The following is a 144,179-nucleotide window of genomic DNA, read 5'->3' on the forward strand; positions in this document are numbered from 1 at the left end:
GTAGTATTAGCTGAGATGCCAGTTCATCCAGCAGATGATCATAACAGGAGATGGACTCCATGGGACCAATCTAATATATAGGAACTAAACTAAATTTGAGCCTAATACCCTTCAAAAGACTGAGGTGGAGTTGAGATTACGCCCCAGGGGTAGGAGGAAATTTGTATGTTTGTTCTAGCAATGTATTTGAAGTAAATGCATTTTTGTAAACGTTAACCCAATGCTAAATGGAACTGGACGTACCAGGCAGTGGACCCTAACAAATGGAAGTCTTATAGCCAGTGTGGGTTGGAGCCAATCACAGAGAACAGTGACACCCACAAACCACTCAGGGTACATGAGAAGCCTGAGGGGGAGATATAGCTTGTCCTGAATGCTACAAAAGTTTTGAAACCAACCTAAAGGCTTCATTATCTTAGAAGGACTGAGGCTTGAGCTGTTCCTTTAGCTTCCCAGTAGAAGATGTACAACAGCCAGTTGGTGAGGCCTGGTTGTTCTCACAGGGGGTTGACTCCCATGTTACCACGATCCACTCAGAGGCAGGAAAGCCGAGACAATGCTGAGTGTCCTTAACAAACCCAGGCTTTATCTTTAACTGGTACTGGGTCATGTGGGTGGTACAAATTGGGCAGAAGTGGCCTGTTTTTCTGCCAGTTCTGTGTTCTTCCTCCATTTGAATGGGGGTGGCAGGTCAGTCCTAGTGATACTATAAATCTAGGGAAGGGGACGCTGGGGAAGATGGGGATCACCACAGGGATAGACTGCCTGACTCTCTAATAACTCTAAATTCTTTTTTTTTGGCATGGGGGTTTTCAATCCTGTATACTATATATAAAGTGACTGTATTGTTGTACCTGAGGAAAGGTGAGACTCACCGGAGAGGTCAGTATTTCTTAACCATTTCTAGGCCTTTAGGTACAAGTGTTTTCTGTGTTCCTTGTGTGCCATAAACTTATTCTGTGCTGCACACCCTGCTTACAAGGCACTGAGAACATCTAGATGAGAGCTAAAATTGAGCTGAAAGAAAATGATCCTAGGGGGAGCAAGAGAGGAGCCCTGTGTTGGGGTTAATTGATAAAAGGAACTTTAGCAAAATGGTGGGAAAGAAGATAAGTCCACAAAAATCCTAAGCATTCTTCTAGAAGAAATTTGTAGAAAGAAATAGAATTTACAATAACAACAGAATGTATCCAATATCTGGGCATTAACCTGTTGGCTCACATAAAACTAGACAACTTAAATAGAAACAAAGGAAGAATATAATAATTAGAAAGATTTTCAATGCCTAGAGCTAGCATTAGGTTCTAGGCAATACAATATAGATGATAATCATGACTAAATTAATTTATGGACTTAGTACAATACCAAAGAAAATACCAATGTACTGTTTCATAGAATTAGTTTTAAAAAATTATTAGTTTTATTATTTTTGGTACAGAATTGTGTTTTTGTCAGGGAAGCAAAGTCCTAGCATAAAAGCTCCTGTTATTATTGCATATCATAGTCTTAGGAACTTGCCTGGAGTGCTGAGAGGTCAAACGCTTTGTTCCTACTGATCAGAGAGAGAGAGCAGCACTGCTAGAAATAGGATTTGACTCCAAAGCTAGTCAGTCCTTTACCAAAACCGTCAGTCAACAAAATTTATATGAAAAAAAACAAAAGAAAAATTTCAAAGGGAATTATTGGTGGAGGAGGAGAAATAAGGACTTCAGTTTCCAGATCTCTAAGTATTCTAAAGAAGAGTAGCTAGGTGGCTCCTTAGTTTGAGAGCCAGGCCTAGAGATGAGAAGTCGTGGTTTCAAATCTGACCTCAGATATTCCCTAGCTGTATGACTAGCTGTGTGACCCTGAAGAAGTCACTTAATCCCCATTGGCTAGCCCTTATGGCTCTTCTGCCTTAGAGCCAATATGGAAAGTAAAGGTTTTTAAAAAAATTATCCTAAAAATAAATATTATATATATATGTATATGCATAGAGACAGTATGCATATACACATATATGATAATAAAAAATAGAAAAATAGATCAATGGAAAGATTAACTATCCCCAAACTTGAACTAAAGACATCCAAGAAGCTAAAGTTTGAAAAACCCAAGATCATAAAGTTCTAGGGAAAGAATTCATTGGTCAATAAAAATTATAATAAAAACTGGGTTTTGAAGAAAATGGGATTCGATCTGCAACCATGTTCCATGAGCATAATATTCAAAATGGGACAATTATCTAATGTTTATAAATAATGAAGCAGTAAAAAGATAATGCAACATTATGTCTGTCAAAGTTGTAGAAAGAAAATCTTAGTTATTAAGCAAATAGAAAAAAAATACAGAAAACAAAATAAATGGATTTGATTGTATAAAAGAAAGTTTTCACATAGTTAAAAGCATTCTATCCACAGAACAAGAAGGAAAGAAATGAAATAGGAGAAAATCTTTGCTAGGAGTATTCCTTTTATTTGTTTGTTTATTTAAATTTTATTTAATTGATTGGGAATTTTTCCATGGTTACATGATTTATGCTCTTTCCTTCCCATTCCCCCAACCCCTTCCCATAGCCAATGAGCAATACCCCTGGGTTTTACATGTGTCATTGATCAGGACCTATTTCTATATTATTGATATTTGCATTAGGGTGATCATTTAGAGTCTACATTTCCAATCATATCCCCATCGGTCCATGTCATCAAGAAGTTGTTTTTCTTCTGTTTCTACTCCCACAGTTCCTTCTCTGAATGTGGATAGCATTCTTTCTCATAAATCCATCAGAATTGTCTTGCATCATTGCATTGCTGCTAGTAGAGAAATCCATTATATTTGATTGTGCCACAGTGTATCCATCTCTGTGTACAATGTTGTCCTGGTTCTTCTTCTTTCACTCTGCATAACTTCCTGGAGGCCATTCCAGTTCACATGAAATTCCTCCAGTTCATTATTCCTTTGAGCACAATAGTATTCCATCACTAACAGATGCCACGATTTGTTTAGCCATTACCCAATAGATGGACACCTCCTCATTTTCCAATTTTTTTTTTGCCACTACAAAGAGTATGGTTATAAATATTTTTGTACAAGTCTTTTTCCTTATTATCTCTTTGGGATATAAACCCAGCAGTGGTATGGCTGGATCAAAGGGCAGGCAGTCTTTTAAAGCCCTTTGGGCATAGTTCCAAATTGCCATGGTAGGAACATTCCTGATAAAAAAGCAGATACCCTAAATTTATAAGGAATTGGTACAAATTAATATCATTGAAAAAGTATTTCTTAATCACTTACTTTGTGCCAAGTATAAGAACATGATATATTCTTTAATAGAGAATTGGTCAAAGAATATGAACAAGTTCCTAAAAGAAGAAATAGGTACAGCACCTGGAAAGAATGTTCACATTTTATAATAATCAGAATAATGAAAATTAAAACTTTGATAAAGTCTCTTACAATTGACAAAGACAGTTTAAAATGATAACACTCAGTAGCAGGATTATAAGAGAAACAGGCACATAATATGTTACTGATGGAGTTGGATTTATATAATCTTTCAGGAAAAGAGGTAATTATATAATACGAACTAAAAAACTATTTATACCTGTTGACCCAGTGATTATACTAGGATGATGCCCCTAACTATGTGAACAAAAACATTCCTAGTATCATTATTTATAATAGTACCAAAAAGTAAACAACTCATGTGTTGGAAGAAAGGCTAAACAAATTATATGAATATAATGGAATTTTATTGCATGAATAAGGCATGACAAATGGGAAGATGGTAATGCAATACTGGAAGAGATATGAAGTGCTGCAGTACAAAGAGGGAAGAACCAAAATAACTATATATATACCAACTACAATTATGGAAATACTAATAACAGTGACAAAGTAGAGGGAAATGCACAGAAGGAAAAAAAATTGAAAGTGACATTGAAATAACTAGGATACTTTTTATTGCTATATCATTTAATATTGATATATATATACATTAAAAACCTTGTAATATCAGAATTTTAGCAATTTATGTTTATTCGTTAAGACTTTATTTGAATATTTTGTTGATGATTAATAAGGCATATAATTTTTTTCTTTAAAAATTCTTCTTGATATCTTTTGTTTTGACACCTTTATTTTTAAAAAAATCCCAGTTCCTTCCCTTGTGCATTGAGCTATCCTTTATAATAAAAGATAGAAAAGAAGAAAAATTCTGCAACCTAACCAATGTGATACATGTAATGCATTTTGTAAAAGAAGATTAAATTCATCTTGAAAATAAAAGATCAAAAACAATCCCAATTTATGACTGCAAGTCCCAATAGAAATAATTTTGAAACTTGGAAGGCGACAAATAAGTTAAATGGTAGGTTAACTGTGGTTCACTCTAGTAAGTTACTAATAATGAATGATACATTAACAAGCATATATACCATCAGGGTTATTACTTTTATTATAATTGTGATTATTATCTTAATTATAATCTACAACAATTCCCTTAGAAGGCATAGAGGGTTGTGTTTGCAGATGTGTACCACTGGTGGAGAACCCACCATGATGAAATCACAAATCTTTTGAAGATTTGTCACACAGGCTGGTGAGAATTATGGAGCTCTTTTTGAGAGCTCGGAGAGAAAAAATTAGCAACTTTAATCAAAAGTATTATGTTCTCTAACATTCAGTCCTCAAAGCGGAATAATACCAGTAAATTAGTTTCGAAAGGAAGTTTTAAGAATTTCTCCCTAAGGGCAATTTGGAACTATGCCCAAAGGGCGACAAAAGAATATCTACCCTTTGACCCAGCCATAGCACTGCTGGGTCTGTACCCCAAAGAGATAATGGACACAAAGACTTGTACAAAATATTCATAGCTGCGCTCTTTGTGGTGGCCCAAAACTGGAAAATGAGGGGATGCCCATCAATTGGGGAATGGCTGAACAAACTGTGGTATATGTTGGTGATGGAATACTATTGTGCTAAAAGGAATAATAAAGTGGAGAAGTTCCATGGAGACTGGAACAACCTCCAGGAAGTGATGCAGAGCGAGAGGAGCAGAACCAGGAGAACATTGTACACAGAGACTAATACACTGTGGTATAATCGAACGTAATGGACTTCTCCATTGGTGGTGGTGTAATGTCCCTGAACAACTTGCAGGGATCCAGGAGAAAAAAACACTATTCATAAGCAAAGGATAAACTATGGGAGTGGAAACACCGAGGAAAAGCAACTGCCTGAATACAGAGGTTGAGGGGACATGACAGAGGACAGACTCTAAATGAACACTCTAGTGCAAATACTATCAACAAAGCAATGGGTTCAAATCAAGAAAACATCTAATGCCCAGTGGACTTACGCGTCGGCTATGGGAGGTGGGGGGGAGGAAAAGAAAATGATCTTTAACGAATAATGCTTGGAAATGATCAAATAAAATATATTAAAAAAAAAAAAAGAATTTCTCCCTAATCAGATAATCAGGCTTTTTGCTCTCCTAAGAGACTACAGGTCTTTCTTCAATTTCCCAAATGCTTAGCAAGTTGCAAAAGCGTTTACCTATCCAATATTGCTTTGCTGCCACCTGCTGGGAAGTAGGAGTTGGCTTCAAGTTTCTTACGCAGGTGAACTCAAAACTTCGCCTTCCCCATAAACAAATCATCATAATTTAAAAATACCTACAACCAGGTCAATACTTCACTGATAGTGGAGCTGTGAAACAGTCCAACTCTTTAATGCAATAATTTGGAATTATATAAGAAAACTTATAAAATTGTTCTTGGTCTTTGACCCAAAGATCTTACTACTGGGTCTGTACTCCCAGGAGATCATTGAGAGTGAGAGAAGGCATCTCAGTACAAAAAAAGATGGAGCAGGACCAGCAAAAAGTTGGAAAAGGCAACAACTGAGTGTTCAGTGATTGGGGAACAAATGTTTGCACAGATTGGGGTCTATGAATGTAATAGGTTAGAAGAATTCAAAGAAAATGTGTGAAGACTTGTAGGAGGTGATACCCAGTGGAAGAAGCAGAATCAAAAGAACAGTATACACAATGTCTATAACTTTTGGGTCAAAGACAGTGGATAAGGTTGGCACTAATTTATTAAAGTTAAAGCACACAGCCATACTTTATTTGCTTTTATTTATTTATTTATTTATTTATTTATTTATTTATTTATTTATTCATTCATTCATTCATTCATTCATTCATTTATTTATTTATTTAATTATTTATTTATTTATTCATTCCTTCTCTCCCCTCCCCATTGAACAAAATTTTGTCGTTTGTTATAGTGCAACCATATTCCATTACATTCATTTGCTGCAATTTGTCCATCACTTTAGTTTAAAGTTCTTGGATAAGTTCTGTTTGAGGGTATCAATTCTCCACCATTTTTTCCCCCTAGCTAGTCCATTAAAAAAAATCTCTTTGTAATTCCTTATAGGAATTCTTGAAGTCTTGGTGGCCAAGACATTGTTTCCCCCTCAGGCTGTACTTGGACTTGTGGAGTTACCTTTTTTCACTAGGTTTATTGTCCCTTGGGCACCTCACAATCCAAGGTCTGTCTTAGACTATACAGTAAAGTGGTTGCATTATTTGAAACATACACTGCACATAGCCACTGAACTAGAACCAACCATATTTGACATATTTACTTTGCATAGAGTGAGAATTTGAATACATCATCAAGGGATTCATTATTTGCACTATTTAGGATGTAGCTTACTTTTTGATATTTTTAGCATTTTCTTAGGATACTCATCAGCCTCAGTGTCTGTATTAGAGTTTTGTACTTGGATCAAACTCTACTTTTGCATTTCTGGATGGTGAAGGCAGACCCTAAATGGTTGTGATTGAGGTTGTTTGTTGGTATCTTCTGCCTGTGATTCAAGCATAGCTCACAGTTAGGCACATAGCTAGAGAGGAACAGAGCTGGAGGAGAGGGGAATGCTAGGATCACTCCTCTCCCCCTCTCCACAGGCACTTGAGGACATTTCTTACATCACTTGCCCCTCTGCCCAGTAGCCCAATGGGAGCTTTTCCTCCCTCCCCAGTCTGGGGTGAGGTAGGGGAAGCAGCACTCAGTCTTTAATGGGGGAGCAGGGCATAGCACTTGGTCTTTAAAAGGTTTGCCATTACTGCCCTAAAGTATAGGAGTGCTTTATGTTCCTACTCAAATCACTCTAGTGGTCCTTATTGTCTCAGAGATCAAAGGCAAAGTATAGTTCTTCTATCTTTTGCAAGAATCAAGGTCAAAATGGAATAAATTAGGGGTAAATTACCTCAGCAATCTAATGTTTGATAAACCCCCAAATTCCAGCTTTTGGTATAAGAACTCACTATTTGACCAAAACTGCTGGGAAAATTGGAAAACAGTATGGCAGAAATTAGGTATAGATTAATATCTCGTACCCTATACCAAAAATGGGTGTATGATTTAGCTATAAAGGGTGATATTATAAGTAAATTAGGGGAACATAAAATAGTTTACCTGTCAGATTGATGGAGAAGGAAAGAATTTATGATCAAATAAGAGATAGAGATCATTATGAGATATAAAATGAATAATTTTTTTCATATTAAATTTAAAAGTTTATTACAAACAAAACTAATGCAACCAAGATTAGAAGGGAAACAACTGGGAAAAAATTTTATATGAAATTTCTCTGATAAAGGTTTCATTTCTCAAATATATAAAGAACTAAATCAAATTTAGAAAAGTACAAGACATTCCCTACTTGACAAATGATCAAAGGATATGAATAAGCAGTTTTCAAACAAAGAAATCAAAGCGAACAATAATTATATGAAAAAATATTCAAAATCCCTCTCAATTAGAGAAATGCAAAATAAAACAACTGCGAGGTACCACTTCACACATATCACACTGGCCAATATGACAGTAAATAAAACTGATGAATGTTGTGCCAAAATTGGAACACTAATGCATTGTTGGAAGAATTGTGAACTGATCCAACCATTCTAGAAGAAAATTTGGAATTATGCCCAAAGGACTATAAAACAATGCATACCCTTTTGTGAAGATGGGCTCAACTCTCCCCTGCCCATTTTTAGATTTAATCACCAGAAGCGTGTATATAACCCACTTACACCTGAGTGGATGAGGTCTGTGACCCAAGTGTGAGAAAGTGGGTGACAAATCAGAAATTAGTGACTGCCCCCTGGGCAGTCCTAAGCAAAAACATAAACTATAATTTGTCCACATAAAAGTAGAGAAAGGCAAAGGAAGTGATGCAAAGCAGCATCTTTAAAAGGAGTTACAACTTCCTGTGAGGCAGTTCTTTGTTCTTTGGAGTTCTGAGTTTGAGTTGGAGTCTAGTAAAGAATCTGCTTACTGGACCTGAGACCTTGGACTTGGTGAGACTGTTCTTAAATCTGTCCCTTTGAACTACCACATGGATGAATGAAAAAGCCTCACTCCTTTCCTGGATTTTTTGAAGAGACTAGCCTCAGGAGAGGCCTCCCCTCTTGAGAGATGCTTTGTGACTGAAGCTCTTGCTTTATTCATCCCCAGGTCTTCACCTCAAGGCTGAGGCCCCTCCTGCTGAGGACTAATTAGCCCTGCCTGGGTTGAGCCAGGGGTCGGAGCAAAATATTTAGTGTGTTAGATTAGATATCTTACTTATCCTTTAATTTTCTTACTTCTCTTTCTCCTTTTGTAAATAAATTACCATAAATTACTAAAAAATCATTTAGAATTGATTAAATTCCTGGCAACCATACTCTTAAATAATCCAGTTCAACCCCTTACATTTCCGCCCCCTTAAACTTTGATCTAGTAATACCAAAGAGATCAAAGAAGGGAAAAGACCTGTTTATACAAAAATATTTATAGCCACTCTTTTTGTGGTGGCAAAGAATTGGAAATTAAAGGGATGTCCATCAGTTGGAGAATGGCTGAACAATTTGATGGTGCTGAAATACTATTGTGCTATAAGGGACGATGAACAGGATGATTTGAGGAAGATCTAGAAGGACCTGCATGAAACTGATGCAGAGTGAAATAAATAGAAACAGGAAAACATTGTACACAGTAACAGCAATACTGTGGAATGATCACCTGTGAGAGAATAAGCTATATGATCCAGGACAAATCTGAGAGACGTATGACAAAGAATATTATCCACCTCCAGAGAAAGAATTGTTGGAGTCAGAATGGAGATGAAAGTATGTAAGTTTTCACTTGTTTATTTGGGTTTATGTTTTGGGGTTTTGGTTTTATAAGATTACTCACAAAAATGACTAACATGGAAATGTTTTGCATGATAATACATGTATAATCCAAATTAAATTGCCTGCCAGCACTGGGAGGGGCAAGAGAAGAGAGAGAGGGAGGGAAGAAGGGAGATAAATTTGATCATATAACTTGGGAAAACATGTGGAAATTTGTTATTACATGTAATTGGTTAAAAAAATAAAATATATATTAAGGAGAGGACTACATCCTTAAGACCAGTGAATCTTGCAAACAGTGTGCCAGAGAGATGCATCTTCTTGCTTCCAGATGGTAATTGAACTATGCTTGTTGAGAAGAGAGATTGCTGCTCCTTTTCATTTTGCCTTTGGATCCTGCCATTATCCTGATATTCAGATGGAAACTGTTACTAGAAATCCTGGCAAAAGAAGAACTCCCAAGGCTGGAAGAGAATTGGAGAAGAGTTCTATGGTAAGAGAACCTAAATATTGTCACTCAACTGAAACCTCTCTCCAAGATTACCAGCAATCAATTAATTGCCAAACTTGATGGCTTTTTCTGAGTCCTAATGCTTCTTTACTACAGCATTCAAAACTGTTGACTTTTCTTTCATCCCAGATATCTTCTTATTCATGAGTTTTCCCACCACTACTCTGTATAGTTTTTCTTCCTGTCAGGCCATTTTTTCATTTGTTATTCATATTCTAATTCTGAATTACCAACTACCTAATGAACAGTTTCAAATGGATGACCCACAAACATCTCAAATTCAATACATTTAAAACAAAACTTATGATTTTCCCCAAACCCTATTCTTAACTTTTAAAATCTCTTAAATTTTAAATTTAAATGTGTATACCACCCATCAATAATTATTAATCATCAAGAAACACTTATAAGTGCCTACTATGTGTCAGCCCAATTGTTCTGCTAAGTGCTGGGACTACAAAAAGAGGTAAAAGACAGCCCCCCCCCCCCAAAGAGTTTACAATCTAATGGAGGGAGATATGAAAACAAATATATAGAAAACGAGTTTTATACTGGATAAATAGGACATAATTAACAGAGGGAAGACTGGAATTGAGGGGTTGGGGAAGGCTTCTTGTAGAAAGTGGGATTTTAGTTGGGACTTAAAGCCAGGATGGTCAGTCTTCAAGAGTGAAGGAAGAAGTGTTCTTAGTTTTGGTGGTCAGCCAGAGAAAATTCTAAGAACCAAGAAAGAGAGGGTCAATACATCTAGAATTGGTCTCCTCTCCATTCACACAAGTATCTCTGTCACTACTAACCTGGACTCCAGCCATAGCCTCCTAATTGGGCTCCCTGCCTCGTCTTTCTCTTTTCCAATTCTTCTTATATACAGAAGTCAAAATGATATTCCTCAAGCCCAGGTTTGATCAATGCCACTCATCTGCTCAAAAAAGCTCCACTGGCTCCCTATTACAGGTATCTAAGATAAAGGATAGACTACTGTGACATTTAAAGTAGTTCTTTCCACTCTGCTTACAACCTACTTTTCTAGGCTTATTGCATATTATATTCCTACAGATTACATATCAGCAAAACTATTTTGTTTTCTGCTGCCCTTAGTCAGCTCAAGCTATCTCCTATACTTGCTATACTTTGTAAGGACTCTGTCCTTACAAAATCCTTAGCTCTCTTCAAAACTCAGCCCAAGTGCTGAGTTTCCAGGAAACTTATCTTGATTCCTACGGCTGCCAGTGCCTTCCCTTTGAAGGTTACCTTCTATTTACTTTGTATGCATCTTGTCTATATACCTATATATCTAATGCATGTCCCCTATTAGAATGCAAGCTCCTTGAATGCAATAATTGCTTTTTGGCTTTTTCTTTGTGTCCCCAGCACAGTGCAATATTTGGGGCATATTATTTGCCTAATACCTACTTGCTTGCTTGCTATTTTTGTGTATATTGTCTATTTCATTTTCTATATATTTTGTTTTCCCAGACAGAATTAAGCATGCTCTTTTTATATACTCAGTACCTATCATGATGCCTGCTACATAAAAGATTAACAAATGCTTTTAGATTTATTTGAAGGTAGGGAGTAAATGGGGGTGGAGCATGTGGAATTTTTGAAGCATTACTCACTCTCACAATATGACCTGCCTATCCTTGATTTTTGCATTTTAATAATTCATATGACAATCACAAAAACAGCATTTAGAGATAGAAGATAACTTAGCTATCATCTAGTGGAAATCTTTCATTTTACAGCTGAGGAAACAAAGGTCCAAAGAAAAGTGATTGACCCAAGGTCACTTGAGTTTAGTAAGTACTATAGAATTTGAACCTAGAACATCTGTATATACTCAAGGTACAATCCTTTACACTTTTTGATGTGTGACCTTGGGTAATTTTCCCATTGGACCACTATAAAATGAGGGGTTTGGATTAGTTGACCTCTCTTTCCTTTCAATCTCTAAATCCTATGGTAGCTTTAGGAGTATTATTTGGTGTCTGGCAACATCATATATTGGATTGGTCAGACCTAGGTTTGAGTCCTAGCTCTGATTTGCTGTGTGATAGAATAAAACACTTCACCTAAGGCTATTTGTTCATTTATAAGAATATATAATAATATATGTATGTTTGTGTATATGCAAACTTGTATTTTAATCTCCATCTTTCGGATGGCATAAAGTCCATCTTAGCATCAATACTGTGTATTAGTTCCAAGGCAGAAGAGTGTTGAGGACAAGGAAATGGGGGTTAAGTGACTTGCTCAGCATCACACAGCTAGGGACTGCATGAGGTTAAATTTTTTGAATCAGAACCTCTTACTCTAGGCTTGGCTCTCCACCCACTAAACAACCTAGGTGTGCCCTGGCCTAAAGTTTTTTATTTTTTTAAACCCTTATTTTCTTGTCTTAGAATCCATTTAAAGTATTGGTTCCAGGGCAGAAGTACAGTTAGGGGTAGGCAATGGAGGTTAAATGACTTGCCCAGAGTCAGAAAGCTAAGGCAGTGTCTGAGGTCATATTTGAACCCAGGACCACCTGTCTCCCAGCCTCGCTCTTTGTCAAATGATTCACCTAACCTGCCTCTGGCATAAAGTTTTAATTTATGTTAGGGTTAGATAGACAGATGTGCATATATACACATACATACACACATGTATATATACATGTGGGCCTGATATACATATGTACGTGCTTATATTTGTGTTTATATATCCAAATATATACATACACACATAAAACACTGTAAGCTATTATACCCAGACCTTAATGAATTTTGTCAGCTCATCTGAAACATATACACATGCATACAGTATGCACGCACATGTGTGCACATGCAATAATCTCACATATATATGCCTCTATACACATATGCATGTATAAAAACACACACTTTATGCTATCTTTATTCCCAGACGTGAATGAAAACTTTCCACCAGCTGGTCTGAAAGATGAGGATAAAAATGACTGGGTTTTCCCGTCCCAAGACTGAGGGAAATGAAGAGTTTTCAACCACGAGCAGAAATTAGTGAAAGATTTACTTAGGCCAGAGCATCTGGTTACTTCCAAAAGCCCATAAATGAAAAAGCCATGTGACTTTTGTTTCCAAAATTATTGTACTCTTAAGTTCACTGCAGCAAGAGGAAAGACTAAAGAGACTCATTTAGCCTACTCTTTCAGATCCTTACCGATCGGGCCCTTTGCGAGACTTCCTTCCCCTCTCATCCACTAGGGAATTGGCTTTTTCCAACTACACCGCCCCTCCCAACCCTCAGCCCTGTTATCCGCTTTATGCTCATGCGCGCGCTTTTCTTGCCCACAAGCCACGTCCGCAGGGATCGAGGCCACGCCTCTTTCTCCTCGCCCTTCCACCCTTTCGCGCCATGCAGTTGAGGTCCACTCGCCTTTTCCTCATACCCTACTTCCTCTGGCAGAAACAATCTTCCAGTTGGAGGCGATCGACTGCGGCTGCGCCTGCACCTGAGCGAAGGGGCGGAGCGGAAGAGGCGTGGCTTCGGTGTCTATGACAGCCGTCCCGAGTGAGTAAGGGAGCAGGCGGTGCGAGGGCTCTCCTGGCCTCTGGGGCCGCCCTTCCCCTGTCTGTGGTAGTGGTGCGGCTACGGGCCTCGGTGGCTGTGGGCTGAGGTTGGGCGCGGGCGGGGAGGGGTAAGGGAAAAGGGCCTCTTGGCCTCGCCCTCCTAGAGACCTGGGCTGGTGGGGGTTGGGGGAAGAGGGTGCCGGCGCTTGCGCGTTCCTGGAGCCTCGGGGAAGGGGGAGGGAGAAATGGGGAAAAGAAAGTCAGGCCAAGGTTAGGTCAGGGTCGGCGTTTCGGGATGCTATCTCTGTGCTTTTAACTTTGTCGAGAGGTGCGGCGTTTGCCATATTGCAAGCACTTAGAAAATGAAACTTCTCTCGGACAAATTTGAATCTTCCTTATTAGAAGTTCATCAACCTCCTTCCCCGGGACCCTTTGGCACCTTGGCCTGCCTTCTACCCTGCGAACTCTGTACCGGAGCCTGAGGGCCTAGTGAGTGGAGATGTGTACTAGAGAGACTAATAATGGTGGCACATAATGCAATGCAGACTGATGCTGTGATTTCGCAACTGAACTCCTCCGCATTTTCTTCGCATCTTCTCCGCAGTTTGCCGAGATCTGTACACATACACACACACACAATATATGTATATTTACGTTTACTGTATATATTCACACATACTTAAATCAATAGATCTGTGCTCTATTGATCACTTTTTGTAAAGATGACTTGGCCAGGTGCACAGAACCATATATGTCAGAGGCATGATTTGGACCCAAGTCTTGCAGCTTTCCAGGCTAGTCTTCTATTCTCTGCCTCTTATCTTTATGTATCTCTGCTTATAGCACTTTAATTCTTCCGCCTTCCCTTCCTTTCTTCTTTTCCAAGTTATTTCCCTTCCTCCCTCCCAACCCTGCACTTTTGACACTTAAGTCTGAATATAGATGAAGCTATACAATACATAGTTATACATATCAGTTCTTTCTCTAGAGGTAGCTAGCATCTTCCTTCATAGGTCCTTTGTAGTTGATTTGAATAATTATCTAAATCATAATGTAGACACAAGTTATTCTTTAAATAATACTGTCATTTCTGTATACAGCATTCTCTTGATTCTCATTTCACTTTTCACGAGTTTCAGATAAATTCCATATTTTTTTAAAATCAAGCTGCTCATCATGTCTAATAACACAATACTATTCTGTGTCACTCATACACCACAATTTATTCAGCTATTCCCCAACGGATGGGCATCCCCCTCAATTTCCAGTTCTTTGCCACCGAAGAGAGAGATGCTATAAATATTTTAGAATGTATAGATTCCCCTGATCAGGTTGGGAAACAGACCTAATTCTAATTGCTGGGGCAGAGGGTACATACAGTTTTTTAAAACTTTGGGCATTATTCTAGTTCTCCAAAATGGTTGGGTCAGTTCGGAGTTCTACCAACAACGTATGAGTACCCCAATTTTTCCACATCCCCTTCAACATTTATCATTTTTCCTTTCTATTATTTTAGCCAATCTAATAGGTGTGCATATCAAAGTTTTAAAATTTTCATTTCCCTAATCAATAATGATTTAGAGCAATTTTTCATCTATGTAGCTTTGATTTCTTCTTCTAAAAGCTGCCTGTTCATATCTTTTGACCATTTATCAATTGGGGAATGACTTGTATTCTTATGAATTCAACAAAATTCTCTGTATATTTGAGATATGAGATCTTTAAGAAACTGTCCACAAAATTTTTTCACCAATTTTCGGCTTTTCTTTCTTATCTTGGCTACTACGTTGGTTTTATTTGTACAAAACATTTAAAAATTTTCAAAATGCTTTGTTCATGACTTCATTTTAACCTCAAAATAGCCTGGTGAAGTCAATATTACTGTCCTCATTTTACACCTAAGCAATTATCTCCAGTATTCCTAATCTTATTTTACTGATGAGAAAACAGGCTGAGAGAGATTAAGTGAAGTTGCTGAGAGTTGGAGATGGTCATACAAGTAAGTATTTGAGACTGGATTTATACCTTATCCTTCAACTATTTGTTGCCCCAAGGTTCTGGGCTTTAAAAGACAAACACATCACAGTCCAGACATTCAAAGAAACTTTTTACGTGTGGAGGAGGAGGAACAACATGTACTCATAGAAGTAGATAGAAAATATACATACAAAGTAAATACAAGGTACTTGCTGTGGTGAGGAGGCAACTTGAGGATATCAAGAAAGGCCTCATGTAGGAAATACCACTTATGCTGTGCTAGGAGAGTCCTAGGAATTCTAAGAGGCAGAGATAAAGAGGGAGTACATTCTGGCCTGAGGGGACTATATTGTGTATGTGAATTTTAAGAGTAGAAATTAGGAAATCTGACAACTGTTGGAAAATGTCAGATTTTGTAGTTTAGTGTGAAAAAAGAAATTAAAAGTTACAATCAGAGAAAATGCCTTGTATGAAGACTAGCACTTTTCTGGTTAAAGACAAAAATAAAATTGTATGTTCTGATGGAACACACACACGTTTGAGGGAGACATGTACATATATAAATATTTCCTAAACTTACATAAAAAATAAAAAGTGACATTTTTCTGTAGGGAGAGGGCATCAGTTGTCAAAGGGATCAGGAAAGGTTTTATGTAGAACTCAAATTCTTAATTGAAAAAAATTTTATGGATCTTTTGGGCAAAAATGGTGAAGTTTCCAGACCCCTTCAGAATACTGTGTTTTATTAAATGAAATATATAGAATTACAAAGGAAATCAATTATTTTGAAATAATTATCAATATATTTATTTTAAAAGTTCAGAGACTAAGATAAGAATTCCTAATGTGTAGAGGGTAGTGGAGTTGGAGATGAATGATGACGTCTTGCCGCTGTGCGTGAATGCTGACACCAGGCCACAACCGCACCTCAGGTAACAACTGGCGTCCCATGCCCCATGTGCCACAAACTCTGCACCTCAGTCTTTGGACTCCAAAGCCATATGAGGGTACACCGTAGATGAAAATGCACAAAGACAATTGTCACTCTTGGACACCGAGAGACTATTACTATAGAGGGTAGTGGAGTTGGTAGTAGAGTTTTGAAGGAGATAAGACTTCTGAAGAGGTGGAGTTGAGGAGAGACTGAATCCCAGGCTTGAGAGAGAGAGCCAGTGCAAAATCATAGAGATGGAAATGGTGGGGTGTGCTGTGTGAAGAACAACAAGAAAGCTAGTTTGACTAGATCTTAGAGTGGTTTAAGGGAATGTTTAATAAATTTGATAGGTAGTTAACCAGGGTATAAAGGATTTTAAAAGGCAGAGGAATTTATACTTGATTCTAGTAGCCCTAGAGAACTATTGGAGATTATGTTGTGAAGGAGTAACATAGTTACATCTGTGCTTTAGGAATACTTATACGTGTGTGCATATGAAGCCAGTATATTCTCTTTTATTACTTACATATCATGACATATTTAAAATATAGCCAACTTATATTGCTTTTCAAAAAGTTGTACAATGAGATTTATCTTCCTTAAAGTGAAGAAAAAGATTGACTAAAATAATAGAAATATGGTATTAGGTAGTTTATATCCAAATTACAACTGAGTTAGCATTCAGAAATAGTAACACATGGTATAATATCTTTTCACCTTCGTGGAACCTGCAGTTCCATAATCATTGACCTAATGTATTGATTTTGGAAATCCTGTACACATTTTCATGCTTGAGTGGTTATTGAGAATTTGAAGTAGAAATTCGGATCAATTTCAGGCATATATTTACAGAAAGGCCCTAGCTATTGCCAAGAAGATTTTAAAGAGAAAAATACAAATCCAGAATTGGCATAGAATTAACAAAAGTTTAAAAATTTATCTTTACTAGAAAAATAAAAGTTTTAAAAACATTGATTCTATGTTTATCCTGTATGATGAAGGCTCCAACCCATGTAAAACTGGGGAGGATATGAATCTTTAAAAACACCTGTTCCTCCCAACCAGTAGAATACTGTTGTCTAAGAGTACTGTTCTGGATGAAATGAATAAAGGAGAATTTCTACTTTTATACTTGATTTCACTAGTAATTTAAGAGAGCTTTGATTTTATAACTGGTAAAACTTTTCTGTTCTTTACATAAAAGGCAAGATGCTAATTTGTATAACAATTGTGAAGCCCTTCTCTCCTGCAATTCTGATCATGTCACCAATTATGCCCTACCTGTAACCTATACTTTAGACTCTAGGCTCTACACATTGGAAAAGCCATAGTATATAGCTGTGTCTTTTTCTTTTTATAGACTGCTTTTAGGTTTGATTTTTAATATCTTAATAATTTTCAGGTATCTGTATAAACTATCTTTATATGAATTATGTCATAAAATTTTAATATTAAAAGGTCATTCAACCTTTTTTTTTTAAATACCAGCTGCCAACATGTAATGAGAAGATTTAAATTAATCCTTATTGGCCTAAACAAAACCATAGTTAAGAATGTAGTTTTGCCCTCCCCCAATTTATACATTCCAGATTTAAACATAAAGTAAGGCACAGTTTAAAAGGTTTTGAAATTTGAAGTAAAAAGACCTGAGTTAAAAAAGCTTCATTCTTTCTGCTGTTTACTACCATTGGACCTTGAATGAGTCACTGAACTCTCTTTGGGCCTCACTTTATTCATTTATAAAATTGAGAGGGATAGAGACCAGATGGGTAGAGACTAAATTAAGACTAGATGATTGCTATGGTACCTTTCAGCACTCATTTATTGATCCTATTATACATATTAGTGGTTTTTTTGACACATAACTATATATAAAAAGTTAGAATTTGTGAGTCTGAAATGATGCTCAGAAAAAAAGAGATGGACCAGTCATGTGGCAAGAGCAACAGATAACTAAAGAATAGCCTGGATGTTCCATTGGTATCTATATAATTCCAAGAAATCTAGAGGAAGGTCTCTTTTTTGGAGAGGATACAATAAGGAGACATGGATGGATCCTAATCTTGTCAGAAGGAAATAACCAAATTGATGATCTCACAGATTCTCCTTTGCCTCTCTATCTTCTACATTAAGTCATTTATCCCATCCCAGTGATGCAAATGAATGTTTTCCTCATTAATAACCTTATGGATAATACATTTATTCTGTTTATATTTTCAAATATACTTTTATATACATACATACTTCTTATTATCCCCATTAGAATGTAAGATCCTTGAAAATAAGGATTGGTTCATTCTTTGTATTTGTTTATCCAGGACCTAGCACAGTGCTTGGCTCATTGATGTTGTTCCTTTGTTCAGTTGTATCTGACTTTATGTGACTCTATGGACTTTTGTCCATGGGGTTTTCTCAGCAAAGATATTGTAAGAGGGAGAATTATGAGACTGGCTTTAAATTAATGATTTTATTAATAAAAAATAATAGGGGGAAAAGATGGAAAAATAGGAGAGGGAGATATGTAGGATACTTTCCTTATTGCTCCATTTATCTTGCTATTTTGCAGCCTCCATTAGGGCCCCCCAACCACAGAGAAGTACAGTCAGCAACAAAAATGGAAGAGAGCAAAATCCTCTTTTACCTCAGTTTATCAAACCTTTTTTTTTTCCCCCATGGGAGCCAACTGTGGCTTTTTATTTTGCCTGGGATTCCTGTGGGCAGGAGAGACAATCCAGAGGGCAGGGCAGGGGACATCTCCTTGTCCTCGGTCTCATGATCTTTTGACTCTATTGCTGCCTTTTTCCAGCTGCCATTCTATCCTCATGACCCAGTTCATTTAATGATTTCCTTCACGCACAATCCTCAAGTAGTTGACAGGAAGTAAGGTCACCAGAGGCAATTCCAGAAAAAGGGGGGAGGGTAAATTTCCTTTGCACAATACTGGAGTGGTTTGCCATTTCCTCCTTCAGTGTGTTGCCATTTTACAGATGAGAAAACTGAATCAAATAGGGGTTGTCCAGGGTCACACAGCTAGTCCATGCCTGAGGCTGGATTTGAACTCAGATCTTCTTGACTTCAATTTTGGTGCTTATACAATGTCCCACCTAACCTGTCTTCATATTAGGTGTTTACTAAATGCTTATTTGTTGAATTAGTTAATTAATTAACCAAGTATCCAACACTTTTTAACTATACTCTTATCACACAGAATCTGAAAAATATAGAGAATACAAGATCCCAGTGTACTTATTGTTTATTAAAAAAATCATTTGGCTTAGTAGAGCAAAATGCCAACTTAAAGACTTTCTTCCTATGTCTGTCATAGATGTATTAAAACTGTGCAACATTCCTTGAAAAATGAAATAATATACCTTTGCCTAATGACCTTCTGATTATTAATAGGAAATGAGGTATCAAACTAGAAATATTTAGCATTGTCACTAAAGGTATTTGCCACTGTCAAGGAAGATGTTCCACCCATGTAGAGATCATATGGAAGAAGGATTCTCAATGGATTGTGGAAACCTCTGTAGCCCTGATGGTGAACATGTGGCATATGTGCCAAAGACAGCATGCTCCACTTTCTGTGGGCACACAAGCTGGCCCCTGGGGGAGCTTCTCCTTTCCTCTTCTCCACTGGGCCTCCCTGCCCCTCTGTGCTTACTCCCCTGAGTGGAGCACTCAGACCACTCCCCTCAACAAGGACTCAACAAGGATATGTACCCTGCCTTGTAATTAGAAGACCCCCCCCCCCCTTCCCTGGCCAGCCTTCCCCCACCTTCCTGACCCTGCTAGGCTTCTCCAGCCAAGTGAAGCCCAGCAGCAGCCCAGCAGCCTCTCTCTTAGCCCCTGGCACAACTGGATGTACTGGTGATCCCCGTGGGGGCAGGCAGTGGTTTCCCTTCCCCATGTGAGCTGGCTGGGAGCCCACCCCTGAATTCTGGAGCAGGGCATTTGACCTTGGCGGGGGCACAGCATACAGTCTGGGGAGGGCATGGCACATGGTCTCTAAAAGGTTCACCATCACTGCTCTGTAGTCTTCTGTTGTATATGGTATTTTATGGAATCAAACCATAGAACACTGCAGAACTTTCTATAAGAGATATATAGGCACTCAAGAAAGTTTGGCCTAATGCCCTATAGAGAAAAAGAAAACAAGCCTATTGTTCAGACCATAAGATGCAATTAGGTGGATAGTTCTTAGAGGTTTAGATTTGGAAGGGGCCATAGCAATCAACTAATGCAAAGCCAGAGAGTAACATAACTAAGATTCAAACTTAGGTCTTTTGACAACATTTGGCATTAGGTCTGCTATAGTATTTATATCTCTTGGATGATGAATATGGTCCAAAATTAAATAAGAAAAGAGTATTTTATACTTGAGAGATTGGGCACTTCTTTTAATAATCTAAAGATTCTGAAACAACACCCCATCTTTTAAAAATCAATATTTTTATAGTGATGTTATATGGCTGTAAGTCAGAATACCACAGTCTGCAAAGAATTAATGTTCTAGGTCCCTATCCAAAGGGCATTGGAGAGAGATGCATGGTGGGTATGACATATTAAAAATAGGCTACAACATATAAGCAATGATAAATTGTGCACCAAAAGCAATACAAAAGATATCATAAAAGAGATGAATGACCAGAAGAAGAGGTGAGCTGGTCAAAAATAGAGCAAGAGATAACAAATGGCCAGTCAGTATACTTCATTGGTACCAATGTAATGTTAAGGAATATAGAAGAAAGTTCTTATTTGATACAGATAATGGCTTCATTTGATAAGAACACATGCATAGTTATGATCTACACCATTTGAGCAGGAATCCTTACAGCTTCCAGAGAAGTAGAAACAAAGTTCTGGAGAGCAGAGGTGGGATGAAATGAGGTGTGTAGAACTCATTTTATAATTAGTTGTATCTTCTGCTCTTGTGCCTTTTGTTCTATTTTCTTCTCTGTTGCATTAAGCCTCTTTAATTCCCCTCTGTCCCAATAGGAACAGAGTGTCCCAATGAGGTGAAACAGTGTGTAGATTTTTATTAACTAAATGGACATCGTATTGTGAATACTATCCTTGCATTCTGCCAGCATATCACACCCTCCTTCTGAGGACTGGACTCAGGATCTTCAGCTTGCGAGACTGGCGAGCTGTCTGTAGCGCCAGAGTCATTCGACTTTGGCTTGGGTTTAGCCCCCATCTGAAGTGGGTTGTGGATTCTCATAGGAATAGGCTCAAACCTGAGACATTCACCTCCGAGCTAAATAAACTAGGGAATCACTAAATCTTTCTAAGCTACACCTTTGGGGACTTCTCGATTCCCCATTGACAGAGGTATAATAGGTAAAATATAGATGATATTTGTAGAGGAGGGAACTAAATTATCTCTGAAGAAAGCAGTTTTGTTGGGCTCCAGATGATGTACATCAGATAAGAGATAATTCATTAATAGAGGAAAAGCAGAGTGGTGGTAGGTGTCAACTCCTTGTTGAGGAGTACCAAAGCCAGATAGAAATAACAGATCTTCTGTCATCCCATGGTGTGAATCAGGATTGTATTGGAGAGCATTCTAAGAATTGTCAAATCTGATGACCATTATCATCTTATGATTCATATGGGAACAAATGTTATTATCTAACAAATGTTACAAAATGTTACTACTAAAGGAACCTTAAAAAAAAAAAGAGCTTAGAGGGGCAACTAGTTGAGTGAATCCATAGATTGAGAGCTAGGAGACAGGATTGAGAGATTAGAGTCAAGAGGCACTGGGCTCATATCTGGCCTGAGACATGTCCTTAACTGTGAAACACTGGACAAGTCACTTAACCCCCATTGCCTACCCCATACTTCCTTTCTGCTTTGGAACTAGTACTTTTGCTTTCTTTAAAGCATAATATTATAAAGAATTTATCAGGGGGCAGCTGGGTGGCTCAGTGGATTGAGAACTAGACCTAGAGACAGGAGGGCCTAGGTTCAAATCTGAACTCAGACACTTCCTAGCTGTGTGACCTTGGGCAAATCATTTAACCTCCATTGCCTAGCCCTTGCTGCTCTTCTCCTTGGAACTAGTATACAATATTGATTCTAAGACAGAAGGTTAGGCTTAAAAAAAAAAGAATTGGGTAAAAAACTGAATACCTTGGGGTATAAATAGTGTTTTTTAAAAGTAGGGGATTCAGACAATAAAGGTAAGATATAGGAAATGAATAGATGACTAAGGAGAGGATTTGTAGAAACTAGATTTGGATTTGTGAGCCATGGCTTACACTGTTGGGAAGATTGTGATATTGGCAATGGATGGTATATATCTGACAAATGCCAGTAAAAATTTATTTATCAGAAATCTTGAAAATATAATTAAGAGATCTCTAAAATGAAAATAAAGGAGGAAGGAAAAACCTACTCACATAGCTCTGACAAACTTGGTACTAAGAAGCAGGTACAGTGTTAGGAGGAGGAATAGTGTAAGAACTCATAGGAGATATCTAAAAAGAGAGCTTGGCATATCTTTATACAAATGTTCACAAAACAGGGAGAAAATAGGTTTAAGTAGAGATTAACATGAGGCAAATTTGGTAGCATTAAAATTTAAGTGGGATTAAACTCAAGACTGGCATTTGACTCTAGGGGTGTATAATTTATTTAGAAGAAACAGTAAGTAAAATTATCAGATTGGTATGTATTATTAATAATAGCTGGAATTTATATAGTTCTTTTATATATATATATAGTTTACAAAGTGGTTTATGTATATTATTTCATTTGATTTACTACTTAATAATTATGAGGAAATTGAGGCTTCTGAGGGGAGATAGAACATTTGGGGAAAGATCAAGAGAAGTAGAAAAATATTGTAGTCATATACTACTGACTACTTTGAATAGATGAAGAAAATAGATGCAATTGGAAAAGATCACATATTTAGTATGGAAACATAATATTGTAATAATGGAGAACTTTACCTAGGTAGACATTTTCTGTCACTTTCCTTGTGTCAAGCAGGGCAACTGATAAATTTGTGACTTGCCTTGATGATAATTTTATCTTTTTCTAATCATATGGATTGTTATTGTCCCATAAGAAGTGCTAAGATAAATTCAGAAAACAAAGAAAGACTTGAATCAACTAACACAGAGATAATAGAGTAGAAATGGGGAAAACATCACATACAATGACTATAATATAAATGAAAGCACTACTAACTGCCAAATTCAGATGAATTTCAATGATCAATTTTGGTCTCAGAATATTGAGGGAGAAACATATATTATTTTCTTCCCTGAGACACTGAGTACAGAAGGCTGTATGTATGTTAAGATGTGTTATTTTAGTTGTTTTGTTTATTTTCTTGTTATTGTTAAAAGGTACGTTTCATTGAGGCGACTGTTGGGAAATGCTTCTGACATTTAATGAAAGTTCTTAATTAGAGAGGGAAATAAAAGAAACAATACATAGAATTGCTATTTGGCACTTTATTAAAAACAATAAGGAAAAACTGGTTGCTGAAATAGAAACAACAGGAACTTGGGAAACAAGTGAGTATTTCATAACAGTTTATGATTAGGAAGAGTGAAAACTTTGGAACAGTCTGATGTGCAAACTAGATTTTGAGAAAGATTTCAAAAGGTTGAGGGAAAGAGAATGTAGGATCCAATGACCCAATATTTTGTTTGGACCATTGGATTTAACATTAGATTTGCAATGAAGAAATGTATATAATATTAGATTTGTAATGAAGAAATTTGTTCCAGAGAGTCCTGGAAAGTTCTCAATTAAATTTTGATGATGCATACTGGAATTACTCCCAGTAAGGATGGAGAAGGGGGAAGCTAGTTAAAGTGTGGGTAGATGGGAAATTTAGCAAAAACTCAGATAAAGAATATTTATTGATATAATTTTGTTTTACATTATCTTCATTTTCAAATGTATCTCTCCTTATGCCCTAACCAATGAGTAACAAAGAATAAAAAAAAGGAGGAAAAGTGGTTTAGTAAACTTTGTCAACATATCAAGTCTAAATGTATTTTCAAGGTGCTATATGTATAAGAACAGAGAAAAGGAGCCAAGGAAGCTTGTACAAATCACCGTAGCCAAGAGGTTCAGAAAGGGTCCCAGAACTTGGGTATATTGCATATGTTTTTGTCTTTCTGTGTAGTCATTTGTATTTGTCATTTATTATAAAAATCAGTGAATTTGAAGGAAAATATTTATATAAAAATGTAAATTGTTAGCCAGTATAGGCTTTAATAAAACAAAAACTACTTACATATTAGGAATAAAATATAATTATATATTAAGGTAATTCTTTACTATTTCTATTTCTATCTACCTATCCATCCATCTATACCTATCTAATGTGTAGCACTTGCACAGTTCTGAATAATGATTTATGAACTTGTGTCATGAACTGAATATTTCTAGATATTTCTGACTTGACTGGAATATTTCCTTCTGGGCTTTGAAAGAATGACAGTACAATTTTATTATGTGCAATAACTTTCTTGAATCATTTGTTTTTAAAATACAATTTTTGGGGGCAGCTAGGTAGTTTTGACATGATCTTATTTATTTAAAATTGAAGAGGAAATACAATCAAATATTTTCAGAAGAAATTGCATATGTTGTACATAAATGATGTAACCTTTTAATTAAAAATAAAACAATTTTTATTAAAGATATTTTATTAGTATACATTTTACAGTAAAGGGTGAAATGGCATGTGATTGCAGAGCCATTGTTGGTGATTTCTTAAAAAGAAGCAAATGGGAGAGATGCTGTAGGTTTGAGGAAGGGCAAGTAGTATCATTTTAAAAAAGGGAAGAAGGTGAAGCTCTTTAAACTATGGAACAGTAGGACTTGACTAACAAAATTCCTGATACAATTTTTATAATACTTTATAATAAATAAAACCATACCTTTTTTATCTTTTATTTTTCTTCCCCAATATAAAAAATAAGGAAAAAAAGACCTTTGTGATAAATATATTCAGTGATTCCCCCAACCTATCATGGGAGTTATGTTCCAGAGACTCCCTCGATAGGTGAAAATTTGTGAAGTAGTGGCGTTATATTTGTTTTATTATTTATATATGTTTTAAGGCTTTATAAACTCTTCTCACTCTTTTACAAACCTTTTCCATACTCTTATTAACCTTTCCCACACTCTTATAAACACTCTAAGGGGTTTCTCACTAGCCTCCCACCTTCTAAAACCTTCCCATGGAGGTGCCTTCTTTGCCTTGATGCTTCCTAGGCCCTTACCTGTCTGTCTACAATACCAATGGCTGACTAGCTAAACCTGACGCTACTTAATGCTCCCAGATTTGATTTGTAGAATGTAACAGATCTTCAGATATATCTAGGAATGAACTCAGGATGGTTGGATCCACCCTAGTTGGGCCAGGCCAGAGTTTGGGCTCAGGCCTCACCAACACTGTAGTTTTGCTCATGTTAGCTGGTCACAAACCTTCTTAGTTGACAGGAACATTTCAGCATAAAGGAACAGTTTATTTTCATAGCAAAGGGAGGGTTTCTTCAGTCAAAAACAACAGAGGTAAGTCTATTCAGCTCCAGGGGACAGGAATTCCTCAGCTTCAGAGGCAGGAAGCTCAAGAGCTCCACACAGCTCAAGAGGCAGGAAGTCCAAGAGCTGGGAGCACTATTGGTGTTCTCTCTTTATCCCTTCTCTGTGTTCCAGAACCCTATGCCACTTGGTTCCTAGCATGTGTCTGGCTTTCTTCTTACAAAATCTCTCTCACTTGCTGTAACCCATTTCTTTTCTTCCCTTATTACAGTATTCATCCTCAGATCCCCACAATATAGTGAAAACTCTGTGATACAGAATTAGATAAAAAAACAAAAAACCCAACAACCCCACAATACAGTGTAGCCGTGATAAGTGAACCACAACATAGCAAGGGCAAAACAAACTCCTGCATTGACCATATCCAAAAAAATGCATGTCTCATTTTTCATTGAGACAGCCATGTTATAATAATAATATTATTATTATAATTAGATTTTATAAGTAGTTGACAAAACTCATACAATGCTTTTGGGTATGATGGGAACATATAGTAGATTTATTGTACAATTAGATATATTTAGAATTAATCCATATGCCAGGTTCTATAGAGTAGTTATCATTGGGACACCATTAATTAAAAGGGAGACTACCGTGTTAATATGAGTTTTAAAATATTGTGTGTGTGTGGGAGGGATTTAGGGTTAGATATCCACAGGAATCTAGCCCCAGGGGTCCCTCCCCCCTACTTCCTGGCTAGGGATTGGTCTTGAATGGACTAATCCTGTGCTGGGGGAGGGATCACACCTAGCGTGAGATTGGTCTTTCATTGAACCAATCCCATTCTAGGGAGGGATCACGTTCCCCTACTTCCAGGCATGTGATTGGTCTATATAAGGACCAATGCTGCGCCAAGGAGAGGACTTTGAATCTGAGAAGATGGGGGGGGGGGGGGGGATTTAGTTAATTTAAGAGGCTAGAGCTTCGGTTTTTTTTTTCCTTTTAAATAAAGTTTTAGTTAGATCAAAGAAAGAGTTTGTTTTTCTTTATTCATTAAACTGGAAAAAACAACTATTAAATAGTCAGAAAAACCACTCTTTAATTATGGATAGGAGTTCAATGCTTAATTAGGATTCCTCACAGAGTCCCCAGACTCTGGCAGCTCTGGTCACTGAACTCCTGGGATTGCCAACTTCATGAGATTGACAGCTCCAAAGGATAAAAGAATTTGGGGAACAAAAGAGTATATCTTTTAGGTGAACTGGGGACTGAGGATGTGAGAGTATAGTTGATTGACTTTTACCATGGTAACAAAGAAAATGAATCCTAGACTGGAATAAAAGTGAGATGCTAATGCTTTACAATGGACACAAAAGGGAAAGATCTAGCCAGGGGGCTACCCTACTTTGGTAAAGGATTTTGGCTTAAGGGTAGAAACCTTTGGGACAAAAAAGAGATATACTTAACACCAGATGGGATTAGCCACCTCTGCTTAAACTACTTTAAGGTCTATTGTTAATCTGAGACTCCTTCGTATGATTTTCCCTTTGGGAGAAACTCTCAAGTGACAAGGTCAAGTTTGAAGTTTTCAGTTTTCACCTTCAAGCTAACTAGACTGGGTGGTGGTGGGGGGTGAGGTCATCAGATTTCACTAGGCTAAAAGTTTGGGGGGGGGGGTGTTCTAGATTCCACATCAACAGATATCTGCCTTTGGCTCCGTGATGTTTGACATTTTAATCATTCATGTAAATGAATTCTTAGGACACATGCAAGTAAAATTTACAAATGACAGGAGTCATAGAGGAATAGATAATATACTGCATGACATTCCAATGCCAAATAGGGCACAAACTAGAATATGGGCTCAATTGTATAAGCTGAAATTATGCAAGGATAGACATAAAATTCTACATTGGGATTCAAAAGATTAACTTTATAAATATAGATAGAGGAGGCGTGGCTAAACTATGGATACTTATAATTGTAGCAAATAGTGACTTAGTAGTTTACTCTCCTGGGTTTTAATTAAGAGGAGAATAGTGTCTTAAATAAGGAAGACAATAGTTCTATATTTTGCTCTGGTCAGATCATAGATCATACTTGGAACATTTTGTTCAGTTCTAGGCACTATATCTTAAGAGAGAGAAAGATTGGAACATGTCCAGAAGATACTAACCAGGATTCCTGGTGAGGTTCAGAGACCATGTCTCATGAGGACTGGTTGAAGGGACTGTGGATGTTGATTCTGGAGAGGAGAAAAACTTAGAAGGGATGTGATAGTTGCCTTCAAGTATTCAAAAGATTTCAATTATTCAAAAGGCAGGAGGGATTAGAATTGTTTGGCCTAAGAAGGCAAAACTAGTAACAATAGATAGAAATTGAAGAGAAGAAAAAAATTGACTTTGAATAAAGGTGAAACATTATAACAATTAGGGATATCAAAAAATGTATTTTTTAGCTATCTCATTGGGGTAACTGCTTCCTCTTCACTGAAGGTCTTCAAGGAAATATGGAGCAATTGCTTATTGGGAATGTTATAGAGTGAATTTTTTTATAGTACCAGATTAAATATCTTCAAAATTCCTTTCAAGCTTTTAGATTCTGTGACCCTGTCCATATTAAATATATAGAAAGACTTGGTAATTTGTGAGATTTAAAATGGTTGAGGTCTTAAACTGTAGTGATTAAAATAGTGGAAGATATAAATTATGATAGATATAAGAGAGGGTGAGTAAATTTGACCACAGAAATATGTTTCACTACAGTGTCTTGGGTTTTTAAATCAAATATAAGGTGGTTGCCAGGGAAATATTCCCAATTATTCAAATACCCAAGTCAATTGGGTTTTATAGAGATTTTAATTAACAATACAATGAGTAATCAAAGAAAGAGAGAGAGAGTAACAAAGGAATAAGTATGAAGGGCCTCAAGCCAATATGGCCTAGACCTGAGTCTTAAAAGAGAAATCAGTCAGTTTTTTAACACTCACCACAAGGTCTGACTAAACAAGGATTCTAGTAACACCAAGCCAGCTCCATCTCAGCTGACTTCACCAGAGAGCCTTCCAGCCAGAGACTGACTGTTCCAAAGGGCCTCTCTCCAGAGCCTCCAGAGGGACAGAGTTCCCTTAGAGGAGCTCCAGGGAGACCTCCTTAGAGATTGTTCTCTAAGAGCTTCCCTTCTCCAGAGCCTTTCTCAAGAGATTCTTCCCAAACGGTCCTCATCAGAGATTCTCCAAAAGGAATTCTCCCAAAGGATATCTCCCCTCAAGAGATTCTGCTTTTTCTTATATAGGGGTTTTTCTCTCACGTCGCCCCCCCTAAGTCCCTACATCTACCAATCACTGTAGACACTTTCCAAAGGACTGCCCATCAGAATTCCTGCTAAGTCAACAAATCTCCTCATTAAGTCCGAATCAGAAAAATATGCTGCTGTGTCGACTAAGATCCTCAGTAAGTCTGAACTAGAGAAAACACAGCTGAGTCAACTAAACTCATCAAGAGAAAACTTGCCGGACCCTTTTAGGTACCTAGCATCTCATTGTATCAATTCTAAAAACAGGCCTGGCTCAAAGAACTCCTTGCCCCACCATAAGCATGGATCCAAGTACTTTCTTTGTTTAGCAAGGAGTTTTTTTCCCCTAAAGCAATCTTAAGTATGGTTGGAGTAGAGGTCCTCCCATTTCTGATCCTGGCGAGTTCTCACATCAAAATGGGGCATGTTTCTCAGTAGGGAATTTGTTCCAATTAAGAATTCCCGGATGGGGAAATTTTTAACATTCAGAAGTCTGAGAGATTTCAAGATTTACAAATTTCATGTGATGGCATTTAATAAAATCAAGTGTAATTTTATATAAGAATTCTTTAACCCAGTTTACTTCGAAGAATACCAATTTTGCATGCTTCTTAAATAACAGAAGTCAGGTTTAAGTGTTTGAAATGACTACACGTTTGCTTTTTTCATGTTATGATTTACTTTGTTGAATAAAGTAACAATTTGTAACTCTTTTTTTTCTTTCTTCCTTAGGAAGGTCACAAGTCAGGTTGAACAAAAACTTCAATATACTCTTCAATTCCAAAAGAAATGAACGTATCCATGTTACTGCTGTTTCCTCACCATAATTTTCTTAGGAGCTTTTCAAAAACTTTTTTCCGAAACTACCAATTCATCTTTCACTCAGGCACTCGTTTTGGATCTGGATTCATATGTACTCGACCACTTAACTATATTGGATTGTATCATGCAAAGTGGATGCTACTATTAAGTAGTTTCAAGAGAAAACTAGGAGTACAAACAACCATAAAGCTACACACAGAGGGATTTTCTGACAAAGAACGAAGATATGTGGATAAACTTTATACTGGCTTAATCCAAGGGAAAAGGGCCTCCCTGGCAGAAGCTATTACTCTTATAGAATCAACTCATAGCAGGAAAAGAGATTTAGCCCAAGTGCTTCTTCAGATGGTATTAACCTATCACAGAGAACAAGAACAATCAAATAAAGGAAAGCCACTAGCATTTAGAGTAGGTCAGTCATTTTTGTCCAGTAAATAATTGTTTTCTTTTCTGCTATTAAAATGATCCCATGACATTTAATCTTAATTAAAAAAAATCTTTCAACTTTGGATGGATTTACATACCTTCTCTTTGATAATCAGCTTTAGGTTATGGGATCATAAGTATTGTTAAATTGAAAGATTTTGCTCTGATCATATGAGCCATGGCTTTGTTGTTAAAAGAATAATAAAAATTTCTTCCTCGTTTAAGCCAAGAGGCTTAGCATGTATGATATTGCCACTTTTGAGAGTTGGAATATAAATTGAAAATGCAATTATTAACTAACATTATTTTCTGAGATTCCTTGTTTTTTTTCTTAAGAGCCATTAGTGAATTGTTCGATTTTTGTGTTCATTTCAGGTAATTACTATTAAGGACACTACCTTTCAGAATTAATTTTTTCTTTCAATAGGCAAAGCATGCTCTTTTTGGACACTTTCTTTTACATATAAGAGTGTCTGGGAATAGCTTCAAAACTAGATATTTTGACTTTGTACATATTTTAAAAGGTGTACTAGCCTTTTTGCTACCAGCCTATAACACCTGAAAAACCTATTTGATTTCTGGAAATAGTGATTTATTTCTTGAATTGCAAAATCACTAAGTATATCAGTCTGACCACAAAAAGACTTGAACAAGTCAAATTTTTGAGCATGTGGAATGATTGAATAATTAAAGAATAAATAAAGTAAGAAGGAATGAGAAATAAGTATGGCCTAAGTGACTTGGGGTTACTTTAGATTTATATTATATTGCTGTATTACATTTCATTGAAGACTTATTTTAATATGTAATCTCTATAGTTTTTATTTCAGAATCATGGTTATAGATGCTTTAGAAATATATTTTTAAAAAAGTAATGTATCTACCAGTATTTGAAATAGCCTATGATTTTTTTATTTACCCCAAACTGGCATGTTACCTGTTGGATATGTACTTATTTTGAGAAAGCACAAAGATCTGAAATAATCACCTTTAAATAACTAACAACAAACATGGCATAGCAAACTGCTAATTTACAAAAACAAATTTTAGATGTATGAAAGATTTGTTAGATGGAATAAATTTCTTTTAAATTTTCTTAGAAATGTCTGAAAGTGGTCAGAACTGGTTGGCAAATTTGCAGCTTTTTTTTTTTCTGATAACATGCACATTAAACATTGTAGAGTAGTATCTCTAACATAGATACCATAGATAATCATCATCATCAATGTATATTCAACCACTGTATAATGTATTAGGGCCTATGCAAAGTATGGGGAAGATTGTAAAATTATACCCCTTGCCCTCAGGGAACAGTGGTGATAAAGCCAAACTTCTTGTGACCTTTCACAAGTCACATTTCTTGCCCACTATTTCTTTATCTATAAAAGCAGAGGTAATCTAGAAGTATTTACTTTTTGTCATTGTATCTCAGTGCCCAACACAGTGCACATCACTATACATATCTCTTAAATGCTTATTTAATCAAAGGCCTACCGTGAAATTTTTATTCAGGATGGTTTTCTGGCCTTAGTGAAAAATTTAGTCATGTTTTTAGAACTTAGGTGATACTCTTAGAGTGATTTGTACATTTTGTTCTTTGATAAATGTCATGTTTTAAGCATGCTTTGGTAGTCTGACTCAGATATTTTATGTTTTGTAATTATTTTGAATCAAGCTTGCCTTTCTTTTGTGTTCAAGATTTTGTTAGAATTATATGGAAGTGCTAGTAAATTTTTTTTGGGGGGAGAGGAGACTGTTATTTTGTATTCTGCTATTTTATTGAATTTATTGTCTTAGGTTTTTTTTTGCTGAATTTCTTGGATTTTCTAAAAGCAATTAGGGATAGCTTTGTTTCTTTGTTGCCTGTTTTTATACATTTAATTTCTCTATCACTAGGACCAGAACTATATTAAATAACTATAGGGGGAAAAAGCAGTCTTACTTTATGCCTGTGTTTACTGGGAAAGCTTCTAGTATTTTTACATTGCAAATAATGTTAACTTTTTACTTGAAATATATATATTTTTTGTCATTAAAAGTGGCCTTGCTACCGTTGGGCTTTTTAGGATTTTGAGGATAAATTAATGTAGTGTGTTTTCAAAGGCTTTTTCTGCACTATTATTGTAATTACATAATTTGCATCATTTTTGTTTTCAATATTGTTTTAATTGTTTTCCTCATGTTAAACCATGCTTGTACCTCTTGTATGAATCTAATTTTATTGTAGTTAATTTTCTGGATAAAAATCTTTTTTTGTTAGGATTTTATTTAAAATTTTGAACTGAGATGCATGCATTTTGAACAGAGGAAGGAAAAATATTATTTTCTTATATTAATGCCATATAACTTTTTTTTTTTTAAACCCTTACCTTCTGTCTTGGAGTCAATACTGTGTATTGGCTCTAAGGTAGAAGAGTGGTAAGGGCTAGGCAATGGGGGTCAAGTGACTTGCCCAGGGTCACACAGCAGGGAAGTGTCTGCGGCCATATAACTTTTAAAAAGTGAATATACACAAAAAAGTGAATATACACATCTTTAAGTATCTGCAGTATTAAGTTTTATAGGCTGTTTTCCATCAGAAAGACTGAAGGTGGACTTACAATGATTACTTAGTATGTTTCACAGGAAATGATGGTGATGTTTATTTATTTGGATTGAGAAATGGTAAATTTTGGGAACTCATTCACAGCTTAGAAATTAAGTGGAGTTGAGAAAAAGATCTAAACTATCAAAGATATTTAAATGTTATATAATAGTGTTAGCATTTTTAGTCATTGAATTTTATTTAAATATATATAAAATGTTGTTTTCTTCTATAATTTGTTTTATAGGAAATAACTAAAGAAATATTTACCTTTCAATGAAATTTGGAAGTAATAAAATAGACAAATAAAAGTCCTAATAAATGAGGCTATAGTAATGTTGGATTTAATATAATACTGTTATTTATTACAATGAATTAGAAGGAGTTTCTTTGTACCCTAGGGTTATCTGGTCCACCAGGTGCTGGGAAGTCAACATTTATAGACTATTTTGGGAAGATGCTTACTGAAAATGGACACAAAGTATCTGTGTTGGCTGTGGACCCCTCCTCCTCTACAAGTGGGGGTAAGTATCATTTTAGTTTTTAAATTTTTAAAAAGTTGTTACCAAATACAAAATAAAAAATTAATGTAATGTTCTCAGTTTTTACTCAAGTTTTTATCATCTTTGACAATACTTTCTAAGATTTTTGTCCATGTTAGTGATCAGAAGTGGGTAGTAATTCTTTAGTTTCACAAGTCTTCTCTGTTAGGCAGATCCTCTGTTGTGTTATGAGGGCCAGAAATAAATAGCTTACTATTCACTTCCACTTTCTCTGAGACTCCTGAACAACTAATTGACAGAATTTGTGGTTCCATAAAACCCTTCTCAGAAGACAAACATGCTAGTTTGTTCTTCTTTGGGAAGAGTTTTATAGCTTAACTCCACATGTTTAGTGGTACTTCTTCCTTTTCACTTATATATTACATTTTTCTACTCTTTAAACTCCTGCTACATACAGGTCAGGGTTCACTCTTTCTCTAAAGGTTGTTTTTATTGTATGACCTTTAAGTATCTTTTCTTTTTTGTTTGTTTTGTTTTTTAAATGTTTTATTGGTGATTTTTGGCTCATGTCACAATAATTTCTGGATATATCCTCCCAATCTTTTTCCTTTCACTCTAACCATTGTAATTGGATCTTGTAACAAAGAAAAATAATTTAGTAAAAACATCCAAAGCAATGGTCATATCTGACAGTATATACTATACTCTGTCCTTTAAAAAGGAGGAGTTATATATGCTTTATTATCTATTTTTCTCTAGCATTATTATTGGCTTTTTAGTTACTCAAAGTTCATCTTTTAGTGACATTTTCATTTACATTGTTATGATTACTGTGCATATTTTTCTGGTTCTGCTTATTTTTCTTTCCAATCATTTATATAAATCTCACATTTCTCTGAATTCCTCGTTTGTATCACTAGTCTATTATATTCATTCACTACAGTTTACCTAGCCATTTCCCCATTGGTGGACACCCACTTTGTTTCTAGTTCTTTTCTGTCACAAAAGAGAGCTAATTTAAATATGCTGGTATATGTTGGACCTTTATTTCTCTCTTTTAGGTACATATTCATGCCACTCTGGTATGGGTATGATCACTGGGTCAGAGGTTATGAAGAGTATCAGGGGGTCCTATGGGGTCCTGATGAACATTCGGGGGTCCAGAAGGGGTGAGGGGAATGAGCTGCATGTCCCCAATTGTGGGATCAGAAGAGTTCACTCACTTTTCTTGTACAATTTTAAATTGTTTTCCTGAATGGTTAGACTAATTCAGAGCTCTCTTAAAGCACATTAAAGCACATTCTTAAAGCCTGTTTCTCCATAGCCCATTTAATTTTTTCCTATTCCCATTCTATCATCTTTGCCAATTTGCAGGGTGTGAGATGAAATCTCAGAATTGTTTCTATTATTATTCATGATTTAGAACTTATTTTCGTAGGGTTATTTATAGTTTACATTTAGTCTTTTTGACAACTTCACTTCTGTTTTTATTTAAAAAAAAAAAAGATTTCATTCTCCCTGATAATCTAAGAATAGAGTGTTATTCCTTGAATCCCTTTACTCTCTTTTTTCTAAGAGACCTAGCCTACACTTTGAGCATAAAGAGCAGTGACTTGATTGGAACAGAAATATAAACATTATATCCTTAACATAGGTCACTGCACAATTCTCCATTCTTATTGGAAGTGAGAGCATCTGTTCTTGCCTTTCTTATTAATAGTCCCTGCTGATATTTTTTCCAACTTAGTGTGCATGAGATGGTATTTTAAGATTATTTCGATTTGTATTTTTTCTCATTATTGGAGAATTTTAACCTCTTTTTTACATTGCTGTTGTTTGTCTTTTTACCATAAACATTTCCTTTTTATGTTTTTTCTTTTGTTCATTTCTTTATTGGGAAGTATTACCTTTTTAGGTATGTATTGATTTCTTTTGATATTTGGTCCTGTCAACCATAAAAAACTCATCCCTCAAATACAGAGGAATCCTAGTTGAGTTGAAAAGATTATTTATTAAAAGAGATACTGATAGACATGCATGTCAGAGGACATCCAAAAGTGGAGACCCTATATAGCCCAAGAGAATTTTAGTTTATGCTTTCAAACCATGAGGAGTGTTTTGGGGAGGAATTGGGGGTGGAGAATGGGCAGTCTCTTCCTGGGACAGGTAGAACATAGAAGCAGGATGTTTCAGGATGTTTGGGAATAATTGCTGACCACAAAGCTGGTTTAAGCCGGCCTAGGCTGCTTCAGGTAGAGTTTGTGATGGAGCTCAGCAAGGTCAGCCAGCGAACACTGTTGAGGCATCTGGGAGTGAGCAAGACGTAAGCAAAGATGTTTGAGTAATGAACAAGACTTCTGACTCACTAAAGACTTCTGATCAACTCCTTAGTGCAAACAGGTTCATTCCATGTCCAGTTGCATATGTTTAGAAAAAGTAGCTCACTGAAAACAGACTTGTTTCAGAAGCATTTTTTGAGTCCTCATCTGATAGTTTTTATGAAAATATATCTGTATTTTTTTTGCCATATAGCCTCCTTTTATCTTTATATAATTAACCATCAGTTTTGCCATCATTTATTAATTTGTCCTCCCTTTTCACAAATGAGACAAATAATCTTTTTTTATTTTAATTTTTCAACTAAGAAAATTTAGTTAATTGATCCAGTGAAAATTTATTTGGAGTTAGATATGAATCTTAGACTATTTCCTAACAGATTTTTTAAAATTTAATTTCTTTTCCCAGTCATTTTTACTCATGGATTTTCCAAAGATCCCTATTCTCTTTCACAATGATCTGTTTTCTTATTCCTTCTTTGGGGGTACCAGACAATTGTTATAGTTATTGCTTTATAAAAACATTTTGAAATCTGGTAGAATGAATTCTACTTCACCTATTTTTTTAATAATAATCTTGCTTGTCTGTTGATGCTTTTTAAAAAACACAATTGTCACCTCCCAATGATGTTTCTCCTTAGAATTCTCTCTTTTAACAAAGAAGTATTGTTAAGCAATAAAAGCAAGCAAATCAGCCATTTCTTAGACTATGTGGCTTGTTACTATATATATATATAGTCTGCCACCTCTCTTCCTCGAGAATGGAGGCATATTTTTTCTCTGCTCCCCTGAAATTTAGATTGGTCACTACAAAATCAGTTTTCCTTTTTTTTTGTTATTATTATCATTATTCATCTGGTTTTGCTTCCTTTGCTCTGCCTTTTATTTCACTTGTGTTCCAAAGTTTCACCAAATTCATATTTGTAGTTTCTTATCTTACAGATTTCATATACCACATTTTGTTTATACATTCTTCAGTCAATGTGCATCTGCTTTCCTTCTAATTTTTTTTGCTAACACAAAATATGCTTCTCTTAATATTTTTCAAGTATATACCTTCACTACTCTGTCTTTGACTTTCTTGAGATATATATACCCAGTGGTGTATTGTGTTAATGGGCATTTGTATAACTCAACGATTTTGAGCATAGTTTCAGCTTGTTTTTAAAAATATTTCTTTTGATTTATGAACTTAATAAATATACATTAGCCCTTTGGAATACAAAGAAAAAAGATTATATGAAACTATGAACTTCTTTTAGATACAATATATTTTTTAATAACCTTGTTTGAAGTTTATGCTAAAATTTTATTTTTTTATATAGAATTCCCCTATTTATTTGGGACCCCTTTTGAAACTTGTATTTTCTGGGTATTTTTCATTGTTTTATTGGTGTTCTTTTTTACATTTCTATCACTACTTATGAACTCAACCCCTCTTCTCAAAAGAAACGTTGCTTTGTAATGAAATACTTATAGCGGAATAAAACTAATTCAATATATGGATCATGTCTGAATATATATAATATTCTGCATCTTTCCTCTTAGACTTCTAGACTAATGCCTTGAGGCCAGCCAGGTGAGACCAAGATCTTGAGGGCCATTGAACTTGGACACAGTGAACCTTTTAATCACCTTGCTGGACTCATTCCTTAGTGATTAGCATAATCCTATCCCCTCTTTCAAGTAAATTATCATTACATTATTGTTATATTAATTGTTCTGGTTCTGCTTACTTCACTTTGTATACATACATGTTCATACACATCCCTTCCCAGATTTTTCTTAAGTCATCCCCTTCATTTCTTTCTTATTTTTTAAACCCATACCTTCTATCTTAGAATCAATACTGTGTATTGGCTCAAAGGTGGAAGAGTGGTAAGGGCTAGGTAATGGTAGTCCAATGGCTTGCCCAGGGTTATACAGTTGGGAAATGCCTGAGCCATCTAATTTCCCACCCTTCATTTCTTATAGCACAATATTATTCCATCACTTTCATACACCATAAATTGTTTGGGCTATAATTCTGTCTCAAGCAGAATTCATCTTTTTCCCTCCAAAGTTATTCTTCTTCCAAATTTTTCTACTCCTTTAAAAACATTTAAAAAAAATTTCAGTTTCAGTTTTTCCCTTTCTTCCTCTTCCTCTCCAAGCTATTGAGAAAGGAAGAAAAACAAAGCTATCTACAGATATATCTTGTCATGCCAAACAGATTCCTGAATTAACTATGGCCTGCTATTTTGAGGGTGCCACCAACCATCCTTTTTTTTTCTTTTTAAAGAAAGTGTTTATTAAGGGCTCCTAGGTGCTCGGCACTTGTGAATGTTATCAGATTTGCTCTTCACACCAGGTCTACTAGGTTCTCAACTGTAGTCACCCTTGATACTTCACTTTCATTCTACATATCTAGTCATTTGCAATATCTTGTCTTTTTTATTTCAACATCTCTAATATTTCCTCTATTCCCCCTTCACATAAAAACCACTCAATTTCAGACTGTCATTACTCTTCTAGGTACTTTTGCAACAGCCTCATAAGTTGAGCACCCTGTCTCACATCTCTCCATGTTAAATATGACCTCTACTTGCCAAACTAATTTTCTTAAAGCACATATCTAACCACAACATCCCTATCCTACCTCAGTAAGTTCAAGAAGCTCCCTATTACCTCATTTTTTTTCTAAAACCCTTACCTTCCATCTTAGAATCAATACTAAGTATTGGTTCAAAGGCAGAAGAGTGGTAAGGGCTAGGCAATGGGGGTTAAGTGACTTGCCCAGGGTCACACAGCTGGGAAGAGGCCAGATTTGAACCTAAGACCTCCCTTCTCTAGGCCTGGCTCTCAGTCCACTGAGCAACCCAGCTGGCCCCCTCCCCCATTACTTCTTAAAACAAACATAAACTCTGTCATTTGAAGATCTTTATTGCCTGACCCTTTACACTAATGTCAATCTTCTTCAGCATTTTTACTGTATACACCCTCTTGTCCAAGTATACTGATCCACTTGATATTTATTTTTTTAAACATTATTTTATTTGGTCATTTTCAAACATTATTCATTGGAAACAAAGATCATTTTCTTTTCCTCCTCCCCACCCCCCACGACCTCTCCCATAGCACAATTCTACTGGGTATCACATATGTCCTTGATTCGAACCCATTTCCATGTTGTTGGTATTTGCATTAGAGTGTTCATTTAGAGTCTCTCCTCAGTCATATCCCTTCAACCCCTGTAGTCAAGCAGTTGCTTTTCCTCAGTGTTTTTACTCCCACAGTTTGTCCTCTGCTTGTGGATAGTGTTTTTTCTCCTAGATCCCTGCAAGATTGTTTAGGGACATTGTATTGACACTAATGGAGAATTCCATTACGTTCGATTGTACCACAGTGTATCAGTCTCTGTGTACAATGTTTTCCTGGTCTGCTCCTTTCGCTTTGCATCACTTCCTGGAGGTTGTTCCAGTCTCCATGGAATTCCTCCACTTTATTATTCCTTTTAGCACAATAGTATTCCATCACCAACACATACCACAATTTGTTCAGCCATTCTCCAATTGAAGGGCATCCCCTCATTTTCCAATTTTTTGCCACCACAAAGAGCGCAGCTATGAATATTCTTGTATAAGTCTTTTTCCTTATTCTCTCTTTGGGGTACAAACCCAGCTGGATCAAAGGGCAGACAGTCTTTTATCGCTCTTTGGGCATAGTTCCAAATTGCCCTCCAGAATGGTTGGATCAATCCACAACTCCACCAGCAATGAATTAATGTCCCTACTTTGTCACATCTCCTCCAGCATTCATTACTTTCCATTGCTGTCATGTAAGCCAGTCTGCTAGGTGTGAGGTGATACCTCAGAGTTGTTTTGATTTGCATCTCTCTGATTATAAGAGATTTAGAACACCTTTTCATGTGCTTATTAATAGTTTTGATTTCTTTCTCTGAAAACTGCCTATTCATGCCCCTTGCCCATTTATCAATTGGAGAATGGCTTGATTTTTTCTACAATTGATTTAGCTCTTTGTAAATTTGAGTAATTAAACCTTTGTCAGAGGTTTTTGTTATGAAGATTGTTTCCCAATTTGTTGCTTCCTTTCTTCTTTTTCTGTTGTTTGCTTGAGTTTATCCCTTCTTTGCTCCCAGTATTTGTCTGTGCTCTTGCTCCTCTCATTTTTTTTTTGTTGTTGTTGTTTTGGGGCTGTCAGTCTCCCCTCTTGGAGCTTTGTCAGATCTCTTGGTACAGTCTCTCGGGGAGGAATGTTAGCTTCCCTGCCCTCTGAAGGCTTTTGATCGGATTAAGTTAAGCTGGGTTGGGCTGTATGTGCTTTGAGACTGAAGACTCCTGGAAGGCTGGAGCTGCCCAGGCTCTCTCTAGTTCTCTCTAGCTGCTTCTCTGCTGTCGGCAAGGTACTCCAGTGCCTTTGCCCGTCCTGAGGTTCCTGTCCTTGCGGGAGGCCCTGCAAGGGGCAGGGGTCCTGGCCTCCCAGAGCTCTGAGGAGTCCTGATGGGATTAGGTTCAACTGGGTTGGTCTGGATGTACCCCAAGGCAAAAACCTCCAGTGGTGAAATTGGAGCCAGATAGAACGACTCAGCCATTGGGCACCCTGATCTCTCCCTGGCTGCCTCCCTGCCGACCGCGCTGGAAGCTCCGAGCCTGCCACCCCAGTGCTCACAAGGTAGACCCTCCAAACCAGCACCTTTGCCCGCCCAGAGGTTCCTGCTGCCGCTGGGGGCTCAGTGCTCTGAGTTGTGTGAGAGGGGTCCTGGGACCTTCCTTCTGCCTTCCCCTTAGACCCTAGTGTTCTCGGATTCTGGCTTTTGGGGGGGGGGCCTACCTTTTGGTTTGAGTCCAGAAGGAGGGTTCCCCGCCTCTGTCCTGCTGTTAAGTTTGAATTTCAGTCCCCTAGGAGCATTCAGTTTGTGATCAGTAAGGAAGGGTTTTTGGTTTTCAGAGGTCTGAACTTTTGCTGCTTCTAAGCCGCCATCTTGCCTCCTCCCCCTCCCACTTGATATTTATTAAACAGTATTCTATCTTTGTGCCTTTTCCCTGTCTTTCTTACCTGAACACTTCTCCTATTTCACCTTCACATCCTAGTTCTTCCTTCAAGATTCAGTTTACATGCTACCTTCTGTAACTACTAGTGACTTCCTTTCTAAGATTATCTTGTATCTACTTTGTATGTATGGATGAAGTACTCAGTACTCTGCTAACTTGGCAAGAGTTTATTAGAAATAAATTTATTAATTAACTATCCAGGCATGGTTGCTTAGAGTTAGAGAAATACAAAGGAACTGTCTTTGACCCAGTTTTCTACTTAAGAGTTTTCAGAATTTAAGAAACAAAAGGCAAAATTCCACAAAGTTTATTATAGGGTTTTCTCTAAACAATAGTATAGAAATATTAATATTGTCAAATAGACCCTTGCAGGTGATGTCTTCCTGGAAAACCTAGGTCTGGTCTAGAGTGTAATAAAAAAACAAACAAACAAAAAATCCTAAAGGATACCTCCTTTAGTTAACAAAGAGAATCCCTTATTTTTCTTAATTTGAACTTTAAGAAATATTTCTATATCTTTGGTCACTACAAACAAGGCAAAGCTTTCTTTAGTTTTTAGAGAGCCCTCCAGGAACTTGACAGTTTTTTATTGCAAAAAAATGAGCAAGTCTTTGATCAGAATGAAACAAAGAATTTTATCCCCAGGGACATTGTATCCTTGAAATTTGATTAAGGATAGATAAGGTTTGTGACCTAGGACTTTAGGCATGTATAATGTAATAGTATTTAACATTTTCCCAAGGAAGGAATAGGAATATATTACATATTTTTGCATACACGTCTCTTCCATTAGAATACAAAAGAGTATTATATTCCTTGTATTCCTAACTCTTAGCTTAGTATAGTACCTGGACCTGAGATTTCACTAGAACTGGGAATTCCAGATGAAGAAATTCTTAGGAACAGAAGTTAGTATCCTCTATGCAATTTGCAGTCTTAGAGAGTTGCCGAGATCACAGAGAAGGTAAGTGACTTGCCATGACTACACAGTGAGTATATGTCAGAGATAGAATTAAAACACAGCTTTACCTAGCTTCCACTAATAAATGTTTGTTAATTATTTGAAGAGGTGAGTATTGTGCTTCATACAGCCTTCCAAAGTTATGGGTGGTCAATGCAATCTGATGAACAGAGTTCTATAGTCTTTCAAAGTTATTTTCTTTTGGGTCATTTTGGTCATCTCTAAAATTGGTCCTCCTGCTCTGTCCTCTAAGACAAACTCAGGGACCATCAATAAAGTTATAAAACATTTTTCATGCAAATATTACTCCCGTACCACCCTCCCCTTCTCATTCCCCTCCTACTTCTCTATAGCATCTTTCAATCACCCCTTGTAACTTCTCTCTCCCTTATATTACTCCCCTCCCCACCTCTCTTTCTCATTCCCCTTCTACTTCTTTATAGGTCAAGATATCCCAATGAATCTGGTTGTTCTTCCCTCTCTGAGCCAATTCCAATGAAATTAAAATTTAAGTGTTACCCATCACCACCCTCATCCTTCTCTCCATTGTAGTAGTTTTTTTCTACCCCATACCTCTTTGTGTGATATAATTTATCTCAATTTAATTCTCTCTTCCCATTTCTCTTAGTGTAATCCACTTTCTTACCCCTAGACTTCTTTTATGTATCATACTAAACAGCTTACTATCACATCCTGTGACTTTGTATACTTCTTCTATGATAATGATAACAAATTTTAAGTTACAGATGTCGTCTTTCCATATAGGAATATAAGCAATTTAACCTTATTGAAGCCCTTTAATGCTTTCTCTTATTTACCTTTTTTATGCTTCTTTTGTATTTGGACATCATATTTTCTGTTTCAGTTTAATCTTTTCTTTAGGAATGCTTCCCTTACTTTCTGGAATATCATATCCCAACTCTTCCTGTCTTTCAGTGTGGAAACTGTCAAATACTGTGTAATCCTCACTAGGACTCCATGATATTTGAATTATTTCTTTCTGGCTACTTGCAATACTTTCTCCTTGGCCTAGGAGCTCTTGAACTTGTGTATAACATTCCTGGGAGTTGTCATTTGGGGATTTGTTGCAGGAGGCAATCTGTGTATTCTTTCAGTTTCTATTTTACCCTCATGTTCAAGAATATCAGGGCAATTTTCTTTGATAATTTCTTATAATATGATGTATAGGCTTTTTTTTTAATCATGATCTTCAGGTAGTCTGTTAATTATTAAGTTGCCTCTAATTTTCAAGTCAGTTGTTTTTTCAATGACATATCTCATATTTTCTTTTCTTTTGTTTTATTGTTTCTTGATGTCTTGTGGAGTCATTATCTTATATTTGCCCAATTCTAATTTTTAAACATTGAATTACTTCCATGACCTTTTGATCATCCTTTTCCATTTTATCCATTCTACTTTTCATGGAACTCTTTTCTTCTTTGGATTTTTGTGCTCTTTTCTAGTTGACCAATTTTGCTTTTTAAGCTGTTATTTTCCTTTTTGAATTACTTTCGTTTCTTTTCCCCACTTTTCTTTGACCTGTCTTATTTGATTATTGAATTTCTTTTTGAGTTTTTCCAGAACCTGAGACCAATTCCTATTTTCCTTTGAAGTTTTGAATGTGGTTGCTTGGATCTCACCTTTCCTTGTTGTTTCTGTGCTTTGCTCTTTGTCCCCACAGAAATTCACTAGGTGTTTCTTTTTCTCTTTGTTTATTTTCCCAGCTTTTTTTTTTGCCTGTGGACTGGGAGTTTTGAAACCTGCTGATTCTGTCTCCTCTGCTTTCAGGCTTTAGCACTTGAAGCTATTTTGCCCTAGGGCTAAGGGTTGCACCACAGAGCAGCCTTGAAATGGTCAAGTACTACAGACTTACGGATCGCACTGTGGGCTGGTGCCAGGGGTGGGTCTGTGGTGCTCTCTTGGTGGTGGTTTAGGCAGCATACCAGGAACCCAAAGTTGGCTTTTGCCCAGGCTTGAAACCTGATACAGTAGGTGAGGAGGTAGTTGGCCAGCACAGTATATAGTTTTGCTTCCAGTTCCCCCTTAGTCTGTGAAAATCCCATGAAAGTTCACTCTCTCTGTCTACCTTTTAAGTCGTTTTCAGTGGGAGAGCCTCCTCACTTCATCTTGCTGTTACTTTTTGAGGAGCTTTGTAAAGATTGGTTTGGAAGAACTGTCAGAGCAGTTTCAGCTTTTGCTGCTACTAAGCTGCCATTTTGACTTCTCCCTCTCTTCACATGAATAAAGACAGATCTAAACAATTAGAGAAAAATTAATTGCTTATAGGTAGACCAGGCCAATATAATAAAAATGACAATACTTAATTTACTTATTCAATGCCATAATAATTAAACTACTGAAGTATCATTTTATAGACTTAGATAAAATAGTAGCAAAATTCATCTGGAAGAACAAAAAGGTTAAGAATATTAAGGGAATTAGTGACAAAAATGTGAAGGAAGGTGGCCAATAGTACCACATTTCAAACTATATTAAAAACTATATCAAAACAATCTAGTACTGACTAAGAAACAGAGTAATGGATAAGAGGAATTATGAGGAAAGACAAGAGGAAAAATGAAATAAGAGGAATAATTAGAAACACAACACATAGTAGTAAATAACTATAATCGAATGTTTGATAAATCCCCAAATCCAAGCTTTTGGGACAAGAATTCATCATCTGACAAAAAATGCTAGCAAAACTAGAAAGCAGTTTGGCAGAAATAAGGCAGAAACCAATATCTCACAGTATATACCAAGGATACAGTCAAAATAGATAAGTGATTTAAACATAGAGGGTGATATCATAAGTAAGTTAGAGGAGTATGAAAAAACTTACTTCTCAGCTCTATGGTTAGGAAAAGTATTTATGACCAAATGATATAGAGAAGATAATGGTAAGGGAAAAGGATAATTGTGATTACATGAAATTAAAAAGGTTTTGAACAAACAAAATTAATTCATCCAAAGTTAAAAGGAAAGGCGGAACCTGGGAAAATGGTTTTATAGCAGGTTTCTCTGATTAGACCTCATTTCACAGATATATAGGAGCTGAGTCAAATTTATAAAAATAAGAGCCATTCCCTAATTGACAGATGGTCAAAGGATATGAATAGGCTGTTTTCAGAAGGAGAAACCTAAGCTATCAATAATCACATGAAAAAATGCTCTAAATAGCAATAGAGAACTATATTAAAACAGTTCTTGAAATACTACTTCACACCTATCACATTGACTAACTATGACAGAAAAGAGGATATAGGAAAATAGAGACTTAACTGGAGAATAGTTTGGAACTATACCCACATGTTTGTAAAATGTACAAACTCTTTGATAAAGCAATAATACTACTAGATTTGTATTCTAAAAATATCAAAGACAAAGGAAAAGACCTATTTATACAAAAATATTTGTAGCAGCTCTTTTTGTGGATGACAAAGAATTGGAAATCAAGGGGATGCTCATTAATTGGAAAATGGCTAAACAAATCATGGCCCACAATTGTAATGAAATACTATTGTGCTAATAAGAAATGATGAAGGTGATAGTTTCAGAAAAACCTGGGAAAGACCTATGTGAACTGATGGAAAGGAAAGTGAGTAGAAGCAGTAGATCATTGTATACAGCAATATTATAATGATGCTCAATGGTGAAAGATTTAACTACCTTGATGAAGATAATGATCCAAGACAATTCAAAAGGAATCAATATGAAAAATGCTATCCATCTCCAGAGACTGAATGGATGAACCCTGAGTACAGATTGAAGCATAACATTTTATTTTTATTGCTTTTTTTTGGCTACATGATAATATGGAAATATTTTTACATGACTTCACAATGTAATATTGCTTCTCTTCTCAATGTGTGGAGGAGGGTGAAAATTTGGAATTCAACATTTTAAAAAAATTAATGTTTTAAGTAAATGAAAATTTAGAAAAATTATTTTCCTTATTCTGCCCTTTTCAGTCTGCATTTCTTTAAAGTCTCCCAGGTTTTTCTGAATCCATCATATTCATTATTTCTTATCCTTTGTGTTTATATACCACATTTAGTATAGTAGTTCTCCACTTAATGATCATCACCTTTATTTCCATTTCTTTGCAATGACAAAAAGTACTGCTATAAATATTTTGGTGTCTATGGATCCCTTTTCTCTATCTGTGACTTCTTTGACTAGCAGTGGTATTGCTAAATGAAAAGGCATACAGAATTTAGTGGGGCTTGGGGTATTGTTTCTGATTATTTTCCAGAAAAACGGTACCATTTTAAACTCTGTATTGTATCAGTGCACCCACTGCCCCACAGAATCTCTAACAATTGTAATTTTGACCTTTTATCATTTTTGGCAATATAATAGTTACAGAGGGGAATCTCAGAGTTGTTTGTATTTTCACTTACTAGTACTGATTTGGAGCATTTTATCTTATGGTTATCAATAGCTGAGGTTGCTTTTTTAAAATATTGTCTTTTCATATCCCTTGATCATTTTTATATTGGGGAGTGGACCATGAAAGAATCTTAGCTTCATATATTTGTATAAATGTAATATATATATGTTGGATAGCAAACCTTAACCATAGAGACTTGTTGTGAAGATTTATAATTCACAGATTTTCTTTTTACTCTTCCAGAAATTATTATTTTAATGCAAATGCTTTTTTTATATTGCTCAACTGAAATTGTCTTATTTTTTTTTGATAATGACCTCTCCTTTTTGTTCTGTTAAGAATCCTTCCCCGTATCCTCATTATACAAGGGACCCTTTACCATCTTTCTGTCTCTCTTCTTAATGATAGAACTTTTTAAGTTTAAACACATTTGAAATTTATTTAGGCATTACAGCATGATCTAAGTCAAATTTCTTTTAAACTGCTTTCCAGTTTTACTAGTAATTCCTTTTGATTTGGAAAGTCCTTACCCTAACAGTTTTGTGTTGTTGTGTTTGTTGAACACTAGACTATGTTTATTTATTTCAGGTTTTGTTTTACCTTATATGAATCATTGATCAGATTTTTCTGTTTTCTAAGCAGTACAAATATAGTTTTGATGATTACTGTTTTACAGGAAGTTTACAATCTAGCAATACTAGAATCCATTCATTCCTACTTTAAAAAAAAATTATCTCCCTTGGAATTCTTGATCTTTTGTTTCTTCCATGTGAATTTTGTCATTATTTTAACTAGTTGTATTAAATAACCTTTGGAAACTTGGGATACTATGACACTAAAACTATGAATTCAATTAGGTAATATCATTTTTACCTTATTAGTATAGCTCAAACTGTGAGCTATAAAATAGTTCTATGGTTACTTATCTTTAATTCTGTATCCAAATGAATTTAATTCTATATAACAGTCTCTAATTCAAGTGTCAGACACTCACCTCTTTAATTGACTTGGTTCATTCTTGGAAACTTTTCTTTAATAAAAACCTGTGACTTGTTTTGCTCCTATCTCATATTTCTTTTGAAATATTTACACTTGGATCATGTCACTTCATGTATCCATGGGTCTTTGGACCCCAGTTAACTGAGGTTAACAAAAACATTGTCAAATCTAGGTCTTCCCAACTTCAAGACTAGCTTTCTATCTGCTATGACATGATGCATCTTAAATTCAGAGAACTATTACTGGATGTTTTTCAAAAGGAGAGTTCTATTTTTAGGATAAATTGGAGCACAATAGTATTATAATGAATAAAATTTATGATTTTGAGCAAAATGTCATGAGTAAGACACTTGAGAGCTGACAACCTGTTATTTGGTCTTTATGATTTTGTACAAAAATTTTTAATGCTACTTTAAACATAATATTTCATTTCCACCAATTATATATAAAAACAATTGAACTTTAATTTTTAAAAATTTTGTGTTCCAAATTCTCTCCCTTTCTTTTACCCCCCCTTCCATCCCTTAATCTCTCCTGCCTCTCCATGAGTCAATTAGCAATCTGATATGGATTTTGCATGTGTAATCATGTAAAACATTTTTTCTGTATTGGTCATTTTATGGAAAATATCTCAAACAAACAAAATAAAAAGAAAGAAAGTAAAATATATTTTGGGCTGCATTCAGACTTCCTACCTAAGTTCTTTCTTTGAGGAGGATGGCATTTTTCATCACGAGCCTCTGGGATTGTTTTGGATCACTTATAATGCTGAGAATAACTATGCCATTCACATTTGTTCACATCAAAAAATGTTGTTATAGTGTATAATGTTCTTTTGCTTCTGCCCATGTATCAGTTCATGTAAGTCTAGGTTTTTTAAAAAAATTATCCTAACCATCATTTCTTATAACATAATAGTATTCTACTACAATCATATACCACAATATGTTCAGCCATTTCTCAATTGATGACAATTCAGTTTCCAATTCTTTGCAACTACAAAAAGAGCTGCAATAAATATTTTTGGTACAAATAAGTCCTATAACCTTTTTTTTTTAATCTCTTTGGAATACAGACCTGGTAGTTGTATTGCTGTATCTGAGGATGTGCACAGTTTTAGAACCCTTTGGGGCATAGTTCCAAATTGTTCAGATTGTGATTCCACTAATAGTTTATTAGTATGCCAGTTTTCCTGCATCCACTTTAAATTTATCATTTTCCTTTTTGGTCATATTGGCCAAACTGATGGGTATAAGGTGGTTCCTCAAAATTGTTTTAATTTGCATTTCTCAAGCCAATAGTGATTTAGAGCTTTTTTTCATATGATTATGGATAGCTTTTATTTTTTCAACTGAAAACTGTCTGTTCATATCCTTTGAACATTTCTCAACCAGGGAATGATTTGTATTTTTATAAATTTGACTCAGTACTCTATATAGTTAAGTAATGAGATCTTTATCAGAGATACTTGCTGTAAAAAATTTTCCCCAGCTTTTTACTTTCCTTTTAATATGGGTTGCAGTGGTTCTGTTTGTACAAAAACTTTTATAATAGAATCAAAATTATCCATTTTATATTCTCTAATGTTCTTTATCTCTTGTTCAGTCACAAATTCTTCCCTTATCCATAAATCTGACAGGTAAACTATTCCATGCTTCCTAATTTGTTTATGATATCAGCCTTCAGGTACCCATTTTGACCTTTTCTTGGTATATGGTGTAAGATATTGGTCTATTCTCAGTTGTTTTCTAATTTTCCCAACAGTTTTTGTCAGATAGTGAGTTCTTGTCCCATAAGTTTGGATCTTTTGATTTATCAAATGCTAAGGTTTTTATGGTTATTTATTATTAGGTATTATGTATTCTATTTGTTTAATCTATTCAACTAATCCACCACTTTGTTTCTTTGCCAGGACCAGTTTGTTCTGATGATCACTGGTTTGTAATACAGTTTGAGATCTAGTGTTGTTGGACCACCTTCTGTCACATTTTTTTCATTGAGTCTTTTGATATAATTGTCCTTATGTTCTTCCAGAAATATTTTATTATTTTTTCTAGCTATATAAAATAATTTTTGGGCAGTGTAATTGTTATGGTACTAATTAAGTAGCTTAGTTTAGGTACAGTTGTCTTTTTTTTAAATTAAGTTGGCTGATTGTTTAGATCTGACTTTGTGTTATAAGTTTTTTGTACAAAGTTTTTCAAATGTACTTCTTAGGTTCACTTTTGGGTGATAAAACTCGGATGATTGAGCTGTCAAAAGACATGAATGCATACATCAGACCATCTCCTACTAGAGGAACTTTAGGAGGTGTAACAAGGACTACAAACGAAGCTATTCTTCTCTGTGAAGGAGGAGGCTATGATGTCATTCTTATTGAAACTGTAGGTAAGTACGTTTTCCCCTCTTTTTGTTAAAAAAGTAAAATATTACGTTAAGTTTCATGAAAAGATATGTTCTACATAATTAAGTTATTAAATATAATTCATTCAATTATTTTTCTTAAATATGGAAGATATTTGGGCTAAGCAATGTGTATACAAAAATTTATAATGCACTGTTCCTACCTCCAGGGAGCTTACATTTTAACATATTTGTAACTGTACAAAATGATATAAATATCATAAGTTGTTCAAACAAAAAGGATCATGGGAACAGGGCTTTGAAATAATAGTAATCTTTTACAATTACTGTCTTAGCCTCTCCTTGTAATGTGCTAGAAAAAAATCTGTTTATGTTGTTTGCATTGTATGGTGAAGAAAGGAGATTTGTTCAAACTTTGGTTGAGTTTGAGGAGAGTAGCATGTTGTAGTAGAAAGGGTAATCATCTAGGAGTCAGAAGTATTGGTGTCTAGAGCTATCATTCTGGGATTTGGGGAAATCATTTAACCTTTCTGAGCTTCTCTTTCTGTTTCTTAAGTATAAAATAGGGAGCTTTTGATTAACATTGTTTCTAAGGTTCTCTTCAGGCCTAAAATTCTCTGATTATTTTTGTGCCCTTTGGCCAAAAAGCAGTTTTTCTTTCCTACTTCTTTCTTTGTTCTAATTGAGATAGCATTTGTCTAAGCTCTGAAATAACCTATAAAACACACTCAAAAATATAGAAGTAAAAAATGGTGAAGATGACTTATTCATGATTTTGTTACCCTATAATTTTCAAAGCTATTCTTTTAGGTTATTCCCTCTGTCTTATGCATTCTGTTGCCAAACCTGTATTTTTTTTCTTTTCACTTAGACAACCCCCAAACATTCTGATTCAGTCCCTCATTGCCTTTCATTTGGACTATTGTAACAGATTTCTAATAGGTATTTGTGTTTCCAGTCTCTCCCTTCTTCTATTTTGCTACTATACAGTTGCCAAAATAATAACTCCTAAGACAAAGATGAGAGTGTCACTTCTTTGATCTAAAATCTTGAGTGGGTAACTACCCTTTTCTCAAGAGGTATATTATATGTATACCTTAGCCTGATATTTATGGCCCTCCACAATAGGATGCCAAGCTACCTTTGCAGCCTTATTTCATACTACATGCCTTCATAAATTTTGAATTCTAGTCAAACTGGAGTGTTGACTATTCCCTGAATTCAGTAGTACACTGTCTGAGGATTCCATATATTGGAAGAAACTATTTCCCATAACTAGAAAGCTCTGTGTTTTCATCTTCTTTTCTCATATTCCCTGAATTTATTCAAGGTTCACCTTAGATGGGACTTCTGGAAGCCTTTCATTCTCATCCTTTTTCCAAATTTAGGGTTATTTCCCTTCCATTTTGTTTGTGTAATACTCATTTGTTTACCTATAGTTTCCACCTAAATGTCCAATAGCATACAAATTCCCTAAAGGTGGGGATTGTTTAATTTTTGCCTTCATATCCCCAGTGTCTTGCACATAAGCACACAATAAATGTTAAATTAAAAATTAACACAGTGCATGTTAGGTCTGTTTTGTTTCATTTCTTTATCATGCAGACTAGAAATACAATCTTTGCATATTTTATATATAAGTTATTTTTCAATTACATATATATATGTGTATATATATATATATATATATAAATTGATTTTCTTTCTCAGGTTTCCACCCTCAACCCCACTAAAAATAACAGAAGAATAAACCCTTGTAACAAATCACAAATAAACAAATGACCACGTTGGCCATGTCCAAATATATTTTATTTTGCATCTTGAGTCCACAAGCTTTTCTGTCAGGAGAATTGTGTTAATTTTAACAAATTTCTCCAAAAAGCTAATTGAAATTATGTTATGGAATTTTACATATGTGGAGGATGATTGAAAGTTTGACTTTTCCCAAATTTGACTTTCTTTATTTCAGCAAAGATACCATCATGATTTTCCTTATAGAAGTTCTGCATTTGCTTCTCAAGTAGGCTTTGAGAAATACATTTTGAATGTATGCTTACCATTAACATTTTTCAGGTGTGGGGCAGTCAGAGTTTGCAGTTGCAGACATGGTTGATATGTTTGTTTTATTACTACCACCAGCAGGAGGAGATGAATTGCAGGTAATTGTTCTCTATTTCTTAAATAGAAATATGTGGGGCATATCCCTGAAATTACAAATTTTCATTTTTGCCTTTGTAGGCATACCTCCAACATCACATGAATTGGTTCTATGAAAGGTATATGATCAAGTTCATTGTTTTTGTTCAGTTTTAGCTTAGGTAGTGTTTTTAGCATTATGATGATGTTTGTTTGCATCTTATTTGTAAGGCAATTTTATTGACTATATATACCTTTATAAGTTAAAAGGATAAAAATAAGTGAGTAGAGATGCATGATTATTTATTGACTAGAATACTTGACTAGATGACAGTTGTTTGTTTTTTGTTCCTAACTTCCACAGATTTACTGTTTGACCTTAAAATAAGTCATATGACCTACTTTCTCCATTAGTAAAGTGAGAATGGTTAGAAAAGGATAGCTCTGACCTACAGAGACAATTGAAGTCTTGCTATTTGTACTATGCGTACTTTGGAACTCTGTTAGATATATGGTCTTTTAATTGATTCTGTATTTTTTTAGGAAACCAGGATACTACTTTATAAAATAGCATTCTACCCTTATTCTAGGAATCATCTGGACAGTTAAAAAAATTTTTTTTGTTATTGGTGACTTACTTCATATTGCTATGAAGAATATAAAATTATTAGCTACTAAATTTTAGTAATGAAAGCTATTTGAAAAACATGCAATTTTTATAGTGTTTTAGAAATATTTTCTCACTGGTTACCATAATTATGGCTTAATGACAATTGGATTTTATCTTTTGACATTGACATTTAATTACTTAGCATAGTTTGCATCAAAAGACTGGAATAAGAGCTTTAAAAAATTTAAGGCTTTAGTTTACTTAGTTATTTTCCCAAACATATGAAGAAAATTTTGTCATATTTGTATCAATATGTAGATACATTCTATACATGTATGTATACATATATACATATATGAAGGATATTTCAAAGAGTAAAGTTTTCTTTTTTATAAATGTACTATTTCAGCTTTCCCAATGATTTTAAGTGTTAGAATTACATAAAAAAGCTACTGCATTAGTGGTATTATATGTGTTAATCTTTCTGAGCAACATAATGATGAATAATTTAAAATTTCAATAAAGAACTTAGTAAGCATTTATTATTTTCCAGGTACTATGGTAAAAACATTTTAGATACACATACAAACAAGATAGTCCCTGTCCTTAAGGAGCTTCAGTAGGAGGGGGAGAACTGATTTTCCATTTGGGGGAGGCCATAAAGAAGAGAGAACACTTAAGTGGAGCTTTGAAGAAATGGATCCTGCAAGTTTAGAAAAAGAAGGAATATGTTGTAGGTATGAAGAATGCTTTTTTGTCAATCCAAAGAAGTAGAATATAGTATGGCATGGTGAGTCTAGAGAAAAAAACTGGCAATGTAGTTTGGTTTGACTGTAGAAAGCTTGAAGGTAATTAATATAAGAAAAAAAGGCCTGAGTTGAAACTAATTCTGCAGAGCCTTTGTATTTTATCCTGTGAGTAGCACAGAAGCACTGAAAGTTTTGGGAACAAAGGTGTGATAATCAGAACTGTGCTCTGAGTGTCTTATTTTAGCATGTATGTGTGGATAAGAGAGTTGAGACACTATAGGCAGGGAGATGAATTACCAGCTTAGACTAGTTAATGATAGTACAAGTGTGAAAGGGGATGAAAAGCTATGTGATATTGGCCCCAAGGAAGTGTAATCAGTAGGTTTTGGCAACTGATTTTATATTAAGGGTGAGGGGAAATGAGAAGAGTCAAAGTTATTCCAAGGTGTTAAGATATGTATAACATGGGCATATGATGGTGGTCTTGTCACTTATACCTTCACATAGCATCTCTCCCATCTGCCTCCTCTTTATTCGTGCAGCTACCATTTGAGTTCTGGCATCCATCACCTTTTCATCTACACTATCACAAAGAGTCTCCCAGCTGGTCTCCCTGATTTAAGTCTCTCCCTCTCCAATCCATCTTCCATATTACTGCTAAACTGATATTCCTAAAGCACAGAACTTAGTCCTTTGTTTAACATTTTTAAAAATTCTGAACTAAGCAGACAGAAAAGAGTATTTCTTTGTATAAAAGTGAATACCAAAAGAGGATTTTTGTATAAAATCCTGAATTGCTATTCCATATTGCTTGCTTTTGAAAAAGTACATGACAGATTTAAAATGTCACTTTCAGAATTGTCCTATTTATCTGTGCTTCCTTCTGAAATTCTTTCTTTTCTTCTCTGAATTCTGTGTTCCAGTAGCTCTCCTCTTTTCTTTTTGTGACATTTCCATGCTATCTCTTTTGTCTCTCCTCCCCCTGCCTTCCCCACCCATAAAAAAAGAGAAAAATCTCTTGTAACAAATAATCATACTCATACAAAATAAATCTATACAATAGCCATGTCCAAATATATATACCTCCTTTCACACCTTGAGTCTATCACCACACCATCAAGCAGTGGTAACATTTTCATCAAGTTACTCAGGAGATGTGTTTGTTCAATTCTTTGATCAGAATTCTTAAAACTTTTAAAGCTTTAGTAAAAATTAAAAGGGAAACGGGGTAACTGGGAAAAAATTCTTTGCAACAATTCTCAGAAAAAGGTTTCATTTTCAAGATATTTAAGGAACTGATTCAAATGTATAAGACTTAGAGTCATTCCTCAACAAATGATCCAATGGAAAGGCAATTTTCAAGGGAAGAAATCTAAGCTATTTACAATCATATGAAAAATACTCAAATTACTAATAATTAGAGAAATGCACATTAAAATAGTTTGGATATTCTACCTTATACCAACCAAACTGGCAGAAGTAACAAAGGAATAAAATGACAAATGTTAGAGGTATAGGAAAACACAATCACTAATTCATTGCTGATGGAGCTGTGAATTCGTCCAGCCCCTCTGGGAAAGCATTTCGGGACTATTTCAATAAAGTTACCAAACTGTGCATACTTTTTTGATCTCACTATCACCACTAGGCCTATGCCTAAAAGAAACCAAAGAATGAGGATAAATAAAAATTATAACAGCTCCTTTGTGATAACCCAAAATACAAAACCAAGAGGTATCCTATTGGAGAATGGCTAAATCAATTGTGGTATATTTACATAATGTAATATTATTGTGCCATAAGAAATGAGGAAACCAACAAATTCAGAAGAAATTGGAAATAGCTTCACAAACATGCATCGTGGAGTGAGCAGAACTAGAAGAAAAATTTATACAATGATAACATTATAGAGAAAATAACTTTTAAAGATTTAGAACTCTGAATAACAGCATGTCATTAACCCAACAGATGAAGATGAAACAGTTTATCTCCTGACAGAAAGGTGATTAAAAAAAGTTGTGTTTTTCTTTTTTGACATGGCTAACATGGAAATTTATTTTTCTGGGCTATGTAGATAAGTATTATTTGGGGATTCTCAGATTTATATAAGATGTTTGTTACTTGAAAAATAACAATTTAAAACCTTAGTTTAAAAAATCTTTCACAGTTGTTTTTCTTTACACTGTGTTGCTGCCATTATATATGTTTTTATTTGAGGGTTTTGGTTTTATTCATGTATTCTCTCCCAGCATGTTTTGGAAATGCGTTTTAAATGATAATACATGTGTAGCCCAGATCAAATTGCTTACTATCTTAGAGACAGGGAGGGAAGGGTAGGAAGGAGACAATTTGGTGCGTGTGATTTTAGAAAACATATGTTAAAAATTATTACATGTAATTGGGAAAAGAAAATATTTTCAAAATAAATTAATTAAAAGAAATAAGTTAATGAAACATCTTGCCTTAAGAACACATTATTGATTAGTTTACCAGTGATCATGTTTATTCCTGTTTGCTCCTTTTTGTCCATTAGGGCATCAAACGGGGTATAATTGAAATGGCTGATTTGGTAGCCATAACTAAAGCTGATGGGGACTTGATTGTGCCAGCTCGAAGGATCCAAACAGAGTATACAAGTGCAATGAAATTACTCCGCAAGCGCTCAAAAGTCTGGAGACCAAAGGTAAGTATCCATTCAATTGTAAGCTTTTCCTTTTGAATTAATGGTTCACATTGTATAAAAGAATGCAAATCCTACACAAGGTACATAATCAGTCAGCTTTTATGTGAATATTGCAATTTTAAAAGTTATGACAATGATAGAGATATTAAAATTATCACTGGCCTGTTACATGCCAAAAAGTAGGGTTCTAGTTATGAAGTAATCGATTTTTAAATTGCTTAATGCTTGATTTTTGACCATGTTGAAATGGTAGTAATTCCATTCTGAAAGAAAATCCTCAAGATTATGGGCTATTGATGATTAGTTTCTCTACAAGGTGAAAGAGTAAAGGCTTTTGTTCAGCATATTATAAAGTTGGGGTAAAAAAAGTATTCTCATATCTACTGATGTCTTAATACTGATTTCTTCAGCTTTGTCTGTAAAAGATTATTATATTCTTCTAGCAAGAAACCATAAACTTGAAAGCTATAAGAAAATGAAATCATATTTCTTAAGCTCCACTCTGGAATTATTAATGTGATCTTCCTCACTATTCACCTACTCTGCTGACCTATTTCCCCAATCAGGGACATTTGCCCCAAATAATGGGGCCATGGTCTCAAAGCCAACTCAATGTTTAGCAGGCAGCTAGGAAACCCTTTCTAGCTTTGCAGTTTTTTATCTTTATGATTCCCTTACCAGTAGTTGGTCTTGCATAAATAACCAAACTGGGATTTGAACCTTGGCTCTGCAACAAATTTACTAAGTAATTTTAGTTATATTGATTTTTGCATATACTTTTCTACATTTAAAAATATAGCTTGTATTTGTTGTTTACCTGTATATTGAGAATGAGCCATTGAAGAAAAATGCTTACTATTCCTTTGATATGAGAGAGATTGCTCTTTATTTTTCTATAGGTCGTACGCATTTCTGCAAGGACTGGAGAAGGTATCACTGAGATGTGGGACAAAATGAAAGAATTCCAGGACCTTATGCTTGCCAGTAGTGAGTTCATTAGCAAGAGACAGAAGCAGCAGAAAGTCTGGATGTGGAACCTAATCCAGGAAAATGTGTTGGAACATTTCCAAAATTGCTCATCAGTGAAGGACCAGATTCCTCTTCTGGAAGAAAAGGTTGCTGCGGGGGATATTTCTCCAGGACTAGCAGCAGATCTATTATTGAAAGCTTTTAAAGCCCAAAACTAATTTATATGATCCATGAATGTTAAAATATTTTAATATTAAAATTCTCTCATGATATTTATATTTTGTCATTCATTTTATTGTGGCCAAATGTGATTTCCTTATTTGTGACTTATACTTGGAAAGCTGGGAAAAAGTAAGTTATCAGTAATAAGGACAAGACAATTTCACAACACTTAGGGACTCCTTACCATTTTTTACTTAGATTATTAAATATATTCATTTTCTGTTCCTCCAGGCCCACAGAAGTGGGACACACTGAGCTCTTGCCCTCAGGTGTGTAAAGGTTAAAATTAATGGTTGGATGATGATTATATGAAATTATGTGGTCACCAATATTTATTATATCTCAAGTCAGAAATTTATTTACAAATATATACAAATAGAGAAGAAACAATAAAGAGAAATGTGAGGGGGTTAGAAAGTTTATCTTATCAACCTAAATGTTTTACTCCAGGACCGCTTAATCCAGGCAGAGATTAACTAGCTCTCAACCAGAAAGGCTGGTAGTGAGTAACCACCTGGCCTCCTCCAAGATGGAAACTAGGAAAGGAGTCAGTCTTTCACTCACCCAGTGAAGTAGTCTAGGACTCAGGTTCCAAGTTGAAGCTGAGCTCCAAGCCTATGATCCAAGCCACAGTCTCCAGGGAAGCTCCCTGGAAGACTCTCTCCGGGCAGGAGACTATCTCCAGAAGACAATCTCTTCAGACTATCTTCTCAAAGACAATCTTCTCTGAGGGAGTTCAGGGCTTGCTTTTATGATGACTTTTTGTTTCTTCCCATTTTTACAGGGCCCAATCACAGTTTCCAAATTGTCTAGCACTGCTCTAGGGGCAGTATCTGTGGGATTGACTTTCTCACCTTCTGAAGGTTAAGTTCTCATAGAAAGAATTCACAGCTAAGGGTGTGCCTTTTCTAAATCTCACCTAGTAGGGTGTTCAGTCTTTTGTTGATTCAATTCAAACGTGGACAAGGGGGAGTTAATCCTGTCTTCAGTCTAGTGAGGTACTAAGTATTGGCACTTAAGTTATTTGTTTGGTTTTTTTTTAAATCCTTACCTTCTGTTTCAAGGCAGAAGAATGGTAAGGGCTGGGCAATGGGGATCAAGTGATTTGCCCAGAGTCACACAGCTGGGAAGAGTCTGAGGTCAGATTTGAACCAAGACCTCCCATCTCTAGGACTGGCACTTATTTCCACTGAGCCACCCAGCTACCCCTTAAGTTATTGTTAACCAGTGTTAAAATAGGCAAAGGGAAGAGAGGATTCTATTTCAAAAGTGTAAATTCAGAGAGAAGAAAGAACTCCCTTTTACAGTTGCAAAAGCAAAGCAAAATTGACTTCTTCCCTTAGTCAGGAACAAAGAAAACTATGGGAGGCAGACAGGAGATCATGCCCCAGAAATACTTTCATTCCAGACAAAAAAATCGGAAGTAATCACATCTTTAAAGTTCTGCTTGGGGCTAATAATAATAGAGTCATTGAAAATCTTAAAACGTAATTCGACATCTAGTGAATGTCAGATTCATTAAGGAATTTTTGAAATGGCTACATATTTTGTAAAGTAGCAAGAGAGGTGGGGAAAGCCCAGGATGGCTAAACTATAGGGTAAGTGCTCAGATTTGAAAACCAATCTCAAATGAGAGATGGAACCAAACCAAAAGCCCAGGAATCCATTGTAGTCTATATGGGCCAGGTGATCTGCTCGTTCCAATTAACTCCTCAAAGGAGAGCATGGTCACTCCCCCCAATTCCAGCTAATCCTTAATTATTGAAGGATTAATTGTCCAATTTATAGCAATTTAAACTTTTTATTCCTTTTCCCCACTTGGCTACTTTTGTTAGAAGCCTTAAAATTTGTTTTATTAATTAAAGACTATTGGTTGAAAAAATTAAAATTTAATTTCAATTTTTTTGGGTATTAAATATAATAACATTTGAAGTTTAGTTGTAAGATTTTAAACTACCTAAGTTATTAAGCCCACAAGGCCTCCTTTTCATTTGTTTTTCATTTCTTTCCCGCTGTCCTATTACTGCTTCAATACTTTCACTTTCTTGTAATTGTTAAGCATTTGACAGTAGTTTTAAAATTCTTTCTATAGTTAATTCTTGGAAGATATTTTACACTTTGTAATGATACAAACCCAGTGGCATTTTGTCAGCTGAGTTCCTGCTTAGTTAAGTCTGTAGAAACTCATCACCAGAGCTGTAGCCACCAGGTGATGAAATGCTTTTGGCCATAGTTTTATGGGGTTGCATTAGTAGAGGGAATGCTCATTCAAATGAAAACAGGAATCCTGGAAGTAGTGAAGTCTGTATATTTCAGGAAGTCAATTTCTGTGACTCATAAGATATGTTCATCCTACAAATTATTTTCCCAAGAATCTCTATGAATGTCCCAATTTTCAAATGTGTTGGAACATTTAAAGCAGAATCTTATTTCCTAACTTTCTAAATTTAATTTCGTCAAGTATTATTTTAACCCACATTTCTTTCAAGTTTCCACAATACTAATGGTATTAGGATATCTATTTCATAGAATCATAAAGTTAGAAAGCTCTTTGAAAAGTTTATTTTGCCAATCCCCATATTTTCAGAAAGGATCAAACTTAAATAATTCCAGCCACCTGGAACGCTGTCATGTTTTTAAAGACATAACTCTTCAGTGAGAAGCAGAATAACATATTTAACAAGGGGCTGTGCTTGGGGTCATGAAGACCTGCATTCAAGTCCTGTCTCAGAGATGTACTACTTATGTGAAAATGAACAAGTTAATTAACTTCTCTATGATCCAGATTACTCTAAGACAGTTAGTTATAGATTAGTACTGGTAGAGGAAGTTTTGAGACCAGTAGGCCCCCCAATATTGATGAAATCACAGATTCAGACAAAAAACTTACTTCACAAACGCATTTCAGTTTGTAAAAAAAACCAACCCTGGTTTTTAACAATTTACATAATTATAATGTATATTATATATAATGTATAAATTATAATAATTTACATAATCATTTAAAAATTAACTTGTGGAAAAAAATTAAATCTCAAGCTCTTAGAGGTAGGGTTAGATTTTTCCTCCAGGTTTAACTTTGTATTTATTTTAACTTTGAAAATTTTTAATATTGTAAATATTCTCAAATAGCTTTATGCCATTTTATACCCCTTGTACCATAATTGTGCTACTGACCATATAATGGAATATACCTAAAAGATCCTTTACCTTTATTTATGAAAGCTAATCTTATACATGAACGCTTATCTGTATTAATTTGAACTTGCCAGTTTAATGACAGTTTTTTGGCTTTTGGCATAATTCACCATAATTTAATTTCAGAGAATAAAGAGTAAATGATGGATAGTTCAAAATTATCCTTGAGAAAGAATAATCAGAAACAGCATTTAACCTAAAATTTTTTTCCCTTTTTCCACCAAGGAATTCTGGTTAATCATTATAAAACATGGACAACTCATTCTTTTCCACTCGTACCATATACTTATTGTAGATGATAGTGAGGCATCCTCCTTCCTCAAAGTATTTGTAATTACTATGCCAACTATGTTTTACCTTTAGAAAAGAGTGCATTTTAACAAATTAGTTTTTCAAGTAGTATATTTGAAACCAAAATATTATAGTTTGACAAAGTGTTAATAGTGGTAAATGGCTATTTTATGGAAACATTTTTAAAGAAAAAAAAGCAATTTCACTTTGAGCTATTAAATTTAATTCATGAAAACTTAGGCAGTATAAATTTAATTTTTTTTCTGAATTTAATTTTATTTTTTAAATAGAATTTATTTCCAGGCATCTCAACTGCTTCCTCCACTCCCCACACCACATAAAGCATCACCCGGCAAAAAGATATATATATATATATATTTATATATATATATAATATATAAATTATATACATAAATATATGTTAGTATTTATCAGTTATTTCTCAGTAGATTCACCAGTCATTCTTCAAATATTAATTTTATAGCTTTATTCATTATTCTCTTGGTTCTGCTCATTTCACTCTATTATTTTGTGTAGGTCTTTTCAACTTAAAAAAAAATTTAATCACCTCATTGTTCCTTACAGTGCAATAGTATACCATCCCAATCATATACCACAATTTGCTCACCATTCCCCAATTGATGAATATCCCCACAATTTCCAGGTTTTTTGCCACCATAAAGAAAACTGCTATAAATATTTTGGAACATATAGGACCATTTCCTTCCCCCCGATCTCCTTGGAAAATAGACCCAATATTGCTGGGATAAAGGTGTATAAAATTTTATAACTTGGCATAATTCCAAATTGCTTTACAAAATAATTGGATTAGTACACAGTTCTACCAACAGTATGTTAGTGTCCCCATTTTCCCACATCACTCCCAACATGTCATTTTACCCTTTTGTCATTTTAGTCAATCTTATAGATGTCAGTTGGTACCTCAGTCTTGATTTGATTTATATATCTACTTGGTAGTGATTTAGAACCTTTTTTCATACAACTATATATGACCTTGATTTTTTCATCCCCAAACTGTTCATATCTTTTGCCCATTTATCAATTGGGGGATGGCTTTTAATGTTATAAATTTGACAAAGTATTCCATATATTTTAGATACAGACTTCTAACAGAAAAACTGTGTATAAGATTTCTCCCCCAGTTTTCTGTCTTCCTTCTAGTATTGGCTACATTAGTTTTATTTGTACAAAAACTTTTTAAATTTAAAGTACTGAAAAGTATCCATTTTGCATCTTACAATGCTTTCTATGTCTTATTTACTCATAATTTCTTTTCCTATTCATAAATCTGATGAGTAATGTTTCTTGTTCTAATTTGCTAATATCTCCTTTTTATGTCTGTCATGTAGACATTTTGATCTTATCTTAGTGAATGTTATAAGATATTCACCTATACTTAGTTTCTGCCAAACTCTATTTCCCAATTGTCCTAGAAATTTTTACTGATTAATGAGTTCTTATCTCTAAAACTTCAATTTTGACATCTATCAACACAAAGTTGTTATGATTTCTTATTACTGTTTATTGTATGCCTTTTCTATTCCCCTGATATATCTTTCTAATTTTTAGCTAGTACCAGATAATTTTCACAATTATTACTTTATGATATAGATTAAAATCTGGACCTCTGTTATGGCTTTTTTCGTTCAGTTCATATTCTTGAGTTCATTTGATATTCTTGATCTTTCGTTCTTCCAAATGAATTTTGTTGACTTTTTCTAGCTCAAAAAATATTTTTTGGTAATTGAATTGTGATAGCATTGAATAAGTAGGATAGTTTAGGTAATGTTGCCATTTTAATTATATTGGGTCTGCCCACCTATTTCTCCAGTTATTTAAATCTGATTTTATTTATGTAAAAATACTTTATAATTATGTTTTTGTAGTTTCTTGGTTTTTCTTGTCAGGCATACTCTCAGATATTTTATTCTATCTGTGGTTATTTTAAATGGAATATCTCTTTTTCTATTTGTGACATATAAAAATGCTGATCATTTATGTGGGTTTATTTTATATTCTGCCTACTTTGCTAAAAATACTGATAATTTCAATTAACTTTTTAGTTGAATTTCTAGGATTTTACAGACATAACCATATAGCCTGCAAAGAGATAATCTATTTCTTCTTTTCCCATCCTGATTCCTTTAATTTCTTTTTCTTCTTTTATTGGTATTGTTAGCATTTCTAATATCTTATTAACTAATATTGCGCATCCTTATTTGACTCTTGATCTTACTGGGAAGGCTTCTAGCTTATCTCTGTTACAAGTATTACTTGCTCATGGTTTTAGGTATCATTTTAAGAAAATATCTGTTTATATCTATGCATTCCTGTGTTTTAATAGAAATGAGTGTTGTATTTTTGTCAAAGACTTTTTCTGCATCTATTGATATAATCATGATTTTTGTTACTTTTGTTAATATAATTAATTATGTTTATAGTTTTCCTCATATTAAATCATCCCTGAATTCCTGGTATAAATCGTGTTTGGTCTGAATATGATATTTATGATATATTGTTGCAGTCTCCAAGCTAGTATTTTATTCAGGATTTTTGCATACATATTCATTAATTATATTGGCCTATTATTTTCTCTTCCTGTTTTTGTATTTCCTGATTTAAGTATCAGTACTATATTTGCTTCATAAAAAGTTTTACCTATTATTATAAATAATCTATTTAATATTGGAGGTAATTGATTTTTAAATGTTTGGTATGATTCATCCAAAAAATCCATCTGGTCCTAATACCATACTTTTTAGGAAGTTCCTTTTGTTTTTCTTTTCAATTTGTTTTTCTAAAATATAAGATTATTTTAGATATTCTATTTCCTCCTCAGATAGTTTAGGCAGTTTTTATCTTTGTTGCTATTCTTCCATTTCACTTGCATTGTTTTTGGCATATAATTGGGCAAAATAGTTCCTCGTAATGGCAGGATAAAATTTCTAAGTAAACTATAGGACATTTATAGTTTTAAGAGCATGTGATACTTAGCTGAGCATTTGAAGCATGTGAGGTCAAGGGACATTTTTTAGGAATTATTTAGGATGCTTGTGTTTGAATTGATGATGCTTTTTAAAGGTGTGGAAGTTGTGTGATTGCGCAGTTCTAAAGGGCACCCAATCTCAAGTTTAGAATGATTTTAAGTAGATATTCTTAGGAAATACACACTGTATGTTGTAAATGATTTCAATACCCCTAAGATAGAAATATTTTACAAAACTTATTTCATCCTTTCCAAAAGATAGTTTGGTAGTGAATGATATCTTTAATTTTTAAAGGTAGAGAATCTAGATATAGACTGAATAAATGAATTGTAAACCATTAGTAGAGCAGCTATTTAATTCAGTTGGGGCTTCTATTCCAGGACCATAACTTTTTAAAGTCAATTCTTTTTTTCTTTCTTCTGCAACTAAATTACACTTGGCTTTTGGAAAGGATTTCCAAAATCTAGTTTCCTTACAGATTCTAATTTTCTAGCAAGCTGTGAATATTATCAATGTGGAAATGTCTTAATGGATTGCTAAGTACAGAAATATATAGCATATAATTACAAAATGTTATATAATATTCAAATCATTTAAAATTTACTTCATAATATACACTTTATATTATATGTAGATATATAATATATACATGTGTATTTATATTTTAAACCCTTGGTTTGATAACAAAGGATGCTACTTAGTACCTCATTCCTTGAGGATAGAATGGTAATGTTAGTCAATACAAAAAGAAGATACATTATTCAATAGATGCTTGCAAAAGCATATTCCCATTGTTACCCCTCACTTATTTTCTAATTCTTAGGTAAGAAGTCCATTTTTGGTCATAGAATTATATTCCTGTATCCAGCTTGGTAGCTAGGAAAACACAATTTTCTTGTGCCTTTTCTTCACTTATTGGCAGAGAGATAGTAAGCTTTGAGTCATAATTAAACTTAAAAATTTTAATTTAAGTAGTTTAATTACTTTTAGTCAACTTAATTTTCTAAAGTGTAGCCTTTTGTTGTTTTTAACTCTTGTTCTGCTAGTCTTTGAGACTTTCTTTTAATCATGTAGTTATGACGTTTAAAATATTATTAATAAAGTTATCTAATACCTGCTATTATTTAGTATATCTTGACTCTTCCCTTTCTAAATTATCACATAATTTAATATTAAATATTCCCTGATTTGATAAATCTCTGATGAAAACAGAGGTCTTTCCTACCTTTCTTTAGGTGATTGAAGACTTTTAGGATCACTGTGAAATGAATACCATAAGTTCTGTGCTTTATAGCTTTCTCTGAAATGAACAGAAGGGTTCTATGACTATAGTGCAACAGGATGTTCAGGCCAAAGATACTTTTTTCCCAAACTCATACTATGTATTTTGATGCCAGAAAAGAGCGGTGTGAAATTGAGGCAACACTGTTGCAGTTCTTTAAGGGAAAACAAGTCTGCAGCAAGCTTGACTTAAAATCCAGTTGTCAGATTCCTTAGATCATTGGGGGAAAAAAAATTACAACATACAGACACTGAATGGAACAGTTCTGCTAATGTTTCTCTAATAATTTATCCTCTTAAATAATAAGGATGGGATCACAATACTTGTTTTCTACTACTTCACTACTATGTTGAGAGGAAGAACTAGAACTTAAGAAGATAAAAATGTTAAGAACCTTTGGACCAAATCAATTATGGATAGTAGAAGCCCAGTCTGAAAAAAAATTTAAGGACACTCAAGAATCAATTTTTAAAATATTTCAAAGAGATACTAAAAGAATCAAATAGAAAAGATGAGGGAGGGAACAACTAGATGGCTCAGTGAATGAGAGCCAGATCTAAGTGGTCTGGATTTAAATCTGGCTTCAGACATTTCCTAGCTGTATGATCCTAGGCAAGTCACTTAACCCCCATTGCCAGCCCTTACCGCTCTTCTGCCTTGGAGTCAATGCACAATATTGATTCCAAGATGAAGGACTTTTTATTTTTTAAAAGGAAAATCAGGAATAGCTCTCCCCTATCCTGTCTCTTCAAAAGAACAATGTAAAAAACACCAGAAACTACTAAATCATGTTAAAAAACCTTTTAAAAGTCTTTTAAAAGAAACAAACCCTTACCTTCTGTCTTAGAATCTTCCAGTCATGTTGCTAATTGAGAAATGTGGAGTGCAAGATCCTTCAATGTCTATTGATGAATTTCAAAAAGTAATTTGATTTATAGAACAAAACAGAACCTTAAAGGCTATCTTCCTATGAGGTATTTTGAAATACAGTTGTTAAAATCAAGAAGTTCTATGATACCTGTCTTAGAATGAGATCATGGTGACAACTCTTTTCGAGGATCTGATAAAAATCAAAATGAAAAGCAAGATTTAAAAAATATGCTTACTTAAGGTGTTTTCCAGTGTTATGGAAGAGAATTTCTGTAGAGTCCAAGTAGACGGCTTCTCTACTGATTGCGAGGACCTTAAGGGTCACACCTTAAAGGAAAGTTCAGTGATTTGTCCTTTTTCACACAGGTACTATGCACTAGAGCAGGATTTAAAATCAAGACTTTCACCTGACAAGCTTGGTTCTCTGCCCATTACACTACACTATTTCTCTGTGTATAGATACCAATAGATATATAGATATTAATAGCTTAGGTGCTGTGGTTGGACAAGGATCTGGGCCCAGAATAGAATCAGAAGAGATCAGGTAGCATTGCATTTTGAAACAAGCATTTTCTATTATCATAAGTTGCTTATAACTGGTAGTCCATCTTTTTAATAAATTCAATTTTATTTTTAGTTCCAAGTTCTCTCCTTCCTCACCCTTTGAGAAGCTAATAAATATAAAACCCATTACAAATATGAAGTCATGCAAAATTAATTTTCACACAAGGCATATTTTTTAAAAGGCAAGAAAACGAAAAATATTTCCTTCAATATGTACTTAGTCTATCACTTCTCTGGAGGGGATAGTATTTTTTATTATGAGTCCTTTGGAATTTTGGTGGTTCATTTTGTTGAATAAGGTTATTACTAAGTCTTTCACAGTTGATAATCTTTATAATATTGTTATTTAGCCCATATTTTAAAATACCTTTATTCCAGCAATTCTTTGTGATTCTGAATCATGGAACCCCAATATACCTGAAAGACCACAATTTTAGGCAACTCAAAGGCCAATGGAAAGATGCAGGCCCTTGTTGGTAATATACTGCAAACCTACTAACCCTCATTATGCACATAATTAATGGCATGAAAAACATCATGGATTGAATAGGGTGAGAAAAGAAGGTGGGATAGTCACATCACAAGAGTTAGGAATGAAAGCTGGGTTGCTCAGTGCCTCTATTAAATAGCCAGAGGACCAAAAGAAGGATGCAGCATGTTCAGTAAATACTTGAAAGATGAGTTATCAAAGTTATGTATACCGATCACCCAGAGGATGAAAAGTTATGGAGGTTAAGTTGCAACCTGCATGTGTCATCAAAGATCTATCAAAATATTTGAAGTATAAGTATCTAAATGGTTGGTTTTTGACATAGTTATTTTTTCTGCGAATAAGGCAAAAATTTATTTGTATTTTAAAATGATTATGATTATTCTTTCCTGGTTTAGCAGCTGTTTTATTGTGGGTTAATATCAGCATGTCAGAGAAATGTCCTAGGTTCATTCATAGTCAAGCCCACAAAAGATTTAAAAAATTGTTGATGCCTTTTGTCTTTACATCCGTAATTTTTGGAAATATCCAAGCTTTCCCTCTTGAAATGGAGCCTTCCCTTGAATGAAGGAAAACATTTTTTTAAAAGTCCCTTGCAGAAGCCTTGTTGTCTATAGCATTTTCCCTGAGAAGCCTCCCACCTCTTTGCTAAGAGAAGGTACATGTGCTTTGTTATCTGTTCTTCAGGACCGTTAACTGGTTTTTCAATTACTTAGAGTTTGGATTTCTTAAGTGATTTTTCCTTTATATTGTAATTCACACACAAGCAATGTGGCACAAGAATATAGAAGAAATAGACTCATGGGTAGAAAATAATAGACAACATGTTTCATTTTGAGCAAATATATTATAAATTCCCTGAGAGTGAGGAAAAGCCACAAACAGCAAGTGGTCGAATAGCAAGAATAGCAGATTAAAGCTCAAACAGCTGCCAGACTTGCCTGTGGGCATCAGCAAGAGGCTCATGAAGATCCGTTTGCCTCTCAGCAAAGACAGGTATGCCACAATCATCAGCGCATATGCCCCAACACTGACCAGCACAGAGGAGACCATCGAGCAGTTCTACTCTGACCTGAGTGTCGTCCTGCACTCAGTGCCCACAAATGACAAGCTGATACTACTGGGAGACTTCAACGCCCACGTTGGACAGGGCCATGAAAGATGGAAAGGAGTACTCAGCAAACATGGTGTGGGCAAAATGAACAACAATGGCCTACTGCTACTCAGCAAAGGCTCAGAGTTTGAACTCACCATCACGAACACTGTGTTCAGAATGGCGAACAAATATAAAACAACATGGATGCACCCAAGATCAAAACAGTGGCATCTCATTGACTACATCATTGTACGCCGGCGAGACATCCAGGATGTAAAGATCACCAGAGCCATGAGAGGAGCTGAATGCTGGACAGACCACTGATTGGTTAGAGCGACTCTTCAAATGCGCACTGCACCTCGCCCAGACAGTTCGTGCATTTTACAACGTGAGTCATCTTAGAGATCCATCTTATTTGAAGAGTCCTGGACATTCCAGTCCTGCCTGGACGACAAGCTGTCTGCCAAGGGACCACTCACTGGAAGCTCAACCGAGAAATGGAACCAGTTCAGAGACGCAGTGAAGGAAACATCAAAGGCAGTCCTAGGCCCAAAACAATGCAACCACCAGGACTGGTTGGACGAGAACAACACTGCTATTGAAGACCTATTGAGCAAGAAGAACAAAGCCTTTATGGAGTGGCAAAATAACCCAAACTCTGCTCCTAAAAAGGACAGATTCAAGTCTCTCCAAGCCATGGCACAGCGTGAGATCAGGAAGATGCAAGACCAATGGTGGGAAAAAAGGGCAGAAGAAATCCAGCGTTTTGCTGATATGAAAAACTACAAACAATTTTTTAGTGCCCTCAAGACTGTCTATGGGCCATTAAAACCCACCACCACCACTCCCTTGTTATCCTCTGACGGTGACACTCTCATAAAAGATAAAAAAGGCATCAGCAACAGGTGGAAAGAACACTTCAGTCAGCTTCTCAACCGACCCTCTTCAGTTGACCAAAGCGCCCTTGACCAGATCCCCCAAAACCACACCATTGAACAACTTGGCGTCCCTCCTTCAATAGAGGAAGTCCAAAAGGCCATTAAACAAATGAGTACAGGCAAGGCACCCGGTAAAGACGGGATCCCAACCGAGGTGTACAAGGCCTTAAATGGAAAGGCGTTCCAGGCATTCCACATAGTGCTGACCAGCATATGGGAAGAGGAAGACATGCCCCCAGAACTCAGAGATGCCTCCATTGTAGCCCTATACAAGAACAAAGGCTCACAAGCAGCCTGTGACAACTACAGAGGCATCTCACTACTCTCCACTGCCGGAAAGATCCTCACCCGTGTTATACTCAACAAACTCCTGTCATCTGTTTCAGAGCAGAACCTGCCTGAATCACAATGTGGCTTCCAACCAGATTGCAGCACTATCGACATGGTCTTCACGGTGAGGCAAATGCAGGAAAAATGCCTTGAGCAGAACCTGAGTATCTACATTGTCTTCATAGACCTGACAAAGGCGTTCGACACAGTGAACAGGGACGCATTGTGGGTGATCCTCAGCAAGCTCGGTTGCCCATCAAAATTCGTCAAACTGATCCAGCTCTTTCATGTTGACATGACAGGGGAAGTCCTAACTGGTGGAGAGACTTCCAATCGCTTCAGCATCTCCAATGGCATGAAACAAGGCTGTGTCCTTGCTCCTGTACTATTCAACCTATTTTTCACCCAAGTATTACGACATGCTGTGATGGATCTAGACCTGGGCGTCTACATCAAATACCGACTGGATGGCTCACTATTCGACCTTGGCCACCTGACTGCAAAAACAAAGACAACAGAGAGACTCATCCTGGAAGCTCTCTTTGTAGATGACTGTGCTCTCATGGCCCACCAAGAAAATCATCTCCAAACCATTGTGGACAGGTTCTCCACCGCAACAAAACTGTTTGGCCTGACTATCAGCCTCAGCCAAACAGAGGTGCTGTTCCAACCTGCATCAGGGAGGCCAACGAACCAGCCGTGCATTACAATCGACGGCACGGAGCTTTCTAAAGTCAAAACTTTCAAGTACCTGGGCAGCACCATCACCAATGACGGGTCCCTAGACCATAAGATTAATGCCAGGATCCAAAAGGCCAGCCAGGCACTCGGGCGGCTGCTCTGCAAAATCCTCCAACACAGAGGTGTAAGCACTGTGACGAAGCTCAAAGTGTATAACACAGTGGTCCTCAGCTCGCTCCTGTATGGTTGTGAGACATGGACACTATACTGGAAGCACATGAAACAGCTGGAGCAATCCCACCAACGCTCTCTCCGGTCAATCATGAGGATCCGATGGCAGGACCGAATCACCAACCAGGAAGCCCTCGACAGAGCCAACTCCACCAGCATCGAAGTCCTGGTCCTCAGAACCCAGCTACGATGGTCTGGACACGTCATCCGCATGGACCCACAGCGAATACCAAGACAGGTATTCTATGGTGAACTGTCAGCTGGACTCAGGAAACAAGGCCGACCAAAGAAAAGATTCAAGGATCAGCTAAAGTCCAACCTGAAGTGGGCTGGCATCACACCAAAGCAACTAGAACTCGCTGCCTCTGACAGAAGCAGCTGGCACACCCACATTCACCATGACGCTACCACCTTTGAAGATGAGTGATGTCGATGTCTTGCCGCTGCATGTGAACGCCGACACCAGGCCACAATCGCACCTCCCGTAACAACTGGCGTCCCAGGCCCCATGTGCCACAAACTGTGCGCCTCAGCCTTTGGACTTCAAAGCCACATGAGGTACACCGTAGATGAAACTGCACAAAGACAATAGTCATTCTCGATCACCGAGAGACTACCACTACTACTACTATATATACATATAATTGACCAAGTTCTACTGTGAAAAGCAACTCTATATTACATGTGTATATCATATATACAACTCTATATTACATATGTGTAATATATAACACATCATAAATGTTATATAATGCAGGATACATATATGTCTACTATATATTATACAAAACTATATTACACATTGTAATGTTCTATAATTTGTTATGTAATATATGATACACACACAGGTAATATATATATTACATATAACTATTACATATGTGCTCATGGTTTCTCAACTTTGTTGGATAAATTGACAACTAGGTAAATATGGGAGGATAAATATATTCATGTCTCCACTTTATACATTTCTCAAAATATCATGGAAAATACCAGAAAAAAACCAGAAAATACCAGAAATCATTAAATCAGAAATACCGTTTTATGCAATATGCCAGAAGGAGTCAGGGCTGGAGTTGGGAATAGTGACCTGGTTCATTGGTGATTTTCTTTTCTGAAAGTATTTTATGCCCTGAATCAGTATGTATGGAATTTCTTACCACTTATAAACTCCTCAGGGTCAGAGTGGAACCTAGAAATCCATCCAGCCAAACCACCAGCATAAGCTTCCAACTATTGGGAGAAACAACTGAAAATAATGATGGCATATAAATGTAATAGAATATTACAGCCCTTTAAGAAATTACAAATAAGACCTTTTTGAGGAATGTATCCTCAACAAATTCAAAGATGGGAAAAGACCTCGTATGTACAAAAGTATAGCTGCGCTTTTTGTGGCATTAAATAATTATAATCGAAGTGGACTAGAATGACTCAAAAAATTGTAGTACCTGAATATAGCCAAAAAGAGCCATAAGAAATATTGAATATGAGGAATTCAGAGGAAGCTTGGCATCAGGATGCTAGCTAGGCTCTTATACCAGCACCCTCTTGGTTCAAATTTAATGTGAGGACAAAATGAAAATAATTGAAAATTTAACACAAGGAGATCTACTTTGTGCTAACATTGTAAGGACATGCAGCAAGAATATAGTGGCAACTTGGATGTGGTCTGAGCAATGCTACTCTATGACACTGGGACTTTTTATGGCTTTGGATGACCAGAAAGCTATGCTGGGGAAGTTGTGACCAATCAAGTCCTGGGATTAAAAAAGGAAGAAGCTTCATGAGGAAAACTGGGACCAATCATGTAGTTCAATTAGATCCCAAGATGGCTTTGCCTTTCTTTAAAATCCCAGTGTTGAGAGTGGAAAGAAAGAGGATGTGTCAAGGTAAATGCTGGTCCCATCAAACTTGGGAAGACAAACAAACTGAACAGAGCAAAGTAAGTAGACCTGGGAAAACAATTTACATGATGATCACAACATAAAGGGAAAATATGGAAATATGTCAGAACTCTGATTGATAAAATGGCTACTACTAATAGCAGAAGCCTGACTCCCTTCTCTCTGCAGGAGTGGTGAGCTATAGATATGGAATTGAACATATGTTGTCAGAAAATACGAATGTATTGGTACATACAATTATTTTATTATTTTTCTTAGCTATATTTCCTTCTTACAGGGGAGGGTTTTGTTGGTGAGTGGGCAGTTGAAGGGAAATAACAGCTTTGTAACAAAAATATGAGCTTATAATTAAATTTAATTTAAAAGATGATTGGCAAGTATAGAGAAAACAAAAATATGGGAAAACATTCAAAATGCTATAGATTGAAGACAGAACCAAAAGTACAATCTACATGTGGGGAAAAAACTGTGAATAATAAAAATAACAGGAAAAATTCATATAAATATTCAGGAAAGTCTAGAGGAAAACATGGAAACAAATAGAAAGAACAATGGATTTGAAGCTAGCACATCCTGGTTTAAGCACCTGCTTCTGCTACTTGCTGGTTATATGACTTTGGGCAAGCTACATCAACCTGTTAGTCCTCAGTTTTCTCTTCCACAGAATGAGGGAGGTGGACAAGACACCTTTAAAAGTCTCTTCCAGCTCTAACTACTGTTTTGTTACTCCTTGGTAAGTTTTTTTTTTAAAGATTTTGACAAGTTTCAGGTTTAATTACTTAGTTTTTTCATTTGTGATAGAATGCCAATCTAGTTTTCTAGTCCATAAAGTTACGACACTCCAAAGACCTTGAGCAAATCAGTTAATCTCTGGGATTATTTCCTTATAAGTGAAATAAGACTAGTTTTAGGATGAAGAAAGTTGGAGCAGGAAAGGACAGGACTTTTGGTCTCTATTCAAAAGCAGTGATAGAACAAAGACCAAAAGAACATCCATCATCTGTATAAAACATAAAAATGTCTACACCAAAACTTTTCTCTGTAGTCTTCCTCTGAAAACTGTTGCAGATTTAGCTCAGCAGAATAGCACAAGACATAGAACAGCACTCAGTTTTCTAATAGTACTAATTCTGGTTTGGTCTAATAGAACCAAAGAAATGTTCAATCAGCCCTTACATTTAAAAACTTGTAGAAGAAATTCCACCAACAAATATTTAATCAATTTGAAATTAACTCTTTAGTCAATGGAGTGATTTTCAATGACTATAAAAAGGCCACCCATATGCAAAGGCACCAGTTAAAATTTCCAGGGCCATGCAAGTCACTTTCAAAAGGACCTTCTAATTTCCAAAGCAAGGAAAGTCACTAAATGTTTATTAGAATATATTATGTCAAAGTTGGTAATAAGAGATTGGAAGCATAGATACTTCCTTGAATTAAATTCTTTTTAGGTTCCCTGGGTGATCAATGTGGACCATGCTTATTTCCACTCTTTAGGCACTGGAGAAATTCCTATCTTTATGGTACTACAATATTTTAAAAGAAAATGTTTTCTAAATCTTTTTCAGGGCCTAGCAGTTATATATAGAACAATGATTATGACCTGTAGCTTTAGTTTTATGATATACTATTGGTCATTTCTATTTGCTGCCAAGTTTCTCAGGAACTCAATCCTTAATTATAATAGTACTGGCCCCATGGGAAAAGATGGATCTTACAACAAATCTTTCCAAGAGGTTCTCCAGCAACAAAGTAGGAATGGCTGAAAATCTACTAAAACTAAGAAATGGGCAAAATCGATTACCCCTTAGTCTTTCCTCATGGTTAAATGACATGTTGACTTGTTATAAGTTTCTATTCAATCCACATTACCATGAAACTGTGGTTCTCATTGTAGCATAAAATAACTTTTAAATAAAAGCAATTTTCTGAAGTCATAGGGATGTGACATTAATTTTTCAGTTATATCCTTAAAGGTATTAAGGGACCAATTATCTGATACAGCACAAATCTAAGTTAAACAGGATTTTTCATTTCATCAATACTACTCTTCTATGTAGGAATCCCCCCCCAAAATTTTGAAATGTATTTTTGGAGTACATTATTCATATGAAAGTTAACAGCCTTCTGTCAGTTCTAGTCTATTTAATTATAAAGTTCATTGAGTGCTTCCTAATCTACACACAAAGGTGTTAAGAAAAATTTTCAATGCTAAGTTTGAATGTGATTTCTATCCACAAAATTTTGGGCATTTGCACTGGAGCATTTTGTAATGAGAAAGTGAATTATTAGCCTTATATTTACCATCACATGTATAAACATTTATTAATCAAGTCTTTGCATTTTTCCATTTCTTTGGATAAAACATTTTCTCAAAACATAGTGTACCAGCTTTTTGGTTTTATCTTGGAATGATAATGTTCAGAGTAGCCACATTCAGAAGTAATTTGAAAAACTGCTAGGGAGGGCATGGCAATTCCAGGAGTGGGACATTTACAAAACACTAAGCCAAGAGAACTGTATCAAACAGAACCAAGATAGTAAGTATTAAAAGTAGATGGCTAAAGGAATAGTTACAGAGTCACTGGGAAGTCAAAAAGAAAAGATAGCCAAAAGAAAAAGATGTATTTTATAGCCACCCTCCAAAAAAAGGAAAAGAGGGAGATATGAAGACAAAAATGAACTAGAGTTCTTTTGGCACTCCATTAAGTTTAAGAATAAAACACCTTTAAAGACATATCTATGGAATTTAAATTAGATTGTTAGCATGCCTGTTATTAGAGACACCTCCACACCAAGTATCATTTCAAAAAAATTAGCATCTGACCCAAACCTTTCTATTTTTTAAACTTTAAGTGAATCTACTCTGAATGGCATCAGATTGAAGTGCTCTGTTGATCCAGAGAACAGGACATTTTCTAATGCTGAGTTGGATTCCTAAAAGCACAAACCTATCATGAGTCCTTGGTGCATGATTTGCCTTAGATCAGCAGTTCTCAACCTCTCAATTTGTAGCAATGAGAATACATAATGCATATCAGGTATTTACATTCTGAATCATAACTGTAGCAAAATTATAGTTTTGAAGTAGCCACCAAAATAATTTTTTGGTTTGGGGTCACTGCAACATGAGGAATTGTATTGCAGGGTCACAACATTAGAAAGGCTGAGAACCACTGCCTTAGATGTAACCAATGAGTCAGTCAGTAAGTTCATTCTATCACCAAAGCCTTTCGTTGCTGAAGGTCATATTAATTCTTTGGGATAGGAGTGAAGTTCTTGACCTATCACCTATAGCATTTCACTTTGGTGCAATCTTTCTGAATGTGTACAAACTCTCCACATGACTAGCACTTCTGCTCATCTGCATAGTTGCAGTCTTGAGCCAAGTGGTCGGGCTTGCCACAGTTGTAGCAGCATTGCTCTCTCTCTCTTGCTTCAGTTCTTTGCAGTCCTTGGCAATGTGGACACCTCTACTGCAGTTATAGTAGGCATACTCCTAAAGATCACAATCCTTGGCAAGATGACTAGACTCACCACAATGGTAACAGATGTTTGGAAGAGATGAAGAAACAAACTGGAAACCTCTTCCATGGCTCCGCATTCCTTGGCCACAGCCTCCTCCAGTAGGGCATTCTCATACCCAATGGACAGAGTGTCCATACTCGAAACACTCATTGCTGCTCATTGCTGCACTTAGATCTTCTAAGACATTGGAGAGGGCCCTCAGTGACAGTGAGGTTGAACACATCAGCTCTCAAAGTGTTACAGACAAAAGAGTGGTTGCCATAAACTGTGACCGCGAAAATATGGGTTCAAGACTTTGAATTGCCAAAACTGTAAAGATAATTTTAGTATCTTGAATTTATATAAAAAATAAGTGGTTGCCATGGGAAAAATTCCCAAATATGAAATACTCAAGTCAGCTGGGTTTTATGGAGATTTTAATTAATATAAATCAAGGGATTAAGTAAAAGGAGAGAGACAGAGTAAGAGGAAATAATAGGAAGGCTAGGGCCTAGGCCAATGGCCTAAGCCTTTCTTTAAGAGAGAAAACTAAGTCAGTCTTTAATCACTCACCACAAGATCTTTTCCAAGCAAAACTCTAGTGTTCAGAGAGACCCTCCAGTTCAGCTCCTGAACTCAACTAAATCCAGCCACCAAGAGATTCCAATTCAGCTTCCTAAGCTGAACTAAGTCCAGAGGCCTCTGACCTCCTTTTAAAAAGAATTTTCTCCTATGTCATCTCTCCTAAATTTTCACATCTACCAATCACAGTAGATGTTTCCCAAAGGACTGGCCATTCTTAATTCACATCTTGTTATCACCTTCTTAATTCACCTCTTGTTATCACCTTCTCCGGGTAGACTAAAACTTCTGAGTATTTCACACCTCTTTGCTAAGGTTGTCCCTTGCAAGTTGTCTGACCGATTAGTGATTAATTTGACCTTCATAGGTACTTAGCACCCTTTTGTATTAGATCTAAAAATAGACCTAGCTTAAGGGCGTAGCCTCACTATAAGTATGGGTTGGGGACTTTTTTCTCATTGTTCAATAAGGAGTTTTACAATTTTATCTTCCCCTAAAGTATGCCTAAGGATGGGTGGAGTAATGTAAATTTCTCAGTACATTAAATGGGAATAGCCTTAACCAAATGTTTTAAGGTAGAGTTTCAGAAATTTTAAGATTCACAAAAGACGCTACCTTGGTAAGGTTAATATACATATTTTAAAAGGCCTTGCAAATAATGAAAGTTTATGGACTTGTATATAATTTTTATTCTTATTATTTTGTGTTTTCTGGTAGTTGTTTATTTTTAAGAATTTGGAAGTCCTTAAACACATTTCTAAAACTGACATGTCAACAAAGATGAATTCTGGAATTTCTCAGATATGTTGAGTCATGAATAATGTGCTCATGAGCACCACAGGAGAACCTCCTAGAACAGTTCCTCTTACCTTGAATTGTTTCTGTCTTTGATCTGGGCTTGATTTAACAAATTATCATTTAACTAACATTTGACAGATCAGAGTCTTGGTCCTTATACCTTGGGAGTCGCTGCACAAAGGGAGGGGTAAGTATGACTGGACACCTTAAAAGGCAACAACAGAGGGAATTGTGGAAAGATGGTAGAATAAGACAGGAAATTACCTGGATCTCCCAAATTCTCCCACAAATAATTTAAAACATGACCTCAAGGTAGACTTTAAAGTGGCAGAAATAATTAAAAATTGGGATAAAGCAGTTATCCAACCTAAGACAACTTGATAAGCTGTTAGGAAAAATTTGATATTACTGTGTGAAGTACAGATGCATCTGGTTATTGAGGAATCCACAAACAACAAACCCTGGACACAGCTGTGACAGCTTCAGCTTCAGCTTTGGGAGCTTGTACCTCAAAGACAATGTGGGGGTTGAGGAGAGAAAGATTGTGAGGTTCTCAGCTGGCACTGGACCAGGCACAGTCCCAGGCTGTGTCTGTGGGCACAATGGACTGAGTACACATTGGTGAGGGTGATGACAGAGGAACAGGGCCTTTTGGCTGTGGTTACTCCCAGGAGTATGGAGTACCTGGTTTTGGTTCCCGGGCAAAGGAGCATGATGAAACTTCCAGCCTACCGAGCAGGGAGCAAGAGCATTTGCTATGTCAGCTTGCCAGGGGTGCTGTTTGAAGCTTAGGGGCACAGAGGAGTACCTGAAGTCACTTATTGACCAAGGTATGAGGGGCTAGAGCATATCAATAATCTTTCAGCTGTTATTAAAAAAAATCAAGGGGAGCAATAAAAATTTCAGACAAAGTTAAAGTTAAAATAGATTTAATTAAAAGAAATAAACAAGGAAAACTAAATTATGTTAAAAGGTATCATAGATAATGAATATAAACATTTATGCACCAAATACTATAGCATTCAGATTTTTTGAAGGAAAAAATAAATGAATTACAAGTGAAAATAATAGTAAATAATAGTTGGGGATTTTAGTCTTCTCTCTCAGAACTAGATGAATCTAACCATAAGATAAAAAAGAAGTTGAGGTGATAAATAGAATTTTGATAAGTTAGATATGGTATACATCTGGAGAGAACTGCATGGGAATAGAAAGGAATATACCTTTTTCTTAATGGTCCATGGCACTTTTACAAAAATTGACTATAAATTAGGCCATAAGAACCTCAGAGCTAAGTGCAGAAAACCATAAATATGAAATGCATCCTTTTCAGGTCATAATGCAATAAAATTTCATTCAATCAAGGTCCATGTAAATGCAGATTAAAGAGTAATTGGAAAGTAAATAACTTAATCTTTAAAAATGAGTGGGTTAAAGAACAAGTCAAAGAATTAATGATTTTATTCAAGAGAATGATAAAAATGAGACGCCAATTGTAAACTTATAAAATGCAAATAAAACAACTCTGAGGTATCACCTTATACCTAACAGACTGGCCAATATGACAGGAAAAGAAAGTGATAGATGTTGGAGGGGATGTGGCAAAATTGGGACACTAATACACTGCTGGTAGAGTTGTGAATTGGTCCAACCATTCTGGAGGGCAATTTGGAATTTTGCAGAAAGGGCTTTAAAAAACTGCCTTTCCTTTGATCTAGCCATACCACTGCTGGGTTTGTACCCCAAAGAGATAATAAAGAAAAAATACTTGTAGAAAAATATCCATAGCCACACTCTTTGTGGTGGCAAAACCTGGAAAATGAGGGAGTGTCCATCAATTGGGGAATGGTTGACCAAATTGTGGTATCTATTGGTGATGGAATACTATTGTGCTAAAAGGAATAATGAACTGGAGGAATTCCATGTGAACTGGAACAACTTCCAGGAATTGATGCAGAATGAAAAGAGCAGAACCAGGAGAACATTGTACACAGAGACTGATACATTATGGCACAATCGAATGTAACAGACTTTTCTACTAGCAGCAATGCAATGACCCAGGATAATCCAGAGGAATTTAGGATAAAGAACACTATACACATGTAGAGAAAGAACTGTGGGAGAAGAAATGCAGAAGAAAAACATATAATCGATCATGTAGTTTGATATGGATATGATTGGGGTTTTAATGTTAAAAGATCACTGTACTGCAAATATGAATAACATGGAAATAGGTTTTGAACCAACAAAACATGTATAACCCAGTGGAATTGCTTGTCAGCTCCGGAAGTGGGGAAGGAAGGATGGGAAAAATCATGAATCATGAAACCATGAAAAATATTCTAAATTAAAAAAAAATTTAAAAACCTTATGGAATGCAACAAAAGCAATAATCAGAGGAAAATTTATATCTATGCTTAGATCAATAAAATGAATAATAGGTGAATTGGGTATGCAATTTTTTTTAAAAACTAGAAGAAGAACAAGTTATAAAACTTTGATTAAATGCTAAATTAGAAACCCTGAAAATTAAAGGTGAGATTAATAAAATCAAATGTAAGAAAATTATTGAATTAATAAACTAGGAGTTGGTTTTATGAAAAAAACTAATAAAATGCATGTCATCAGTTTAAAATGAGAATACAACACTAATGAAGATGAAATTAAAATTATTAGGAGTTATTTTGTCCAATTATATTCTAATAAATTTAACAATTTAAGTTAGGTAGAAGTAAACTTACAAAAGCATAAATTGCCCAGATTAACAGAAGAGGAAAAATCTAAACAAACCCATTTTAGAAAAAGAAATTAAAGGAACACAACTACAAAACACTTTCTACACAATTAAAACTCCAAATAATTGGAAAAACATTAATTGCTTATAGGTAGGATGAGCTAACATAATAAAAATGACAATTCTACCCAAATTAATTTACTTAGATTCAGTGCCATACCTATCAAACTACCAAGAAAATTTTTTTTGAACGAGCAAAAATTATAACAAAGTTCATTTGGAAGAACAAAAGATCAAGAATATCAAGGGAAATAATGGGAAAAAATGTGAAGGATGGGGGCCTAGCAGTACCAGATCTTAAACTGTACTATAAGGCAGTGGTCATCAAAACAATATGGTACTGGCTAAGAGACAGAAGGGAGGATCAATGGAATAGACTTGGGGTAAATGTCCTCAGCAAGATAGTATATGATAAACCCAAAGATCCCAGCTTTTGTGACAAGAACCTACTGTTTGACAAAAACTGCTGGGGAAACTGGAAAATATTACGGGAGAGATTAGGTCTAGAACTACATTTCACACCCTATACTAAAATAAATTCAGAATGAGTAAACAACTTAAATATAAAGAAGGAAACTATAAGTAAATCAGGTGAACATAGAATAGTATACCTGTCAGATATGTGGGAAAGAAAAGAATTTAAGACCAAGTTAGAAATAGAGAATATCACAAAATTAAAACTGAATAATTTTGATTACATTAAGTTAAAATATTTTTGCACAAACAAAACCAATGCATCCAAAATTAGAAGGGAAGCAACAAATTGGGAAAAAATCTTTATATCAAAAACCTCTGACAAAAGTCTAACTTCTTAAATATATAAGGAACTAAATAAATTGTACAAAAAAAAAAAACCATTCCCCAATTGATAAATGGGCAAGGGACAGTAATAGGCAGTTTTCAGGTAAAGTAATCAAAACTCTCAATCAGTACATGAAAAAAGTGTTCTAAATCTTTTATAATTAGAGAAATACAAATCAAAACATCTCTGAGGTACCACCTTATACCTAGCAGATAGCTAATATGACAGCAAAGGAAAAAGTAATAAATGTTGGAGGGGATGTGGCAAAATTGGGACACTAATACACTGCTGGTGGAGTTGTGAATTGATCTAACCATTCTGGAAGGCAATTCGGAACTATGACCAAAGGGCTTTAAATGACTGCCTGTCCTTTGATCCAGTCATACCACTGCTGGGTTTGTACCTTGAAGAGATAATAAAGAAAAATACTTGTAGAAAAATATTCATAGCCACACTCTTTGTGATGGCAAAGACTTAGAAAACAAGGGGGTGTCCATCAATTGGGGAATGGCTGAACAAATTGTGGAATCTGTTGGTGATGGAATACTATTGTGCTGAAAGGAATAATGACTTGGAGGAATTTCAGGTGAACTGGAATGACCTCCAGGAATTGACACAAAGTGAAAGGAGCAGAACCAGGAGAACCTTATACACTGTGGCACAATTGAATGTAATGGGCTTCTCTACTAGCAGCAATGCAATGATCCAGGACAATTCTGAGGAACTTCTGAGAAAGAACACAATCCACAACCAGAGAAAGAACTGTGGGAGTAGAAACAAAGAAGAAAATCATTTCCTTGATCACACAGTTCAATGGGGATATGATTGGGGATGTAGACTCTAAATGCTCACTCTATTACAAATATTAATAATATGGAAATAGGTCTTGATCAATGATACATGTAAAACCCAGTTGAATTGCTCATTGGCTACAGGAGGAGGGTGGGAGGAGGGGAGAGAAAGAGCATGAATCTTGTAACCATGGAAAAATATTCTAAATTAATTAATTAAACAAATAAATAAAAAAAAAACAAATAAATAAAAAAAGAAAGAAAGAAAGAGAAAAAAAGTGAAGCAGACCATAAAGGAACTTCCTAAGAAAAAAAGTTTCAGAAACAGATGGATTTATAAGTGAATTCTACCAAACATTTAAAGATCAACTAATTCCAATATTAAATAATTTGAAATAATAGGCAAAGGTGTCCTACCAAACTCAATTTATAAAACAAATATGTTACTGATATTTAAACCAGAAAAAGTGAAAAAAAGAAAATTTCTGACTGATTTCACTAATGAATACTGATGTAAAAATCCTAAATACCCAATAGCTAAAATGATATACCACAAAGATTATATGCTGTGATCAAGTGAGTTACAATGCATTGTGATCTACATTGTTGGAGAGAAAATCCATATTGATGAGATCATAGAAACCACTGAAGTATTAGAATAGCAAGATGAAGGATGAAGAAATTGTGTGGGGAAATATGGTACTGAATACTGTTTAATATAAAACTGTTACGGTTTGTTTTGTGTTTTTGTTTTATTATTATTTTTTCCTTCTTCACAAGGGAAGATTTAATCTGGAGGATGGAGGTCTTGAAATGACTGTAATGTAGAAATAAGAGACATTAATTAAAACACATTTAAAAATGCTAATTAGGAAACTTCTCTATGGCAACAATGGTTAAGCAGTCAGACTTCAATTATATTGCTCTCTCCCTGTGACATAGGAGAAATTATTTGAGTCACATACAATTGTTGACATCATAGCAGTTCCTGTTTTCATGTTCTGGACAAATAAAGGCCCTAGAAACCTTAGGTGAAGCCAATACTTACCTTTTCCTCTTTACACCCAGTCTGCTAAATCTTATGGTGCCAATATTTGGAGCCATTATGTAATTGATCATTTGCATCAATCTAAAAGTCATTTGACTAAATATTTCCTTATCCTGATTACATAACAAAAATCTGTATAAGACGACAGATTTAGGAGTTTATATAACTCATAAACCCTTTTCTGGGTATTTTTTTTTTTTGAGTGTGTATTACTAGCAAACTTTTTCCCACTTGTTGCTTAGCAACTGCCATCGATGGGAAGTGTTTGCATTCTAGTAAGACATTCCAGTTAGGATCTTGGTGGTCATACACCCCTTGCCACCAGAAGGAAATTAATATTTAATCATGCAAAGAACTTGAAAAGCTGTCATCAAGAAGGGACCATCTGTAGGTATGGCAGACTTTTTTTTCTTGGCTCCAGAAATAGTTCTACCCTTTAGCCCACTTAATGCTGAACATTTCAACAAGATTAGAATGCAGGCTGAAAAAACCTGGAAGAATGAAATTCAGTGGTCGGATAACTCTCCAACAACATATCGGGCCCATTTTCGGAGCAAAACAGTGGATGATCCCCCACGTATCCAACCGTACTCTGAAACAAGACTAAACAACCCTCATCCACATGAGTAAGATTTCTTTGTCTTGGCAGCTCTTGGGAGTGACCTGGATGTAGCTCTCCAGTTTAGTTCTGAAAAGCATGTTATTGAGCATTCTGTAGATGGATGTTCTCAGAATGGACAGAATATATCATATAGACATTCTATTATGTTGAGGTCATTGACCTCATGGATAATATTGATATGGATAATATTAGAGTTCTCAATTAGGTGTTGGAAAATTTCATTGTACATTCTTACCTTGTTTTCAAAGCCATTAATGGTTTGAAAAATACACTTGGAGAAAAGATACATAGCATAGCTATAGTTCAGGTGGCCAAGGCTTTGGTCAAAAGTACAAGATTTATAGGGATCTAAATCTGGAGGGCTGAGTTTAGAAGGTTCTAATGGGGAAAAGGACAAACATTTATTAAGTTCCTTTTATATGCTATTCACTGTGTAAATCAAAGTGCTTTACAAATATCTCATTTGATTCTTGGGACAACTGTGTGAGGAAGGTGCTGATATTATTTCTATTTTGCAATTGAGGAAACTAAGGCAGAGAGATGTTAAATAAATGACTTGTTCAGAGCAACACACCTAATAAGGGTTCGAAGTTGAATTTGAACTTAGGTCTTCCTGAGTCATGCATGGTCTAGAGCTCTAGCCACTTCTCCACCTAGTTTCTCTAATGGTATTTATAATTCTCAAGATTAATTGATTAAGTTAGGAAGTTAACAGATGGTAGCTTGGGATGCCTTGAGCTGAAGTGCACAGTTCCTATTCCTCACTTTAGGAAAAAAATCCCTACTTATGACCCTGGGAAATAAGGCCTTTCCTTTTCCCTACCTAATAATGTCTGCGGGTTTTAAAGTTTTTATAAACATGGTAATTAGCATGTCTATTACTTATGGCCTGATCATATCTGTTTAAATTGGGGAGAATTATTAAGAGCCACTTTAAATCACTGGCCTATCAGGAATGTTGGTTCTAACCCAAGATTTGATGAACAGATAAATCTCTGTCCAAACAAAGTGGTTCTGTGGTCCCCTTCCCCAAAGCCATGAGATCAAAGTTTTTAACATTCAAAAGGCTCTTACAAATATCATAGTTTCTTCTGCTTACCCCAATTGCCAAGAACTTGATATTTGCATGACTAATAATTCTATTTTTAGAAATGATGATGCTTGAATTGAATTAGTTTTGAATAATCCTTACTGCACCCTCTAGACTGGGGATAGACTAGTTAGCCTCTCTGGGATGGTTCAAGTGACTTTCATTTTCTATTTAGTAAGCACCCATGTTCCCATTTATGAATCATAAAAGATAAATTCATCAGCATGGAAAATGAAGGTAGCTTTTGTTTTTCTTCTTGTCAGAGGCAGTAAGATTAAGTACAGAACTTCCAAACTGGTTTTCTCTAGAGAATGTGACCATCATGGGAAACATGGTAGCTCAAGGTTCTTGTGACATCATAAACCAGAAGAAGCCATATGCCAGTGAGGTTTATCTGTTTCTAGATCCTTGGGGAAGCTCATACATTTTCCCTATATACCACTGTTTAATGTTTACTACCAAGTTTGAAGAAGTAAGCTTGACTCTACAGTTTTATCCAATCAATTTTAAAATCCCATTAAGTTTACCTATGTAATAACCATCATCCTAAAGAGCAGCAGCTCACAGATCATCTGCCATAGATTACTGCAGTAACATCCTTGTTGTTCACCTCCAGGCTATTTGCTCTCCAATCCATCATTTGTACAATTGCTTCTTCTTTACATGGCTTCTTCTTGTAGAATCTTCCTAATGATTTTTTCTGATCCTATGACTCAACTCAAAATCCTTCACTGGTTCTCCATTTTCTCCCAAGTAAAATATAACAACTTTATTTGGTATTCAAGATTATCCACATTGTGACTCCAATCCTTTTGTTGTTATTCAGTTGTTTCAGTCATGCCTGACTCTTTGTGACCCTGTTTGGGACATTTTTGGCAAAGATATTGGAAGAGTTTGCTATTTCCTTCTCCAGTTCATTTAACAAATGAGAAACTGAGGTAAACAGGGTTAAATAACTTGCCCAGGATCACACAGCTAGTAAGTGTCTGATGCCAGCCAGATTTGAACTCATAAAGATAACTCATAAAATCTTCCTGACTCCAAGCCCTGTGGTCTATTTACTGTGCCACCTAGATGACTCCAATTTACATTTCCTTAATTCAAACACCAAAATCTATATCTTTATCCTAGAATTTTCCCCTGAGTTTTCAGTCCTACAACATGGTCTTCAGGATATATTCACCTGGATATTCTGCTGACACCTCAAACTCAACAGAGTTTATATCATTTTCTCCCAATTTCACTATGATCCATAGAATAAAATACAGACTTTTTACCCTAGAATTATAAAATTCATATCTGGCAGTGATCTACCATTTTAGCTTTATCTCATACTCCAGATCTATATATCTAACTCATATCTTTCCTTTGAGTTCTAACCCTTCATCTCTAGGTTCCTGTGAGATATGTACAACTGTATGTATTCCCAGCATCTCAAACTCAGTGTGTCCAAATTCATTACACCTTATTCCTTAACCTGATTGTTGTTGTCCTTTGGATAAAATACAAACTCTGTAGATTGGCACTTTGTTTTATATATTTACTTATTTTATCTATTAATTAAAAAAAAACCCTTATCTTTTATCTAGAATCAATACTAATTTTTGGTTCTAAGGCAGAAGAGTAGTAAGGGCTAAGTAACTGGGGATGAGAGACTTGCCTAGAGTCCCACAGCTTGGAAGTGTCTGAGGTCAGATTTGAACTTCCCATCTCAAGGCCTGGCTTTCTTTCCATTGATCCATTTAGCTGCCCCAGTCTTGGCAATTCAATTTCTTCCTAACATATCCTAACCTTCCTTTCCACCCTTATTGAATTCCCTTAGGCACTCTAGCTAGAATGGAGTATTTATTCCCTTATCTCTTTTCTTGCTCTTCATAGAGGCTGACCCTCCATATCAGGAATCCATTCCCAGGTCACTTTAACCTTTTAAAATTCAATTCAGGTGCTACCTCTTTTATGCCAACCTTCCTTGATGGAACCCTACTGAAAGTAATCTTACCCTCCTCTAACTGGCCTGCAGCTTTTTGTTAGGATCTCTATTTCACCTTTCCATTCATTCAATTTTGGATTATATTAATCTCTTATATCCACCCCCCCCCCCCATGGTAGAGACTGGTTTTGCTTCTGTTTTTGTCTTTATATTCTCAGCACCTCAGTAGAACAGTGCCTACCAGTTGGTAGACATTTAATAAATGTTAAAATGAATCAAATGGAATTTTTTCACTAGCCTTATTTCAGAATAGATGAAGCAGGATCACTATAATCAAACATGAAATGAGAAAATTTTTTGAAATTTATTTAATCAGAAAAGCTATAGCTCAATTAAAAATGGAGACGTATAAGGTTTTCTATTAACCTTATTTAACATGTGGTAAATGTCAACAATTTGTTAAAACATGGAATTATGGATCATCCTTGCCCATTAGACTCAGAATCAAGCTTTCACAAAGCATGTATGTATGTATAATAGATAGAAAGTAAAGAATGCAGTTGGAGGAAGATGAATATGGCACTAAATTTCAAGTGTGGGTTCTAGTTAGAGTAAAAAAAATTCATAATGACCTTGATATTAGAATTGCCTGCTAGATTTTTTATAAGAAGTGCCCTGTTGAACAAATGGTTTTTGAGTGGGATGGGAGGAAGCATAATAAATTCAAATATTATGAACATTATTTTGGCATCTCTCTGAAAGGTGAATTAAAGAGGCAAGATACTGGAGGTAGGAGACCAGTTAATGGAAGTCCAGAAAGGTGGTGAGGGGACTAAACAAAGGTGGTGGCTGAGTGAGTGAAGAGGAGACTGATGAGAAAAATACTGAGAATCATTGAGAGTTGACACCTGATTGGCTGTGGGAACCAAAAATGAGGGAAGCCAAAGATGACCCTGAGTCTGTGTTTCTGTGTGATGGTGGTGCCATTAGCATAAATAAGGGAATTTGGGGGTAGGATGGAGTTAGGGTATCTTCTTGAGTTTCTCCCTACCAACTCTGGAGGCAATCTACTAGGGCAGAGGTGACTCATATGAAAGTTGGGCATAGTACTTTAAACTTCTCTCATCTCTCAATCCCCAATCAATCAATCAATCAATCAAAAGGCAGAACTGAGAGAGAGTATTCCAGGTGTGGGAAACCTGTGCAAAGACAGAGATGGGAGATGAGAGATGAAATGCCCTATACACATGTATGCAACCTAATAAGTGCTTATGATTTTTATTCCAACTGTCACATTGTCAAATTGGGTCCCCTAACCCATCACCTTAGTTTAGTGCCCTCATCATCTCTAATCTGGACTTTCATTAATAACCTCCTGACTGATCTCCCTGCCTAGTAATTCAGCTTTCGGAGAGATGCCAGAATAATGTTCTGAATATTGGAATTTAACGTTCCATCTCCCATCCTACTTAGAAACCATTTGTTCAATTTACTTCTCAACAAACTTCTCAACACTTACTTCTCAACAAAATTCTAACAGATCAAGGTAGCTCTTCCCCTTAGGTTCTGGGAGTATCTCTGAGAATTGGGGTTATTCTTTCTAATGCTATCCATTCAAATATTCATTCTAATGTTTTCTATATCAATTGCTAGTATAGCTAATATCTCCCCTGTCTTTTTTTTTTTTTAAACCCTTACCTTCTCCAAGGCAGAAGAGTGTGCTAGGCAATGGGGGTCAAGTGACTTGCCCAGGGTCACACAGCTGGGAAGTGTCTGAGGTCAGATTTGAACCTAGGACCTCCCATCTCTAGTCCTGGCTCTCAATCCACTGAGCCACCCAGCTGCCCCCTCTCCCCTGTCTTATTGATTGACCCAAGAGTTAATCTAATATCATTTAGCTAATTAACACCAATTAACTTTTATAAAGAAGTATTTACTGAGGCAGTAGAGCAAGAACAGTGGAACCGAGTCTCCATCCACCTCCCAATATCGGACACAATCGTTCCTTTACTACCTTGGCTCCTGGGGAGAATGGGCTCAAACTTCAGTTGATGGCTGCAAAGCATTCATCCCACCCGAATCATTTACTAATGTGGCATAGCTCTCGTCAGTTCACTTTGCCAGGCTGGGTTAAGCTGGTTGGTCCTTGCCTTAGTTTCTGGTTGGTCTAGGCTTATTTGCTGCCAGCAAACCTGGCATGGACCTTGACACCTGGAATTCTCCGGTTAAAATTTCACAAGGCTGCCACATAAACCATCCCAACCCCAATACTCCTTCACCTTAGGTAGGAAGAAATAGCCTGTTAAAAATGAAAGTAAAATATTAAGTGTAATGTTCATTTAAAAGATTATTGTGGTCTCCGGCTATAAAATTAACTTTCAAGTCAGGAGTCCATTAGTAGCTCTTAACAATTAAGTTTTTAATAAAAACGAAGATGTAGAAAAGAAGGGAAATGTAGGAAAGGGACAAAAAATATGACCTATCTAAAAGAATACCCTAAGCCGAATCAGGAAGCCCAAAGCCGAAGCCACCAAACTGCGTGAGACCGCAAAAAACCCCTGAGGGCACAGCAGGCACCAGAGCTCCGGCTCAAGACCATCCTCCACCGCGGAGGCAACCCAGAGAGAGAGCGCTCTCGGTTTACTCCTGTCTCCCTCTGTCACGCAAAGTACGCTCGTAAAATGGGGTGCAGGGTAGGACAAATTTAGGGAGCGGTTTCTATCTACACAATACACAGTAGGGACAAAGGAATCATTCAGGGTCAACCTAGGTGGGAAGAGCAGACTGTTGGCAATCTACCCATCTGGAGGGTCACAGCATTAGTGCCTCCTCACTAGCCTGCATCCGAGAGACAGCTCCAGTTTCACCTTAGTCTTTTGTAGGCATGCTCAGCTCTAACTCGGCAGCTCATTGATGAACCCCTTTTTACCAGGGGTAAGGGAGGGGCCAAGAAACAGACCTGGAAAGTCCATAGAGGGATTGCATCATCCGTCTGAGCATATGGCACGTGTTTACAAGGGTTGCACTCTCATTGGGCAGTCCACTGTTCGATAGCGAATAGCTGAGAAGATGTTTTGAGTAGAGTGCATGAGATGGAGTAATAAGTAGTCAAGGTAGACTGAAGTTAGATGGTGAAGAGCTTTCAATGCCAGAGTCGTTTCTACTTTATATTAAGGAGAATCCCTGAAAAATCTTGAGCAGAGCAACATAGTCATTTATTTCCCTATTTCTGTAATGTACTCCCTCCTCAGAAATTCTTACTTCCTTTAAGTCTGAAGACTTTACTGATCCCAACTGTCATTGTCCTCCATCCTCAGCTGCCTTGTTTTTATCCTGTATTAAATCATGATGCACGTATGCCCTTCCATATGTATACATTGGGAATCCAACTGCCTCCTCAATAGTTGTTAAGATCCTTGAGAGCAGGGACTGTTTTTAAAAACTTTTTGTTGCCTGGTGTCTAGCACAGTACTCTATTTCTGCCCTGAGCCACTTTGTTTTTGCTTAGACAGCCTGGTGGATCCTTATCCACTAGAACTCAGCACACTAGTGATATAGACTTAGGGTGGACATCCAATCCATTTAGGTCACTGCAGCCCAGAACTCCAGAACTCAAGCAATCCATCTGCCTTAGGCTTTCCCTAGTGGCAAGAATCATTAGGGCAATTGGCCACTGGAGGTCCACAGCTGCAGAATGTAGCATGTATCATCTGATATGGATGCTAAGACAATCTTTTTTATTGTTGTTGTTGACTAGTTTCTTCATTACAGGCTGTATTTGATTGGGAAGAAGGAAGAATATAGTGGGCAGTGATTACAGTGTAGGAAATGCACAAGGCATCAACAAAACTTTGAAAAGTAAATAAGGTGAACATCAAAAGGAAAGAAAAAGGGACAAAGCTAGTACCAAGTCCTTGGGGGGGATGTGTAGAAGGGTGTATAAGTCTGCTTTTCTATACTTATTTCTTATAAAAGTGTGGGTTTTAGATAATGGGAAGTGGTAGATAACAAGAAATACAATTAAAATGATAACATTTTTAAAGGAATATGAAAAGAAATTAAATGGGGATTAAAAACAAGTCAATTAGAAAAAACCCCTTACCTTCTGTTTTAGAATCAATTCTGAGTATTAGTTCGAAGGCAGAGGAGTGGTAAAGGTTAGGCAATGGGGGTTAAGTGACTTTCCCTAGGTCACACAGTCTGAGATACAATCTGAAATCAGGACCCCTCTCATCTCTAGGCCTGGCACTTTTATTTATTGAACCACTTTAGCTGTTCCTGTTTAATGTTTTCACAGTTTCATATCCAATTCTCTTTTCTATTCTTTGTATCTTGATATTTTCTTTATGAGTGTCAAGTTCATAATAAAAACAAAAGTTTACATAAATAAAAAAAGGGTGGAAGGAGTAAGGATGTTTCAACACATCAAACCCCAACCTACATGACTGTTGAGAAGTGTGAAAAGGGGGGATTTCTGCTTGGGTTGTGAATGACCACACCTGGTCCTTTTTTTTTTTTTCAGCTCAAACGGTTACCCAATAACATGGAGAGAGACTTCCCCAATGTCTGGCCCTTTCTAGGCATGGCTCTGCTCTGTATAGAATCAGCATGGCTGCCTCTGCTGGATTTCATATCTAGCTCCCTCATCATTGTCTACGGAACAGCTACCCAGCTGGTTGCCCATGGTTTTGCTGGACATTGCGAGGGTCTGGAATCTTTAATGAATGAATTCTGGAGGGCTTCTGAAGAGCAGATTCCACTCCTGTTAGCATTCCCATTTCCTCCAGAAGCCCCACGCTCTATGACTAATACAATTTACATGCATTTTTAAAAAGTTGTACAGGGAAACAAACATAATTACTAGAATCTTTTCTGATTCATTCCAAGCACTTATCTTATTTGAAAACTTATCTCCAGAGAGGCACTCACAAATCCTATTGAAACAATTATGAATTTAATGTTTATATCCCTCATGTAATGTTTTCTAAGTTGTTACCCCTTTATGATAAATGAGGGAACAAATCAGTCACTAATGACTGAATGGGAAGGCCCAACTTGGCATGATTTATTGGGAAGAAAAATGGAAAGACAGAAGAATGTTTTTTAAAAAGTAATTTGAACTCTCAGCTTTATAGAATCGCATAATCCTTTGTAATTAAAAAAAAGACATAACTTTTGTTCTATCTTTCTTTATTCCAGGTTGTTTCTAGTAAACAAAGTTCATTATCTTCCTGGATATTACAACTCTAGGCCTCCAGAACATGAAAAGCCTAAAGGTAAATATGATCTTTTTTTGAGGGGATGATCCATACAGTCAGTGAGGTTGTGCTATGACTTAGATTCTCAGTTAAGGTGACTCCTCAAGCCTCATCTGTGTATCCTCAAGATGGTTTTACAAGGAGGGAGAAGAGGCAACCCATTACGGTTCCTCTTTCTTTTAAAGATGATTTTAGTGCGTAATTCAAAGTGCTACGTCAATTTAAGTTGAATTCAATAACCATTTATTAAATAAATGCTTACTCTATGTTAGGCACTGGAGATGGAAAACCACCACCAGCAAATGAAATAGTTCCTGTCTTCACAGAGCTTGCATTCAATTGAGAGAGACAACATATGTACACATTTCAATATAGACAAAACAAATACATAGATATAAGAGAGTTTTGAGGGGGAAGCAATGAGGGGCAGGAAAGTCCTTATATAAGTTGGCTTTGGAGGAAATTAAGACCTGTTGTCGTGGGATTTGTTTTATGGGAGGGATAGAACATGTAAACTGATAAGTTTCTATATGATAGTTGGAGGGGGGAGAAAGCACAAGCAGGTCCCGGGTTAAGGAAAGACCTCCTGCCAGAACGAGGGTGGGATAGGAGCTAAGTCTTGAAGAAATCTAGGGCTCTGAGAGGTCCAGATAAAGACACTATGTTCCAGGTGTGAGTCTACTACCCACACAACAAAGGCAGTAGCTTGAGTTGAGGTGAAGGAAGAGCCAATTGGAGCACACTCATCCCACATACATTATTTATTTGTTCATTTTCCATTCTCTTCTATGCTGCCTTCTATCCCTCTTGCCTCTCTGTCTATTGCGAACCCGAAACAGATGATTTCCTTTTCTCCACATTTTCTCTCATGGTGGGCTGCTTCTCTCAAAAGCAGCAAGTCCTCAGTCTGTGAAAGCATGGGAAGACCAGCCTTTGCAAATCCAAGATAACATTTTTAGCATCTTATAGAACCAATGACTATAATAACCCGTACTCATTTGTAGTATGTAGAGGGTTACATTTTAGTGTTTCTGCTTTCTTTGGGGGGGGGGAGTTAGATTGCTGCCTCATCGGGCTTTTGTAAATAATAAAGCTCTGTGGGAGCAAGTAGGTGGCTTCAGTGGATTGAAAACCAGCCTGGAGACAAGAGGTCCTAGTTGCCATTTTGGTTTCAGATCCTTCTTAGCTGTGTGACTCTGGGCAAGTCACTTAATCTCCATTGCCGAGCCCTTATTGCCCTTCAGCCTTGGAACCAGTACTTAATGTTGATTCTAAGATGGGAGGAAAGGGCTTAAAAAACAAATAATAAGAGTTCTGTGTTTTTAAACAGTTGCCCTGGAGAATTTCTATTCTTCTGGTTTCTTGGGGAAGCTTGAATTCATGGCATTCATCTATTTGAAATGAATGTTTCTCTGTCCTTTTTTCAGACCAGAATGAGTCAAGGGGATTGCTCAGATATTCGTGGGACTGTAGAATCATGGATTTAGTTCTGGACAGTGTAAAGGCCCTCTGGCTTAACCCTCTCAATTTGTAGATTGGGAAACGGAGGCCTTGGGAAGTTAAATAACCAATTCCAGGTTTCACAGGTAATAAGTGTTGGGGTTGGGATTTGAACCCCAGATCCTCCTGACTATAGAGTGACTCTCATCCTGCCTTGGGTGCCATTCTTTTTCATTTATTTCTATGGTTGTAGCTCTTTGAGAATACAAATCAGGATTAGGCAATAGGATGTGAAACCTCCTGAAAGCTTCACTCTTGGACAGCAAGTCTAGTGTAGGTACCAGGACAGTATAATCCTATTACATTTACATGGCTATTAGCCCAGCTAATCACCTTGGACCCATTCTGAGGTGGAATCCTGGTACTGATAGCTAAACAGCTTGCCTGGGACTGGGGCCAGTAATGTCCCTCCCGGCTCTCTGAAGCAGCCACAGTGTCCAAGCACAGATCATCTCCTTGGCGTACCCCTTTATGTACCCCTTTACTCTTTAGCAGTAAAACTGGGGGGGGGGGAAGAGGAAGATGTGCTGTGAAGTGTATGTTGCAGTGAATGCCCTTTGAAAAGAATGAGAGCCCCAAAGACAGACTTAGGCTGCAAAGAGAGGATGTCTATGACAGATACGACTACCACCACTACTGCCACCACCACCATCACCACCACCATTGGCGCCACCACTCTATTACTACTAATTAGCTTGTAGACCCAGGTTCAAGGGGAATCAGGAAAACAAATACATCAAGTATCAATGAGTAACTAAAACCCCAATGAAACAAGCAAATTAGCCATGTAATTATAAAGACCCATTTTGACCTCAAAAAAGCTGAAGGAGAGTCAACTAGCTGATTAGCATTTATAGAGATAGACCCACTTCATTCTGCTGCAACGCATCCTATTAGTGACATACATAGGGTGTTGCAGGGGCCATGGCAAGGAAGCTTTTCCAGGGAGGGCTGAAAATGGTGTCGCAATCAATCAATCAATCTTTTGCAAACATTTATTAATAATATATCTACATGTCCAGCCAACTCTAATTATGAATGAATTCATGGCCACAAGCATTTATTAATAACATATATACATGCCCAACCAACGCTAATTATGAATGGATTCACAGCCACACAATAATCCTTGCCCAAGGATTACAAATAATCTTACCACCAATACGTGCCCGATGACTACTCGCTAGCCTTACCACCGCCAATTAATCTTCTAAGAGAATTGACAGTCATTATATCACCATTTTCATGGTCCAACTTCTCCATTCCGCAGCCCTATACTCCTTATATACATTAATTACCTCACAACAAGGAAAGATCACCCATCACCTAACCCTTAGTTATCCTTCATTAACCCATGAACATATACTCACAACTCCTCACATTCTACCACTAATTATATTATCACTAAAACCAAAATGAATTTTGGGTTTAACATACTGCAAATATAGTTTAACCAAAACTTTAGATTGTGAATCTAAATATAGAAGTTTAAGCCTTCTTAGATGCTGAGAAAGAATCAAGAACTGCCAATTCCTGAATCCATACCCAACAGGAGAGCTTTTTTACTTTTAAAGGATAATAGTTATCCATTGGTCTTAGGAACCAAAAACTTTGGTACAACTCCAAATGAAAGTAATTAACTACTTCCCTAACTCAATTACCCTTCTATCCATTACATTACTAACTTCCCACTATTATATAACCTTTTACTACCCCACAAAACAAAATGCTTCCCACTCTCCTGTAAAAATACAGGCCTTCCAAACTAGTTTCCCTCCTTTGCTTATCTTTATATGCTTTGGCCAAGAATCAATTATCACCAATTGACATGGGTTCTCAGCTCATACATTTAACATTTCAATGCGTTTTAAATTAGATTTTTTCTCTATTATTTTTATCCCTATCGCCTAATTCATAACCTGATATATCCTAGAATTTTCTTTATGATACATCCACTGAGACCCTAATATTTTCTGATTCTTCAAATACCTCATTACCTTCCTCCTCACACAAATTACTCTAGTATTCGCCAACAATTTCTTCCAATTATTTATTGGATGAGATGTAGGTATTATATCCTTCATATTAATTGGGTGATGGTACGGATGTACAGACACTAGCATTGCAGCCCTCCAATCAGTCCTATACAACCATGTTGGTGATATCACATTCATACTTACAATTGCATGACTCATACTAAATAATAATTCATGAGATTTACATCTTCTCCACTAACACAGAGACACTTGCTCTCCTTGGCTTAATCACTGCTGCAACTGGAAAATCAGCCCCATTTGGCCTTCATCCATGACTTCCTTCAGCAATAGAAGGGCCAACCCCCATATCTGCCCTACTTCATCCAAGTACTATAGTCGTAGCAGGTAGTTTTCTCTTAATTTGATTTTACCCTATAATAGAAAATAACCAAACAATCTTAGCATTTGCTCTATGCTTAGGGGCAATCACAACACTATTTACAGCCATTTGTGCAATTACACAAAATGATATAAAAATCATAATATATTCCAGGACTGGGCATGGAATAACCAAAGACAAACTAAGGAATGGGACAATCCCTTTGCCTTCAAGGGGCTTACATTCTAACAAGAGAGACAGCCTGTACTTACAAAATACATACCAAATGGATGTAATTTAGCTTGGAACAGAGGACGCTAGCTATTGATTGGGTCAGGAAAGACTTCATGTGGAAGGCTGTCCTTGTGCTGAAACTTAAAGGAAACCAGGAATTGGAAGAGGCTCCTGTGAGGAGAAGAGGGTAGCTACTGTATAGAGACGGAAGATGGACATGACTGGATCACAGAGTTCATGAAAGAGAGTAGAATGGAGGAAAACTGGGAATGTAAGAGGGGGGTATATTGTGAAGGGATTTCAAGGCCAAATGAGCTTTTATTTGATCCTAGAGGTATCAGGGAACCACTTGGATTTACCAAGTGACATGTGCTTTTGGAAAATCAAATTTGACAGCTGGGTGGAGAGTATGGATTGAGATGAAGAAAAGCTTGAAGGTAGGAAGACCAGGTGGGAGGCTACTGCAAGACAGGACAGAGGTGAGATGAAGGCCTGAAGGAGGCTGGTGGCTGTGTGAATAAAAAGGAGGAAGGTGACTTTTCTTCACTTTTTCTGAGGCCAAATGGGTCTTTACAATTCCTTAGCTAATCTTCTGGTTTTATTGTTCTTTTTTTAGTTATACATTGATAATCTTTGTGTGTTTTGTTTTGTTGATCTTCCCAAATCTCTTCAGTGGATTTGGTTTTGAATAATGAAGTAACTAGAGGTTTTCTACAACAGTGGCACACAGAAATTAAGATATACAGTACCTTCTCTGTCCCCTAACTCTGTCAAAACTGGTTCTACCATATCTTGTAATGGCTATAATATCTTTATTTTAAAAATATCTTCAGAGGCAACTAAGTGAACCAAAGGTTCATAGATTTAAAGTAGAAGGTATCACTGAAGTTGCCTGGTCAAATTTTCTCATTTTGCAGATGAGAAATTGGGAGCCTAGAGATATTTAGTGATTTGCTGAAAGTTAAATCACCAAGCATTTATTAAATGCTTACTTTGTGCCAAGGTCACCCAAGTAGTAAGTGCTAGAGATAAGATTGGAACCCATTTCCTTTGTCTTCAAATTCAGTAATTTTTTCACCGTGCCTTATTACCTTGATCTAGAACATAAAACAAATATGATAGTCTTGATCTAAGATATAATACAAATATGCTTTAACAACCTTGTTCTTTACCTCTTCTCACCCTTTACCCATGTTAACACTAGATCAATGAAGGCAAACCTTTTAGATGTGGAGTGCCAGGCCAACCCCCTCCAAGACTGAATGCCATGCCTGTGTCCCCCAGAACCTTCCCAGACAGGGGACGGAGGAAGTGCTTCCATTGGGCTGCTGGGCAGAAGGGCAGGTGATATGAGAAATGCCCTCAGGTGCATGGAGAGGGGGAGGGCAACAGCTCCACCCCAAGTCCCTCTGGCTTTTTAGTAACTAACTCTGGGGTTGGGGTGGGGGGAAAGGGCAGTGTGCATGCCCATAGAGAGTGATCTGCATGCCATCTTTGGTACCTGTGCCAGAGGTTCACCATCATTGCACTAGATGGATTAGATATGTCAATTGATATAAAATTTTATTATAATTTTACTTTGAAATAAAAATTTTGCCCCATCTCTATTTTCTTTTCCTTATGGATAAAAAAATGCACAGCATCAAATGATACAGTTTGATCCTTTGAGGTATTCTTAAAATCTTGTCCTTGTGTTAAGGGGACATAAAGTCTCCAGGTAAAGTGAAACAGGGGCATATTATGTTCTTGAAAAATTTATTATATCTTATATTGTGGACCATCAGTGCATGATGGTCTTCTCTGGTGTTGCCACCTTCAAACTCAAATTTGAAAACAGGTGACTCGATGAGACACTGGGAAAAAACATTACTTAGCCAGCCTAAGAACATTTTGAGGATCTGGAATGTCAAGTTTTGTTTTTGTAATGTTGAGCCTTCAATATGCAATCCAATTTCTAGGAGAACATTGGTAAGAATGAAACATGCTAAGAGCAGAGTGTGTAAATGTTCCAAAATTTAACTTCAGAGGGACTTCTGACCATCTTCATGGAATCTGGGGATCAGAGAAGCATAAATTTAGAACTCGGGGATTTTAGAGCTTATCTAGTTAAGCCTCCTTATGGACAAATGAGGGCTCTGTGTGTGTCTATGTATTTGTGTGTGTATGTGTATACATACCTTAGAAATAGCTAGACATGGAGGTTGCTCAAGGAATGGAGTCAATGTCAAACATTTTTCATAAAGTAAAACAAAGTAACGCCTAGCTGCCCCCTCAAATATACTTATAAAAAGACATCTATCAAATTAACCAAGCATGAGCATTTATTAAACACCTTTCTTGGTTCTAGGCACTGAGGATACAAGCTAAAAGAATGAAATGAAAGCCTTGTGAAACAGGAGTGCCTGAAACCTATAATATAGTGCCTTATATTTCAGCTATATTCTGGAAATTGAACCATTACTAAGTTATTTCTAAGGGGAAATGCTTTCTCAGTTTCAAAAAGAAAAAAAAAATTGCTCCAAACCCAATTTCCAGATGAACTTTTGAAGGACAACCCATTTGTGTTATACTAGGGCAAGCCAAAAGACCAACAGTGTGCTACAGAAGTCCATGACTTATGCGGCAGGCAGTGCTGGTTTTTGCTGTCATCAGAGGAGTTTTAAGGAGTTTCCAAAAGACTTGAAATAAAAATGTATTCAGGAGGAAGGATCGGGGAGGGATTCAAGTCCCAACCCTGCTATTTATTGGCTTTGTGACCCTGGATAAGTTTCTCTAACTGTTCAAGACTCAGTTTATGGGTGGAAATTCATATGGCTTTGAAAAAATTAGTTTTTTATGCATACCTTTTGATTTTTATCACCTGGATTTTCCACTATATCTTTCACCTTGTTCTGTCAGAGAGTCACCTTTATAAAAAAGTACTATTTTTTAAAGAGGAAAACAAATCAGTAAAATTGAACATTCCATCAAAAAAAGTTTTGTCCAACACATGTAAAACCCAGTGGAATTGCATGTCGGCTATGGAAGGGGGTTGAGGGGAGGGGAAGGAAAGAACTTGATTCTTGTAACCATGGAAAAATACTCTAAATTAACTAGTTAAATAAAATTTAAAAAAAGTTTTTCCTCTTCTGTGGACCCTCCTCACCTCTGCAAAGGAACAGGGATTTCTTATACCCAGATCACTCCTCCTATAGCTTTTCTTTGAGGTTGAGTTTGTTCTTGATAATTTGGCAACACTCACATTCCTTTGGTTTTAAGGTTTGCAAAGCACTTTCCTGTGAGATAGGTAGAGCAAATCTTGTCCCCATTTTAAACACACACAGCTCTAAGGGGGTTGGACTAGATCTTCAAGGTTCTTTTCAGCTCTAAATGCTACTATGTGTAGTACACTAGGAAGAGCACTGGATTTAGAGTCAGGACCCGAGTTCAAAATCTGCCACTCCCACTTACCCTCTAGGTTCTACTGAAGGTTGGAGCCCTTAGAGGAATAGAGGGAAGGCAGACACAGATGGAATGGGGTAGGGGCAAACAAAGGGGATTGTTTCCAGGCTTCTCCTAGCTTGGGCTGAAATGGGTCCACGAGCACATCACATTTACTGTCTAACCCCCAAACCCCTTTCTTTTCCAAGTTCTGAGCTAGCTGGAGGCACTTCCTACTCCCAGAGCCTGGATTTCCCCATCCCAAAGTTAAAACACTGCTCAGAACTCTCTGTTTTCCCAGAATGTAATATCTGAAAAAAGACTCCCAGCTTTCCCCCTTTCATGTGAAGGCATATCCCTCCTGATCCTCCCACAAGTACACTGTACATTTGTGGCTCCACCACAAGCATGGCTTTTGCACACCGTTCACACTCAATCTAAATTATTTGGTCCTGTGGAAGTGGTAGGAGGGTGTGTTCCGAGGTACCCAGAGTCTTCTCTCATCTACAGATTTGCTTAAGATGTGCCTGTCTTGCCTCCAACTATCAACAGGTAAAATCTGGACTGAGTAGCATTCGAGGTGCCAAGAATATAGGCATTAGTGGGTCAGATTTGGCATATTGTTCCTTGGCCTGCCCCCACCTTTCCATTTCTTCTGCCCCCCCAGTTTTGACCTCTGCTAGTGACCGGGGTAGTTCAGAGAAACCCCTTGGGTTCTCACAAACCTCAAGTTTTCCAAGCTGTCTTCACAATGGATCATTAGAGCATAAATCTTCAGCTAGAAGGAATCTTAAACATCTTCTAGCCCAATCCCCTCAGCCACAGATGGGGAATCCGAGGCCGGAAGAGGTTAAAGTTCCTTGCCAGAGTCACCTAGGGAAAAAAAGGAAGACCTTGAATCTGAACTCAGGTTCTAAGACTCCAAGTTGAGCCCTCTTTAAGTCTGGAGCTTTTCCCACAGCATATTCACACTTCATAGAAAGAGCTATGTAAATGTTGTCTTATTGGCTTATTTAAGCCTCAGTTTCCAGATCTGTCAAATGGGAATAATACTACCCCTGCTACTTGCCTTACACCAAGTCGTTGTAGGCAAAGTGCTCTGTAAATTTTAAGTGTTGCACAAAGAATTTATTATATTCAGGGCACTTAATAACTTAAAATTGCAGCAAGATTTTTGGAACACCTCATGTTAGGACTGCCTGGATTTTGATTCTTTTCAATGCTTTGCCCTGATGTGAGTAAACACACAGGCAAATAACTTTAGAAAAAAGATAGGAAATAGAACAACTGTGTCATCATTCAAGTTTACTGCTCTCTGATTAACTGAGGTAGAATAATTAGTATTTTGGGCTTGGGCTGTGAAAATTTCAACTTTGATTGCTGTGGCCAAGTTTGCCCAGAGGAAACCTTGCCTGGAGCCATGGAGCACTGATTTCTTGTTCTGTGTACCTTATCTCAGATCAAAAGCCATTTAATGAACAGTTAAATGTAGCAAGAAAATATTTAAGTGAAAGGCAACTGTTTCTAAATTTCCCACTGAGACCGGACACAGGGGAATGCTGGCAGTCAGACCTGTTATTAAGGTCACAAGACATCATCTGTTACTGTGGCCATCTTAATATGAAAACCTCACATGGCAGGAGGAATGGCCAGGATTGATTCCTCCTATCCACTTGGAAATTAGAATGACAGAGGTTTTCCTTGGGCTTGTGTCCTGGGCTTTGCATTTATTTCTTCAAGGCATGGGGTATATTTAAAGGAGCAGAAAAGAGGCCTGAGGCTTTGAAGAAAGTTCTTGGGTCTGCCTTTGACTCTTACTTACCCTCACTTAATTTAGGATGTTGCCTGCCAGATCCCTTTGAAGTAATAGCACGTTCCCTAAGTCTAGTCTCTTCAGGGAATTTAGCATTTAGGATTTAGTTACTTTGAACTTGAGTGTCTTCTTGCAACATTTAACCATCCATTGGATGGCTTTCTATCTCAAAGTGCAGAGAATCTGACCTGGGGCATTGGATTTAGAGTAAGAAGGGTTAGAGAGTGACAGAAACACAAATATTTTTTAGGATCCATTGTGTAAGGAAGAGGGAGGGAGAAAGAGAGGGACATAGAGGAGAGGGTAAGGAAGGGGTAGGTAGGAAAGGAGGGAAGAAAAGAAAGGGAGAAAGAAGAGGGAGAGAGAGGAGAGAGAAGGGAGAGGAGAGAGAGAGCGGGAGAGAGAGAGAGAGAGAGAGAGAGAGAGAGAGAGAGAGAGAGAGAGAGAGAGAGAAGCACATTTCAATAGGTTAAATCTTGAGGTATTGGCTCAGAAGTTTACTTTTGTTTTTCCCCATTCACTTGATCTACTTTTATAGAGCAAACATTTATTCAAAGTAGAATAAAACCAGGTTTTCTTTATCTAGAGAAAAAGTTATAAAAGTACATACAGCAAATAAAGTTTAAAGAAAGCAGGACATTTCTCCCCCTCAGGGTGAAACCAGTTCATCATAGAACAAAGAGGCAGAGGAAGGGGAGAAGGTGGAGAAGGGGACACATTTACCAAGTCCTACTAGCAGCAGCTTCAGTGAGAAGCAGCAGCAACAGCAGCAGTAGCAGATGGGGAAACCAAAAAAATTCTGTTCACACAGATTGTTCCTTAAGTGGATGCAAATAAGGCTCTGAGTTCTTCTGGAGTAGCCTGACTTCACTCATAACTGGCTGGCCAGTGATTCTGGTGCCAGTTTGTGTTCTCCCTACCCAACTCTTCTATTCCTTATGGCTCCATAGACTCCAGTCTTTCCCCATCCAGGTGACTTTTGCCTCTTGATTCTTTAGTTCTTCCTTCCAAAGGGAAAGGGAAAAACCAAACTGCCCTCCTTTCCTGATCAAGAGATGTGAGTATTTAACATACCGTCACTGGGACTGCATGCCAGTTGGGCATAGAACATAGAACATAGAACACACAAAGTTCCTGAGGTCAGAGCGGAGATTCCATAACAGGATTCAAGAGTGAAGCCTTTGCTCATTCTTTCACTTTCAGCATATTGAAACATATCACAGGTTATATTTATGTCCCTGGATTTAGTAGATTTATGGAGTTCACTGAAATGGATCTGAGATTTGTAGAGTTAGAAGTTCTTTCCAGTGATCCATATCACAAGCCATCTATTCATGCCCATCATTTGTTTCTCTTGTCCATGTTCTCCCAAAAGTTTGCCAAGGCATGAGATGTTCCACACAATGGATTGCATTATTTGGTTTTTAACTAACCTTCACAAAACGGTCAAGTAACTTTAATAGATTCCTTCAAAAGAGTTGCCAAACTTAGTGATGAATTGTGCATTTTTCTTTTGTAAAAAGACAAGAGTCCCAAATTTGCCGACCTTTTCTGGGAATACAAGTGGCTGTTAATAGTATTCTACCTAATAGACATTAAAATACACACATACACACACACACTACACATAAAGTATCCTTTCAAGGTAAAAGTGACTTTTTAAATGAATGAGAAAGTAGCTCCTTTAAAAAAAAACATTATTCATTGAGAACTTTTTGAAAATGGATGTTTTGAATAATTTCTATCCTTAAGTGATTTTGTTGCAGGAATAATTTGTGTGTAACCTCTAAAGCCTCTTATACTTGCATATTTAGAAAACTCAAATTTTCTAACCTGTTTAAAAATCTTTCAAACTGTTTCAGTGTATTTTCAATGTAATGTTAAAATACAAAGATGCCACAACTACCAAACAGTTTGTAAAAACAACTGATTGATATCAGAAGATAGAAATTTACTAGTCTACTTTTAAGAAAAACCTTTATGTAATTGGTGGATAGGATTGAAGTAAGAGTATCGTGATTGACTAAACACAATCAAGGATGTATTTCTTCCATCTGACATATTTTGGGGGGACTATCTTTTTCAGCCATAAGAATCATTAAAGTTATTTAAATAAACTGAACTTAGAACTCGATCTTAAAATTGATGTATCACAAAATGGGAAACCAAAAGTGTTCAAAAATAGTGAAGCATATTCAATCAAATTGCTCTTATGAAAATATCTCCAGACCATACTGCCTCCACTCTGGCCTTCACCCCTACTTACTACCCATTGGAAACTTAGATTCAGCCCCTGGAACTACCCAAGGCTCTGAAAAGATGAATTTTCAACTTATCTTGCTAGGATCACAGCCTTCAACCCACTTTTGGAGCATCTCCAGACCATATAAGCTTTCCTTTGACCTTCATCCCAACCAGCCAGTTGGATTGTGCCCCTCGTCCTTTCCTGGGCTCTGTTCCAATAAGTGAGCTTTCACTGTATCTTGCCTGAATCCAAGCTTTAATCTCATTCTCTAGCCATTGCCACATATATGAAACCCTTATCGATTACTTTTTAAATGTACATGTATATGACAAATTTGACATTTATCAAAAAATTCTCTTGCTTATCTGTATTTCTTTCTGAAATTCTGTTCTTTACTGTGCATTAAAATAATTTTATGGCATTTTTCATTATTATTGCTATCATCTACACCTTAAGTCCCCTCCCCTCCATTAAAAAATAAATTTAAAACCTTGTATATGTTGCATTTCCCCCTCTTTTTTATTGCTTCATTTCTGAGTTTAATGCCTTTTTAATTTTTGTCATTTTAAAATCATTTTTCCAATTGCATGTAAAAAAGAAATTTTAACATTAGTTAAAAAAATTTTGAATTCCATATTTACTCCCTTATCACATCATTGAGAAAGCAACCAATTTGATTTATTTATACATATATGTTCATGCAAAACATATTTCTCTTTGCTATTTAATGAAAGAAAACATAGTTAACCCCCTCCCAAGAAAAATAAAGTTAAAAAAAGAATTTGCTTTGATCTGAATTCAGACTCCATCTGTTCTCTCTCTGGAGGTGAATAACATTTTTCATTATAAGTCCTTTGGAATTGTCTAAGATCATGGTATTGCTGAGAATAGCTAAGTCATGCACAGCTGATCACTGTGCAATATTTCTATTACTGTGTACAATGTTCTCAAAGAGTCTCATTTTCAAGATACATAAGAAATTGATTAAAATTTTGAATAAGATCTATTTCCCAATTAATAAATGATCAAAGGATACAAATATGAAGTTCTCTAACAAAAAAGTTCAAGCTATTATTAGGTATATGAAAAAATTCTTCAAATGAGTAAAATTTAGAGAAATGCAACTAAAACATCTTTTCAAACTAGTAAATATGATAAAAAAGGAAAATGACAAATGTTGAAGGGGCTGAGAGAAAAGAAGCACATTAATACACTGCTAGTGGAACTCTAAATTGCTTTAGCCTTTCTGGAAAGTATTTTACAACTATTCTAAGAATTACTGAACTGTGTGTTCCTTTTGGCCCAGAAGTACTACTATTAGGCTAATGTTCCAAAGAGATCAAAGAAAGAGGGAAAGGTTTCAATTTCTCTCTCTCTCTCTCTCTCTCTCTCTCTCTCTCTCTCTCTCTCTCTCTCTCTCTCTCTCTCTCTCTCTCTGTGTCTGTCTCTCTGTCTCTGTCTCTGTCTCCTCCCTCTCTCCTCTCTCCTTTCTCCCTCTCCCTCTCTCTCTCCAATCTCTCCAAGTCTCTCTCTACACACACACACACACACACACACACACACACACACACACACACACACACACAAATATTCATCATAGTTCTTTTGGAGGTGTCAAAGAACAGGAAACTAGAAACTAAGGGACTGCTCACCAATTGAGGCATAGTTGAACAAATTGTGGTATATGAATGTAATGGAATAATTGTGCTGTCAGAAATAAAGAAATGGATGCTTTTAGAGATACCTGGGAAGACTTTCATGAAGTGGTTAATAGCATTAACAGAACCCGGGGACAACTTAAACAAAAACAACGTCATGAAGACAATTTTAAAAGCCTTAGCTCTGATCAATACAAAGACCCACCACGATTACAGAGGATCAATGATAAGGCATCTACCTCCTGAGAGAGTAGTGATGACTTCAAGGTACAGAATGAGACATGCATTTTTTTGGCTATGATTATTCAAGAATGTTTTTCTTTTGGCTATGTGTATTTGTTTTTAAGAGTTTTATTTATCTTATGTGAGAGACAGACAGAGAGAGAGAGAGAGAGAGAGAGAGAGAGAGAGAGAGAGAGAGAGAGAGAGAGAGAGAGAAAGGGAGGAGAAAATAGATTTTTGTATTCTGCTATGTATTTGGAAATGTTCCTTTCTGTTAAGTTTAAAAATAAAAACAAAAAATGTAGTCCAGCAAAATAAACTCACACAATAGATGTGTTCAAAAGGTATATTTCTTTCTGAACCTTGAGTCTATCACCTCTCTGACAAGAGCTGAGCAGCATGCTTCTTCATTATAAATCCTTAGGAAACATGCTTGGCCCTTGGATTGATCATTGTTCTTAAACATTCATTTCTCTTTTCTTTTAAAAACTTGTTACATTAAAATATCTAGTTAACTCCCTCCTTATCTCCCCTCCCATGATTAGAGAAGGCCTCATTTGACAAAAAAAATATATGTGCTACTGATTTCTTTTCATAAATTCTTTTTTCTGGAGGTGGACATTCACAAAACATTATTCAAACAGCATTTCTGTTGATATATATGACAAATATATATACACACATATATGTTGATATATACATACATTATATATGGTACTATTTGTTCTGCTAATTTTACTCTGCATAATTTCATGTAGATGTTTCTACATTTTCCCAAAATTAACTTGTTTGTAATTTCTTATGATGCAATAATATTCCATAGTCATTTCCCAATAGATGGGCATCCCTTCAATTTCTAGTTCTTTGCCAGCACAAAGAGAGGTGCTATAAATATTTTAGAATAAATAGATTATTTTCATTTTTTCCTGATCACCTTAAGAAATAAAACTAATAGTGGTATTTCTGGGTCAAAGGGTATACACAGATTTATATTTCTTGGCTATAATTTCAGATTGCTCTCCAAAATGATCGGATCAGTTCATAGTTCCACCAATCATGTACAAGTGTCTTCATTTTTCCATATCTTCTCTAACATTTTTCATTTTGTTCTTTTATCATTTTAGCCAATCTGCTAGATGTGAGATATCTCAGACTTGTTTTGATTTGTATTTCTCTAATAAATGATTTCAAATAAATTTTTCTTATAGTGATATATAGCTATGATTTCTTCATATAAAAACTTCCTATCTTCTGACCATTCATCAATTGGGGAATGACTCATATTCTTACATATTTGTCAGGGTTATCTATACATTTTAGATATGAGACCTCTATCTGAGAAACTGAGTATAAAATTCCCCCTCATCCAACTTTCTGCTTTCCTTCTAATCTTGGCTACATTAGTTTTATTTGTACAAAACCTTTAAAATTTAATGTATTCAAAATCATCTATTTTATATCTCACAAGGCTTTGTGTCTCTTATTTATTCATAAATTCTTCTCCTAGTCATAAATCTGATAGGTAATATATTCCCTGTCCTAATTTACTTATGATATCTTCCTTTATGTCTAGGTCATATATCCATTTTGATCTTGGTGCACATTGTAAGATATTTGTCCATATCTATTTTCTGCCATACTACTTTCCAGTTTTCCCAACAAGTTTTACCAAATAGCAAATTCTTATTCCAAAAACTAGGATTTTTACTGTAAAAAAAAAAAACACAACAAAACAACCCTTGCCTAATGTCTTGGAATACTGAGTATTGGTTCCAAGGCAGAAGAGTGATAATAGCTAGACAATTGAAGTTAGGTGAATTGCGCAGTCACACAGCTAGGAAGTGTCTGAGGCCAGCTTTGTACCAGTATAATTGTCCTTTTACTCTCATTTCTTTTCCTTTTCTTCAAAAATTCAGAACAGAATCAATTCACCCATATACTTCTACTTTCTGACAACTCAATGTATGTTGGGGAACAGTCAGATTCTTTTTTTTTTTAAAATATATTTTATTTGATCATTTCCAAGCATTATTCGTTAAAGACATAGATCATTTTCTTTTCCTCCCCCCCACCCCCCATAGCCGACGCATAAGTCCACTGGGCATTAGATGTTTTCTTGATTTGAACCCATTGCTTTGTTGATAGTATTTGCATTAGAGTGTTCATTTAGAGTCTATCCTCTGTCATGTCTCCTCAACCTCTGTATTCAGGCAGTTGCTTTTTCTCGGTGTTTCCACTCCCATAGTTTATCCTTTCCTTATGAATGGTGTTTTTTTTCTCCTGGATCCCTGCAAGTTGTTCAGGGACATTACACCGCCACTAATGGAGAAGTCCATTACGTTCGATTATACCACAGTGTATTAGTCTCTGTGTACAATGTTCTCCTGGCTCTGCTCTTCTCGCTCTGCATCACTTCCTGGAGGTTGTTCCAGTCTCCATGGAACTCCTCCACTTTATTATTCCTTTTAGCACAATAGTATTCCATCACCAACATATACCACAGTTTGTTCAGCCATTCCCCAATTGATGGGCATCCCCTCGTTTTCCAGTTTTGGGCCACCACAAAGAGCGCAGCTATGAATATTTTTGTACAAGTCTTTGTGTCCATTATCTCTTTGGGGTACAGACCCAGCAGTGCTATGGCTGGGTCAAAGGGTAGATATTCTTTTGTCGCCCTTTGGGCATAGTTCCAAATTGCCCTCCAGAATGGTTGGATCAGTTCACAGCTCCACCAGCAATGAATTAATGTCCCTACTTTGCCACATCCCCTCCAGCATTCATTACTTTCCTTTGCTGTTATGTTAGCCAATCTGCTAGGTGTGAGGTGATACCTCAGAGTTGTTTTGATTTGTATCTCTCTGATTATAAGAGATGTAGAGCACTTCTTCATGTGCTTGTTAATAGTTTTGATTTCTTTATCTGAGAACTGCCTATCCATTTCCCTTGCCCATTTATCAATTGGAGAATGGCTTGATTTTTTGTACAATTGATTTAGCTCATTATAAATATGAGTAATTAAACCTTTGTCAGAGGTTTCTATGAAGATTTTTTCCCAATTTGTTGTTTCACTTCTGATTTTAGTTATATTGGTTTTGTTTGTACAAAAGCTTTTTAGTTTGATGTAGTCAAAATTATTTATTTTACATTTTGTGATTCTTTCTATATCTTGCTTGGTTTTAAAGCCTTTCCCCTCCCAAAGGTCTGACATGTATACTATTCTGTGTTTACCCAATTTACTTATGGTTTCCTTCTTTATGTTTAAGTCACTCACCCATTTTGAATTTATCTTGGTGTAGGGTGTGAGGTGTTGATCTATTCCTAGTCTCTCCCACACTGTCTTCCAATTTTCCCAGCAGTTTTTATCGAATAGTGGATTTTTGTCCCAAAAGCTGGGATCTTTGGGTTTATCGTATACTGTCTTGCTGAGGTCGCTTTCCCCCAGTCTATTCCACTGATCTTCCTTTCTGTTTCTTAGCCAGTACCAAATTGTTTTGATGACTGCTGCTTTGTAATATAGTTTTAGGTCAGGGACTGCAAGGCCCCCATCATATGTGTTTTTTTTCATTATTTCCCTGGATATCCTTGATCTTTTGTTCTTCCAAATGAACTTTGTTATGGTTTTTTCTAAATCAGTGAAGAAGTATTTTGGTAGTTCAATGGGTATGGCACTAAATAGATAAATAAGTTTGGGTAGGATGGTCATTTTTATTATATTGGCTCGTCCTATCCATGAGCAGTTAATGTTTTTCCATTTGTTCAAGTCTAGTTTTAGTTGTGTGGTGAGTGTTTTGTAGTTGTGTTCATATAGTTCCTGTGTTTGTCTTGGGAGGTAGATTCCTAGGTATTTTATTTTGTCTAAGGTGATTTTGAATGGGATTTCTCTTTCTAGTTCTTGCTGCTGAGCTGTGTTGGAGATATATAGAAAAGTTGATGATTTATGTGGGTTTATTTTGTATCCTGCAACTTTGCTAAAGTTGTTGATTATTTCAATTAGCTTTTTGGTTGAATCTCTAGGATTCTTTAAGTAGACCATCATGTCATCCGCAAAGAGTGATAACTTGGTCTCCTCCTTGCCTATTTTGATGCCTTCAATTCCTTTATCTTCTCTAATTGCTACTGCTAGTGTTTCTAGTACAATGTCAAATAGTAGAGGTGATAATGGGCATCCTTGTTTCACTCCTGATCTTATTGGGAATGCATCTAGTTTATCCCCATTGCAGATGATATTAGCTGTTGGTTTTAGATATATACTGTTTATTATTTTTAGGAATGACCCTTCTATTCCTATGCTTTCTAGTGTTTTTAATAGGAATGGGTGTTGTATTTTATCAAAGGCTTTTTCTGCATCTATTGAGATAATCATGTGGTTCTTGCTAGTTTGCTTGTTGATGTGGTCAATTATGTGGATGGTTTTCCTAATGTTGAACCAGCCCTGCATCCCTGGTATGAATCCTACTTGATCATGGTGAATGATCCTTCTGATCACTTGCTGGAGTCTTTTTGCTAGTATCCTATTTAAGATTTTTGCATCTATATTCATTAGGGAGATTGGCCTATAGTTTTCTTTCTCTGTTTTTGACCTGCCTGGTTTTGGAATCAGTACCATGTTTGTGTCGTAAAAGGAGTTTGGTAGAACTCCCTCTTTGCTTATTATGTCAAATAGTTTGTGTAGTATTGGGATTAACTGTTCTCTGAATGTTTGATAGAATTCACAGGTGAATCCATCAGGCCCTGGGGATTTTTTCTTAGGAAGTTCTTTGATGGCTTGTTGGATTTCAATTTCTGATATGGGATTATTTAGGAATTCTATTTCCTCTTCTGTTAGTCTAGGCAGTTTGTATTTTTGTATATATTCATCCATTTCTCCTAAATTGGTGTATTTATTGCCATATAATTGGGCAAAGTAATTTCTAATGATTGCCTTAATTTCCTCTTCATCAGAGGTGCTGTCCCCCTTTTCATCTTTAATGCTGTGAATTTGCTTTTCTTCCTTCCTTTTTTTAATTAGATTGACCAGTACCTTGTCTATTTTGTTTGTTTTTTCAAAGTACCAGCTTCTTGTCTCATTTATTAAATCAATAGTTCTATCACTTTCGATTTTATTAATTTTTCCCTTAATTTTTAGGATTTCTAATTTGGTTTTCTGCTCGGGGTTTTTAATTTGATCGCTTTCCAGTTTTTTCATTTGCATTTCCAATTGATTGATCTCTGCTCTCCCTTGTTTATTAATATAAGCATTCAGGGATATGAATTTACCTCTGATTACTGCTTTGGCTGCATCCCAAAAGGTTTGAAAGGATGTTTCGCCATTGTCATTTTCCTCGATGAAATTATTAATTGTTTCTATGATTTCTTCTTTAACTAAACGATTTTGGAGTATCATATTGTTTAATTTCCAATTGGTTTTAGATTTGGTTTTCCATGTACCATTACTAATCATTATTTTTATTGCCTTGTGATCTGAGAAGGCTGCATTCATTATTTCTGCTTTTCTGCATTTGTGTGCTATGTTTCTGTGACCTAATGTATGGTCAATTTTTGTGAATGTGCCATGTGGTGCTGAGAAGAAGGTGTATTCCTCTTTATCCCTATTTATTTTTCTCCATATGTCTATTAATTCTAATTTTTCTAAGATTTCATTCACTTCTTTTACCTCTTTCTTATTTATTTTTTGATTTGATTTATCTAAATTTGATAATGGTTGGTTTAAGTCTCCCACTAGTATGGTTTTATTGTCTATTTCTTCCTTCAATTCTCCTAGTTTCTCCATTAGAAATTTGGGTGCTATATTATTTGGTGCATACATATTGATTAATGATATTTCCTCATTGTCTATAGTCCCTTTTAACAAAATATAATTACCTTCCCTATCCCTTTTGATCAGGTCTATTTTTGCATTGGCTTTATCGGATATCATGATTACCACTCCTGCCTTCTTTCTATCAGTTGAAGCCCAGAAGGTCTTACTCCATCCTTTAATTCTGACCTTGTGGGTGTCAACCCGCCTCATGTGTGTTTCTTGAAGACAACATATGGTAGGGTTTTGGATTCTAATCCATTCTGCTATTCGTCTACGTTTTATGGGTGAGTTCATCCCATTCACGTTCAAAGTTATGATTGTCATTTGTGGACTCCCTGGCATTTTGATTGCCTTCCCTAATTCTAACCTTTTCTTCTTCGGCTCTACCTTTTAGTCCAGTGATTTACTTTGAATCAGTGCCCCTTGTCCCCTCCCTTGATGTTTCCCTTTTTAGTCCCTCCCTTTTTCTTCCGTCCCCCTCCCCCTCTCTTTCCCTCCCTTTTTGTTCTCCCTCTCCCCCTCCCCCCCTTGGTTTTCCCTTCTCCTTACCCTTGTTGGGTAAGATAGAATTCAAGATCCCAATGGATCTGGATGTTTTTCCCTCTCAGAGTTGATTTCCCTGAGATTGAGGTTTAAGTAAACCCCCCCCCCCCCTCTCTTCCTCTCCTTCTTATAGGAGTTTTCTTCCCCTCCCCTTCCCATGTGAATCTTTGTGTGAGAATGATTATTCTATTTGGTCTTTCTTTACCCCCTATTTATACATTACATTTTCCCCACATATTAGTATAGATAGATTGATATAAATGTAGTCCTTATAGAAGAGAGTTTGAGTAAAAGAAGAAGATAACATTTTTCCCCTTTCCTTAATATTTACCTTTTCAGGTGTTCCTTGCTCTTTGATTTTCGGTATCAAACTTTCCACAGAGCTCTGGTCTTTTCTTTGCAAAAAGTTGGAAGTCTTCTATTTTGTTGAATGCCCATACTTTCCCTTGGAAGTATATAGTCAGTTTTGCTGGGTAGCTGATTCTTGGTTGGAGACCCAGCTCTCTTGCCTTTCTGAAGATCATGTTCCATGCCTTACGATCATTCAGAGTAGAACTTGCAAGGTCTTGGGTGACCCTGATTGGCATTCCTTTATATCTAAATTGTCTTTTTCTGGCTTCCTGTAGGATTTTTTCTTTTGTTTGATAGCTTTGGAATTTGGCAATTACATTCCTGGGAGTTGTCTTTTGGGGGTTTAGTGTAGAAGGTGTTCTGTGAGCTCTGTCAGTGGCTGTATTGCCCCCTTGTTCTAGAATCTCTGGGCAATTTTCTTTGATTATATCTTGTATCACCATGTCCAGTTTGGTGTTTATTTCTGGCTTTTCTGGGAGTCCAATTATTCTTAAATTATCCCTTCTCCCTCTATTTTCCAGATCTATCACCTTGTCGGTGAGATATTTTATGTTCTCTTCTAATTTCTTGGTGTTTTGGCTTTGCTTTATTAGTTCTTGCTTTAAAGCCTGGTTTTCTTTTACAGTTTGGTCAAACTGGTTTTGTAGATGCGTGAATTTCTTTTGCATTATTTCCCTCTTTTCCTCCCAGAAGGCTTCCATCTTTTTGGTCATTTCTGATTCAAATTCTTCATGGGTTTGTGGAGAGTTTCCATTTCCTTTGGAAGATTTTGGAGCATTTTCTTGTATATCTTCTTCTATTTGCTCTGTATTTTGTATTTTGGCTCCATAGAATGTGTCCAAAGTCGCCCCTTTCTTCTTATTTTTCTTGGTATTTTGGGGCTTCTGTGCTTCTGTGGAGTTTGCCATCTCTGAATGTGGAGGATTAGCTTTTCTTATCTCTGTCTGGTGTTCAGAGGCTTTAGTCCTGGGCAGATTGTCGGTTCTATGAGCTTTCCCTGGGTTAAACTGAATATGCCTCACTGGAACTGGAATGGAAGGGTCGGACCACGTTGCTTTCTGGAAGTTGCCTTCAGAATTGCTGGCCGTGAGGCTGTTTCGTCCGCCTGCGGGGGGATGGGCTGCAGCTTCCCCAAGCTCCGAGGGCAGGGACTTTCACTGAGACTTGGATAGCAGGATCCAGCCTGTGAGGCTGTCTTGCTCCAGGCAGTGACTTTCACTGGGACTCGGATAGAAGGCCCTGAGGGTTGTTGTTCCGAGGACCCTGCTCTCTGAGCCAGGCCGGGCTGCGGCTTCCCGGAGCCTTGGACTCTGCGCTCCTACCCCTTAGGTCCGAGTGATCTCGGGTTCTGGCTTTTGAGGGAGCCGTACCTTTTGATCCAGGTCCAGGTCCAGGAGGAGGGTTCCCAGGGTCTGTGCTGTTGATCGTTTTGAATTTCGGCGCCTTAGGAGCTTATAGTTTGAGATCGGTGGGGAAGGGTTTTCCGGAGATCTGAACTTTAGCTTTCTCTAAGCCGCCATCTTAACCGGAAGTGCCAACAGTCAGATTCTTAAGGGACACTATCTTCTGGTATTAGAATGTTAGGATTACATCATCCTATAGTTCCTAAAATAAATTTACCTTTCTAGGTATCACATGACTTGTGTTTTTATTTCAAAGTTCCTGCTCAACTCTTGTTTTTTCACTATTCTTTTCCATTTGTCCATTTCACCGAACTTTTCCATTCCATTAGAGATCAATCTTTTCACTTGTAGCATTGTACTCATTTTCTCAGGGTAAGTTATTCTCACTCATAAACCCATACCTTTTGTGCTTTGTTGTTTTCAAGATCTCTTATTTATTGAAGACAAGGAAAGTCAAAGCAATGAACATTTTAAAAGAGCTTATTATGCGCCAGGCACCGTGTTAAGCACTAGAGATACAATGAAAGGCAAAAACTCCAAACCAAATAAAAAACTGGTCCCTGCTCTCAAGGAGTTCACAATCCAGTGAAGACAACAGGTGAACAATTGGTACAAACAAGAGATATTCAGAATACGCCAAGGGTAGTCTTAAAAGGAAGGCTCTAAGATCACAGACTAGAAAAGCAGAATAATAATTCTCTTAGCTTTGCAGATTGCCTAAAGTCACACACAGGTAATGTAGACAAGATTTGAACCTAGTGCCTTCTGAATTCGTTTTAGTGGCCTTTTCATTTATAAGGTTGTAGTTTTTATGCATATTCTTTTGCTTTTGCATATTTCATTTTTTGTTCATATAAGCCTTTCCATGCTTCTTTGAATTCCTCACATTTTTCTTTCTGAATTACATAATCATATGGCATCCCATTCAAGTGCCACAGCTTATCTGGGCAATCTTCAACTGAGAGGGGAACTTCCACCTCTATGTCCAGCTCTTGGCTACCACAAAAAGTGATCCTATGAAGATCTGCTTTATTTTGAAAGATCTGTAAGAAAAAAACCAAAACTTTTTAACCTTCCTCAGTAAGCTGTCCTAAGGGTTTGTTAATAACTCTTGCTCTAACTCTAAATGACCATCCTAGTACAAATATCAATAATATGGAAATAGGTCTTGATCAATGACACGTGTAAAACCCAGTGGAAATGTTCATTGGCTATGGGAGAGGGGTGGGAGGGGGAGAGGGAAAGAACATGAGTCTTGTAAGCATAGAAAAAATATTCTAAATTAACTAATTTAAATAAAATTTTCTTTAAAAAAATAACTCTTGTCCTAAAACAGGTCTACTTTTAATGTCTGATCTCAGTTCTTTTCCCACTTGCAAATGAAACTCATCTCTCTTGTCTATTCCTCCAAAGAGAAAGGAAAAAAACTGGTCCCTGTCTTCGAAAAAGTAGCATTTTGGGGGTTACTTATTATTTTTGCAGTCTATTTACAATGAAATCAAAGCTGATTCCTAAGAGAAAGGGAAAGGATAGAGAGTATGATTCCTATTTTGCAGGAAAATACATATGTAAAATGATATGGAGAAGGAAGTGGTGGACCACTCCAGTACCTTTACCAAGAAAATCCTGGATGGCATCATGTCAGGCATTCCTGAAACAACCAAACAAAAACATTGGGCAGGTTGTTGATATGAGTTTAGTTTAGCATGCAGGTTTCCCATTTATTATTCCTCTCTGAACTAAATAAATCTAACAAAAAAAAAGAAGTTAAAGGACTAGAATCATAGATAAGTTAAATAAGATAAATATCTGGAGAGCTCCCATATACCTGCATGAGGTTAGTTAGAAGATCTAAGCCTGACCAAGCATATAATCCAAATTTCTGGTGGGACAACAATGGCCTACAGAGCATAAATATTCTGCAAAGATCTCTTACTTCAACACTCATCATACCATGGAGGCAATCCTGCATCCCTGATGGTCGTGGCACTGGAACAAAAGTCTCACTAGAAATGACCAAGCTAGAAAGACTTGTTTTGGAAAGAGTATGGTTCTGGCAACAGATTGTTTCTGCTACCGAAAGGACCAATCTAGAAAAACATGGTCCTGTTAATATATGTTAACTAAGAACCAGATTGACTAAAGAGATTAAATTAGATGTTGATAGGAATGTGGAGAGACAGGCCTAATATTACATTGCTAAAGCAGCTGTGAATTTTTTTAGAAATCAAGATGGAAATATTCAGAGCTATAAAGCTGTTCATGTTCATTGACCTAGAGATCCCATTACTTAGATTAGGTCCTAAGGGCATTAGTGAGGGGTAAAAAGCTGTGTATGTATGAAAATATTCATGGAAGATTTGTTTGTTATGACAAAATAACTGGAAATAACACAAAGTAATGAATGGGAGGAATGGCTGAATAGATTGTGACATTTGAATGCAATAGATTGTATTGTTATTAGAAATGACAAATATTGGAAATAAAAAGAAAACAAGGGAAATATATAAAGACAAAAAGAAAAGAATACATAACATGATTACACTAAAAGAAAGATAGCCATAAAGTCAAGAGAAAAAAAGTATCCAAGTAAAACAAATCTAAAGGGAACTCAAAAGCAGAGGGTATTTAAATGATCATATATATATATATATATATATATATATATATATATATATAATTTATATATTTTAAAGCCAATTTTCAACAATGTGGAGTTGGTGGTTTGCACATAATTTTTTAATGTATCAGTTTAGTTAGATGCTTTTTGGTGGTGGTAGTGGTAAAAAAATTGTATCAGGTAAAGGGTGATGGGTGGATAATATTTGCAAAGACAAGATTAGGAATCACATAGGATAAGTAGATAGCTCTCAATCGGAACCTGTGAAGGAAGTAGTCATAAGATCAAGGCCTCATTGAAAGCCTGGAGTAGATCTTTATGATGTAGGACATGCCTTCTATTTTCATGAATGATGTCAATCAATCTTATTACTGTTCTTGTACTGGGAAGTGGAAGCAGGCAGGTGGAGAAATGCCAGTAAATTATATCTGTATTAAATGGGCTTAATGAAAAGCAAAGTGGAACAAGGATACTTTTCTGAAAGACAACATTGAGGCTTTATTTTGGAAGGTAAATTTTTTGAAGGAAAATCTTTAGCTAAAATACCAATCTGTTAGGCAGCTAGGTGGTGCAATGGATAGAATGCTAGACCAGGAATCAGGAAGACCTGAGTTCAAATCTAACCTTAGGTACTTACTAATTATGTCTCTATGGGAAAGTCACTTAACCTATCTCAGTGTCCTTTCTAAAATGGGGATAATAGCACCTTTCTCCTAGGGTTGATGGAAAGATCAAATGACATAATATTTATAAAGTGCTTACAAAACTTTAAAGTGCTATAAAATGTCAGTTATTATTATTATCTTCATTATCTGTCTTTTACTAACTCTTTTGGAGAAATGACCAACTTTGTTATATGAAAGAATCCAGACATAATAAATCCTCTATGTTCTTTTCTTTTTTTCTCTTTCTTCTCTTTCTTCTCTTCCCTTCCTTTCCTTTCCTTTCCTTTCTTTTCTTTTCTTTTCTTTTCTTTTCTTTTCTTTTCTTTTCTTTTCTTTTCTTTTCTTTTCTTTTCTTTTCTTTTCTTTTCTTTTCTTTTCTTTTCTTTTCTTTTCTTTTCTTTTCTTTTCTCTCCTCTTCTCTCCTCTTCTCTCCTCTCCTCTCCTCTCCTTTCTTTCCTTTCCTCTTCTTTCCTTTCCTCTTCTTTCCTTTCCTTTCCTTTCCTCTCCTCTCCTCTCCTTTCTTTCCTTTCCTCTTCTTTCCTTTCCTCTTCTTTCCTTTCCTTTCCTTTCCTTTCCTTTCCTTTCCTTTCCTTCCTTTCCTTTCCTTTCCTTCCTTTCCTTTCCTTTCCTTTCCTTTCCTTTCCTTTCCTTTCCTTTCCTTCCTTTCCTTTCCTTTCCTTTCTTTCCTTTCCTTTCCTTTCCTTTTCTTTCTTTTCTTTTTCTTTCTTTTCTTTTCTTTTCTTTTCTTTTCTTTTCTTTTCTTTTCTTTTCTTTTCTTTTCTTCTTTTCTTTTCTTTTCCTTTTCTTTTCTTTTCTTTTCCTTTTCTTTTTTTAGAAAACCCTTACTTTCCATATTAGAATTGATATTAAGTATTAGTTCCAAGGTAAGAGCTAGGCAATTGAGGTTAAGAAGTGACTTGCCCAAGGTCACACAGCTAGGAAGTGTCTGAGATCAGATTTGAATCCAGTACCTCACATCTCTAGGCCTAGCTCTCAATCCACTGAGCCACCTAGCTTTCCCTACTCCATATTCTTTTCAAGATTGAATCTGAGTACAAAATTGACAATGAGAGCAGAAATGGCGATTTCTGTTCTTTGGAGTTGTCTTAAAATCATTGCCCTTAATGTTGTATAATAATAGTTCATGCCTCATTCTTTAGTGTCACAAAGCACTTTCCTAACAAAAATCTAGTGATCTAGGGAGTGCATCATTATCTACATTTTATGTACATTATAGAAGTGAAGAGATTTGTTTAAGGTCACACAACAATTAAGTGTCTGAATCAGAATTTGGACCTAGACCTCTTAATTTCAATCAGTCAACAAGCATTTATTAAGCACCTACTAAGCTAAAGTGATAGGGATAGAAAGATGGACAGAAGACAACCCCTGCTCTCACAGTCCAACTGTGACAACATGCAGATTATGTATGTAGGAAAAAGCAGTATACAGTATAGATTGGAGATAATAAAGAAAAGGCACTATATTTTTTCATAGTGGTAGACTTTTTCTGTTTATTTTTAAAAATTATTTTTCACCAATTACAATATTTATTTATTTGTTTTTAGTTTTATTTTAAAATATTTCAATGTTTAAATGATTCATTTTCTTTCCCACCTCTCTTCCCTTTCCCCTCCCAGAGCCTACAAGCAATTCGACTGGGTTATATAAATGTTATCACTTGATACTTATTTCCATATGTAAGGGGGGAAAAGGGATTAATTTTAAAAGGATTAGACTCGATTATTTAAAGTGTGGTCACTATGAATTTATATGAATTCCAAAGAGATTTATTTGCAATTTATTTACAAAATATAGAAAGAGTAAAGTAAGAAAATCAGAGAGAGGATAGGGCAAGATATCTAACCTAAGCATCAAATAATTTACTCCCTTAGGCCTCGGCAAAGCGGAAGACCTGGGTAAGTCTCTCTCAAGAGTTAAGTCTCTCCTAAGGTTAGTTTTTTCAGAAAATATCCAGGAAAGGAGTCAGCTCTTTCACTCACCACTTGTCAGTTCAAAGGAAGAGATTTTAGAACAGCCTCACCAGGAACAGGTTCTCAGGTCCAGTCAGCAGATTCTCCATCAGCCTCTACACCAAGTAGAGCGCCCTTCAGGAAGTTGTCACTCCCTTTTAAAGACACTTTCTCTTGCATCACTTCCTGTTCCTTCCCCTATTTCTATATCTACCAATCACAGTTGAAGTCCTGCTTTAGGACTTCCCAGGAGGCAGTTGGTCGATTCTGATTTGTCACTCACTATTGCACACTTGGGTCACAGAGCTCCCACTTAATGATTAAATGGGATGTTTATACTTTTGGTGATTAAAATCTAAAAATAGGCAGGGGTTACAATTTTAATCTTTACAATCAGGGGAAGAGTTAATTTTAATCTTCACACATATTCATTTTTTGCTATAAAGAGATTTATTAAAGCCTAAACCCCAAATCACATACCCATATATACATGTGACAAGTGATGTCATATATTTTGCTTTTGCATTTTTACTCCCACAGTTCTTTCTTTCAATCTGGAGAGCATTCTTTCCCGTAAATGCTTCAGGAATGCCCTGGCTTGTTGCATTGCTGCTAGTAGCAAAGTTGGTTACATTGGATTATTGCACAATCATTTCATTTTATTTGTACAATGTTCTTTTGGTTCTGCTCATTTTACTCTGCATCAGTTCATTGAGGTTCTCCAAATTCATATGGAAAGCCTCCAGAACATACAGCACAGTGGTATTCTATCACCATAATATACCACAATTTATTCAGCCATTCCCCAATTGAGGGACATCCCCTCATTTTGCAGTTTTTTTTGCCACCACAAAGAGTGTGGCTATAAATATTTTTGTACAAGTCTTTTTCCTTATTATCTCTTTGGGGTACAAACCCAGCAATCGTATGGCTGGATCAAAGGGTACATATTCTTTTAAAGCCTTTATGCATAATTCCATACCGACTTCTATAATGGCTGGGTTAATTTACAATTCCACCAGCAATGTATTAGTGTCTTGATTTTTGCCACAATCTCTCCAACATTTATTATTTTCCTTTACTGTCATAGTGGCCAATCTGCTAGGTATGAGGTGGTATGTCAGCATTGTTTTGATTTGCATTTATGTAATTATGAGAGATTTAGAACTCTTTTTCATGTGCTTACTGAGAGTTTTGATTTCTTTATCTGAAAACTGCCTATTCATGTCCCTTGAACATTTGTCAATTGGGGAATGGCTTGATTTTTTTTTTGTACAATTGATTAGCGCCTTATAAATTTGAGAAATGAGACCTTTGTCAGAGTTTTTTTGTTATAGAAAAATTTCCCCAATTTGTTGCTTCCATTCTAATTTTGGTTGCACCCAATTACAATTTTTTAACATTCATTTTTAAAATAAAATTTTGAGTTTCAAATTCTCTCCCTCTTTCCCACCCTCCACACTGCAGTGGTGTTAGATTTAAAATAAGTTTGGGGTTTAAATTGTTGTAGATAAGAGAGTGGGAGCCATAAACTGTAATAATTAAAATGTTTGGGAGCAAGGGAAATATATATATCAATTATGACCGCTGAAATATGTTTTCTACTGTGTCTTGGGATTATATAAATATAAGATGGTCGTCAGGGAATATATTCCCAATTTATGAATATGCTCAAGCCAACTGGGTTTTATAGAGAAATTTAATTTATAATACACTGATTAATCAATAGAAAAAGAGAGAAAATAAGAAAGGAATAAGAATGAAAGGTCTCAAGCCAATAAGGCCTAGACCTCAGTCCTAAGAGATAAATCAGTTAGTTGGTTTTATCACTCACCCAAGATCTCTCTAGGTAAGGCTTCTCATGCCAACCTCAGGCTCCACCTTCAAGAGAACCTCCTTTCAAGAAATGTTTCCAGAGAATTCTCCTCCTGACTCCTCCTGAGTTCTCCTTCCACTGCCTCCTTCAAGACCTCTCCAGGAGCTCTCCCTCCAGGACCTCTCTCCTCTCAGACCTCCCTCAGAGCAAAAACTCCCCCTCCAGGAACTCTCCTCCTTCAGAGCAAAAACTCCTCCCAGTCCTCAGACCTGGCTATCTTTAAGCAAACAATCTAAGTTCCCTCCCCTCAGTTCTCACATCTACCAATCACTGTCCATGTCTTCCCTGTGCCAATGGTGGCTCTAGTTTAACCCAGGACCACCCAGAGGTCTGCCCCCTTTGCACATGTCTGTTGAAGGTCATATTCTCAAATAATTAAATCTTGATCTTTGCTGCAGCCCTTCCTAAATCCTGTTACTCTGAGTAGGGTGGAGATTGTAGTTTCCAAGACCTGGTTCTGTCATTCCAAGTATCTCTATTGTATCAATTCTAAAATCAATCATGACTCAAAGAACTTCCTGTTCTATGCTTAAGCATAGGTCAAAGCCATTTCCATTGTTTAGCAAAAGGTTTCTGTCCTAAAGTAGTATTAAGTAGGGAGGAGAAGGATCCTCCCATGCCAAGGAGTTTCATATTCCAATAGAGTTCTTACTATCAGTAGGAAATTTTTTCAAGTATGAAATTTCCCAATGGGGAAATTTCCAACATTCATAAGTCTAAGAAATTTTAAGGTTTACAGTGGATAGTTCTCTTGACTCAGATATTTCATAGTTGTGTGACTCTTGGCAATTAATTAAACCTCTCTCACACTTAGTTTCTTCATCTATAAAATGGGGATAATAATAACATCTACTTCCCAGAATTGTTGTTAGGATTAAGGGAACCAAATCACATATGAAGCACTTTCCCAAAATTAAAGTGCTAAAAATCCCTAGTTATTATTCTGAGGATGAAAACTTGTAAATAACTAGGTATATACAAGATACATACAAAGTAGATAAAGGTAGATAATCTGATAGGGAAAGACATTAATTGTGGCAGGGGAGGGGAAAGAAAGGGGGAACAAAAAAGGTCTCTTGCAAAAATACGATTTGAGCTAAATCTTGGAGAAAGCGTAGGAAACTTAAGAACTCAAGTGAGGGGGCAGAGTGTTCCAGACAAAGGAGACAAGCCAGAACAGAGGCACAGAGGTTGGAGAAGGAGTATGTAAAAGAAAAAATGATTCTGGCCATGATTTAAGGATGGCTTGGGCATGGAGGAAAAAAAAAGAGTCAAAGGGAGAAGACCTTTTAAAAGGTAGGAAGCTAATGTAATAGACCAGGTGGGTAGTGATACCTAGGGTAGCAGTGGAAACAGAGGAAGGGATGGATGCAAGAGATATTAATATATGTGTAGTCACAGGATTTGGCATCTGATTAGATATGAAAGCTAAAGGACAGAAAATCATTTAAGAGAACCAACCACTCCGAAGGTTATGGACATGCATGATGGAGTGAACGGAGACAGAATTAGAGAAGTCCTAAAGGAGTAATTTTAGGGGGAAGATGACTTAGTTCAAGAGTGAATGTGTTATATTTTAAGTGCCCAGGGGACATTAAGGTAAATATGTCCTCCTATAGGTGGTTGAAGATTTGGATCTGGAGCTCAGGGGAGAGGTGGCTGCTTTGGGGGTTATACTACCCTGTTTCTAGCCGTGTTGTTCTATTGCAAGATGACCAGCTAGTTAAAGCATCTTCCAGTGCCTTGGGATTTGAGAGTCTTCTAACCCTTAAAAGAATGGGAATTTTGATTCATTGCAAAAGGAAGTAGTAGTTCAGCAAACTGGCCAGATTAAAAGCTGGAGCTTCCTCTTACCTGAGTCATGTGGAAATGTGGTTTCCCCCCCCTCGAATCCTTCGTATAATTGGCTTGTCTTTACTTCATTTTGGTTGAGGATACCTAGAAAAAATGTTTCTCTGTATAAGTTGGGCTATCTCCTGATGAGTCTTCACTCACCAGCGTCCCTCCTTCACCCTGCTCTGTATTATCAGGTTTCTGTCCCTTCTGGGAAGAGAATTCAACTCAATTCAATTTAATAAGCACACATATATACATTTATTTTCAGTTACACATAGAAACAACATTTGATGATTGTTTTCTGTCATTTCAGGATTCAGATTTTCTTCTTCTCTCCTTCCTCCCCTCCCCAGGAGGTAAATGTTTTGATGTAGGTTATACCAAGGCTTTCATGCAATCCATAACAAGCATTTTTTAAATGCCTACCATGTACCAGACACCAAGCTAAGCCCTGGGGAATATAAAACAAAACAAGTCCTCTGCTATCAAAGAGTTTATATTCGACTATGGGAAATAACCGGTACACAGAAAAGTAAATGCATGTAGAGTGTGTGTGTGTGTGTGTGTGTGTGTGTGTGTGTGTGTGTGTGTGTGTGTTCACGTAGGTTCTGGGTATCCACGTGGGTCTGTCTAGATTGTGGTTCACAGAGAAACAGGCATGACTAGAAGCTCCAAGTGATTGCTCTGATTCTTGCCTGGAAGGGTACAGCAGAAGATTGGTGCCTTGAGGCTGGCCATGCTACTCTCCTCAGAGAGAGAGAGAGAGAGAGAGAGAGAGAGAGAGAGAGAGAGAGAGAGAGAGAGAGAGAGAGAGAGAGTACTGAGCTAGAATATCTGTCTTTCCCCCTAAATATTATTAGTCCAGGAAAAAGAATTCTTAGGTTTGAGTTATTCCTGATCTTTCTCTCTTTAGAAGGGAAGGAGGACTTTGAGCTATTTATTTAAAAGTTGACTCCCTTCCCACCAAATCTGAGTTACATGAGACACATAGTGAATAAAAAATAAATAAAGTCATTTGGGAAGACTAGGTGGCTCAGTGGATAGTGTGTCAAGCCTGGAAACAGGAGGGTCCTGGGTTCAAATTTGTCCTCTGACAATTCTTAGATGTATGTCCCAGTGCAAGTCATTTAACTCCAATTACCTTGTCCTTACTACTCTTCTGCCTTGGAATTGATGCTTAGTATCCTTTCCAAGGCAGAAGATAAGGGTTTAAAAAAAATTTATCCAAACCAATAACAAAAGAAATTAAAGAAGTTATACAGGTTAGAATATATCAGAAAATACAGAGTGAATGAGTTCTCTCATTGGGAGCAAGAAATCTGACTTCAGCCATAAGGGAGAAAGAGACTCAGATCTCTCGTGGCTAAATTCTCCAGTTTCTAGCATGGTGATCAGAGGCTGGGGCATGACTGAGGCACTGGATCCTACATGGCAGTTGAAGAGAATGTGGAACCACATTCCAGCTTCCAATTCCAGAAGCACTGAGAGTTCTTATCCAAATACTTGCCAACTTTGCTCCGCGTGTAGGCAGGGAGTATCAAGTAATCAATCTCTACCAAAGAAAAGAGACTTAGGCCAGTGAGCCTAAGCTCTGGGTTACATACAACATCCAAAATAAATACAGGATAATTATTTGGGAGTGTATGTGAAGGATAGAATTAACAACTCAGGGAATCAGGAAAAAGTCTCTTGAAGGAAATGGAAGAAAAGTACACTTAATCCTTCTTTTACTTACTGAATAAATATAGTAAATCAAGAGTTGGTTCATTATGGAACAGTGCGTATAATGACATACTTTTTAATACATTAGTTAGTTTTGCTGGACTTTTTCACTTTACTTTTTATTGGGAATGGCTTTCTGGAAAGGAGATGGAGGAGAGATACATTGGAAAATGTGAGTGACAAAACCAAAATACATCAATCAGATTTTATTTTTTTTTAAATTGTATAACATGGAATCTCCTTTTTGAATTTTTCTCTTCTTGGCTTGTTGAGAGTCACACAAGAGTTTCAGACATAAAAATATTCCCCACTCTCAGAAGTCTTTTTTTCCTGCAACATCTTTTCCTACAAACTAATCTTACCTTTTAATGATTATACCCTAAAACAGAGAAAATGCTATATAATGCTTGTTGGCAGGTCCTCCAGGGGAATCATGAGAAGCTCTAAGGGAACACTGGGTTTAGTGCCAGCCTTCTTTTTCTTTCATTTTGTCTTCCAGCAACCTGTACGGATATTACTCGTTTCTTTAAAGATTCAATGCATGTTAATCACCGGGTGGTAAGTAAAACACTTTGTCATTTTTCCTTTATTGGATAGAACTTAGAAGTACAATAAATATTATTCTGTTATTCTTAAATAATAAAATATTATTTAAATAATTAAATTACTTGAAAAGGTTGTTGGAAGTATTTGTTACTGTATAGTGGTTCAGAATGGGTAGGGATCAAACCTATAATTTTATTTTAATGAGGAACTTTAGAGTGAGAAAACTCGCTCTACTAATAGGGACCAGTCTTTTCATTGTAACTTTTAGTCTTAGAGAGGTGCCTAGAGCACTTAGGTTAGGTGACTTGTCCAAGGTCTCATGGTCAATATGTGTCAGGGGTTGAATTTTGAACCTAGGTCTTTCTGGTTTTGAAGCCTACTCCTTACCACCCCTTATTGCTTTCCTTATTTGAAATGATGAAAAGCAAAAATGAACACAAAAAACCAAATCCAAATCAACAAGCCAACCCAAACCAACCAACTTTAGAAATCAGTACCTGTCTTTTCAGATATGTTCCTTACTTTCTTTGTCCTTTATTTTCTATTCATACTTCAATGCTTGGATAGATGTATGATCCTGTTCCTGTGTAATTCTTCTTTTTTTTTTAACCCCTACCTTCCGTCTTGGAGTCAATACTATGTATTGGCTCCAAGGCAGAAGAGTGGTAAGGACTAGGCAATGGGGGTCAAGTGACTTGCCCAGGGTCACACAGCTAGGAATCCTGTGCTTTTCTTATTCATGGCCTCCTGCAAATCTTCCAAAGGTTCATCTCAGACATAGCAGTGGTCCCATCCAAACTATTGGCAGTTGTTTGGAGCCTTAATCATTTTATTCAGCACACACCAAGGCTTGTTTTCTCAGTCTTTCCCACCATGTTTTCTGCAGCTAAAACAACAACAAAAGATCAGCCATCTGGAAACTTTACCATCAGCAAAAAATATTTATAGTCTTGGGTGTTTTAATTCATTTCATTAAGTATGTTTTTTAAAGCACTACTTTGTGCCAGGCATGGTAATAGGTGCCGAGAATACAGAAACAAAACCTCAAAAAATCTTTCTCCTCAAAGACCTTACATTTTGTTGAGGGGCGAGATGGAGGGGAGGAGGAGGCGGAGGAATAGTATAATATGTACACAGATGGATAAATGCAAACTTCATGTCAATAAATAATATTTTCTGGGGTACAGGGGTGGCAGGGAACACTAGCAGCCGGGTCCTGTACAAAGCAAGCTAGACAGATAGTCCCTTAAATGGTGGTTATTGACAAAGACAGATAAGAGATATTCAGTCAAAATAAAGCGGAATTAAAAACAAATAAATGTTAAACAGTAAGAAAAGTTTTGAGCAAATATTCACATGGTAAAGAAGTCATGAAAGGTTTTAAAAAAATTTTGGTGAAAGTCTGGTGAGGGACAAATCATGAGTCATGGAATTTCATGTTTACACAGGGAAAAATGGAATCAAATGGCCCAATCTTAGAGTTAGTCAAGGAAGACTTCATGGTGTGTTTTCAGGAGCTAGAGTATTTCAATAATTAAAGGCTTAGAATGCCGGCAGAATTTTGGAGGAAGTGGTCAGTTGATTGGAAGGATTGGGGCCACTGAGTAAATTTCTGTGGGAGGGGCTAAGGATGGAGAATGGTGAGCACCCATTAGCTACAGATATTTAGAGCCTAAATAGGAGGAATGAGTGAGGATAATAAAACAGTCAGAAGTTTCTAGGAGAAGGCCTTTGAAGCAGATCACCATAGCCTACTGGAGTTGGAATTAGAGGTATGAATCCCAGCTCCCAGACTTGGTCTTGAGTAAGTCACTTCCCTCTCTACACCTGTTTTCTCTTTTGCAAGATGAATGGATTAGTCTAAATGACCTTTAGACCCCCACTCTGGTCCTCAGTCCCAGGATAAATTTGAAGCTGGTATGCAATGGGACCTTGTAAAGTGGAGCAAACATAGGCAAAAGTATGGAAAAGGTCACTCTGGTCAACGCATTTAATTCAAATGCTTCCTTTAAAAGGTGAAAAAAAAAAACATGCTAAAAAGAGTTCTAATTAGTCAATTTTCTTCCAAATTTGACTAAAATCATTTTAAGTTAACAAAGCAACTACTTTGTAAGTTTGTGGAAGAAGAAAATGTGATGACAAAATAGGGTCAACTCAGTGACCAACACTGATTTATTTAAGACTTTCCTTTGAAGGGAAAACAAAATCAGTGCACAAGGAAGAATAGCTTAATTTATTTCGTGTTAAATTTCTTTTTTTAATTAATAAACATTTCTTTTCTCTCCCTCTCACATCTCTTATGTACTGAAACACTCACACTCACACTCACACACACACATACACATACACACAAAACCCTTGTAACAAATATGCATAGCGAAGCAACACAAATTCTTGCACAGGTCAACCAAATACACATATCCCTATTTCACTGCAGTATAATTTAACACTAATGAGAGATTTAACATGACCTTCTCACAATACACTGGATAAATATAGGGTCTATAGAAAGGTCTCAGTTTAAGTTGAATTCCCAACTAGTTAAAACCCAGTTCTAAGCCAACTGATTATTAATGATTTAGTGTCAGCCCAAGAGGAATCATTGAATGAGGCTGCATTCAGTGTCTTAGAAATTAAAAGGAAAGTGCACTAACCAAATTCTGTTGTTATCTAAAGTTGAGAGGCAAGATTGCAAACATTTTGGAGCCAAGATCAAAGGCAGTAAGACCTTGATAAGTTGGCTTACTTAACTTCTCAAATGGGTCTGGAATTTCATTAATGTGAATGTTTCCACCAATGTCTGCCCATCCTGTCTGATTCTTGTCTAGATATTCCCATAAGTTCACCACCAGGGATCCAACCAACTTTCCAAGAACCTTCTTTACTTTCTCTTGATATTACTCTTGACTCAACTCACTCTCCAGATTCACCTCTTTGCCAGCTATCTTGCCCCCAGAACGGGTACCTTATCCTCTACACATCTTTGTTTTCTAGCTTTTCTTTATGTATTATCTTTCTTGATTAGAATGTAAGGTTCTTTTTTTTTTTAAATATATTTTATTTGATCATTTCCAAGCATTATTCGTTGAAGACATAGATAATTTTCTTTTCCTCCCCCCCGCCACCCCCCATAGCCGACACATAAATCCACTGGGCATTAGATGTTTTCTTGATTTGAACCCATTGCTTTGTTGATAGTATTTGCATTAGAGTGTTCATTTAGAGTCTATCCTCTGTCATGTCCCCTCAACCTCTGTATTCAGGCAGTTGCTTTTTCTCGGTGTTTCCACTCCCATAGTTTTTCCTTTGCTTATGAATGGTGTTTTTTTCTCCTGGATCCCTGCAAGTTGTTCAGGGACATTACACCGCCACTAATGGAGAAGTCCATTACGTTCGATTATACCACAGTGTATTAGTCTCTGTGTACAATGTTCTCCTGGTTCTGCTCCTCTCGCTCTGCATCACTTCCTGGAGGTTGTTCCAGTCTCCATGGAACTTCTCCACTTTATTATTCCTTTTAGCACAATAGTATTCCATCACCAACATATACCACAGTTTGTTCAGCCATTCCCCAATTGATGGGCATCCCCTCGTTTTCCAGTTTTGGGCCACCACAAAGAGCGCAGCTATGAATATTTTTGTACAAGTCTTTGTGTCCATTATCTCTTTGGGGTACAGACCCAGCAGTGCTATGGCTGGGTCAAAGGGTAGATATTCTTTTGTTGCTCTTTGGGCATAGTTCCAAATTGCCCTCCAGAATGGTTGGATCAATTCACAACTCCACCAGCAATGAATTAATGTCCCTATTTTGCCACATCCCCTCCAGCATTCATTACTTTCCTTTGCTGTTATGTTAGCCAATCTGCTAGGTGTGAGGTGATACCTCAGAGTTGTTTTGATTTGCATCTCTCTGATTATAAGAGATGTAGAACACTTCTTCATGTGCTTGTTAATAGTTTTGATTTCTTTATCTGAGAACTGCCTATCCATTTCCCTTGCCCATTTATCAATTGGAGAATGGCTTGATTTTTTGTACAATTGATTTAGCTCATTATAAATATGAGTAATTAAACCTTTGTCAGAGGTTTCTATGAAGATTTTTTCCCAATTTGTTGTTTCCCTTCTGATTTTAGTTATATTGGTTTTGTTTGTACAAAAGCTTTTTAGTTTGATGTAGTCAAAATTATTTATTTTACATTTTGTGATTCTTTCTATATCTTGCTTGGTTTTAAAGCCTTTCCCCTCCCAAAGGTCTGACATGTATACTATTCTATGTTTACCCAATTTACTTATGGTTTCCTTCTTTATGTTTAAGTCACTCACCCATTTTGAATTTATCTTGGTGTAGGGTGTGAGGTGTTGATCTATTCCTAGTCTCTCCCACACTGTCTTCCAATTTTCCCAGCAGTTTTTATCGAATAGTGGATTTTTGTCCCAAAAGCTGGGATCTTTGGGTTTATCGTATACTGTCTTGCTGAGGTCGCTTTCCCCCAGTCTATTCCACTGATCTTCCTTTCTGTTTCTTAGCCAGTACCAAATTGTTTTGATGACTGCTGCTTTGTAATATAGTTTTAGGTCAGGGACTGCAAGGCCCCCATCATGTGTGTTTTTTTTCATTATTTCCCTGGATATCCTTGATCTTTTGTTCTTCCAAATGAACTTTGTTATAGTTTTTTCTAAATCAGTGAAGAAGTATTTTGGTAGTTCAATGGGTATGGCACTAAATAGATAAATAAGTTTGGGTAGGATGGTCATTTTTATTATATTGGCTCGTCCTATCCATGAGCAGTTAATGTTTTTCCATTTGTTCAAGTCTAGTTTTAGTTGTGTGGCGAGTGTTTTGTAGTTGTGTTCATATAGTTCCTGTGTTTGTCTTGGGAGATAGATTCCTAGGTATTTTATTTTGTCTAAGGTGATTTTGAATGGGATTTCTCTTTCTAGTTCTTGCTGCTGAGCTGTGTTGGAGATATATAGAAAAGCTGATGATTTATGTGGGTTTATTTTGTATCCTGCAACTTTGCTAAAGTTGTTGATTATTTCAATTAGCTTTTTGGTTGAATCTCTAGGATTCTTTAAGTAGACCATCATGTCATCCGCAAAGAGTGATAACTTGGTCTCCTCCTTGCCTATTTTGATGCCTTCAATTCCTTTATCTTCTCTAATTGCTACTGCTAGTGTTTCTAGTACAATGTCAAATAGTAGAGGTGATAATGGGCATCCTTGTTTCACTCCTGATCTTATTGGGAATGCATCTAGTTTATCCCCATTGCAGATGATATTAGCTGTTGGTTTTAGATATATACTGTTTATTATTTTTAGGAATGACCCTTCTATTCCTATGCTTTCTAGTGTTTTTAATAGGAATGGGTGTTGTATTTTATCAAAGGCTTTTTCTGCATCTATTGAGATAATCATGTGGTTCTTGCTAGTTTGCTTGTTGATGTGGTCAATTATGTGGATGGTTTTCCTAATGTTGAACCAGCCCTGCATCCCTGGTATGAATCCTACTTGATCATGGTGAATGATCCTTCTGATCACTTGCTGGAGTCTTTTTGCTAGTATCCTATTTAAGATTTTTGCATCTATATTCATTAGGGAGATTGGCCTATAGTTTTCTTTCTCTGTTTTTGACCTGCCTGGTTTTGGAATCAGTACCATGTTTGTGTCGTAAAAGGAGTTTGGTAGAACTCCCTCTTTGCTTATTATGTCAAATAGTTTGTGTAGTATTGGGATTAACTGTTCTCTGAATGTTTGATAGAATTCACAGGTGAATCCATCAGGCCCTGGGGATTTTTTCTTAGGAAGTTCTTTGATGGCTTGTTGGATTTCAATTTCTGATATGGGATTATTTAGGAATTCTATTTCCTCTTCTGTTAGTCTAGGCAGTTTGTATTTTTGTATATATTCATCCATTTCTCCTAAATTGGTGTATTTATTGCCATATAATTGGGCAAAGTAATTTCTAATGATTGCCTTAATTTCCTCTTCATCAGAGGTGCTGTCCCCCTTTTCATCTTTAATGCTGTGAATTTGCTTTTCTTCCTTCCTTTTTTTAATTAGATTGACCAGTACCTTGTCTATTTTGTTTGTTTTTTCAAAGTACCAGCTTCTTGTCTCATTTATTAAATCAATAGTTCTATCACTTTCGATTTTATTAATTTTTCCCTTAATTTTTAGGATTTCTAATTTGGTTTTCTGCTCGGGGTTTTTAATTTGATCGCTTTCCAGTTTTTTCATTTGCATTTCCAATTGATTGATCTCTGCTCTCCCTTGTTTATTAATATAAGCATTCAGGGATATGAATTTACCTCTGATTACTGCTTTGGCTGCATCCCAAAAGGTTTGAAAGGATGTTTCGCCATTGTCATTTTCCTCGATGAAATTATTAATTGTTTCTATGATTTCTTCTTTAACTAAACGATTTTGGAGTATCATATTGTTTAATTTCCAATTGGTTTTAGATTTGGTTTTCCATGTACCATTACTAATCATTATTTTTATTGCCTTGTGATCTGAGAAGGCTGCATTCATTATTTCTGCTTTTCTGCATTTGTGTGCTATGTTTCTGTGACCTAATGTATGGTCAATTTTTGTGAATGTGCCATGTGGTGCTGAGAAGAAGGTGTATTCCTCTTTATCCCTATTTATTTTTCTCCATATGTCTATTAATTCTAATTTTTCTAAGATTTCATTCACTTCTTTTACCTCTTTCTTATTTATTTTTTGATTTGATTTATCTAAATTTGATAATGGTTGGTTTAAGTCTCCCACTAGTATGGTTTTATTGTCTATTTCTTCCTTCAATTCTCCTAGTTTCTCCATTAGAAATTTGGGTGCTATATTATTTGGTGCATACATATTGATTAATGATATTTCCTCATTGTCTATAGTCCCTTTTAACAAAATATAATTACCTTCCCTATCCCTTTTGATCAGGTCTATTTTTGCATTGGCTTTATCGGATATCATGATTACCACTCCTGCCTTCTTTCTATCAGTTGAAGCCCAGAAGGTCTTACTCCATCCTTTAATTCTGACCTTGTGGGTGTCAACCCGCCTCATGTGTGTTTCTTGAAGACAACATATGGTAGGGTTTTGGATTCTAATCCATTCTGCTATTCGTCTACGTTTTATGGGTGAGTTCATCCCATTCACGTTCAAAGTTATGATTGTCATTTGTGGACTCCCTGGCATTTTGATTGCCTTCCCTAATTCTAACCTATTCTTCTTCGGCTCTACCTTTTAGTCCAGTGATTTACTTTGAAACAGTCCCCCTTGTCCCCTCCCTTGATGTTTCCCTTTTTAGTCCCTCCCTTTTTGTTCCCTCCCCTTCCCCCCTCTCTTTCCCTCCCTTTTTGTTCTCCCTCTCCCCCTCCCCCCCTTGGTTTTCCCTTCTCCTTACCCTTGTTGGGTAAGATAGAATTCAAGATCCCAATGGATCTGGATGTTTTTCCCTCTCAGAGTTGATTTCCCTGAGATTGAGGTTTAAGTAAACCCCCCCCCCCCTCTTCCTCTCCTTCTTATAGGAGTTTTCTTCCCCTCCCCTTCCCATGTGAATCTTTGTGTGAGAATGATTATTCTATTTGGTCTTTCTTTACCCCCTATTTATACATTACATTTTCCCCACATATTAGTATACATAGGTTGATATAAATGTAGTCCTTATAGAAGAGAGTTTGAGTAAAAGAAGAAGATAACATTTTCCCCTTTCCTTAATATTTACCTTTTCAGGTATTCCTTGCTCTTTGATTTTCGGTATCAAACTTTCCACAGAGCTCTGGTCTTTTCTTTGCAAAAAGTTGGAAGTCTTCTATTTTGTTGAATGCCCATACTTTACCTTGGAAGTATATAGTCAGTTTTGCTGGGTAGCTGATTCTTGGTTGGAGACCCAGCTCTCTTGCCTTTCTGAAGATCATGTTCCATGCCTTACGATCATTCAGAGTAGAACTTGCAAGGTCTTGTGTGACCCTGATTGGCATTCCTTTATATCTAAATTGTCTTTTTCTGGCTTCCTGTAGGATTTTTTCTTTTGTTTGATAGCTTTGGAATTTGGCAATTACATTCCTGGGAGTTGTCTTTTGGGGGTTTAGTGTAGAAGGTGTTCTGTGAGCTCTGTCAGTGGCTGTATTGCCCCCTTGTTCTAGAATCTCTGGGCAATTTTCTTTGATTATATCTTGTATCACCATATCCAGTTTGGTGTTTATTTCTGGCTTTTCTGGGAGTCCAATTATTCTTAAATTATCCCTTCTCCCCCTATTTTCCAGATCTATCACCTTGTCGGTGTAGAATGTAAGGTTCTTGAAGGTGGGAATTATCTTGTTTGCATTTGTATCCCTAGTGCATAGTATGCAGGTCATAAATGTTTTGCCCTCCCCCCTTTCTTGTCTGTGTCCATCATGAGAATACCAGTGGAGTATATAGGTTGACCATTCCTTACTCTTGACGTATGACATAAACTTCTTTTTCCATTATACATTTCTTTAATGACATTCTCCATTCCCATCTTATTCATAGTCCTCTATTTGTTGTGTACTGCAGCCTGGTCACATCCTCCATTTGTCTCTCTTTTGCCCCGTTAGTAATATGTTGGCAAGTGGTACTAAGAACAAATTGAAGATGGTTCACATAGCAATGGAAGATAAAGTGCTATAAATGTGGGGAAACAGACTAAAATCTAGCCCATGGGGATTGGATGTAATAACAGATGACAAATCAAGAATGCAAAATGGAACAGTAGCAACGCTTTCTTTTTATATCAAGGAACCACACCCCTATGTATCTCTACTAGCCATTCCTCTAGGCTAGAACTGGGGCTAAAGTAAATGAGGGAGGGATTCTTCATGATCTTAGCATCTTCTGAGTTTAAGATATTCCAAACCCTACATAGGACCCAGCTTCATATACCTCTGCTATTCTAGCACTGGGGCTTCTTCATTCCCTCCTGTTCCCCTTTGCTGTCTCTGTCTTATTTCTCAAGAAGAAATGGCAAAGAGTATAATTACATAGCACTTTGCTACTTGGAAGAAGCTCAGAAAGACTTCAGGCTCAATATCTTATTTTGCCTCTCAGTGCCCTTTGGAGATAGGTAGAAAGAGGAGATTATTTTCCCAAATGTATGTGCAGAAAAATGGAAGCCCTTAGAGGTTAAGTGATTTACCCAAGGTCCAAGAATATTTTTACTTCAGACTCAGTTAAGCATTTCTAATAAAAACATTTATGTTATTGCTCAGTAAAAGAATTCTTTAGAGACTACAGGAATTTGAACCGAAAGATTCTTTAGAGGTCTTCTAGTCTAATCTCCTCATTTGGTAGATAAAAAATGTGAATGTTCCATGCCTATAAGCTCTGCCTGCTCCAATTAGATTTCTTAAAGGCATGAACTAACTATGCTGTCTATTTGTAATGATATTTTTTAAAATTAATTTTATTTTTTCACACCTTCTTTATCATCCCCCCCCCCAAAGAAAAACAAAACTCCTATTACAAATATATAAAGGATATATAGAGGAAAGCAAAATAAATTCCCTCACTGGCCATGTCCAAAAATTGCTTTAATCTGCACTCTGAATCCATTTCCTCTTTTGTCAAGTGTGTAGCACTACAGTAATACGTCATTTAGCCACAATGGAGAATCACCATTTCAGGTCAATTGAATTTTCTGGTTAGTTGAAACACTTTTTTTTTCTAAGTTGGATGTTGAACACCTTCTAGTTCCCTCTATTTTAGAGGGAGTGGAGGTATACAGATCCTCCAATAGTGGCCCTTTGGAGATATTAAATGGATAGAAATAATCTCTGTACTTGGGTTTAAGGTAGTTACAGGACTTTGATGAGCATGGCAAATGGCATCAAACTCTGTGAACGAAGTTTTGTTCTATTCACTGTCCTTTTCCATCAGTTTTGCTGATCTTTATTTTGTCCCTAGACTCTTATTTCAGTGTCCTCTTCAGATACTACCACTTCCCTGTTGCCAACACCAAATCACAGAATCTTAGAGATCAAAGAAATCTCACGTGCTGCTGAATAAGAATCACTTATACAAAAATCTCCTTCATGTATGTTTTATCTCTCAGTAAAACATAAGGCTCTTGGGGACAGTTATTGTCCCATTTTTGCTTTCATATCCCTGGAGTCTAGCACAGTGCTTGGGATATGGTAGACACTTAATAAATATCTCTTAATTGCAGTGAATTGAATTCCTAACATTTGGCCATCTAGCCTTTTGCTGAAACATCTGTAGTGAGTAGGAATCTACTATCTTCCAAGGCAACCCATTACATTTTTTGGACAACTCTAAATTGTTTAGAAATCTTTCATTACATCAAAACAAAGTCTGCCTCTTTATAACTTGCCCTGATTCTTCCCATTTCCCCTTCTAGAGCCATTTTCCCACTAGATCCTTCTAATACATGACTGCTCTTCAGATACTTGAAGATAGCTATAAAATTGTCCTTCCTATATCTTCCCTTCTCCAGACTAACCGTGTCCCTAGGAATGATGTCAAATCATCCTTCACCTCTCTATAGTCTTTGTATACATGCCCCCTCAATTTCAGCAATATCATGGCTAAATGAGATGTCCTGAATCTGACACAATAAAGCTGTGATCTGACCAGAGCATTCTGGTCAATGCAGGTACAATAGCATTAGCTTGGGAGCGCTCTCTTCTTATTGCCACTTCATGTCAATTTCACAGCCCATTAAAATTGATAAGATAGCCACATCTCCCTTATTCTTTTACTTGTGAAGTTGAGTTTCTGAATCTGAATATCATACTTTATATTTATCGTTCTGATTTGTCCCATCATCCTACCCCTTTGAGATCTTGTTAAATGCTTACCATCACCCTCCATGTTTGGTGTCCTCTGACTTTTGTGATGATCACAAATTTGGCAATTCTACCATTTATGCCTTTATGTAAATGATAAAAATGTTGAACATAACAGGGCTAAGGACCGATTGATATTGAACCACTAATACTTACCCTTTAGATTGCCTAATTGAACCAGTTCTAATCCTATCTAAATATACTATCTTATACCACACATCTCTCCATTTTGTACTTTGCTGAAATCTAGATTAACTTTGTCTATTACATTCTCTTGATCTATTATTTTGCTAACCCAGTTTAAAAAGGAAATGAGCTTACTCTGACATATGACCTTCTTTGGAAAGGTCTTGGTGATTGTTTCCTTTTCCAAATGTTTGCAAAACATTTTAAGAGTATGCTATGGAGTTTTGAGAGAAATTTAAATGAAATCCAGGTTACTGGATTAGAGTTTGGAAAAACTTCAGTTGCTTCCCTTTTTTGAAAATTAGTGAAACGTTTTCATGGTTCCAATACTGGACTATCTCTACTGCCCTCCATAGTCTTTCAAAGACTACTCACGTGGCTAAATAATTGTATTAGACTATTTTTTCTGTACTTTACAATGTGATTTTTTTTTGGGCCTAGTGACTTGAATGCATCAAGAGAACCTAGGTATTTTCTTGCTATCTCCTAGGTATTTCTCCTGGGTTTTCAATTGTATGTAATCTTTTTTTGTTTTATCATTCTTAGCCTTAAGTTTATTCTTTTTCACAGGGAAAAGAGAATCTCCTAAAATAAGGGTAAACAGTATAGGAAACATAACAGTGGGATCTCTGGAGTTAAAGTACAAGAGACACAACCTCTCTAACCCTTCAGGGCTACCCATAGACCCCTCAAAGAGAGAAAGTAACCATCTTCTGAATACCCAATTTGCCAGTGAGTGGATATTAGGCAAAATTTCTAAAACAATCAGTGCATTTTCCTGTATTAACTAGCCTAGTCTCAGGAAAAAGACAGGATTTTGAGAACTAAATGTCCCAGGATCATGATTCTTATTTTATATAGGAGTCAAAAGTATAGATGATTGAACTCAATGTCAGATGGTCAACAAACCTTTATTACTGTTTACCAAGCATTGTAGAAGACTCTAGGTAAAGAAAGGCAAAAACAGTCTTTGTATTCATTGTACTGAGGGAGACATATATAAATAACTAAATCCAAACAGGATATATATAAAACAGATGAAACGTAATTTCAGAAGGGAAGGAAATAATTTCTGGAAAGAAGTAGAAAGGGCTTCTGCAGAAGGTAGGATTAGAACCATTTTAAATCAAATCTTATTTTTTCAATGAATGAAAATACATTTTCTCTTTCTTCTACTTCCCAATTTCCTCTCCTCATCCTGAAAAAAAAAAGGGGAAGATTTTATTGATGGCTGTTAATTATTAGCATCCCTACAGAAATAACAAAGGCTGGAAAAAGGGTAGATTTTTTGGGAAAAATAATGAGTTCTGTTTTGGACATATTAAATTTGAGAAGCTTATGGGGTATCTAATTCAAATGTTCAGGGAGTAGTTGATAATAAAAGACAAGAGCTAGGAGAGAAACTTTGAGTTGTGTCGGTAGCTCTGAGAGTCATCTTAAGAAAGATAATTCAACTCACAGGCATAATGATATCATTGATGGAGGAGAATGTGTAGATAGAGAAAAGGAAAAGGTCTAGGACCAAGTCTGAGACTTTCTTTTGACATGAGAAATTGATGGCAAGGAATTAGGTTAGATTTTATATTCAAATTGGAATCCTTAATGATTTATCACTTTTTTCCCCCTCCAGATGCACCAGGTTGTGCATCCTGATGTTTGTATCACCGCAACACAGAAAAATTTTGGTAAGTTCAAAACTCGCCATTGGGTTTTTCTTTTCTTGAAAGTTGTTTCACCCTGTCTCTTTTTTGGTTCTTTCACTCCTGTATTTGTTTTGTGGCTACATTTTAATCTTTGTCAGAGAGGATTCTCATGGTGACATGGATCAGCTCTAGTTTACTCCTCCATCTTGGCTCTGCCCCCCAGGACTTCTTGAAATAAAATACTTAGGACCTGAATAGATTTATTTTCTCACATAATCTCTGACAATTTTTATAATAAATATCTCTGCCTCCATTCTAGATACCCGATCAAAATCAGCAAAATATGGAACCATGAGAAGCTCAGCTCCAAAAAGGAGGATCATTTCAAGTCAAGTAGGAACCTTTCCATAACCATTTTGTGTTTGAGATGGAGGTCAGGAAATGGAAATGTGGGAATGGAGAAGGGGGAGAAACATCAAGATATGCAAATTTGGTTCATCCTGCCTGAACATCAGTCAACCAAACAATAAACCTCTATTGTATGCCAAACACTGAACTGAAGATTGGAGATATAAAGTAAAACCAAAACTAGTCTTTGAACTCAAAAAGCTTACTTTCTAATGACTCAGACTCCCCAATAGCACCATAGGCCATTTCTCCTGGAAATCTTAAAAAACAAAATGACTTGTTTATGATCTGACATATACTAGCTATTTGATCATAAACAAGTTATTTAACCCCTTCTTGCCTTCAGGCAACTCTCAGTAAATACTGACCCAAAAGATAGCAGCAGAATCTAAGGTTCGGACCAAAGATGAAGGTGGTGGTGATGGTAGTGGTGAAGGAAAAAACCCAATATTTTCTCCAAGATTACTTATTAATATTATTGATGCTGTCTAAAGTAAATTTCTTTCTCTCCCTTGCTGCTCTCTTGATGTCACCTGGAGGCCAAATACAAGTGAGTAAATTGAGATAGATGAGCCACCACCAAGGGAAGCTAAGAGTCATGAGACAGGAAGTAAAGGAGTCAAGAATATCTTGACCCAGCAGAACAATGCCCCCCTGGGTGACCCAGGCAAACTAAGAAACTATGGTTGGTTCCTGATATGTGACATGAGAGTTAGTGGGTAGAGAAGACTTTATAAGGTGATCTAAGAAGGAAGTGGGGGTCTTTGGTGTGCTGTGAATGTTGCTGACTAGACCTTTGGTGGAAAGTAGCAAGGCCCACAATGATAGCCACAGATTAGCTAGTTAAGTACCTACTTTTGCCTCTCCTTCCTCCTCTTCCTCCTTTTGATTTAATAATAGGTATTATTATATGACTTGTCTAGGGTCATACAACTAGGAAGTGTCTCAGTCTAGATTTGAACCCAGGATCTCCCATTTCTAGGACTGGCTTTCTGTCTACTGAGCCACATAACTGCCCCCTCCCTTTCTTTTGCATGAGATTTTACAAATGAGTTTATGTCCCAAACCAGGGTAACCCTTGGCTTCCATATCTTTCTGCTTGGAAAGATCAAATGTCTATTGACTGAGGCATTTTCTGGTCCATCTTGATTTCCTTGTTGTGGTGATTACTCTGCAGTGGCTAAATTTTTTAAGGAAATGGTGATATTACAAGTTGACACCTGATTCTATATTCATTTCTCCTTTTTTTATGCTTTAAAGTGTTTTATTTTTTATTTTATTTTTTAAACATTATTTTATTTGGTCATTTCCAAACATTATTCATTGGAAACAAAAATCATTTTCTTTTCCTCCCCCCTCCTCCCACCACCTCTCCCATAGCCGACCCATGATTCCACTGGGTATCACATGTATTCTTGACTGAAACCCATTTCCCTGTTGTTGGTATTTGCATTAGAGTGTTCATTTAGAGTCTCTCCTCAGTCATATCCCCTCCACCCCTGTAGTCAAGCAGTTACTTTTCCTCTGTGTTTTTACTCCCACAGTTTGTCCTCTGCTTGTGGATAGTGTTTTTTAGATCCCTGCAGATTGTTCAGGGACATTGCATTGCCACTAATGGAGAAGTCCATTACCTTCGATTGTACCACATTTCTCCTTTTTTAAAGAGATACTCATAAATAACTTCTTTAGGTCAAAATGTATCTACTTTAATTATATCTTTACTTTTTTAAAAAAAATCTTCAATTTAATGTTGATTTTGATCTTTGTCCAACATGTTTTTTTTTTTTACATGCAGTTTTTTTTTTCCCCATAGAGTTCAATTTCAAATGACTATTACATTGGTAACCCATTGGTAACCTGTTAAAATGAATTACTGGGTGTCATGGCACACACCTGTTTCTAGGGCTGCTGAAGCTAGTGGATTGTTTGAATTTGGGAGTTCTGAGCTTTAATAGAACTAAAACCAATCAGATGTCTGCACAAAGATGGGCACCAATATGGTGAGCTCTGGGAAGTAGAAGGCCACCAGGCTGCCTAAGAAGGGGCAAACTGGCTTAGGTCAGAGAATCGGAGTTGTTTAAATCTGTGCCAATCAATTTTGGAACTGAGCCTATGAATGGCTTCTGCATATACAACCTGGGCAAGACACAAAGACCCAATTTCAAACAAAAAAAATAGTAAATGAATTATTTGAGATATTATAATGTGGTCACCTTGTCTTGAACTCTTCTTGTCTTTCTTTTTGAAGAAAGCATTCATTATATACAGGAATGAAGCCTCTGTGAGACTTTGGTGTCTTATGTTTCTTGATCTTGTCATATTTTTTCCAGCATATTTATTATACTGATTTGATTTGGGGAAGTTTTATTGAGTTCTTTGTAGAATTCCTCTGCCTTCACATCCTCTCTAGTAGCTGTTGTCATATAAGTTGCAATTATTTTCATTATGGTCTTTTGCTTGTGCTCATTATGACTAGCACTGCAATGAAATGAAAGAACCAAATGCTCCATTTAGGGATGTTTCTTGTTGTTTTGGGATGTATCATAAAACCCATGCTACCAATTCCTTTGTCTGCCCCGGCAAAGGAAATTTGTCAGCTCTCCTTCCATTTAGCTTTGTATTCCTTTGGTTTAGTTCATAGCAAGAACGTTGGTGATTATTGAACATTTGCAGGGCCAGCTATTAAGTTAATATTTATGGGTACTCCAAAATGAGGTGATTCTCAACGTCCTTGGCCCTCCTTTTCTGCCATTTCATCAGGGTCCCTGGAGAAGTGTGAGGAAACTATACAGGATGGAAAGGCATTTTGTACTTTACTTTGTTTCATGGTTGGCCATCCATGCTAGAGAAATTTTTATCTAATAACTAACTTTTCTATCCCTACCTAGGCTGCTCCCCAGAAAGCAGACCCAACTTTTTGGCTGGAACATTCTATCATGAGGGAATCTCTTTGAACTTGTATTATTTTAGAATAGCATTCTAGAACTCTAGGGTCACCTCCCAACCACAATAAGGTATTGGGGTAGCGTTTTTGCTTTAATTAAAAAATAGTAGTAACAATGATGATAGTAATAACCATGGTGTGTATATATAGCTTTAAAGTTTTTAAATAGCATTACACAATTCACTTTAGCAAGTATTTCTTTTTCTCAGGGCACTGTTCTAAGTGATAAAACTATAAAAGCAAAAGCAAAACCAAACACATTTCTTGCCCTCAAAGAGCTTTAATTCTGCTGAGGTATTCAACATGTAAACAGATAATTAGAAGATAATCTGAGAAGTGAAAGATCATTAACAAGTGAGGAGTTCAAAAGTGGCTCTTATCAGAGGGAAGGTTTGAGCTGAACCTTGAAAAAAGCTAAGGAATCTAAGAGGAAAAAATTAGGAAGGGGAGTACTTTAGAAATAGAGGATAGTCTGCATGAAGGCACCAAGGCAGGAAATAGAATACATCATTTGGGGGACAACAAATAGGGCAGACTAGCTGAAATGGAGAATGTGAAGGGGCAAAATGAATCTAGATAGGTGGGCAGGGAACAAATGTTAAGAGGACAACCTGGAATTGACCTTTTTTTTGTTGTTGTTGTTCAGTATTTCCCGGTTGGGATAAATTGCTTCAAAATAACTTTGTTAGTTGGAGACTATAGTTGCAGCAGCTAATCAGAGATAATTATTGGTGTTTTATAGAAGGGACTGATTTTAATGATCCTCTGAGGCAGTGTGGTATGGTAGATAAGAGATCTGATCTGGAAGTTGGGAAGCCTTAAGTTTTTAAGATCATAGATCAAAAACTGGAAGGAGAGCTCAAAGGTAGACCTTCCCTTTCCATTATTGTGTGGTCACCTTGTTTAGAACTTCCTGACTTTTCTTCTTGAAGAAAGTATTCATGATATATAGGCATGAGGCACACCCCTGCTTCTAGGGATGCTAAAGCTAGTGGATTGTTTGAATTCAGGATTTTACAGATGAGGAAGTTTTAAAGAAGAGGCCAGTGAATTTCCCAAGGTCACATAAGTTGTAAGTGACAAAGACAGAATTTGAACCCAGGTCCTCTGACTCCCCAGACAATGTTCTTTACACTCTGCCTTGTTTTCCCTTTGATAACTTTTGCAGTAACTCTGGGCAAGTCATTTAGCTTAACCTCTTAGTGCTCTGATCCGCATGGTGGAGGGAGTTTCTACAGAGAGTTCCTTATACTGGTAAAATCACCAAAAACTACTCCTATGGAAAAAAAAGTGGTTTAGTTTTACATTAGAGTAATTATTCCCAACACTATTAGATATTTGGTTTCTATTTTTACTATTATTAATAATGTAGCTGTAAGTATCTTTGTACAGCTAGTACTTTTAATATTATATACAGTTCACCTCAAAGTGCTGGAGATCCCCCAATGAATGAGGAGGTCTCCTCTGCTTTCATGTTCACTTTATTAGTTGGGTGTGGGGGTGGTGGGAGGCAGTAGAACCCTAAGGGAAGGCAGGAGCAGGAAGAAAGAGTGCATATATATAGGGTCAATAGGGGTTCACTTATATCTACAGTTCCAGTGATCCATGAAAGATTTTAGAGCATATCCCCCACATAGAAGGGGGCCCTACTATATTTGAGGTATATGATAGTTGTATTGTTTTGTCAAAGGCTCAGTTTTATGACTTTTGTTGTATATTGAGAAGTCTGCAGTGCTATCAGCAATGTACGTGTGTTCCTGTTTCCCAATGGCGTTTTCATTTATTTCTATCTGTTTCATTGGTATAGATTATTACTAAATAACTGCTTTAATGAGAATTTCTTTGATTATTGATGAAGTCAAATTTCCCTCAATGTTTCTTTCTTTCTTTCTTTCTTTCTTTCTTTCTTTCTTTCTTTCTTTCTTTCTTTCTTTCTTTCTTTCTTTGTTTCTGTTTTCTTTGTTTCTTCCTTCCTTCCTTCCTTCCTTCCTTCCTTCCTTCCTTCCTTCCTTCCTTCCTTCCTTCCTTCCTTCCTTCCTTTCTTTCTTAATTATTCACATTTTTTATATCCTTTATCCATTCAAGACTGAATATTTCCTTTAAAGAATACTATTTAATTCATTTGAATTTTGAATTTTATCTTAGATGTTTGTCACAATTTCCCCTGTTAATTTTCATTTTATTGTGGTGATATTAATATTATTTTTGATTGAACAGAATTTTAAAAAATTATATAACTAAACCTGTCCATTGTATGCCAAGTAATTTTTTCCATATGACTTACAGATAAGAATTTTTATCCACTCCATTTTTGGGATAAATGGAATATACTAGTTTCTGTTGTTTTCCTTAATAAACCTTGTAGGTACTGAAAGCCTTAAAAATCACACACCATCCTGAATGGATTTTTGTTTTTTCTTTCAAGACTGCCCAGATGAATTTCTTGTAAGCTAGCCAATCTAATTTCTCTGATCACTTAATATGGATTCAATTAAGATTCTACATCATAGCACACTCAGATGTAGAGGGTCCTTCCATTAGGTGTCCCCACCATTACTTGCATGTGCCCCACCCCCATCACCCTTGATCCTAATTCTTTTAGAGAATCTCAGGCAAAGATATGAAAACCTTGTACCTAATTAGTTACAGAACTTAATGTTAAATTGAACAGTAATCAATCACCTTTTCTAACTAGCACATTTCACTTGCTTAAGAACTTAAGTCTGATCCTGCAAGGAAAAGGAAATCATGATATTGAGGATAATTATTGGTTCATTCATTTGCTCATTCCAAATATCCAATAGATATTTATTGAGCCTCTGCTATTTACAAATCCCAGTTCTGCAACTGAACTCTAGTTCTAGTTTCAAAAATCATTGTTAATCAGATCAATAGCAATGATCAATCTTAATCACAGAGAAATGATAATTAAACAATTCCCTTCTCAGTGTGGGTGGGGATAGGATATGAGAGTGGAAAGTTGCATATGCTATAAAATATAATTTTGATTTTGCTTGAACTGCTTTTCTTCCATATAGTATGTGGGAGGAGAGGTAAGTTAGAAAAATCATGGTGGTTGTAAAGATCAAGGAGTATTAAAAAAATTTTAAAGGGGGGAGAAGAGCTCTGTCAAGAGTCTTGCTGATAAGGAGATGTCAAATTTTTGAACTTGGCTAATGCTGGAATTTGTTTTTCAGGACTATATATAGAAATTTTGGAAGGTCTGTTTATCATTTAAAAGAATGGATTCAATGGGTTAAGGCATATTGAGATTATTAAAATATAACTTGAGAAATAAAAATAAACTTTAAAAACTTAGAGGAAAAAGGATAGAAGGAGTTTTATTTATGTCTAGTTTCAACAGCTATATGAAAAGAAATTATATTTTCTTACAAAAAAATAGCAAAATTGGATCTGCTCACATTTATTAGTCTCCTAAAAAGCTACTCTAAAAAAGGGTGAATCACTTTGCAAATAATCCCGTGTTATAGAACAATTGGTTGCCAATCCCCTACTGGACTGTTAACTCTGTGAGGGCAGAGATTATGTCTTTCTGAAAGTTTTTATCTCTCCAGTGTCCAGTGAGGTGTTCTGCACAAAGCTGATGTTCAAAAAATGTTTGTGAATGAATGAATGAATGAATGAATGAATGAATATAAGAATCTTTCATAATGAGAGGTGGCATTGATACAGCACTTCATAGTTTTTGAGTGAGGTCTCATGGAAAGAGTACTGAATTTGGATTGAGAGGGCATCAGTTGGAATCCTGGCCCTTCTACTTATAGTTCTGTGTCCTTCTCACTTGATCCTCATAGCAACGCTGGTAGGGGCACTAAAATCATTCTTATTTTTTCCTTTTGAATTTATTTTTAAATTAATAAGCATTTCTTTTCAATACTTCCCATTCGCCCAACTTAAAACAAAAAAGAAAGAAAAACAAATCCCCCGCAACTAGTATGGATAATTGAACAAAACAAAATCCCACCTTGTCCATGTCCAAAAATGTATGTCTCAATCTGTGTCTTGAATCTATAATTTCTCTGCAGGAGAGAGAAATTCTGGATCATCACTTGTTCTCTGGAATCATGCTTGGTCACTGAATTGATGAGGGATTTCAGGTTCTTCAAAATCATTTATCTTTGCAAATGCGGTTCTCTCATTTTGTAGGTCTGAGCCTGAGAGCTTAGATGACTTGTCTGTAGTCACATACCAAACGGATGTCAGAGATGGGATTTGAACTCAAGGCTTTGCTGCCTCCAACTCCAATATTCTTTCTACTAAACCTAGCATAGATTAGGGAAATACTGAAATGGCTCCAAACGGAACTAAAATGCACCCTATTCCATTAAAGCTAGGCAATTATTTCTCTTACTCTTTCCATTGGGCTGCACTGTTTCAAGAGATGTAGTAAACACTCTTTCATTCCTTCTCTAACCTAGACTTAGTTCATTTTGAACTTCTGTTGTTTTCTGACTCCTCCTTTTCCCCTCAGGACCATAAGGTTTAATTTGGGCTTTTAAACTGAAACCAGGTGTTG

The 144,179-nt window shown here is 36.3% G+C and overlaps 2 protein-coding genes and 1 long non-coding RNA gene across 4 annotated transcripts in view; 2 read left to right on the plus strand and 1 right to left on the minus strand.

The window, feature by feature from the left end:
• Nucleotides 1-9,171: 9,171 nt before the first annotated feature.
• On the minus strand, nt 9,172-13,046 carry LOC130455071 (uncharacterized). The gene is made up of 2 exons (XR_008912904.1): nt 12,861-13,046; nt 9,172-9,636 (listed from the first exon to the last, which is right to left on the minus strand). It is a non-coding gene; the product is annotated as an uncharacterized LOC130455071 (long non-coding RNA).
• A 26-nt stretch (nt 13,047-13,072) lies between these two features.
• On the plus strand, nt 13,073-56,799 carry MMAA (metabolism of cobalamin associated A). Of its 2 annotated transcripts, XM_001376996.4 has the most exons (7): nt 13,092-13,211; nt 29,670-30,171; nt 33,171-33,293; nt 49,230-49,400; nt 51,450-51,535; nt 55,405-55,554; nt 56,454-56,799. In XM_001376996.4, the coding sequence occupies exons 2-7, from the start codon at nt 29,727-29,729 to the stop codon at nt 56,739-56,741; spliced, it is 1,263 nt and encodes a 420-aa protein (XP_001377033.2). In that variant the 5' UTR covers nt 13,092-13,211; nt 29,670-29,726; the 3' UTR covers nt 56,742-56,799. The 2 variants fall into 2 exon arrangements, with proteins under 2 accessions (XP_007496328.1, XP_001377033.2); XM_007496266.3 differs by lacking the exon at nt 29,670-30,171 and having other exon boundaries at nt 13,073-13,211.
• Nucleotides 56,800-81,923: 25,124 nt separating this feature from the next.
• C6H4orf51 (chromosome 6 C4orf51 homolog) overlaps nt 81,924-144,179 on the plus strand; it is an 82,312-nt gene continuing 20,056 nt past the window's right edge. The window contains exons 1-5 of the mRNA XM_016423195.2: nt 81,924-82,579; nt 90,795-90,871; nt 123,589-123,647; nt 136,278-136,332; nt 136,610-136,683. Of these exons, the coding sequence (XP_016278681.2) occupies nt 82,347-82,579; nt 90,795-90,871; nt 123,589-123,647; nt 136,278-136,332; nt 136,610-136,683 (498 nt within the window). The 5' untranslated portion in view covers nt 81,924-82,346. The remainder of the gene's footprint in view (nt 82,580-90,794; nt 90,872-123,588; nt 123,648-136,277; nt 136,333-136,609; nt 136,684-144,179) is intronic.

This window comes from Monodelphis domestica, chromosome 6, assembly GCF_027887165.1.
Source record: "Monodelphis domestica isolate mMonDom1 chromosome 6, mMonDom1.pri, whole genome shotgun sequence".
Classification (NCBI taxonomy): Eukaryota; Metazoa; Chordata; class Mammalia; order Didelphimorphia; family Didelphidae; genus Monodelphis; species Monodelphis domestica.

Coding starts and splice junctions, on each gene's coding strand:
- MMAA (XM_001376996.4), top strand. CDS start 29,727: ATGAACGTATCCATGTTACTGCTGTTTCCTCACCATAATTTTCTTAGG. Junction 49,401..51,449: donor CATTCTTATTGAAACTGTAG/GTAAGTACGTTT, acceptor AACATTTTTCAG/GTGTGGGGCAGTCAGAGTTT. Junction 55,555..56,453: donor CAAAAGTCTGGAGACCAAAG/GTAAGTATCCAT, acceptor ATTTTTCTATAG/GTCGTACGCATTTCTGCAAG.